A 144179-nucleotide genomic window follows, 5' to 3' on the forward strand; every position below is an offset into this window, starting at 1 on the left:
CATCTAGCCGCCGGAGCCAAGAGCTGGTCTGGCAGCCATCTTTTTTATGGTCAGTGTACCTGTCATCTCTTTTATTACATGAATGTCATTACAATAAAATTCAGTGTTTTTTTAAAACTACTACACTATGGGTGCAATTTTTATGGCTTCTATATGGAGCCTTTAAGCCTGCAGAGCCCGTACCAGTCTGAACAAGTTTCCAGAGGAAGGGAATCCCTGTAAGCAGGTGGCTGACCCTAAAGGAGACCTCTGGAGCCAAGCAGACATCTTCCACTGACCGCAGAGCTGCCCATTCCCAGACGGATGCCCTACAGACACCCATCATACATCATTACCATTAGTCCCTGAGGAGGAATTTCTATATATGCGTATCTGGTAAGCGCACAATCCTACCATTTTCTACAGCTACTATCTATAGTGGTGGATTTATGGAGTAGTCATACTTATAGACTGATTCCACTACCATAGTTTTATTCCAAGCGCTGCACTTTATTTTTCACAGTTTGGAAACTACTGGTCTAACCTCTTGGAATAAATCTTGCTGAGAGAAATATTATATGCGACACCAATAAATTTTAATAGAACTGTAGAAAGCACAAATGTAGACGCACCCATTTGCAAAGAGGCTGTAACAACAATATATAACAGTCTATGGCTGTAACCTGAAACATGCTCCCAGTCTCCAACACCTCCTACAGCATGTTTGTAGTCACCAGTCATCCCTTGTTGCATATCTGCTGTCTGACAACAGAAATACAATCAACAGATATTATGTGCATCCCTTTGGTGATGTCAAGGGCTGCACTTGAGACCCCCTCATACCAAGTAAGTTGTGCACCACTGGGTTTAATAATGCTACGACATCTGCTTTCTTCCAATCTCGAGTGTCTGCCATATGTTGACAGAAAGACTTATAGTGAATGCAGGGTCCTGGGTTTAGTAGCTCTTTATTTGGTCTCCCACAGTACACAAAACATGGAAATGCTATTTTAATAAATATAAACTTCTACAGTCTGGCTTCTGTCCCCTACACTCCACCGAAACTGTCTTACTCAAACTCACCAATGATCTGCTAACCACCAAAGCTAATGGCCACTATTCAGTGCTCCTACTCTTCGACCTCTACGCGGCTTTCGACACGGTTGACCACCCCCTCCTCCTCAAAAAAACTACACTCTTGGCCTCAGAGACTCCACTGTCTCCTGGTTCTCTTCCTATCTTTCACAGCACTCCTTCAGTGTTACCTATAACGCTGCAACCTCTCCCTCACTCCCCCTCTCTGTTGGGGTCCCTCCCAAGGTTCTGTCCTTGGGCCCCTTTCTCTTCTCCACCTACACCTCCTCCCTGATACACTCTCACGGCTTCAACTACCATCTCTATGCCGATGACACGCAAATCTCTCTCTACCCCTCGCCTCACCCCCTCAGTCTCCACCCGAATCACTAACCTACTGAACGACATATCGGATTGGATGTCACTCCACTTCCTCAAATTAAGCCTTTCCAAAACAGAGCTCCTAGTTTTCCCCCCAGCCCACACACTCCCCCCTCCGACTTCTCCATTACGACCAACAATGCCAGCATCAGTCCCAACCCGCAAGCCAGAGTACTAGGAGTCTTCCTGGACTCCAATCTGTCTTTCCAGCCCCAGGTCCAATCACTGAAACTCATGTAGACTCTACCCCCGCAACACCTCCAAAATACGTCCTTTCCTAACCCCGGAAACTACTAAGCAACTCATTCACTCCCTTATCATATCACGACTTGACTACTGTAACTACCTCCTCACCGGCTGACCTCACCACAGGCTATCCCCACTTCAGTCTATCCTGAATACTGCGGCCAGACTCATCTACCTTACTAACCACTCCGTATCTGCCACCCCCCTCTGCTAATCCCTCCACTGGCTTCCGATTGCCCAATGGATAAAATTCAAAATGCTAATATTGACGTACAAAGCTATTCATAACACTGCCCCAAACTACATCACCGACCTGATATCCAAATACCACCCAAAACGTACTCTCCGCTCCTCGCAAGACCTCCTACTCTCCAGTCTCCTGGTTTCCTCCTCCCATGCTCGGCTCCAGGACTTCCCTCATCCTCTGGAACTCCCTACCCCAATCCATCAGACTATCACCTACCCTCCTCTTCTTTAGGCACACCCTGAAAACCCATCTCTTCAGGGAAGCCTACCCCACCCTCAGCTAATTGCCAATCTCCTCCACTCTTCCTACCACTCCATCCCCCACAGCTATTTCCTCCTGTACCACTATTCCCTCCCTCCTAGATTGTAAGCTCCAAGGAGCAGGGCCCTCGAACCCCTCGTGTATCAAATTGTATTGTTACTGTACTGTCTCGTGTACGGTCTCCCACTGTAATGTACAGCACTGAGCAAACTGTTGGCGCTGTATAAATACTGTATAATAATCACCTTTTCTCATCAGCAGTTGGAGCAGTCTTGTGACTTTTATCAGTGTCCAGTAGACCACTGGGTAAAGCTTGTAGGAGGAGTACTCTCCCCTGATTGTCTTATGAGGCTGCATTACCCCTGACCCCCTGTCTGGACAGTGCCGATTGTCCATGTGCTGATCACATGCACCCTCCCAAGAAAAAAAAAAAACTCTCTAGAAGTGAGCATGTGCAGCTTGCCCCCAAGGCTCTCTTCTATCAGGAGATGAGTCAGGGACACTGGAAGAAGAGGAGGAACAGAGAAGTCAACATCCAACATCCTTTTTACACAATGCAGAGTATTAACCCCTTAAGTACCACAGTGAGTATAACAAGCATGCTTTACTGATTGATTTTACTGTTTTGAGTTCATGGTTTTTAAAGTTTTTTTGTTACAAAGCTTAATTCTTTATACACACACATAGGCAATTGGTGACATTTTCCTAGATTTCTCCTCTCCACCTAAACAAAGAATCCTGAGTGGGGCTCAAGGGCTGATTTCTACAGTTGTGTGAGTGGTCTCTTAAAAAGGGACACTAAACAGTATCCTTATTCTTCAAAAATACTCTATTACTCATCCACTACTTAAAGAGCCTGTAATTTTTTTCATGAAATTGTGTTTTTCTGATTCCTTATGACATCCTCTGTGAGCTCCTGAACCTCTCCTTTACCCTTCTCACTTCAATTTGTTTGAAGCGAGCAGTGCAGATTTAAAAAGTTAATATACACTTCTACACTGCCGCTGTATAATGTAACATGTCAGGAATTAATGAAGACCTCTAAAACGTTACTGAGATTACTTGCACTAATGACATACATTGGGTTTGGCAAGTGGTGTTTCACCAGAGAAAAATGTATATAATGTTATTTTGATCTAAATAAAAAACTTCCTATCGAGTAACAATGCTTTTTGTAGTCTGAATACATCTGTTCCTTATTCATGTATGCAAACAATTAAAAACGTGTTATATAAAACGAATACAATCCAAGAATGTACAGGCAATACCTACATTAGCATTTAGCTTTTACTTTTCATCTGATAATCAGAAGCAATCTGAAGAAAGTTCTAATAAATGTTATTTTTATAGGAATGCTGCTACATTCACATCTGTGGAGACTGGAAACTTCTCTGTGACGCACACAGGAGTCAGACATTCTTTACATTAGAGAACAGAGTGAGTCAATGAAGAGGCTGTGACGTATCCAGACAGATTTTCCCTCTTCAGTTTGGCAGATCAGTGGAACAGGGTTAGAGAGGTGTAAAAATCCTATTGTGTATATTTTATATAGCATAAACCAAATGCACATTAACAAGACCTTACAAAACAAAGAAGTACCTTTAAGAAGCAAAACACATATAAAAAAACAAAACAAAAAAAAAAAAACCACAAGTACACCATAAAGGTAGTTATAGAATTTACTGGGTCACATCTAAACCAATGCAAGTTTTATAATACATGATTAAACTTTATACAATCCCAGACAGCCACGACAATTATGACACTAAATAAGGCCTTTATATGTATCCACAGTGTTATCCATTCACAATTTGTACTACATATCATTAAACTGCAGTTGCATTCATTATTGAATCTTGAAGCCAACCTAAACTGAAGGACAAGCAACTTAAAGAAAAAAAATTGTTTATATAAAACAAAAATTAAAAAGTATTTTGTAAACTAAAGTGAAAAAATATTTCCAAAAATTTGCAGAATCATGCAGTTTGTCTGCAAAAAAAAAAAACAAAACAAAAAACAAAGTTTTGTTAAGGTCAACATAAGAGTCAGCGAGGTCTATAGACCGCTGTCTTGTACTGGAACAAGGTTTCAAATTAACATTTGAAATGCTCTGTACCAGTAACTGAGCTGACTGGCCAGTTAGTGGTATTATAGTGGTACTAGAACTTGAAGAGCATTAACCAAACCTACACATATTGTAGCAATGCTCTGTTAAATTGATATTCAGTGATAAAACTAAATTGGTAAAATAAACCACTTCTAGCTTTGCAAGAGACAGAAACCTTGGCAAGTTATATAATCTAAAAGGAAGAAAAAAAAAAAAAAAAAAAGGAAAAGAAAACAAGGGCCCACTTTGGAATATGTGGAATCCAGCCCAGTGTGTCCAAAGGGGCTGCCTGAAAACCCCCACTGACTTTAATGAAAGATTTTGGCCAAGGAAGCTTGTTCTGTCAGTTTAGAGTCCAGCATGTCGTTGCTCAGCAACAGAAAACAAAGATTTAATATTCCCTTTTTAGCGCATGTACAAAGAAGTAAAGAACAGCAGCAGCTACAGACCCAGTGGCGTTAGGCTGTACCTTTTTGCAAAACTGTCAATTTCCTTTTAAGAAAATATTGTTTGGATGACATTTCAAAATATGTACACCAGTAAAAAGTGCATTCATACTACTGTACATGGAAACTCCCCCATCAAAATCTGGCTGGATCAAGTCATTTGGGTGGACATAGTGGTTTATGGTTCAGTGTATGAAATCACAGCTTCTAGTTCAGAACCTTAAACATTTCAGTGCTTTGTGAAGCTGCAGTTTTGCTGTGCTTCTTAGGTTGCAATAATCCCAGAGAAGCTAAAAAGGAAATAGTTAAATGTGTTTGGCAACAATATTCTGCTCACTTGATGTGTTTTGTATTCCATAAGAATTAATTGATCACATAAGGTTTGATCATTTTTTTTTCTCAGAAAGCCCATATGCATCAGAAGCCGATATATGAGTGTCTGGGTCTCTGTGCACATGAGAAACAAGAACTATCCTTGTGAATAATAAAAGGGGACTTTCACAATCAGTTTGTTGCCATTTAATCACACTGCTCATCTTAGATACAGTACTTATGGATGCGCCATGCTGATATGATGAGCTTCTTTTTTTCAAGAGCTCTTTTAACAAAAGAAACACAAAAAAAAAAAAAAAAAAGAAAAAAATTTACACAGATGTAGGTAAAGGACAAAAGCCTGACAGCAGATTAATTTCCACATTTTAATACTGGTATAAAAACCTTCATTACCAATGTTAAAAGGGACAGTACATCCAGTGACATTTTCCTGTTATGTTGTACTCCTATTTGACTGCCACTACAGGTATATTTTTTATTTTATGCTTGGGACTGTCAGTAAAATTATCTAGGTGTACACCACATGCAAATTTCATATACAGAGCTTTCGTGATACCATGCAATAGTATTAAGACTTGTGACGGCAATGTACACCTGAATGAGTGGTGCTAAAGGTTCCCTATGTGATAGCTGAAAATCGGTAAAGGGACACTTGCCACTGTAAACCCATTTTGCTGGCTAAAGTACCATTTTAATCTGCTCTAATTCTATTGTAAATGTCTGACATAATGAAGAACGTGCAGGCTATAAACCAGCAGTGAAAAGAACCTGAGGTATCTGCTGGTTTTGTATATAGCGGAGCTTCCCTTTAAATTGCCTTCAAATTAGTACCAATGTCATCTAGGATGCTTGAATTCTGCGACATGTTTTATAACCTCTAAAATATTTGCATACACCTTTGCTTGATAAGTGACAGCACAGAAGAGATCTTGACTGTAATACTGTACAGGAGATTGAAACAAATTATATAGGAAAATGTTCTAGACATGCTATCCCCTTAAACAAATCATTACCTGTACATCTGTTAAGGCGACCAACATAATTTGCAAAACAGACCTTCAGGTTTGTATAGGACCTTTCTATGGCTCACAGTCCAGCAAAACAAAAGAGAAACATGATCAGTTAAACTCTCTGGTGGCCAGCGAGAGCTGCTATGCACTGCTGTGAAAGTCGGCGCAAACCTTCCTTGCCGCAGGGAGAGATTGTTTTGACCGAGTAGTACTTTACAAATTTACAAGCTCTTGTGTGACAAACTGTTTTAACCTTTCAAGGTATTGTCCATACAGTTCCACATCATTGTGTCCAGCTCCTTCCACCCAAAGGGGTTCCACCGGCCTTTGACAACGCTCGAACAGTGCCAGTCCATGGGAAAAGTCAATAACTTCATCTTCTGTGCCATGAATGATCAGCACAGGAGATGTTATCTTGGAGATTTTATCAATGCTGTAAGGAAACAAAAGGTGCATTACATTATCAGCTATGGCAAATAATACATTACTGAAAAATCACCAAACTAGCCTCTGGCAATTACTACACTAGATTATTTTGTTTCCTCCCCCCATTGTACGTGCCATTCTAAAATGGTGTACAGACTGCCAACATGCATGCTAAGCTCCATGACAAATAAATGCTGAGCATACCATTAGTCCCAAAGGGGAAGTATGTGGTTGTGCATGCAGAAACAAACACTGCACCCTGCAGTATATACATATACTTGTGGCAAATTTGCAATGCAAACTTAAAAAACCAAGGAGAAAGCAATTATAAACTGCACTTGAATACTCTACGTCAGTGTTTTTTGTAAACTTGCAACTTCTTAGAAAGCCGTTCCTTTGATACAACCGTCCGGGTTCACATACGGTACATCGCATGTGATTCGCACAGGAACCACACCGCATTCCTGTGCAAATCACATGCGATTTGTGTGCGGTGCGAATGGAGCCATACATTTTGTATGGCTCTAAGCGCACCACACCCAAAAAGGTGCAGGACCCTTTTTTTGGTCTGCACTAGAATCAGATCGCATGAGTATTCACACCCATGCGATCCGATTCTGCACATCGCACCGTGTTTTGTGGACCGATTTCGGGGTGTTAACATACACATCCACAGCAGTTCACATGAACGGGGTGCAATCTGACGCAGTGCGGAATTCGTACAGAAACCGCTGCGAATTCCACACTACATCAGTGTGAACCCAGGCTTAGTCAACCTGACATACAACCCCCAAGTGCAACCCACCTTCTCAACCCAACAATCTATCCTTTGGACCTGCCTGGCCAGCAAAAAAACATCCTTGTAGTGCACATGCCTGTTTCACCCGCAATCATTCCCATTGGGAAGTGGTACTGTACTCTGCTGCAGGTCCTCATGGGTATGATTTACCCATAGGAATGAATGGTACACATGCACTCCAAGAAAGACTAGATAGGGATGTTTTTTGCTGGCAAAGCTGAAGAGAAGCATAGAAAATATAGCTGAATAGAGGAAGGTGACAAGCATTCCACCAGGTAGGCAGCACTCAGAGGGGTGGGAAGGAATGAATTAAAGGAAACCAGACATAAGGTAATGTGTTCTTAAAATAAGCGTGAAAATTTAGCAACATTAAAGTGGAATTCCAGGTAATTATTTATTTTATTAATTTCAGAGGTGGTGAAGGGTTGTGATAAGGAGTCTAGTTGTTCTGTGGAGATCTTAGGAAGTTGGAGTGATTCCAGAAATGTATTGATTTGGTTATCAGTAGGAGGTGTAAATTCTTGAGAGTTTTTTTATGTTATATAGTGTTGCATAGTATCTACTAAAAGCATTGGCTATATCTAGTGGATTTATAAGTTTTCCCTTAGATGGGTCTTTTAGATATGCAATTTTTGATTTGGATTGATATCGCTTAAATTGTTTTGCTAAATGTGGTCCTGCTTTATTTGCTTGCGTGTATGATATAAATTTAAATTTTTTTATCATAAAGTCATATTGCTCCATGAGTTGAAGCCTTAGTTTCTCTCGTAGAGAGTGTAGCTGAGATAAAATCATTTGGTCTGGGTTTTGTTTGTGTTGCGATTCCAGGAGTTTAATTTGTGATAATATGTCTGTAATTGTTTTAGCTTTCCTTTTTTTTTTTCGTAAGCACCTAATTTGATGAGTACTCCTCTCATGTATGCCTTGTGTGCATTCCACAGAACAAAATCATCGACCTCTGTATTGTTATTGATATGGAAATAGGAGAGTAATTCCTTCTCCATTTGAGATTTATAATGTTGGTTTGTAATTAGGGTTGAGTTTAGTCTCCATACAGAGAGGTTGTTAGTGTATGGTGTTGTAAACATTTCTGATGTGAGCGGGGCATGGTCTGACCATGTGATGGAGCCAATTTCGGTTCTAGATATTTGCTGTAAAGATCTTTTATCTGTTAAAAATAAATCAATCCGTGAGTATGAATTTTGGGAGTGAGAGAAGTTTGTAGTCTTTTTCGTCACCATGGAGACATCTCCATGTATCATATAGATCTTCTGATTCTATAAATGATGTTAGAGTATGTGATTGTCTGCGTAGTTTGTTAGTGGAGTCTAGGTTTGTATCTATTACCTCATTAAAATCTCCGCAAATGATTAAAGCTCCTTGTCTTAGTAGTTTAATTTTGTATGAGAAGCTTTGGAAGAAGGTTTTATGTCCTTTGGTGCATATACATTTACCAGTGTCATTAAGAAATTGTCGATATGTGCAACTAAGATAATATATCTACCTTGTGGGTCTGAGAATATTGATTGAATTTGTATAGCTATTGTGTCTTTTATTGCAATCATTACTCCTTTGTTTTTTTTATTAGCATTTGCAAAATAGTATTGTGTGAATTTCCTATGTTTGCATGTAGGTGGGTTAATTTTTTTAAAATGTGTTTCTTGTACACACAGTATATCACATCTGGTTTTTAAAGATTCTCTCCATAGAGATGTGCATTTGTAAGGGCTATTAAGTCCCTTAAAACATTAAAGGACATTATGATGACCATTTTTGGGTTTTATATAATTTCTCTAAAGTAGCTAGTATTGTAGTTATAAGTTGTAGGTACCAAGCACAGCACTGATCATCCCTCCCCATGCTCTGAAGGGTATCTGGTTTTTGAGATGTATTCTTTAATAGAAATGTTATCTGAATATGAAGATAAGGAGAATGTAATAAGCATAGTAAGAATATAAAAAAGAGTAAGAAGCGTAAGAAAACATCAACAAACCAAAAACTTCTATGAGTGTGCATAGCAGACTCATTATCTGGTGGAGTGTGTAGTATACCTGAGAAGTATAGCGGCTAACTCTTCCCTGCTAATGCGGAAGTAGGCACTGAGACATCCCAATAGGAAAAAGATAAGAGACCAAAAGTCCCAGTGTTCAGGTTGCCGGGATTGTAACCCAGTCTGCGGATATTTTGGTGTGCGTTTCTTTACACATATATTGCGGCTCTGCTGGTATAGCGATATTCCATGATGCCAGAATTTTTATCCTATCATCAGGAGTCAGAATTGGGATTAATTTCCCTTGAAAGTTGGCTAAGATTTTTGTGGGATATCCCCACTGATATCTTATTTTATGGGTTATTAGAGCTGACGTGATGCGTTTGAATTCTTTGTGTTTTTGTGCGGTATAGGCTGATATGTCCAAAAATATAGCAAATTTTTCATATGGAGCTGGAAGTGTTTTAAGTTTTCTCATAGCTATCATGAGTGCTTCCTTAGCATGAAAAAAAATGTATTCTGGCAAGAATGTCTCTAGGGACGGTATCTGGCAGATGTTTAGGTTTCATCAGTCTATGGGCTCTATCAATAATGAGCTCCGATTGTGACATGTTTGGTAGAAGTGTTTTCAGTAGTCTCCCCAGGTAGATAGATAACTCTGGTGGAGTGACTGATTCAGGGATCCCTCCGATTTTAACGTTATTCCTCCTTGTGCGGTCTTCCAAGTCAGCCATTTTTTCTTTAATTTTTATGATTTCTTGTTATTGTGTCTCATAAGCATCTATCAAGGAATTGCGTGCTACAACACATTCCTGAATTTTCCTTGCAGCTGCATCTGTATGTTTTTCAATTTGGGCGACTTGTGTTTGAATAAAATGTACAGATTTTTGAAGATCAGATTGTATGTCTTTATGAAGGGACAATAGCATCTGTTTCATGTAATGTGAATGCAAGAACTTCCTGCGCTAGAAATGGGGCCCTATTCACCAAGCTGCTGACACAATACTCCTTACCAACATGAGTGAATACATATAAATATAAGGTGCAGCGCTATACCTAAGTGCACTAAATAAATAAATATAAAGTGCAAAGTAACTTTTCAAAGTGCTCTAAATATTACCACAAGGTACTATACTTTATGTGCAAAAATACTGTGCAACCCGTGTATTACAAAAGAATACAAATAACGTGCAATTAGTGACAAACCAAATCACTGCAACATTTGTTATACATATTAATGAATCCAAATAGTTTTTATAAAATAAATAAAAAAGTGTCCAAATGCAACAAAAACACTTTTCAATCTTCATGCATGTGTCACACGTGTCCACACTGTGTAAATCCAAACTTTAGCCGTGATGGCCCCTCACCTCCTTGTCACGACTCCCTGAGGAAGTCACGTGTTACCGTGACGCAACGCGTCGGTACGCGAGGATGATTCTGGGAGCGCGGTGACGTCATTTCCGGCGTGGTGGCCATATTTGAAATCCCTCTATTGAAATACCCATGCAGGAGATTCATAGCATGGGGGATTGAAGGCTTATGAGGAGATGAACATAAATGTGAGTGGGCAATTTTATTTTACATTTACTACACAAATTAAAACAGGATTACACTATGTGAGTCTCTTTTGTGTCTGTATATGAATCGTGGAGGAGACTGCTGAGAGAGTATAAGAGGCGGGTGAGGTCCTGGTGAGCTACTAAAAAGTGGTATCCTGTTTTAAGCGAGCTGACCCTGTGGGGTCGTGACAAGGAGGTGAGGGGCCATCACGGCTAAAGTTTGGATTTACACAGTGTGGACACGTGTGACACATGCACGAAGATTGAAAAGTGTTTATGTTGCATTTGGACACTTTTTTATTTATTTATTTTATAAAAACTATTTATTTGGATTCATTAATATGTATAACAAATGTTGCAGTGATTTGGTTTGTCACTAATTGCACTTTATTTGTATTCTTTTGTAATACACGGGTTGCACAGTATTTTTGCACATAAAGTATAGTACCTTGTGGTAATATTTAGAGCACTTTGAAAAGTTACTTTGCACTTTATATTTATTTATTTAGTGCACTTAGGTATAGCGCTGCACCTTATATTTATATGTTTCATGTAATGGCTGTGACAGGGGAGTCTGAAGCTGGCAGCTCTGCCATTAAATGTATTGCTTCAGTCAGATCTGTTGTTTCAGCAGAAGTGTGAATTGTTTTCTTTTTACTTACAGGAGCCTTTGTACACGGTGATAGGAGAGGAGATGAAGCTGGTCTCTTGCTCTTTTCTTTCACTGGTGACAGAGGATCAGCTATATCTGTATCAGAGGCTGATGAGGATAATGATGCATCTTCCTGTTGCAGCTCTGACAGTTCCTGTGTGTTAGAGCCGGCGCCATCTTGCCTGTCTGCTGTGTGAGGCTGTGAGAAGAACTTTGAGTTTCTTCGGTCCTTTAGTGATTTTCTTCCCCTTTGTCATCGCGGGTGGTAAGTGTTACTGGTCTGAGGTCTGTTGCTGTTTATGTCACGGCTATCTCTGATGCCTGATGTCGTTTCGGGTTGCTATTACAGCAGGGTTTGTGAGGAGCTCCTGTCTCAGGCAGCCATCTTCCTGTGCAGCTCATGGGGCCCGTGTCCTTGCCCAAACTAAAAAAAAAGCCTATGAAAAAAGGTACCAGGGGCATCTCATGGGGCCCCCTACTGACACAGTGCCCAAGTTTCCAAATGGTCAGTCCGCCCCTTGTTCAGACTGAAGTTCAGGGTATCAGACTTAACTTGTAAAAACATTGGTGTTCTATTGTGACAATCTGGAGTGTGCCCTGATGTCACAAAAGTGCCCCTGCTGATTTAATAAAATTGTGAATGCTGCAAAGTTTCATTATGTCCCAACTATTCTGCAAACTCCCACCAAGAAAAGCAGTCTTTGCTGAATGAAAGAAAGCAGAACATATAAATGTTACTGTTAACAGGGATGGGTAGGTCTCAGGAATAGTCAATGAGCTCTTTAAATAAGATTAGCGGTCACATTTGCCTGGAAAAAACATCCATCAGGAGCAAGGTTAAAAGAAATAAAAGTTACTTACTTGGGGAATGCATCAAAACAGTAAGTTTTCTTGGTATCAGGAAAAGCTACCCTCATCCCAGAGGTAAGGGGAGAATGTAGAATCACAGCAGCACTTTCATATCTAGCAGCCAGATCCACAGATGGGACAGTTCCTATACTCTGGCCATAGATGATCACATGCTCTGGGCGTATACCATACCTAAAAAGAACACATTGTATTTTATTTTGCTAGCAGCTTGGAAATAATGCTGTAAAGAGCACTGAAACATTTTTTTTAAAACACTCTGCAAAATTGCAAATAAAGCCATGAAATGCATACGAACAGCATGGCCTCATAACTCAGATCTTCAGACTTTAAAATACTGAAGCTGGTGGAGCTTGAGGCTCCTTTTCCAAAAGTTCCTCTGTCTCCTTATCACCTGATATAATATGCCTGAGAATTACACAGTTCAGGATACAAAATATACACAAATAAGTCAGAGTAGGCCATTCTTTATCAACTGTATGTATCCAAAAAAAAAAAAACTGCACCATAGCAGAATCTTCCATACTTTTATATACTTTGTAAGAACATCAGGGTAAAATCCATACAGAACAGCTAACGCATTTCAACCTTATTGGTCTTACCGACCGCTATAACTAAGGCTGATAAGAGTGAAATGCATTAGCAGGTCTGCATGTATGGATTTTAACCATTTTTTTTCTAATTTTTATTTAAAAGATCCTGAGGTGCTGCCGACATTTTTGTAAAAAACATTATTGGACAGCCTACAGGTACACGAGTCCGAGAACCAGTGTCTCTCATCCAGCTGATTAAAGTGTTACTAAACCCACAAAAGGTCAAATCAATCTATATATGCAGTAAAGCATGTTTGTTATACTCACTAGGGAACCTAAGGGGTTAATCCTCTACATTGTATAACAACTGTTTAATCCTGACTTCTCTGATCCTCCCCTTCTTCCAGTGTCCCCCTCTTATCTTCTGATAAGACATATCGTGTGGAGTCACTCTGCATGTGCTCAGTTTGGTGTGTATTGCTGGAGAGGTTTTTTTTCCCCTTGGGAGAGTACATGTGATCAGCACAGGGTTAATCAGCATTGTCCAGACAGAGGTCAGGGGTTCTGCATTCTCCTAGAGCAGAATGAAAACTCCTCCTACAAGCTTTAACCAGTGCTCTGCTGGACACTGATAGAAGTCACAAGACTGCTCTAACTGATGAGAAAAGGTATTAGCAGTTTAGCTTAGCTCTTTGGATAATCCATTTTGCTTTGGGAACACTTGGTCATTTATCAAATGTTTATTTGTATCTGTATAAAATACAGATATTAAATATCAGTATAGAAAAATATAAACCAAATTAAGACTGACCCCCAAACCATTCCCCAGATTAATGGATTGATTTTATTGTGGCACAGTTTGCTGGATAGCATGAAAGGATAAGTTCACCTTTGTAACATGTTCCCCTATAGCCAAAGCCACTCCCGCCGGCCCCCTCCCTCTGACAGATCGTACAGGGAGAAGTTTCCCTGTACTGTCAGATTTAAAAACAGCGTGGCCATGCAGGTCTCCGCCCACACGGCCTTGTCACTCATTTAGTGTTCTGTGAATGACTGCCTACAAGTCCTGACAGCCTTAGTGGCTGTGGGCTTGTAGTTTTCAATGAACTGCAATGGTGCTGTGGAGCGGTGTGGTAGTTCATTGAAACTTCCTGTCCGTATATATCTGCTTGCTTGTATATCCCATACTGCAAACAGATATTCTGACAGCAGAGACCTGCATGGTATCAGTGATCTACTGATCGCTGGTGCAATATTTTACAGGCTCCTTTGGACAAAAATAATAAATTCATATTTTTTTTACCTGCATAAAATCATGCATTTAGTATTTCTGTCCAAAAGGTGAGCTTTAATAGCTTGATGATTGTCCTCATCTGGTTGCTTGGAGTAATTGTTTTAATTCCGGATGTCACTAATTGATGCAGCTGCACAAAAACACTTTAAAACAGAGTAGCTGAAAATTCTTTACTTTTATCTCCATCCGGAGAAGAATAGTGGTGGAGTCATGTGTATCAAATAACACAAGCTATGCATGTGCTTAGCTCTACTAATAGAAAATGCTCTAATAGCTTAATTAGGAAAACAATATGACTTTAGGAAGCTGAATGAATAACTTCGGTCCTTTGGGGGCTTTGTTCCTGTTTTGGTTTAATAGAGAATGTTTAAACCGCTGTCCATTTTGCCACTGGATGAGGAAAGCCGAGAGTGCCATGGTCAAGGAGAAAATAGCACTTAACTAATAAATAATAATGGGGTGAGGGGCTGGGTTTGGTGGGGAGAGGGAGAATGTCTGCTTCTGATCGCCTAGGCAATCTGATAATGTTGAGATACCTGCTCCCCCACCCTCCCCAAAAGTGCCATTACTGAAAGAGGAGCGGGGGGGAGGCCTTAAAAGGAGAATCTTTCCCTTTGAGTGGAGCTCTGCTTAAAGCTGTACGGAAATTTGACCGGTTTTGCCATCTGTGTTCCCTGTCTTGTACATAAAATATCACCAAAATGAGGGAAACCCCCTCCTCATATGCTTTCTGTGATAGTGTCTGTGGTCACCAAGATAAGCAGAGAGAGTAAATCTCCCTGGTAGAGAGACAGACAGCATTACAAACCTGACAGAGGTCTTAACCACTTACCCCCCTTCCTGACCAGGTCATTTTTTGCATTACGTCGCTGTGTTACTTTAACTGACAATTGCGCGGTCATGCAACGCTGCACCCAAATAAAATTTATGTCCTTTTTCCCCCCAAGAATTGAGCTTTCTTTCGGTGGTATTTGATCGCCTGAACAGTTTTTATACAAAAAAAAAAAAGACCGACAATTGAGAAAAAAAACAAAACCAAAAACAATATTTTGGACCTTTTGCTATTAAACATGTCCAGCTAAAAAAAAAATTAAAAAAGTCAAATTTCGTCATAAATTTACGCCAAAATGTATTCTGTGACGTCTTTGCTAAAAAAAAAAAATTAGAATACGTGTAAATTAATGTAAGTTTACGTGAAAGTTGTAGCGTTTACAAATGGCAGTATAGATACTGGGATTTTTTTTTCTACTAGTAATGGCGGCGATCAGTGACTTTTAGCGATACTGCGGCAGACATTCTGACACTGGGGAAAACTGGCTGTGTCATTGATATCCCCAGTGACACCAAAACAGTAATCAGTGCTATATATTAAAAAAAAAAAAAAAAAAAAAAAAAAAAAAAAAAAGCACTGATACTGTACTAATGGCACTGCGCAGGAAGGGGTTAATATAAGGGGAGATCGAGGGGTTAATATGAGGGGCAAATGATTAACTGTGTAGGGAGTGTTTTACTAGGGGGCGGGGGGTGTGCTTCACTGTAAGCACACTGCTCTGGATGGCTGTCCACAGCCATGCAGTGCAGTGTGCCCGAGCCGACAGGGAGGAAGACTTTTAGTAAGCAAAACAGTCTTCCTCCTCGTTGGAGATGCTCGGTAATTACCGGCCGGGACCCGGTGATCGATAGCTGCGGCAGGCAGCGCGAGTAGGGGCGAGCGCCCCCTACCCAGACATACAAAAACACGTTTATATACGGTAGCAGTATATCTGCTATAGAGCAGCGGGGAGGCGGTTAAAGAGGTAGTAAAGTCAACTTAAAAAAAAAAGCTCCTTCCTCCTGCAAGTTAATGTCAATGTTCTAGTAGAACAGCCTACTAGCATATTATGAAAGGCTTACCTTAAAGCACTCCAGCAGCACACTGTCACCGCTGCCAGGGCTTCCACCTTCACCTGGTCATCTTCCTGGGTCTGCAAGCTCCGGACATTTGAATGGCTGAGCTGCGAAGACAGCATGTGTGCGGGAGCCATGATTGTAGCACAGCACTCTGAAGGGATGGTATAGTCAGTATAGCGTCCCTTCATTATACAGTGTGCATGCACCAGTGACGTCACCGGCTGCAGAAACAGTGAATATCTCCTAAACAGTGCATGTTTAGGAGATATTCCTTCTACCTATACAGCTAAGCTTCATTATAAGTTCACCTGTAGGTATCAGTGATCAAGCGGAGTTTACTACCACTTTAACCTTTTAGAACAATCCAAAACTAGAGAAAAAGTATTTGTTTAAAAACACAAAAGCATAGCTAAAAGGCAAAACATTTTTTATTTTTTTTTAAAGTCTTGGATAGAGTGGAGAGCGATTAGAACACCTGTCAGGTTTTTATTGTGGTCCGTTATCCTGTTAGGGAGCATTACCTTCTTTATATGTCCTATTTACCATCATCACTGAAGTTGAACGTAAAAGAGAATCGTACATGGTTTGTTCCTAGAACAGGGATAATGGGGATATCTTCCAATGGGGACACCATTTCTGGTAACAACCAGGTAATCCTCACTTTGGAGGATTTTCTTCCACTTCCTGTTTTGGCTATGAGACAGGAAGTGAAGAAAAATGTCGCCAATGGTACAAAGACAGTTAAAACAAACCTTGTAACCCATTTTACTCTATCCAAAATAAAAAAACAAAACAAAACAAACACAGACGTTTGTTTTTTTTTTTGTTTTTAGTTCTACATTAAAGATGCCCTTAGCCCACCATTGCTACAATAACCTGGCTGTCTCTCAGGCTCTTCAGGATGCATCCAACCTTTTAAAGGAATTCAAAAGCAATCTACAGACATCCATGCATGCACAAAAGTTACTAACCATGATTTTTACAAACATGCAAATTCACATTAGGTGAACGTGCATATTTGTGCCTATGGACAGGGAAAGCCGAGAGTGTCAAGAAGAAATTAGCAATGAGCTAATAAATAATAATGGTATGTGGGGGGTTGGGTTTGAAGTGGGAGAGGAAAACTTCTGCTTCTAATCGCCTAGGTCAGGGGTGTCAAACTGGTGGTCCTCCAGCTGTTGCAAAACTACAAGTCCTATCATGCCTCTGCCTTTGGGAGTCATGCTTGTAACTGCCAATCTTGCAATGCCTCATGGGACTTGTAGTTTGGCAACAACTGGAGGGCAGCCAGTTTGACACCTGTAGCCTAGGTGGTGGGAGAAGGTACCTGTCAAAATTGGTTACCCGCCCCCCCATTCTCAAAAGAGCCACACTGAAAGAGAAGCAGGGGAGGAGGCCTTAAAGCAGAACTTCCCCTTTTGGGTAGAGCTTCGATTTAAGCCCAGTACATGTACTGAAATCGGGTTTAGCAGTAATGGCCAATGGCTGCAAGAGCTGAATACAACAGAGCAGAGGAAGAGATCCCTGCATCAATATTGCTTGTGTTGATGCGTGCCACAGATGGAAGGCAAGTAAACTGTTTGATTTCCACTCAACATAGTCAGGGTTGATGGGGGAATTCCTCCTGCAGCACAATTGTGGGCAGGTAACAGAACACAATGATTACTGCTAGTGGCTATATCCACCGGCAGTAATCACATGTGAAAAATTTGGTTGTACCTAAGTGGATTGATGGATCGGCTTGGATACAACCAGTCTGCCCATAGATGATCGAATCTTGGATCGAATCTCAGCCAGTTTAGCAGGGACTGGCCATCTATGGCCAGCTTTAGAGTGGTAACTCACTGTCCAACTTCAGAAAGATGCAAAGGATCCCTTCTGCATTTCCAAAAGCTATGAGGGCTATTTCACACATTGTGTGGTGACAGTTGTTTTACTGAATTGTAAAATGTCTGTCACTGAAAGAGCACACAGGAAACAATGGTTTCCTATGTGTCCCATTCACACTTCAATGCAGCCTGGGGAACTTTATGGCAACACACTGTACAGAAATCACATGGCACCATATAGCAGTGCAGCAAGCTGGAGAAGTAAAGTGCTCCAAGCAGGTGTCTGTTCCTGTATGATCCAACCTGGAAAGTTTCATGGCAGATCAGGTCATGTAAGGTTCAACTATTTAGTGACAAAATAATGCTTTCTCCTGCTGTGTTCCCTTTTCTATGGTAGAGAGAAGACTGGTATTTCCCCTTCAATAATAAATCAAGAGCCTGGGTTCACACATATGTGGTGCGGTATATCGCTGTGATTCCCACAGGAACCGCACCGCATTACTGTGCAATTTTTACATACATTTTGTATGGCTCTAATCGCACCGCACCAAAAATGTGCAGGACCCTTTTTTTGGTCCTCTCTATAATCTGATCGCATGGGTATTCACACCTATGCAATTCGATTCTGCACATGGCACAGTGCTTTGCAGACCACTTTCAGGGTGTTAACATACACACCTGCAGCAGTTCGTATGAAAGGGATGTGATTCTGCTACTGTGCGGATTTCGCTCAGAAAACATTCCACATCAGTGTGAACAAAGGCTGAAGCAAATTTTAGCAGTAGATAGAAATATTCTACTTAATGCAGGAATTGATCAGCTTGATCTTACACTCTGCAGAGCATCTGACTTGTTTGTAAAGTTCATGAATGCAGGACCTGGCACTTTCAAATACAGAGAGAGGTCTTGATGGCCACTGCTCTGGGGCAGATATCTGCCCGACTTTGGCAACCTTGTGTTGATGCAAAAGTTCACACAGTAGACTTAAGTATGTAAACTCAATGAACTTTTCTTCTTTATTCCTTTTTTGGTCTGCTAAATAATATACCAAAATTTTTTCGTTGGATAAATGCAAAGAAGTATTTGTTGATTTTGCCAAGATATCTGATATCTTTCAGTGCTCTCTGCATAAATATGGGTTATAAATATATTTGGGGGGGGGGGGGGTATCATATACATGGGTTATTTGCATATGTAAGCTGTATCTTCAAACCACATGCAAAGGTTGGGAAAGGTTAAGACCTCGGTCTGATCCTGTAATGAGTCTGACATCCAGGTTAAATATTTAGCTTAAATTTGTTTAAGGAGCACAGTAATTACATCTCAGGAGGCTGACCACCCCGGCTCTTCAGAAAAGTTCACAGAGGCCAACACAAGTGAGCTTTATACTGCCAGGACTAATGCTAGATTTTACTACCTTCTAACACAGATCCTTCACTGGAACTCAGAAAACACCGTCACACTTCAGGATTTCCATGTAAGAGCTACTGTAGCTAAAGTTGCTGAAAAAGTTAATGCTGGTTCCAATAGAAAAGGTGTCAGAACACACAGTGCATTTCAGTTTGTTGCATATGGGGCTGGGCAGCTGCTGACAGGTCAGGGTGCCCATGCTGACCCGTGTCCACAGTCAAAAGCACCTAAAATGGGCAAGTGAGCATTAGAACTGGGACACAGAGAAAAATGGAAGGTGGTGGTCAGGTATGATCAATTCAAGAATAGTTAGGGGAACACAATAACAAGTTTGAGGTGTTGACTTGGCCTCCAAATTTTCCAGATCACAATCCAATCAAGCATCTGTGGGATGTGCTGGAAAAACAAGTCCAATCCATGGAAGTCCCACATCACAATTTACAGGACTTAAAGGATCTGCAACTGACAGCTTGGTGCCAGATATCAAAGCATACCTTCAGTATGCCATAGTTTGACAGGTTATGGTTGGTGGTCATAATATTATGGCTGATCAGCGAATATTTTATTTAAAAAGAATCTCTTTTATCAGAATCCAGACTGCTGTATGTTGACAACTACAGTGCCTTGAAAAAGTATTCATACCCCTTGAAATTTTCCACATTTTGTCATGATACAAACAAAAACGTAATTGTATTTTATTTGGATTTAATGCGATAGACCAATACAAAGTGACACATACTTGTGAAGTGGAAGGAAAATGATAAATGGTTTTCAAAATTAAAAAAAAAAAAACCCTATCTGAAAAAAAAGTGTGGTGTGCATTTGTATTCAGCCCCCTTTACTCTAATACCCCTAACTAAAATCTAGTGAAACCAATTGCCTTCAGAAGTCACCTAATTAGTAAATATTAGTCCACCTGTGTGTAATTTAATCTCAGTATAAATACCTATGTTCTGTGAAGCCCTCAGGGGTTTGTTAGAGAACTTTAGTGAACATACAGCATCATGACAGCCAAGGAACACACCAGACAGGTCAGGGATAAAGTTGTGGAAAAGTTTAATGCAAGGTTAGGTTATAAAAAAAATATCCCAAGCTTTGAACATCACAGGAGCACTGTTCAATCCATCATCCGAAAATGGAAAGAGCATGGCACAACTGCAAACCTACCAAGACATGGCCACTCACCTAAACTGACAAGCCGGGCAAGGAGAGCATTCATCAGAGAAGCAGCCAAGAGGCCCATGGTAACTCTGGAGGAGCTTCAGAAATCCACAGCTCAAGTGGGAGAATCTGTCCACAGGAAAACTATTAGTCTTGCACTCCAGAAATCGGGCCTTTATGGAAGAGTGACAAGAAGAAAGTCATTGTTGAAAGAAAGCCATAAGAAGTCCTGGATGCAGCTTGCGAGAAGCCATGTGGGGGACACAGCAAATATGTGGAAGAAGGTGCTCTGATCATATGATGCTGCACATCACCCTGAACACACCATCCCCACCGTGAAATGTGGTGGCAGCATCATGTTGTGGGGATGCTTTTCTTCGGCAGGGACAGGGAAGCTGGTCAGAGTTGATGGAAATATGGATGGGGCCAAATACAGACAATCGTAGAAGAAAACCTGTTAGAGTCTGCAAAAGACTTTAGACTGGGATGGAGGTTCACCTTCCAGCAGGACAACAACCCTAAACATCCAGCCAGAGCTACAATGGAATGGTTTAGATCAAAGCATATTCATGTGTTAGAATGGCCCAGTCAAAGTCCAGACCTAAATCCAATTGCGAGTCTGTGGCAAGACTTGAAAATTGCTGTTCACAGACACTCCCCATCCACTCTGACAGAGCTTGAGCTATTTTGCAAAGAAGAATGGGCAAAAGTTCACTCTCTAGATGTACAAAGCTGGTAGAGACATACCCAAAAAGACCTGTAGCTGTAATTGCAGCAAAACGTGGTTCTACAAAGTATACAAATGCACGCCACGCTTTTCAGATATTTATTTGTAAAAAATTTTGAAAACCATTTTCTTTCCACTTCAAAATTATGTGCCACTTTGTGTTAGTCTATCACATAAAATCCCAATACAATACATTGACATTTTTTGTTGTATTTTTGGAAAATTTCAGGGGGAAGAATACTTTTTCAAGGCACTCTAACATATTGAGAAAGGCACAGATGACCTCATCACTCTGCTGCTTCTTCACTGTCCAATAGCAAGCAGAGGGTTGAGAATTGACTAAGCTGTGTTGATTTAAAGTGTTACTAAACCCAGGACCCTGCATTCACTATATCTGGTCTCCCACAGCACATAGAAATGCAATTACCGTATTTTTCGCTCCATAAGACGCACCTGACCATAAGACGCACCTAGGTTTTAGAGGCAGAAAACAGGAAAAAAAAATTCTGAACTAATGGACTGCAGACACAGTGCAGGGGATGACCAGAGACTGCGGACACAGTGCAGGGGATGACCAGAGACTGCGGACACAGTGCAGGGGATGACCAGAGACTGCGGACACAGTGCAGGGGATGACCAGAGACTGCGGACACAGTGCAGGGGATGACCAGAGACTGCGGACACAGTGCAGGGGATGACCAGAGACTGCGGACACAGTGCAGGGGATGACCAGAGACTGCGGACACAGTGCAGGGGATGACCAGAGACTGCGGACACAGTGCAGGGGATGACCAGAGACTGCGGACACAGTGCAGGGGATGACCAGAGACTGCGGACACAGTGCAGGGGATGACCAGAGACTGCGGACACAGTGCAGGGGATGACCAGAGACTGCGGACACAGTGCAGGGGATGACCAGAGACTGCGGACACAGTGCAGGGGATGACCAGAGACTGCGGACACAGTGCAGGGGATGACCAGAGACTGCGGACACAGTGCAGGGGATGACCAGAGACTGCGGACACAGTGCAGGGGATGACCAGAGACTGCGGACACAGTGCAGGGGATGACCAGAGACTGCGGACACAGTGCAGGGGATGACCAGAGACTGCGGACACAGTGCAGGGGATGACCAGAGACTGCGGACACAGTGCAGGGGATGACCAGAGACTGCGGACACAGTGCAGGGGATGACCAGAGACTGCGGACACAGTGCAGGGGATGACCAGAGACTGCGGACACAGTGCAGGGGATGACCAGAGACTGCGGACACAGTGCAGGGGATGACCAGAGACTGCGGACACAGTGCAGGGGATGACCAGAGACTGCGGACACAGTGCAGGGGATGACCAGAGACTGCGGACACAGTGCAGGGGATGACCAGAGACTGCGGACACAGTGCAGGGGATGACCAGAGACTGCGGACACAGTGCAGGGGATGACCAGAGACTGCGGACACAGTGCAGGGGATGACCAGAGACTGCGGACACAGTGCAGGGGATGACCAGAGACTGCGGACACAGTGCAGGGGATGACCAGAGACTGCGGACACAGTGCAGGGGATGACCAGAGACTGCGGACACAGTGCAGGGGATGACCAGAGACTGCGGACACAGTGCAGGGGATGACCAGAGACTGCGGACACAGTGCAGGGGATGACCAGAGACTGCAGACACAGTACAGGGGATGACCAGAGACTGCAGACACAGTACAGGGGATGACCAGAGACTGCAGACACAGTACAGGGGATGACCAGAGACTGCAGACACAGTACAGGGGATGACCAGAGACTGCAGACACAGTACAGGGGATGACCAGAGACTGCAGACACAGTACAGGGGATGACTAGAGACTGCAGACACAGTACAGGGGATGACCAGAGACTGCAGACACAGTACAGGGGATGACCAGAGACTGCAGACACAGTACAGGGGATGACCAGAGACTGCAGACACAGTACAGGGGATGACCAGAGACTGCAGACACAGTACAGGGGATGACCAGAGACTGCAGACACAGTACAGGGGATGACCAGAGACTGCAGACACAGTACAGGGGATGACCAGAGACTGCAGACACAGTACAGGGGATGACCAGAGACTGCAGACACAGTACAGGGGATGACCAGAGACTGCAGACACAGTACAGGGGATGACCAGAGACGACTGCTGACCTTTGGGGAGCGGGTACCTGAATTTGACAGGTACCCGCTCCCACTTCCGCGGAGTTGTTCTTTCATCTTACCTGTTCCTCGATCCAGCCGCGCGCTGTCTTCCCGGCTTCTGTAATGGTGCTCGGCATGACAGCCGGGTGCCCAGTGCGCATGAGCGAGAAGCACTTGCGCTTTGTGATTGGTCCGGCGGCTTCTGGGATCTGTCATGTGTCCCAGGTGCCGCCTTACCAGTCACAAAAAGCACCGCTTCCTGCGCATGCGCACTTGGCACCTGGCTGTCATGCCCATACTACAGAAGCCGGGAAGACCGCGCCGCTGGATAGAGGAACGGGTAAGATGAAAGAACAACTCCACGGAAGTGGGAGCGGGTATCTGTCAAATTCAGGTACCCGCTCCCCCCCCTCCCCAAAGGTCAGCAGTCATCTCTATAAGGTCCCGCTGTAGAGCTGAGCGGCCGGCCCGGTGTTCTGACACGGCGGCAGTGGAAATACTGGACCGGCCGCTCCATATTCGCTCCATAAGACGCACTGACATTTTCCCCCCTTTTTTGGGGGGAAAAAAGTGCGTCTTATGGTGCGAAAAATACGGTAGTTTAGTAAATATAAACTGCTAAATACCTTTTCTCATCAGCAGTTAGAGCAGTCTTGTGGCATCTATCAGTGTCCAGCAGAACACTGGTTAAAACTCGGAGAAGTTTTCATTCTCCCCAATTAGGCTGCAGGACCCCTGACTATGTTTGGACAGTGCTGACTGGCTCTGTGCTGATCACATGCACTCTCCCAAGGCAAAAAAAAAAAAAAAACTGTCTAGCAATACATACCAAATTGAGCATGTGCAGCTTCCCCCAATGATCTTTTCTATCATAGATATACTGGGCACAGTAGAAGAAGGGCAGGATCAGAGAAGACAGGATCAACCATTCTTTTACACAATGTGAAGGATTAACCCCTTAGGTTCCACAGTGAGTATAACAAGCATGCTTTACTGAATATACAAATGGATTTTACGGTTGTGGGCTTAGTAACACTTTAAGCTTGGCACAATGCAAGTATGCATATCCAATGGGCTGTTGGGGAAGCTGGAAATCACCGCTCTAGACAGCACTACTAGGCATTTTCCGAATGGACGGGGTGGGGAAAAAGGGGCAGTTACAATATTATACAGGTGTTATATAGTGCCTAAAGTTTGTAATCTAAAGCACTGAGCAAAGGGAGACAATACAGTTCTACGCACGTCAATACAAGAAGTTTAGGCGGGCCCTGCTCTTGAGAGTTTATAATCTAATAGTGACATCATAATCTCCACCTTGTCCAATCAGACAAGGCCTTGTATCCATTTGAATGACGGCATTGCAGGGCGAGCAACCACCTGTGGTGCAGACGTTGCTTGGCACATGACTAAAGATTTGGCTACCACTGTAGTAGTTATGACCACTACAGTGATTTCCAGCATTCCTTGTGGTCTATTATGTAGAAGGGAAACACTGACTGTATTGCTATGTTGTGTTTTACTACTCTTCAAGTAATGACAAAGTTATCGCTGATTAAACAGGTCTATAGTGGAAAAGAAAACAATTGCTCTGGTCCAAAAAGGGTATAAAAGCTGAAGTGGTTAATCTAAGAAGCAAAACATACTGCTTGGATGTTTCACAAGTACTTAAAAAAAAAAATTACATAAATTACTGGTGGAGAAAATCTGCGATAATCATCACAAATCTATGCATCATACCAATCCTATTATGTACACCACAATGTATTCAAATACTGAGTCAGCACTTAATACTTCCTATACACTGAGTCACTTCCGTGAAAGCGTACATGTGCACAGAAATGGGAGGAACAATATGATCACACTCCAATGAAGACACCTGGTATTCATAGGCGCTTCAAGTCCAACAAGGCATTTCTACCTGTGATTACTGCAATGAATTATGACCCAGATTTTTCTTTTACATAGCATTTGCCATTTTAAGCATTTTGTGAATCAGTGCAGTACAGTGAAACTGCCTTCAGGGCTTGCTTACACCATAACATGCACAAGTTTCTGTTCATCCATAGGCAGACTATTCATTTTGAACTGGACCTCGCCATGCCCCAAAGCACAGAAAGTCAAACCTGAACTATTTTTGTTAAACACGGTACACCATAATGCAAGTCACATCTCTGTGTTTAGGGGTATGTGTTCGGATACATATAAAGAATGAAGGTATAAAGCACATAAGTTATCCCACTTTATAACATGCATTAAAACCTTGCTGTTAATTTGTGTTATGACTTAAGGTGCGTAGGAACCCTCATATTTTAAAGCTCCCCTTCAACTTTCCATCTTTACAAAAAAATAAAAAAACCTAGAGAAGGCTGGCAATAAAACACAGTTTAAGAAGGGGCCAAGATATTTTACACATCACTGGGAAATGTCTTGCAGAATGAAGATATCAGGCTTACCTAACATCATGTGAGTATGAACCTGCCATGCACTATCCAACATTTAGCATTTCCAAGAAATGGATACTATCTTGACTCATGCAGGAAATAAAAAAAAATATAGACTACTTGTCAGAATTCCTCGGCTATGGATGAACACTTTAAAAGCGCAACACTAGCTTCAGCTCCACATAACCTTTTTTGATTCAATCTGCCCCATAGAAGCTTTGAAAATATTACTCCTTGCTCTTTTTTTTTTTGTTAATGGGTCACCATTGCACAGGAAAAGAAACTAAGGCCCCATGTACACGGGACACTTCTGAACAATGGAAACTGACTGCTGGAAAATGTAGATTAAAAATATCTGTTTAGCCGCGTTTGGATAACGCGTTTATGCACGTTTGCGTTTAGAAGTGTTTTTTTTAAAGATAAGCACAGGAGAACCTCCCAAATGCCCAGAATGCACTGAAAAGTGGTAAATTATTAACTATTTCAGACTGTTTTAGAGAAAGCAGTAGAAGCAGAGATAGCAGTATGTGTTGTGATTAGCTTAGGTGTGAGTTGCTCATTAACATTTCTTTTGTTTCCAAGGGTGGGAAAGGTGTCTGGTGGAGGAGTGAGTCATTAAGGCCGCCTGGCAGGGGGTCTTCCTGAGGAATTTCAGGTGTGAATGGTCATTAACATATCTTGTTTCCAAGGGTGGGAAAGGTGTCTGGTGGAGGAGTGAGTCATTAAGGCCGCCTGGCAGGGGGTCTTCCTGAGGAATTTCAGGTGTGAATGGTCATTAACATATCTTGTTTCCAAGGGTGGGAGAGGTCTGAGGTGTGAATTGGTCATTACAATGTGTTACAAGCATGGTAGGAACATCCTGTGTTCAGTGTTTTGTCCATTTGAGTACCTTGAAAACACTTTGCATGCATTTTTCATGATGAAAAAATTCTCTGAACAGCATCGGGAACTGGCAGAGTTAAAAAAAAATTTCAAACGCAAATGCTTATGAATGCGATTTTCCACGTTTACAAGGGTTTGAAACGCTGATATAATCGACTGCTGAACGCAAGTTTTCTGCGTTCAAAAAAATGACTGTAAACTCAAATGCCTGTAAAGGACTGCAAACAAAGATGTGTACATGGATACATAGGAAAACATTAGGGCACATTCAGGGGTTGCTCAAAAAAAATGCTGAACAGCTCTTAAACGTGAGTTTATCAGCTGCAGTGTACATGAGCCCTAAAACCACATGCAGCATTTTCCCATTTGTTTTACTGTGCATTGTGGTGCTCTGGAATATGCACATCAAGGCTATATTGTTAACTCAATCAAAAAGAATGACAATATGCATAATGCATGTTATCGCAATACATACCATTGGAAAGGTGTGTTTCAGTCCCTAGGGCACATGGACATTTTTATACAAAATCTTGCTGGAAGGAAGATCCTGTTCAAATGCTGTATGCATGCAATGTTTGCGCCAATGTTTACATGCGTACAATGTACACAGACCCTATTGGCTGTTGCTAAGGGCCAATGTGTAGAAACACAATATACAGTGGGGCAAAAAAGTATTTAGTCAGCCACCAATTGTGCAAGATCTCCCACTTAAAAAGATGAGAGATGCCTGTAATTTGGCATCATAGGTAGACCTCAACTATGAGAGACAAAATGTGAAAAAAAATCCAGACAATCACATTGGCTGATTTGGAAAGAATTTATTTGCAAATTATGGTGGAAAATAAGTATTTGGTCACCTACAAACAAGCAAGATTTCTGCCTCTCACAGACCTGTACCTTCTTCTTTAAGAGGCTCCTCTGTCCTGCACTCATTACCTGTATCAATGGCACCTGTTTGAACTTGTTATCAGTATAAAAGACACCTGTCCACAACCTCAAACAAACAGTCACACTCCAAACTCCACTATGGTGAAGACCAAAGAGCTGTCGAAGGACACCAGAAACAAAATTGTAGACCTGCACCAGGCTGGGAAGACTGAATTTGCAATAGGCAAGCAGCTTGGTGTGAACAAATCAACTATGGGAGCAATAATTAGAAAATGGAAGACATACAAGACCACTGATAATCTCCCTCGATCTGGGGCTCCATGCAAGATCTCACCCCGTGGGGTCAAAATGATCACAAGACCAGTGAGCAAAAATCCTATGACCACACGGGGGGACCTAGTGAATGACCTGCAGAGAGCTGGGACCAACGTAACAAAGGCTACCATCAGTAACACACTACGCCGCCAGGGACTCAGATCCTGTTTCTCCACAAAGGGACCAGGACGACTGATCCATGTACAGGACAGAATAAATGGGGCCATGTATCGTGAGATTTTGAGTGAAAACCTCCTTCCATCAGCAAGGGCATTGAAGATGAAACATGGCTGGGTCTTCCAACATGACAATGATCCCAAACATACCGCCTGGGCAACGAAGGAGTGGCTTCGTAAGAAGCATTTCAAGGTCCTGGAGTGGCCTAGCCAGTCTCCAGATCTCAACCCCATAGAAAACCTTTGGAGAGAGTTGAAAGTCCGTGTTGCCCAGCGACAGCCCCAAAACATCACTGCTCTACAGGAGATCTGCATGGAGGAATGGGCCAACATACCAGCAACAGTGTGTGCCAACCTTGTGAAGACTTACAGGAAACGTTTGACCTCTGTCATTGCCAAAGGATATATAACAAAGTATTGAGATGAACTTTTGATATTGACCAAATACTTATTTTCCACCACAATTTGCAAATAAATTCTTTCCAAATCAGCCAATGTGATTGTCTGGATTTTTTTTCTCATTTTGTCTCTCATAGTTGAAGTCTACCTATGATGCCAATTACAGGCCTCTCTCATCTTTTTAAGTGGGAGAACTTACACAATTGGTGGCTGACTAAATACTTTTTTGCCCCACTGTATAACCATTGGTGCCACCTGTGCCAACTACACACTATTGAGGTTTATATATTGTATGATGGAAGGTGGAGGTCATTCTGCCCAAGCACTAGCACACCAATAACTCATTCAGGGTGAGATGTAGACATCAATAACGTGTAATCAACGTTAGCAGCACTGCTGGCTACACACCGTTGATATTTACATGCCAACCCTCAGCAGCAGTGTCCATGGCCACAAGCAAATGTTAGCACAAACTTTTTCATGCATACAACATAAAATATAGTCCAGATGCCGGACAGTTAAACACAGGCCAGAAATGTATTCTGGCCATTAAAATAACTGCATGCTCAAGTGCTAAACACGCCTAGCACTAATGCAAGTTTAGACGCATTTACAAACGTTCATGGCAAAATGTTCCTGCTCCTGGCGCGAAGGCAGTAGGTTTTTTTCTGCCTCTAAACTCCTCTAAAAGCCTATGTGTGCATGGACACATAGGCTAACATGCAGGGGCATTTAGAAGCAGGAAAAAATGTCTAATGTGAATGAAGCCTAACAGGTATAGCTATTCTATACAGTAGCTCCCTTCAACTGCTGAGTACTGCTGCAGCAGGACAACACATTGAAATGATACAAAAAAAAAAAAAAAAAAAAGAAAGTAGGACCTGTGTTTTGGAAAATCTTGATCACTATATACTGCGTCCTCTTGAAAAGCCAATGCCAACTTCCCCGCTTTAATGATACATACAGTAGGCTGTTTGCACTATAAAACTGCAAGATAACCAAGTGACTGCTCTAGTGGGGAAAACCTGGAGAGGTAGGCCATTTCCACCTTGTATTAATTGTAAGTGGGTTTTTTTTTTTTTTACATTTTGGATGGAGAACATACAGTCAGGTCCATAAATATTGGGACATCGACACAATTCTAACATTTTTGGCTCTATACACCACCACAATGGATTTGAAATGAAACAAACAAGATGGGCTTTAACTGCAGACTGTCAGCTTTAATCTGAGGGTATTTACATCCAAATCAGGTGAACGGTGTAGGAATTACAACAGTTTGCATATGTGCCTTCCACTTAGTAAGGGAGCAGAAGTAATGGGACAATTGGCTTCTCTCTTTATGGACCTGACTGTATTTTAAAGGGTCATTCCATGAAACCACACCTCCTTGTCAATAAGATGCTGTAGAGTTTAACCTCACAATTCAACTTTATTCGCACTTATGTATAGTGCCGGAGTAACCATAATATAAGAAAAGAACAAGATAAAGCCCTGTGTGTTGGTGGGCAGGTCAAATGTAGGACATATGGAAATAAACTAGGATGTAAAGTAGATCAAGAGGAAGAAATTATTGGTACACTTTTTACTTTTGGATGAAGTGGGGGATGGGGGGGGGAAGACCCATGAATGAGATTTCTGTCTACAAACACACACTGTGTCCTTGGAGAAATTTCTACTTCCCATCATGGTAACCATTACCATCAGTACAACTGGAAGCGAGTGAAAAACCAGAGCAAAAAAAAAAAAAAACTGTTATTAAAAGCAGGTTTATTATTTTTGATTAAAAAAATAAGAAATCTGTTATACTCACTTGCTCTGGTATTGCACAGAACAACCCCGATCCTCTTCTTCTTGGGTCGCCTCCCAGCTCCTCCTCCTTTTTGTGTATCCCCATAGCAAGCCACTTGCTATGGGGATACATGCTGTATGCATGCTCCCCGACCTCTGTCTACAGAGCCACGCTACATAGACCCGCCCCCCCCCCCCCCCCGCACTACCTCTTCAGCGCATTTGACCGACAGCAGCAAAAGCCACGGAAACTAAAAACGTTTTCTACCTTAGTGCAAGCAATGCATTAGGGTAAAAACATTTTCAGGTTTAGTATCAAATTTAAGATTTGTCTGTAATTATACTTAAAATTTACATATAGCTAAACCTGTTTTAGATAGAATAGGGAAGAGTTAAAACTTTTCAGGTATTTTTTTTTTTGTTGCCTGTCTTGAGATGAGACAATAGGAAGTTAGAGGAAATCTCCCAAAGTAAGGGACAGCTGCCCCAGAACAAGTGTCCCCATTGGAATATTTTCCCTTACCTCTGGTTCACAGGACAACTCTAAAATTTTTTAATTTCCTCTGCCTCTCTCTTTGTGATCACCAGCAAAAATGAAAAAAGGGAAAATCTGCTCAAAGGGGCACAGACAGTAATAAAAACTTAAAAAGGTATAACCCTTGACCAATCTTTTAAAAAAAAAAAAAACAAAAAAACCCCCAAGAAAACCCAAAACACACCTTTAAACAATTTCCTGAGAGGAAGCACCATGCAGCCTGGGGATGGCTCCTTTCCACTACAGACCAAAAAAACCTTTATATCCATAACACAGAATCACTGACCTTGTTCTTAGAGCAATCCAAGCAGCATCAATGTCAGCATATAAATTCTTCTCTGATGGCTTTCCAGAGCTTGACCCATATCCAGAATAATCGTAGGAGAATATGTTACAATTTATCCGAGAGCCAAGTCCTATATAAAAGCTGCTCATCTGACCCAAATCTACAGCATTTCCATGAGAGAATAGAAGTGTGTACTTAGCATTTGGAGAGCAGCGTACAAACATGCAGGCAATGCGGTTTCCACGGCTGGTTCTAGTCATGAAACACTCTATAGCGTCTTTTTCTCGGGCAGAATATTGCCAGTCCGCTCGTTCAGTCAAATGAAGAGTCCAGCGGCTTCCACTCTCATCACATATAAGAGTGTAAGTTGGATCAGGAGGTAAGAAGGCAAGTTTGGAGGCGATTTTCCCTGGACATGGTGGGCAGCAAAAGAGGCAACACAGCTCGCTGAATGAAAGATTATTCATGGTGGTTCCTGGGAAGAAAACACACATTAATTAGTACTTGGATAAAATCAGTGAATATTTGCTTTATTTCATTCAAAGCATGATTTCTAAGGGGAAAGGTGCCTAATCAAACAACTATTATACATTTACCAAGAGATATTTGCTGAACAAACAAGCAGATGGTTTATTTTGAGAGGAACTGACTATTCCCTAGTGGCCAGGAAATACTCTGACCTTCTTTGCACTGGTGGCAGCGAATGGAACCATGTAATGGAAAAATAACTTTATTCCAGCACAAAAGAAATTCACTGCTCTATTCAGACTCGTGTGCTGCATTAAATACCATAACTATTTCTTCTTTCTACTGAACAGGGCAATACAGATCATGGAAATATAACCTTGCAAAAAAAAAAAAAAAAAAAGAAAAAAATGTTGCAAAGAACTTTATTTAGTCCTGGTGTCCAACCTGCAGCCCACTGGCACTTATTCTGTGGCCTTCAGTATCGCTGCAGACAGTAGTCTGTTTTCCTGTTTCAAGTAACAAATATGGCAAAAGTATTTAAGGGGGGCTGGATGGAGCACTGACATGGATGAAGTGCTGGCACAAATACAAGCACTGGCGGCTTCTCCATTAATGCTGTTAGCTGAACCAAGGGAGTCAATATTCTCTCCAGCTGTGTATAGTGGTCTTAAGACATAACCAATGATTGTTTCTGTGTGTGTAATTTCTACAATTGAGCTTCAACGGATAAAAGGATCCCGACCATAAACAAACTCTATGGCCCACTGGGTCCTGAGATAAGCGCACAATCAAGGATGGAGATGTAGAAAATGGTAAATACGCTAATCTTTAAGCCCCACCCCCTAATGCCTGTACCAATTCCCTTTATTGCTCAGGGTGGCCCTGAATTTGGGTGGAATTTGACCATTAATTTCAGCACAGAGCCCAAGACCACAGCAGTGCTCACAGTGGAAGGACAGAGATTAAAGTGTTTGTAGAGCCCAAACATTTCCTGAAAAATGTTTTCGTTTATGCATCTATTACTCTCCCCCCTTTGCGAAGCCTGATCTAGTGCTGTGCCCATTTCAGCGGCTTGCTCTTCTCCCTACTTTCAAAGCCTTTGCTTAGAGCCAATGGCTCCACCTGCTGTAAAGTCAAATCCTGTGATGAGAGCGGGCCGAGTCTCACTGTGTGCCTACAGACACATGCAGCATGGTTCGGGAGCAAACGCACAGAGGTCTGCCACAATGGGAAGAGGCTTCCTATGGTGGCACACCAAGAAGAGGAGGAGCCAAGAGCACTGGCAGGGGATCAGAGAAGAGGAGATCCCATGGAACAGAGCAGGGAAGTATAAAAGGTTTGTTATTTTTAAAGAAATAAAAACAAAAAATGTATATTTTTATTATATATATATATATATATATATATATATATATATATATATATATATATATATAAACAAACACACACATACACACACACAATCAAATTGTAAGCTCCAAAGAGCAGGGCCCTCCTAACCCTCTTGTATTGAGCTGTATTGTCTCGCCTTATTTTGTACAGCGCTATATAAATCCTGTATAATAATATATTTATTAATAATAAAGACAAATGTTTTCAATCCTTCAAGTACAGTCATTAGTGCCATGGATGTAATCAAGGATTTCCTCTTTTTTTTAAATTTCTGTAAATTTTACAAATCTAGAGAAAGTGTGATGAAATTTCCAGTTCCAAGCTTAATTCCCAATTCCACGCTGATGCTTAGTGATTATTTTATTAAAATTAGTACCAGGAACAGAACTTGAATGGATAACCTGTGTCCCTTTTGCTAGTGGCTGCTCTGTTCCTTTAAAATCTTCAATCCTCTGCCCTCCTGGACTCCTCCACAGCTATGGTCTCCCAATGCTGTGGAAATTAATAAAAGAGGTTCCCACTGGTCACAAGCGCCAGCTATGTCCACCCTTTCTGTCCTTGTGCTCTATTCATAGAAGCTGTACTATTGGTTCCTACTATGATAAGCATTCTACGAATGGAGGATAGGCGGATGAATGAAGAGTCTGCCTCCTCCACTGAGGGAAGCTATAGTACAGCTTCTATGAATGGAGAAAGTGGGCATCGTCGGCACTTTTGAGGAGTGCCTGTTAAACAGCACCAAAATATTATCACAGTTGCATGTGGGGAGCGGTTAAGATTCCTAACAGGAGTATTTTTTGTGGTTAAGCTGGCCATAGATAGATTGAGATTTGGCTGGTTCAAAAGAAACTGGACGAATTTCGAGCTATGGACAAAATGGTTGTACTGAAGTCGATCTATTGATCGACTTCAGTACAACCAGCCTGTTTTTTCCCAATACGTTCACATGTGGTTATAACAGTCAGCAATGATCATTTTATTCCTTCTTATGGGGGAACGCTCCAGGTACTCCCTGCCGGCAGAACACAATAGCACTGTGGGAGGGATTCTCTAACCAACACTGACAGTTTTGATGGGGCATCAAGCTATTTTTTTCCTTCAATCACAGGCTGAAAATTGCATAAAGTATGGCTAGCCTTAGTCTTGAGTGTACAAACCATACAAAAACAGCAGCAGAAAAGGGAGTCCCATTGTTACGATTCTGACGGAAGAAGGATTCTTTCCATATTGCTACATATCCAACAGCGGGTTTCAATATTTTTTTGAAAACCCCTGCAAGTCGAAGAGCAAAAAAAAAATGTATATGACTCAGTTATTCAAAAGGGGGATAGATAAAATGTGATAAGTATAAGTCTGAGTCGCTGCACAATGTAATAGTGTAAACCCTTTAAAATAACGAATTTAACAAACTGTCCAAACTGCTGCAACGTGATGTAGTTGTGAATTTCATAAGGTGCAGCTCTATGAAGACAGCTTTGTTCTGAGCCCTAGTTAATGTGTGGGGTTGGCCTGGCTCAGCAGAGGCCTGGTTACCATGGCCACTGAGGATTCTGCCTTTATTTGTATTTTAAACATTGTGCAGACCAAATGCCTCAGATTATGGAAATAAAAATAGAATATCAAACACTTCTCTGTCGTTTGTACTAAGGTAGCCTGGTTGCATAATAAACAGGTCTTAAATGCCAAAATTCTTCAGCGCACACTAGGGAAACCTTGGTAAAAATGAGGATTTTTGGGAAAGCTAAGCAAGTTCACCGCACCACATTTAAACGAGGAGTACATCTCAGATACTGTGATAATATCCAGCATTAATACTGGCCAGCTGTCCTATACCTCAGAACAGTGATTGTTCCAAGGACCTCGGAAGGGGATATGTACCATACATGACATGCCTGCCTGGAGTTTGCATGTTCTCCCTGTGCCTGCGTAGGTTTCCTCCCACACTCCAAAGACATGTAGGTAGGTTAATTGGATCCTGTATAAATTGTCCATAGTATGTGTATGTATGAATGTGAGTTAGGTACCTTAGATTGTACACCCCTTGAGGGTTAGGGACTGATGTGAATACACACACTAAATATATATATATATATATATATATATATATATATATATATATATAACAATATATATATATATATATATATATATATATAACAATATATATATATATATATAACAATATATATATATATATATATATATATATATAACAATATATATATATATATATATATAACAATATATATATATATAACAATATATATATATATATATATATATATATATATATATATATATATATAACAATATATATATATATATATAACAATATATATATATATATATATATAACAATATATATATATATATAACAATATATATATATATATATATATATATATAACAATATATATATATATATATATATATAACAATATATATATATATATATATATATAACAATATATATATATATATATATATAACAATATATATATATATATATATATATATATATAACAATATATATATATATATATATATATATATATATATAACAATATATATATATATATATATAACAATATATATATATATATATATATATATATATAACAATATATATATATATATATAACAATATATATATATATATAACAATATATATATATATATAACAATATATATATATATATATAACAATATATATATATATATATAACAATATATATATATATATATATATATATAACAAAGCGGTGCGTAAATTGACTGCGCTATATAAGTACCTGAAATAAATGTACAAGTCTATACTGCTTGTATGGACAATTTTTATTTTATATTTTTGTTTTTCTAAGTAAGGCGTAACTTACAGTGATATTAAAGCTTTGCATTTTATTTTAATAAAATAAACATGTTATACTTACCTGCTCTGTGCAATGCTTTTGCATAGAGCAGCCCCGATCCTCCTCTTCTCTGGCTCCCTGCTGGCGCTGTCTGCTTCTCCCCCCTGCAGAGTGCCCCCATAGCAAGCCACTTGTTATAGGGGCACTCGTGCGTGCTCGCTTCTGAGCTGGCTGTGTAGAGTCCATTGACACACAAACTGCGGCTTGGCTCCCACCCCTGATCCCTCTATTGCTCTCGTGCAACTCGCTGGATCCAGATCAGCGGGATGGGGGGAAGAAACACACAATGTTTAATTATCTTAATGCAGAGAATGTAAAAATTAAAAAAAAAAAAAAAAAAAAAAAAAAAAAAAAAAGAAAAAACTTTGGCCTTTAGAACCATTCTAAATGTAATAGAAAAAGTCCACTAAAGCTATCCATAAACGTTACAAACTAGTCACACAATCCCCAATGCAAGTTCCTACTTATACAGTCCATTCAATTTGCAGTTAGTAGGTCCTCGCAACAAATTTTATATACATATACTGTATATGTACATAACAGTGTGTGGTCAGCCTAAGGCACTTGTCTCACATACACACACTATATATCTCCCCCATTATATGTACTGCAACAGTAAAATAACATGTACCCAATTGGATAACTAATCCCCCTCTGGGCCAACCTAAACAAAATGATTAAACACACACACACACACACACACACACACACACACACACACACACCCCAAAAAAAAAAAACCCCCACAAACAGTCTTGTTAAAACTCCAGCACTCAAAAACATCCCTGGTAACACAACACACAAAATTAATTTTTTTAAGGCACATAATAGGTATTGTAACACATAGCTTTCCCACTACGAATGTCTAAGTATGGATTCAACTACGCCTGTGCATTGTGCAGGGATGCATACATCAGGGTGCCTACAAATACAATACACGTTACGTATCGCCGTGCACGCCGGACAGAGCAATAATTCTAGCACCAGATATCAGTTAACATTAATCTGATGACCTCTAGGGGGCTTTTAAACCATCACCTATAGATAATATAGGGTAGTGAATTTTGTTGCCATTTCACCGATGCACGCAAATTTAAAGTTTGACATGTTAGGTATCTATTTACTTGGTGCAACCTCGTCTTTTATAGTTTACCAAAAAATTGTATTCAGTTTTTCTGCCCTTAAATTACAGGGCCTTGAAAAAGTATCCATACCCCTTAATTTCCCACATTTTGTCATGTTACAACCAAAAACGGAAGTTTATTTTCTGTGATAGACACAAAGTGGCACATAATTGTGAAGTGAAAGGAAAATGATAAATGGTTTTCAAAATTTTTTACAAATAAAATATCTGCAAAGTGTGGTAGGCATTTGTATTCAGCCCCATTTACTCTGATACCCCCAACTAAAATCTAGTGGAACCAATTGCCTTCAGAAGTCACCTAAATAGTAAATAGAGTCCACCTGTGTGTAATTTAATCTCAGTAAAAATACAGCTGTTCTGTGAAGCCCTCAGAGGTTTGTTAGAGAACATAAGTGAACAAACAGCATCATGAAGGCCAAGGAACACACCAGACAGGTCAGGAATAAAGTTGTGGAGAAGTTCAAAGCTTGGGATATTTTTTTTTATAACCTAACCCTGCTTTAAACATCTCATGGAGCACTGTTCAATCCATCATCTGAAAATGGAAAGCGTATGACAACTGCAAACCTACCAAAACATGGCCGTCCACCTAAACTGACAGGCCGGGCAAGGAGAGCATTAATCAGAGAAGCAGCCAGGAGGCCCATGGTAACTCTGGAGAAGCTGCAGAGATCCACAGCTCAGGTGGGAGAATCTGTCCACAGGACCACTATTAGTCGTGTACTCCACAAATCTGGCCTTTATGGAAGAGTGACAAGAAGAAAGCCATTGGTGAAAGAAAGCCATAAGAAGTCCTGTTTGCAGTTTGCAAGAAGACATGCAGGGGACACAGCAAAATGTGGAAGAAGGTGCTCTGATCATATGAGACCACAATTTTACTTTTTTGAATGTAATCTTCAGAGCTAAAACTATTCTTTAAACATGTATGCAAAAAAACAAAAACAAAAAAATATATACACGCAAAAAGGGCTCTGGCAGCAAAAGGGCTAAAGGATGAGTTCCTCTTCAGGAAGATGTTCCTGTTCCTGCAGCGGCTTGGTGATCTGAGCCCTCTGTGTGAAAGCAGTACGTAGAGTTACCCTGTAATAGTTCCTTTCACGGATGTTGGCTTGTAGTTCTCTAACTACCACTGTTGAGAGTTCTGGTAATTCATTGATTCTTCCTGTCAGTGTGAAATTTCCTGCCTGTACAATGTATGGACAGACAGCTTACACTGACAGACTGCAGGAGCTATGCATTACAACAGCGATCTGCTGATCGCTGGTGCAATGCTTTCCAGGCTGTAGAAAAACAAAAAATTTACTGGGGGGGAACAAAAAAAACACATGTGCATTATTATTATACAGTATTTATAAAGCGCCAATAGTTCGCTCAGCGTTGTACATTACAATGGGGGACAGAACAATAATACAAAACATGAGGGGATAGAGGGCCCTGCTCTTTCGAGCTTACAATCTAGGAGGGAGGGGGTGGTGGCACAGGAGGAGATAGCTGTGGGGGATGGAGTGGTAGGAAGAGTGGAGGAGGTAGGCAAGATAGCAGGGGGTGGGGTAGGCTTCCCTGAAGAGATGGGTTTTCAGGGTGCACCTAAAGAAGAGGAGAGTAGGTGATAATCTGATGGGTTGGGGCAGGGAGTTCCAGAGGATGGGTGACACCCTGGAGAAGTCCTGGAGGCGGGCATGGGAGGAGGAGACCAGGGAACTAGAGAGAAGGAGGTCTTGTGAGGAGCGGAGTGTGCGTGCTGGGCGGTACTTGGATATTAGGTCAGTGATGTAGTTCGGGGCAGTATGGTGGACAGCTTTGTACGTCAGTGTTAGGATTTTGAATTTGATCCATTATGCAATCGGAAGCCAGTGGAGGGATTGGCAGAGGGGGGTGGCGGAAACAGAGCGGTTGGAAAGGTGAATGAGTCTGGCAGCCGTATTCAGGATGGACTGAAGCGGGGATAGCCAGCGGCGAGGCAGGCCAGTGAGGAGGGAGTTGCAGTAATCGAGTCGTGATATGATGAGGGAGTGGATGAGCTGTTTAGTGGTTTCTGGGGTTAGGAACGTGCGGATGTTGCAGAGGTGGAGTCTGCATGAGTTTGTTAAAGATTGGACTTGGGGCTGGATTATTATTACTTCTCTTTTACCAGAGCGGACACAGGAGCTTGTTTTGGCTGCTCAGCATGCGCGTGTACTGAGCACCCAACTACTTCCATGTGCAAGGGTACCCTGAAGGAATACTTTTTTTTCCTCTCATTGGGTTTGGCGCCTCATTTACTCGCTCAGCAGATGCGCTTCTGCTGAGCGTTGAGAGCCTGACATTCCCCTTTCTAGACGAGCACCCAATCAGTGCTCATTGCACTGCAAGGTCTATCCCCTTCCTGCCAGTCCCTGGGTGCAGTGCTGAAGAGAGGCAGGAAGGTGAGGAGGAGATAAACAGCTCAATGTAAAAAGTTTAAGTCACCATGAAACCCTTTTTGTTTTTAAAAGCCCCAGACATTCCAAAAAGCACCTCAGATGTAATTGTAGTTTTGATTATAAAAATATATATATATTTTTTTCATCAAGACAAGTGCAATGTCATGAGGGACAAGTGCAATGTCATGAGGGACAAGTGCAATGTCATGAGGGACAAGTGCAATGTCATGAGGGACAAGTGCAATGTCATGAGGGACAAGTGCAATGTCATGAGGGACAAGTGCAATGTCATGAGGGACATTTGGATTTAGTCCCTTGGACAAGTAAAACATTTCCACACCCCCAAATTGTGGATCCCATATATCAACAATGAACTAGAAAAATCAGACTTTTCGTATAGGCTAACAGGCCAATCTCCAGGAAATTCACATCATATGCATCATTGTAGCGAGTTGCTTATGATCACATAAAACTTGCAACATCAAGGTATATCCTTTGTATCACAGTGACCAGATGTTATCTAGTATATTATCTCATACAGGTGATCTTTTGTGGGTGGTGGTTCCAGGATGGTCAAGAGCGCTGAAATTTTAATAAAAACAACAAAGTTGTCTGTTTTTAAACTTTTTTTTGTGTGGAATTGGCAGAGGTGGAATTATTTATCCCATTATAATTGTGTATAATTAATAAAAGAATTGTGCAATGAATATAGATATATATCTTTGTGGTACTTAAATGTTAAATGAGGCTAGAAGAGGACATCCACTCCTCTTTATTCATAAGTTCTTATGCACACTGGAGGTTTTTACAGCGGCTGTTTTTGGCTTTTGATGTTTTTTTTTCTACAGCTAGTAAACCCCCCAGCATGTTATCCTATGTGTCCATGCACACAGACTGTAATCAACGTTTTTTGGCAGGGACGTATTATTTTTGGAAACCCCCCCCCCCCCCCCCCCCAGAACTAGTGGGTTTCTAGAGGAGTTTGTTTAGCTGTAGAAAACACTCTAACGCTGCAAAACACGGTAAAACAAGGTAAATCGCAGCAAACCAGCGTTTTTGGACATTTTTTTGACCAAAAAAATTTATTTTTTGGTAAAAAAAAAAAACAAAAACAACCTATAAAAAAACACAAATGCAAAAAATGCAGCTAAATACTAATACAAAAACGCTAAAAAACTAAAATTTTGTAACGGGACTTAACACAGCTAACGTTACAAGCATTATTAAATCGCCCAGTGTGCATGGAGCCTTATGCCAGTGTGTTCTCTAGCAATCTAAATACTTATGTCTCTGAAACTAGAATGTTTTAGCATCTGATCTTCGTAGGTCTGTGCAATACACATTTTTTGGTTGATGTAAAGACTGTAGAGTTGGACTGTATTGCCTTTCACTAATCTGCACCTTTTTGAAGGCAATACACTGACTTTAGCAATAGATCACTTTATTATGAAGCAAAATAATTAGTGGGTGGTGTAAACTATTATTTCATCCAGAGCACATCTGCTCTGAGTACATATAACAAAAGCTGTACAAAAAAAAAAAAATAGTAAAACAAAATGCTTTCTTGGAACCCACTGTACTTCAAATTAACTAGGTGCAACCTAGGGCCAAACCCAAACATGCATTGTTAGTGTGTCCCTTTTGAAGACGCTTTGCTCAACAAGTCTCAATTTTCCAGGTAAGAAAAACTTGGGTGATAGCTACAAAGTTATGCTCCAATGTGTAGTAAATAAAATGTTAAACCATAACACAGGAGCAGAAATCCTAACCTCAAATATACAGCCTAAAGCCTCATTCACACTGGCATTTTCAGGCTTAATTCTATTGAGGCATGGCTAATGTGTTATGTTGCACTTTTACATGCACTGGGTTAAAGAAGAACTCCAGAATAGGTAAATAAGCCACCCATTTGTACACCCCCTACACAACACAAATTTGAAAAATCCTTACCATTTAGAGAAAATGGTAATTGAATTTCACAACCTCATTTCTGTAATTCAAAAGATAACAGCAACTGCTCTGCCAAGGAGGAGGTGTAACAAAAAGGGATTACATCATAACCTCTCCTCTCTCTCTGCAGAGAAAGAAAACTACAGTTCCCATCAACCACAGGGAATTGTAATGAATGTGGTTGGATACACTAGGCCTGTACATGCTGAATGTATCAGAGAGTCGTGGTTCTCCCACCAGTGCAAATGGGGCTGAATTACATCACTGCTCCCCGGAGAAAGAACTACAGAGGGGATGTGCCAAGACCAGTGGCTGGGTGAATAGCAGGCATAGCAGCCACTGGTCTTACAAAACAGGAAACCAAAGAGAATTAACGGTTTGATTTGAAAATGAATAGGCTATATCCGAGCAACTACTGAGTGAACCATAAGATGGATGACATTCAGTGAAGGTAGGAAATCAGCAATAAGGACATGTAAAGAGGTTTTTGCCTGGGAGTTCTGCTATAAGGCAGCACAATTAATAGGGAGGATTCCCAACGCACCATACTGGATATGCAACCTTCTTTGTAATACAGCACACTACAATGCACAGTAGTGCATTACTTAAATCTTGAAATTAACTTGCAGCCATATAGTAGCGGAATCTGCAACCACTCTGCATTTAAATTGGAGAAATCCATTTGATGCCCTTTTCCCATTTAGCCCTCTGTAATATTTGTATCCTGTGCATTTTGTTACTGCCTTAAAGCCTGGTACACACAGGTAGGTTTTTTTTCGTTATACCAAGTGGGCTGTAAAAACCAAGGAGGAGTGCGATGTTAGTAAAGAGATATCCCCGCTAAGCTATTGTGTTCTGATGGGGGACTGCCACCCCACTCTCTCTCCCACCAGAACACACTGGTCAGCATTCGCAGCCTTGGCAGTGAGCGCTGATCAGATGCTGGTTTTCCAGCATGCATTTTCAACATCTAGCTTCTGTTGAATGAGCAGACAGGCTACTGTACACACTGGCTGGTATTTGGCCCGTGCGTACCAGCTTTAAGCTTTTGTAAACCATGGGGTTCAGCTCCACTATCAGGAGGCAATCTCTACTAGCCCCACTAGGAATCTAATACTGAAAGATTACATTTATTTCCTGATCATTTTTCAAAGTATTTTAAATCCCAAAAATTCAGTTTATACTTGAACCCTGTGCTGTATAGTAACATGAAGCATTCACACATTGAATATTGTCCTACCAACTGTGGGAGTCTGGTATTATTTACAATGCTCACTGGATGAAGCACATCCATGGAATGGCTAGCATTGTTACCATGTTGCAAAATTAGGTGCCCCCCCCCCCCCACAAAAAAAAAGGAAGAAAAAAGAAAAAAAGAAAAAAAAAGAAAAAGTAAAAAAAACAAAAAAAGGAGCTACAAGGAAACTTGAACCATCAAGTCTTCAAAAAACCAAGCTGTTGCTACATAGAGTCAAAAGCACAGAACATAAAAATCTCCAACAGCCAAAAGCCCATTTGAAGGAAACAGGTTACCATTTGGCTTGTGCATGACTGTGAATATTTAATCTTTAGTGATTACTTTATGAATGATTTACAACTGCTGTTTTATTAAGCCTTAATTACTCTCTCCCAGGTTGATACTATAGCTTGAGTCAGGGGAAAGTGGTTAGTGAAATGTGCTAGTCTAAATGCACTAGGTCTGCACCATCTTTTCACAGAGATGCTACACTGGACAGAGCAGTATGAGAACAGTGAACCTATCCCTTAGGCCTCATTCACACCATACGTGCAGAAAAACTGACACGCAGAGTTCACTTGCAGAAACACCAGTTTATATCAGTTTTCATGCACGTTTCAGTGAGTTTTACACACATTGCAGATTCCTGCTCAGAAAAAAAAAAATCTGAGCATTATACTAGTGTTGTGGTGTGAACTGGGCACAGAGAACAAATTGTTTTCTTTGTGCCCTTGCAGAACATGTGCAGAAAAACTGACGTAGGTCTGAACAAGGCCTACAGACAATTTAAATAATGAAGACCTCCAGTTGCTTCAGTAAATAAACTAGGCATCAGGTGTAGCTCTTTAAGACTGTACAAGTTAGAACCTCTATCCTATTTCGTGTTTCCACATTAAGAAAAAAAAAAAAAAAAAAAAACCAAAACACAAAAAAACACAGTATCCTTGAAAGTCTGTATGAATAAATTCTTGAAAAAAGGATTTGTAAATTCTATTCAGTGAGATATTATATCCTAGTTCCTAAACATTTTTCTCCAAAACAGTTAAAGACCACCTCTCACTTAAAATCCTCCACCTGTTAAGTCCCCCAGGGGATCCAGTGAATATTATGTACTTGTCCTTGTTAAACTGGTGCTGTAGTTTGAAAATAAAAGGTTTTGTTGTGCAGTGGGTCCATTACTTTTGCTTAGTACTGCATAGCTTTCCTATGACTATCTAAACTCAAGAAATGAAATATATAGCAGCCTTATTTTAAGAATAAAATATTTATATATAAAAAACACTTAAACAAAAAGTGTTACTAAACCCACAACCATAAAATCAGTCTGTATATGCAGTAAAGCATGCTCTAACCCCCCCCTTCTTCCACAGTCCCAATCCATCTGCTGATAGTACAGAACCTTAGGGGACACTCTGCAGTTTGGTGTATATTGCTAGAGTTTTTTTTTTTTTTTTTTGGGAGGGTGCATTTGATCGGCACAGGGCCAATCAGCACTATCCAGAGGGTCAGGGGTCATGCAGCCCCATAAAACAGTAAAAGGAGAATGAAAACTCCTCCTACAAGACTAACCAGTGCTCAGCTGGACACCGGTAGAGTCACATGACTGCTATATACTGCTGATGAGAAAAGGCATTTAGCAGTGTATATTTATTAAAATTATTGCATTTCCATGTTTTGTGTACTGTGGGAGACCAGATATAGTGAATGCAGGGTCCTGGGTTTATTAACACTTTAAAGCACTGCACACATAAAAAAAAAAAAAGGGTGCTTTCACCATCCTTTCAACGAGCTCAAAAATGTTGCGCAGCACAAATCTGAGAATTTAGAGCAAAATCCCATAAAATTTGGGTTACTCATTCCCTGGGATCTCATTGGTAAGAAGTATGAAAGCCAGGGAAAAGGTAACTGCTCACCACCTCTCGCTATTGTTTCACGTATGTGTAGTACAGCATTTTAACAAGATAGAAAATGCCCTTATCAAATAAATGGACTTTGCTTGGAGCACAAGGTTCCTATTAAAGCCAGCCATACATGGATCGAAATTCCTGCTGAACCGGCAAAGATACAGTCAATGTATGGGCAAGCTGATTGGATTGTCTTGGGTACAACCAGCCTGTTAGATTTTTTTGACATTTGATTACAGCCAGCAGCTATGACTGTTAGCAGGAACCATTGTATTCTGCTCGCTGGGAAGGCGCCCTTCACCAACAAGACAATAGCACTACTGCAGGAGGCATTCCCCCCATCAACACTGACTCTGTTGATGGATAATGGAATGATTTAATTTCCTTCCACCAGTGGTGGAAGGAAAGAAAATAGAGTAGAGTAATCTATAGGCTGCTTAAGGCCAAGTTTACATTGCGACCATTGGGAAGCTAAGCAGCAACACATTTAACTAGGAAGAAACTTTTGACAGCCAACATACTTTGTTGTTAAGTGAGAATAAACTGCAGACACAGATATCCAACACACACTAAGGGCTCGTTCACACTTGACTGTTTTACCAACGCTTGCCAAACGGCCCTATAGCATTTGGCAAGCGTTGGTCTGGCGCTTGCAGACCATTTTTTTAACGCTCCGCAAACATCGCATGCGCGGTTTAGCGGAAGTTGCTAGGCGTTTGCCAAGCGTTAAAAACACCCCACAAACGCCTATAATGAAGTTTAAATGGTGTTACCGCTCCGCAAACGCCCTGCAACCGCATGCGACGGCCAGGCGTTTGCGGAGTGGCACCATAGACTAGAATAGGAGGCTTCAACACCTCCTGACTCGACCAGAGGCATTCGTTTTGCCACGACGCTAACGCTCCCGTTAGAACAGCACCATGTGCTGCAATGTGAAGGATTGTCAGAGGCGTTTGGGAAGCGGTAAAAACGCTTCCCAAATGCCTCTCTGCCGCCTGCACACAATGCTAGTGTGAAGGTAGCCTTAGAGTTGCTTGTATATGTGGGGTTTTTTTGTTTGTTTTTTTTTTCCACATCTTCATGAATACCCTGGAATCAAATTGTTTTATTCAACCAAATCTATTTTTTAAGCATAAACGCAGAGTTGTAGTCCTTTTTCAATTGATAAATGAGAGAAAAAAAGTCTATATAAATAACAAAGTAATGTGCTTGGAGAGGGGAAAATAGCTACTGAAGAAGGCAATACAAATTGCATCATGTCAGGTAAAAATACACTACCCATTAATGGTGTTCCTGGCCATGTATCGTGGAAAGTGTTGGATCAATGAATGCAATGTTCAGCTCAGACCCTGCAAATAATTGCTGCTTCACAAAGAAGGCTTAGTTATGGCTCTGAGCTGCAGGCAAATAACTATTTCTGCAGATTTTGTACCTATATTTGGAGCAGGATTTCATTGCTTCGGTGAAAAAAAATAATCAAAAGGGCAGTTTCAAGACAATTCAGAAAAAAATGAAACAATGCCATATATAATCATACACCACAATTTTAGGGGCTCATTTACACTATCAGCAGTGATCTGAGATTTGGATAAATACAGGTCATCACTCAAACACATACAAAACAATGCAGCAGGCAGTGACACTTCAAATAAAGTTAGGAAAAGAAAAGAAAAAAAAAGTACGCAGTGCAAAGCACTGAAACACATGCTCCCTGCTGGAGCTGGAATTACCGCTAGTCTGCACTGTATACTCTTCTTTTGCATCACATCAGTATATGCACATGCTTTTGGTACCCTTATAGATATTCTCTGTTGTAAAAGCATGTAAAGCGCACCCTCTCACATTTAATACAAGTATTTGTGCTCCTGTTCTGCATTACCCTGTACAGTGGTAGTGCAGAACAGGTACACATTTTGTTGCTTTGCAGCCTGAAATGAAAACAGTTTTTGTTTTATTCAGCTGTATTTACTCAGTGCAGCTTATATCATCCAAGTGAAAGATAACATCAACATGTTAGAAAAAGATATATACAAAAAAAAATTAAAAACCAGAATCCCCAGAAGGAAAAAAGGATCACCCCCTTGAGTTATTTTGTTGAACCACCTTTTGCTTTAATTACAGCCTTTAGTTTGTTGGGATATGTCTCTACTAGCTGCATATCTAGACTTTGCAATATTTGCCCAAGTTCAGTTAAATTTCAGGGGTGTAGATATTTTTGAAAAAACTACTTGTCCAAGAGACTAAAATCGGTGTCCCAATCTACTTGTCCAGATAAAAACTTTTTCTTTTAACCAAAACCATATTTAAAAACGGAGGTGATGTTAGGAATGTTAGAAAAAACAAAAAGGGGTTATGGCGACTTAAACGTGTAATATTTTTAACATTGCGCGGTTTATCTCCTCCTCCCCTCCCTGCCTGTCTCCAGCACAGCACCCGGGGACTAGCAGGGAGCAGAGAGACAACATGCAGTGTAATGAGCACTGATTGGGTGCTTCTCAGGAAAGGGGAGTGTCAGGCTTATCCTTTATCCCTTTCGCTGCCAGAACCGTTTTTGCGTTTTTTGTACAAGATAAACCGCAAAATTTCAGTAAAAAAACACAAGTTAGTTCATTTTAGGGCATAAAAATGGGGGGGGGGAAAAAAAACAATAAATTACCCTATTTTTTTGTAAAATATAAAAGACAAGGTTGCAGCGAGTAAATAGTATCCAGCTTGTCAAACCTTAAATTTGTGCGCACTTGTGAAATGGCGACGAACTTCAGTACCCTATATTTTCTATAGGTGACACTTTTAAAGCCCCTTCTAGGTCATCAGTATAGTGTTACAGAGGAGGTCTGCTGCTAGAATTCTCTCTCTCATTCTGGCGTGTGCAGCGATATGTAACCTGTATCGCAATCGACATTTTCATGCAACGTGATTTTTTTGGCGACAGGTTCTCTTTGTTTAGGCATATAAGGTCTAAAAGACCCTGGATGTCTCTCCTCTGCTCCCCGGAAAGTAATGCAGTGCACACCACATTGCATTACATTCTTTTGCGGCCCCAATCGTCAGGAATCTCTCAATGGGGACCTAGAAGTGACATCATAACGCCACTTCCAGGTCAGGACAAGAAGGGAGGGGAGCAAATGTGTCCACTCCCCTCTAGCCACCAGTGGTGAGCCGGTGCTGGGCCCGCAGATGGCTAAGCGGAGAGACTGGCACTGTGTGAAGCATTTGGGCTGCCGCCGGAATGTTTCCACCTGACAGGTAAGCCCTGCTGCTTGCCTGCAGTAGGGGTGAAGGTTAAAAAAACCAAAAAAAAAACCAAAACAAATACTGCCTACCCGACGCCCGGAACTACATGTCCTGGGCATCGGGCAATAGGTATTGAACATCCCTGAATTTGATGCCGACTGTTTGTGGACTGCAGCATTCACTTCATTCCACAGATTTTCAATGGGGTTTAAGTCTGGGCTCTGAATAGGCTGGCTCCTAGTTCTCCTAGGAGTGTTCAAAATCATCATAGTTTATGTGAGCGATCCTTCTCGGTTATAGAGAGCGCACCACTGTTAAAGTGACAGATCACCTGACAATTCAGGTAAGTATAGACATGTTATTTTACAGAAAAAAAAAAACCTTTAGCATCGCTTTAAATAACAGACAAAACACTGACAGGGGTGCTTACAACGATTACCTTTTATTCATTTATGTAAAACCTTTATCCTAAAAAGGGAAAAAAAACTGTTTGCTGTAACTGCTTAATGTGTTAGCTGGAGATCAGCTTCAATTTGTTAGTGTATCTAACACTCCACTACCCCTCCAGGACTGACAATGCTGCTACCCAAAGGTGCCCCTGTGCATCAGTGTGCCTCACTAATACAGGGGGTGTGCTACTAGCTGAAAACAGAGGAGAAGAAAAGCTTAACAGGGTGACTGGTCTTGTACCAACCCCCCCCCCAGTTTTTTCTGCAGGCAGCTTGTAGTGAGTGGTCCTGCTAGGTCCCTCCTATAGCTCTGCTCTCTGACCAGACTATGCACAGGACACAGGTGACGTCACTACTTTTAAAAGTTACAACTAGATCTGGACACAGTAAATGTGGCTTTTGTGGCTATTAAAAAAAAAAAATCTATTTTATGACATTTTTTGTCACCAGAATTCAGGTTTAAGCTGACTATAAGAGAAAAAAAGAACAAAAAAGAAAAAAAAACAAAACAATGATCAAATTAGATTTCAGCTGTGCTCTGGGATACTTCACAAGGTGATTATCCGAACTGTAAATTAATCCCTGCATAGAACATAAGCCTTAAGATCTCAGGGTCAAGGGTTTAATCACTGGTCAAGTTCTTAACTAAAACCGTCTTGATTTACACTGCAGCAACACGTTTATTCAGAAGTACTCAAAAATTATGAGGAGGAAGAAAAATAAAAATTCCAAACTCAAAATTATTCATTCATTTGACTTTGCAGGGGTAACTTTTCAATGACAAACTGGAAAAAAAAAATCTATTTACTTATGAAATAGATATAAAAAAATCTAATTACTAATGGCAAACAAAAAGAATGATATTACTTTATTTACTTTTGGCAAACAAAAAGAAAGCTATTACTCTAACAGACACCTCTGCAAAATGCCTCTATTTTTCTGTATTGCTTTTGTCAGGTTCCCCATGCCCCCATTCACACCGGAAGTGTTTTGTAGCTCCACTGACACCTGTTTACCTTTCAGTGCTCAGCTGCTTGTAGTGCAACAGCCTAGGTTTTAAAAAAAAAAAAAAAAAAAAAAACAATTAGGCATCTTTGGCCTCAAAGGCTACAACAGTAGCACCTGCAAATGAGCAACACGAGTCTTCACACTTCCCTTGCTTAGGACAGGAAACAAACGCTGTATACGCATGTAAAAATGTTTGCACAAAGCTAATAAAAGTGTGTAGTTGGGTACAGTAAGACAAAAAAAAGAAATTGCTTAAAAAAATTACCAGAAATATGCTCTGCTCAGGTATGAATGCAGACTAAAGCTGCTGATAGCTCAATCCCCAACATGGCAAAACTAATAGGCAACTGCAGTTACATATGTCAGTGTTGATGACTATATCACACGTTTATCATAAAGAAGATCTCACATAAATATCTTCATCTCCAATATGTTTTGCAGGACAAATCCCGCTTCCTCAGGGAGAACTGCGAAATAACTCTGCCATACAGGGTAAGATAATGACTCCGCCAATCAAAAACAAAAGGCTACATATGTCCGCTAGAGAGCAGCCACTTAAACAGTGGAAAAATGGGAATAAAAGGCCTTAACCATCACTCATAGTGGTTCCAATGACCCATAGTCTTGCCTCCCAAGTTTCCAGGTGTCCAAGGACAGGCTATCCCCCAACACAAATTGCAGGAAAAAAAAAAAAATTCTCCTTGTGAAATTTCCTGGTTGCACATTGCCCTTACTGATTTGGAGCACATAGATCACACTTAGCAGAGAGTCATTGCTGCCATAAAAGTTAGTGTTTTAACGAATCCATATTCATACCTACCCTGACAATGTAGACATGGGACAGGTTGAATAAAGAACTAATCATCCATTAAGATATATATTTATAGCTTTGGGAGTAAAGGTTGTAAGATCCAGTTTACTATCTGGGTTGGTTGCCTTTCTGCAGGATCCTGTGTATACATACAGGAAGGGACTATCAAGTCCACCCTCTCACATCAAAAAGATTAAATATAGAGGCTGTTTACCCAAGCAAACCAGACAACAAGATACAAGTATGGAACTTATTTCTTTTTTTAAAGCTGAACTCCAGCCAAAACAATTTATGGCTATTTACACTGTAAAAAAATAAATGAACACTAATGAATTGTATGCAATGTGCAGCTGCTGCATTATGTAACTCTCTTACTTTCATCCACCCTCCTTACCTCGTAGAGTACAGTCAGCACCAAACATCCAGCTTACAGTGTTCCAGATGGAGGAAAAAGATTGCGTTGCTTAGCACCTGCTCCATTCCAAAAATCATCCTACATTCTTCTGAATGAAAGGGAGATTGTGACATTATCCACACCTCCTCCAATCACAGAACACATCCTGTTCTTTGAAATGAATGCGAGATGTTTTCAGCATGGATGAGCTGCAGGGTGACCTACTGTGGTCTATGTACTCCATTAGGAACTGTTAAGTTTCAGCTCTGACTGTGCAAAAGTAAGGTTAGCCAAAGATAGTTTCAAATTTGGTTAGTTTGGCAGGGACTGGCTGAATTTTGATCCATTCAAGGCCATTCTTGTTTGAGAACAGTTGATCTAAGGACCAACTGCACTCAAACAGGCTTGTTGGTAAGCGCCAGTAGCTGCAGTGCTGATTAGTATATACTGATGGCGGAGGAATCTCTGTCAGAATACAATAGTAAAGTGGCACGGATTCTCTCATCCACCTCGAATGAGTGGAAGGGGGAATCCGTTCATTTTTTTCCTGATCAGCCACCTTAACGGTGAATCTCCAACCAGCCATGTCTACCTCCATATGTGTGTTTTTTTTTTTTTTAACCCCTGCTTACTGGGAGGTAATATCTGCCCATTTCACATACTCACCCATCCAGCATTATCCTGCTGAGATCCTCTCATGCCCTGTGCCATAATGTTCTGATGTCATCGGAAGGCTGGCTCTTTCTGGTTCAGTGCTACACATTTACAGGATGGGAGGAGGGGAATTGTTTAAGAGGGTGAACATCCACTTTAGCAGTACTACATAAAGAAGCTGTGGACACTCCATGCATATGCTTTGTTGTTTTTCACATATTTTTACAGTGCAAATGGCCAAAAATTGATTTAGCGGGAATTGTTTAACTCAGACATGAAATAGGAGCAAAGCATATCCCTCTATAGAGTGTGCCTGTCTCAATAAGGAACACTAAGTGTCATTTCTGTCTGCTTCCTCATTCCTCTGCTATCAGCATGAGTCACTTCTGACAAGTTTTCCTCACACCAAGAGAAAAATGGTGATGGGGAGGGAGCTCCAGCAGATTGACAGCCTCAGTTCTGTTCTTGTAAGCTATGTGGAGGGGGTGTGTGTATCTTCCCTCCAATCGGCTCTCAGAGCCTTCCTCACTGAGGTCGGACATGTGCAATATCAGCTCTCCGCCCCTTTTTTCTGCACTCTCAGACAAGCTTTATAAATTCTGAACTTTAAGCGATTGTAGAGAAGAGAAGATAAACAGGTATAATTTATATAGGAGATATTGTTTCATATATGTGCATCGCCTGATGCCATTGACTTTACTGGGTATACGTAAGGGTTAGCAACCACTTTAAATAAAAGATTGTTCATAGGAACAATCTGCTCTAAAAACTTACTACTTTAGTTTTAGTTCAAATGCACACAGAGGGAAAAATAGGCCCTTCAAGTGAAACTCTCACTCAGATGGTGCCTATAAAAACGAAACTAGAAAATAAAAGGTCACGGGCTCAACACAGAATAATTGTTTATTCATCGTACTTTATCCTGTTCTGCAAGTCTGTATGACTACTACACGACTCATGTAAAGGAAACGCTATCTGGGATACGTGTTAAAAAACTTCACCTGTTATCCTGAGGGAAGATGCCATCAAAAGAAATGGTTTCTGATAATTCAATTCAATCTTATATCGATGAAATGACACACACTGGGGAAAAAAAAATATGAAAAAAAAACCCCACACACCATAGCTAATGGCTTTAGGTCAACTCTATTTAAATTTCTTTTTTTTTTTTTACAAAAGATATAGGGAATATAATGTACAGACCTTATCTTTTCTTCCCCAGAAAGCATGGATGTTTGTTTTGAGACTTGCTTTGACAAACTGTAGACAGATGAAAGTGGTAACAACAGTATTTGGGGAGCAGACTGCCACTTTTTACTTAATGGCAGCAGCAAGGGAGATTAGTGGGTGTATAGTACTTGTATGATATAGGACAGCAACTTGACCTGGTTCTACAGTCATTCAATAGCACTAAAGTCATAGCTCAGATCCACAAATCTGCAAACACTTGGACTAAGGTAATGAGTGCCCAATGTTGCATTTCGTTATCAGTATTTTGGTAGAAAACAAGGTTTCTGTGCATCTGCAGCTCAGCCCCAATTTACACATTTAACAGCCAATTGATCTGGAAGCTTTTTTTTTTTTTGCATTTTTATGTGTGACTTGTAATCTAGAATTAAATTTTTGCCACTTTAACCTCCGAATTATACTTAAAGTCATACGAAACCTAAAAACTTTTTTTTTTTACCTTAAAGTGAGTTCCACCTGAAAAAAAAATAAATAAAAGTCAGCAGGTACAAAAACTGTAGCTGCCGACTTTTAAAATACAGCCACTTACCTGTCCTTCGGTCCCGCGGTGTCCTCACCACGGTTGGTTTCACCGGCATCTTCAGTGTGGGCACCCGACTATGACAGCTTGTGGCTTCACAGACGAGTGCCCACTGTGCATGTGCGAGAAGTGCTGTGCTTTGTAAATGGCCCCGTAGTCTTCCAGTACCTGTCACGTGTCCCAGAAGACTACGGGGAGGGAGGAGAAGGGGGGACGCCTAGGTGATCGCAGTGGAAGTGGGAGCGGGTAACTGTAAGATTCAGGTACCTGCTCCCCCACCACTCCCCAAAGGTGCCAATCCTTAATGGGGAGCGGGGGACAAAGGCTTAAAGCAGAACTTCACCTTTTAGGTGGAGCTACGCTTTAAGTTTCTTTTGTTTTGTAAAATAACAAACATATCTACAGTCATGGCCGAAATTGTTGGCACCCTTGATATTTCTCCAGGAAATCATGTATTTCTCACGAAACGTATTGCATTAACACATGTTTTGCTATACACATGTTTATTCCCTTTGTGTGTATTGGGACAAAACAAAAAAAGGGAGGAAAGAAAGCAAATTCGACATAATGTCACACAAACCTCCAAAAATGGGCTGGACAAAAGTATTGGCACCCTTTCACAACTGCGGATAAATAAGAATGTTACAAGCATGTGATGCTCCTGTAAACTCACCTGGGGCAAGTAACAGGTGTGGGCAATATAGAAATCACACCTGAAAGCAGATAAAAAGGAGAGACGTTCACTTAACCTTTGCATTGTGTGTCTGTCTGTGCCACACTAAGCATGGACAACAGAAAGAGGAGACGAGAACTGTCTGAGGACCTGAGAACCAAAATTGTGGCAAAATATCAACAATCTCAAGGTTACAAGTCCATCTCCAGAGAACTAGATTTGCCTTTGTCCACAGTGCGCAACATTATCAAGAAGTTTGCAACCCATGGCACTGTAGCTAATCTCCCTGGTCGTGGACGGATGAGGAAAATTGATGAAAGATTGCAACGCAGAATAGTCCGGATGGTGGATAAGCAGCCCCAAACATGTTCCAAAGACATTCAAGCTGTCCTGCAGGCTCAGGGAGCATCAGTGTCAGCGCGAACTATCCGTCGACATTTAAATGAAATGAAACGCTATGGCAGGAGACCCAGGAGGACCCCACTGCTGACACAGAGACATAAAAAAGCAAGACTACAGTTTGCCAAAATGTACTTGAGTAAGCCAAAAGCCTTCTGGGAAAACGTCTTGTGGACAGATGAGACCAAGATAGAGCTTTTCGGTAAAGCACATCATTCTACTGTTTACCGAAAACGGAATGAGGCCTACAAAGAACAAAACACAGTACCTACGGTAAAATATGGTGGAGGTTCAATGATGTTTTGGGGTTGTTTTGCTGCCTCTGGCACTGGGTGCCTTGACTGTGTGCAAGGCATCATGAAATCTGAGGATTACCAAAGGATTTTGGGTCGCACTGTAGGGCCCAGTGTCAGAAAGCTGGGTTTGCGTCCAAGATCCTGGGTCTTCCAGCAGGACAATGACCCCAAACATACGTCAAAAAGCACTCAGAAATGGATGGCAAAGAAGCGCTGGAGAGTTCTGAAGTGGCCAGCAATGAGCCCAGATCTAAATCCCATTGAACACCTGTGGAGAGATCTTAAAATTGCTGTTGGGAAAAGGTGTCCTTCCAATAAGAGAGACCTGGAGCTGTTTGCAAAGGAAGAGTGGTCCAAAATTCCGGGTGAGAGGTGTCAGAAGCTTATTGATGGTTATAGGAAGCGACTGATTTCAGTTATGTTTTCCAAAGGGTGTGCAACCAAATATTAAGTTAAGGGTGCCAATACTTTTGTCCAGCCCATTTTTGGGGTTTTGTGTGACATTATGTCATATTTGCTTTTCTGCCTCTGTTTTATATTTGTTCCAATACATACAAAGGGAATAAACATGTGTATAGCAAAACATGTGTTAATGCAATACCTTTTTTGTGTGAAATACTTGATTTTCAGGAAAAATATCAAGGGTGCCAACAATTTCGGCCATGACTGTATACTTACCTGCTGTGTGCAGTGGTTTTGCACAAAGCAGCCTGGATCCTCCTCTTCTCGGGTCCCTCGTAGGCTTTCCTGGCTCCTCCTTTCTGTCAGTGCCCCCACAGCAAGCATCTTGCTATGGGAGCACCCGTTGCTCCACGTGTCCATTCACACATGGAGCCGTGGCTTGGGCCCCCCCACTCTCTCCTCATTGGTTGACTGGCTGTGATTGACAGCAGTGGGAGCCAATGGCGGAGGCAGAGATCCAGGACAGCTGAGGCTGTCATGCACATCGCTAGATCTCGATGGGGCTTAGGTAAGTATTGAGGGGTCTGGGGGCACTGCTGCACACAGGTTTTTCACCTTCATGCCTAAAATGCATGGAGGTAAAAAAAACTTTGAGCCTTACAACTGCTTTAAATGCATTGCTTACATGAAGGTAAAAAAACATTTTCTGTTTGTCTGTGCTCCCTCTACCCTGTATGAAGGGGAAGAGGGGAGAAGAGATCAGCGCTGTACACAGTTGCATCTCTTCTCCTCACTCCTCCTTTTCAAACAGGGAGCTGAACAGTAGCAGGAGTCATTGGCCCTTGCTGCTGTCAAAAAAATGTAATGAAGAGGAAGTGGGGGGCAGGACTAGGTCCTGTTGCGTATGTCTATGGAGCGCGGATCTGTAGGCACACAGGTCAGGAGCCTGTACGCAGTGTGTCCCCCCATAGCAAACAGCTTGCTATGGGGGACACACAAAGAAGAGGAGGAGCCGTGATCGCCGGAGAGTGACCTGAGAATAGGCAGGTCAGGGCCAGTCTGTGCAATGCCTCTGCATTGCTCAGAGCAGGCTAGTTTTTGTATTGGTTATTTTCATTGAAAAAAAAATTCAGACTTTAGTAACATTTCAAAGAGAAGTTTGGCTGTAAAAAACATGCCATACCTAGGTGGATGCAGCATCGGTCCAATGGTGCACCTGTCCCCTGATGTCTTCAAGACTAAGAACTTAGCGATCAAACACTGCTGATTTCTCAGTTCACAGTGAGCAGAGAGAGGTGACTGTTAGCCAACAGTTCTCTACCCCTTCCAGAATGCACTGGAGCTCCGGGCTGCGGAGGGGGTGGGAGTGGCTGGCTAATACATGGCTCGAATGCCGAACAATTTTTTGCCCAAAAAACGAAAACGTCGTTCATTGGGTGATCCGATGGTGCCATCAATGATTTTGAAAGTCGGCTGACCAAGTCACAAAGTTCACATCATAACAGGCAAAACGTCTGCTCCTTCCAGGTCACGGCTCATGCGCAGATTCTTTTTGGAAAAACGATCGTACAATTTGACCATCGAGTCAAAAATCGGTAGTTTTTCACGAATTTTCCAACATGCGCGATCACCGAAAAGGGGAGGAACCATGAAAATTGGCAGGTGCCACTGACCCACTAACAGAGCGAAAATTGGCCGATTATTCTTAGGTCTGATTTCCGCACTAAAAATCGGTCAAATTTCGACCCATGTATGGCCAGCATTAGCATCCCACTGAGAGGCTGAGCCACCTGCTGGTAAGGAATCTGGAAGGATCCGGACTTTAAGTTGAGCTCTCTTCAGAGCCTGGACTGGCACTGTGACATCAACAGACAGCAGACTTCAGCTCACTGACAGCTGAAAACAGGTCACAGGCATGCAGAACGAAGCACACTACTGTGACCCACAGCTTTAGATCTACTTTAGCATGAAGGTGATTGAGGATTTTTTTGTGTATTTGTACGCATAACTTGTAGTACAGCAGTAGAATCACATTTTTTGCCCCACAGAATGTCTATCAAAAGAGCCTAAAAAAATGCACTTTTTAAGCATTTTATCAGGCACGTCTATTAGTGTTTGGGTACAAAAACTTTAAATTCTGCCCTGAAAATGGTTGTATAGTTTTTCAAACTTCACATGAACACTGAGGTGTTATCAGGCCATTGAGACAATTGGATTCAGCTTCAGAGTTGTCACATTTTGGAAATCTTGAGACAAAACCCTTAGGGTGAATGAGGGTTGGAGGTCTGACCGACTTGGTTGCAAGCTACTAATAGCAGAATTTATTCACACTATGCATGCAAGATCAAAATATTTAGTTCTCCATATTTGTGGACTTTTTTCTGTATAAATGGTTGTCTGATGGTCTCCAATCACTAATTTGCATTTTTAGACACCATTTTGTTTTAAAACTATCTCAGGCATTACTTTGAAAACTGAGAAAGTAGAGTTTTGGAAGAAAATAGAAAAACAAGAAAAAAAAAAAGGTCACCAGATTCGTAGGCTAGTATGGAAAAGAAAACGGTCACACGGATACTTGTTAGGCAAGATGCTTCTTCTGTGAACTGTCAATGAGTTTCTTCTGTGAGCTGTCAATGAGTTTGTTATTACTCTGCCTGTTTAGCGTTCTAGAGCCATTACTGTAGACAGCTTTTGTAAAAATCTGTCAATTCAATCTAAAACAAGCCACTTCCCCATTCTTCTAGTTTGCATCTAGGAAAAGGGTCATTGGAAAAGGGTCATTCAAATTGGTCACAAAAACTAGCAAATAGGGAAGCTGTATAACCGATTTAAAAAAAAATAAAATAAAAAAAAAATAAAAATAATGGAGGTTTGGCTCCCATACAGCAAATTGATCTTGTAATTTACCCTTTCCTTCATTCATCTATTGACAAAATGCCATGTATTTGCTTCATAAGAAAAGAGGAGGATCTCTCCTTGTCCATTCACAGCATGTCTTGTGATCGCCATTAACCAAACACATTGATCACAAGTGGAAATGCGAGGTAAAAGCCCTACCCTTCTCCCTCTGCCACCAATCTCATCAAACCCTGCTGCAGGCAGCAATGATGGCAGTGCAACAAAGTCCACCTACAGACAAGAGGAGAAAACCAGGGAGAGACTTTATGAGCTAGAAAGCCTGGCAACAATGGGCTTTTGACAGGCAGGTGGCCATTGTGAGGAGGATGCCAACTGGCTTTTTTGGAGATTTGTCACAAAGATTGATGGTTTTCGGAGCATTAACATTCTTATGCAAGTATGCTTATGATCATTTATGCAGTAGCTTTTGGTTGATTGCTTATTTTGTATACCAGTTAATTGTTGTGGGTTAGCTGAATAAATCATAGAAATTTTTTCTAATATACTTACATTTTCCCAAAGTCTTCTAGCTGGTTTCAACACTATCTTTAGGTCGCATGCTGCTGAAAAGGTTCCTAAAGACAGAGGATGTCCACCCAATCAGACTGGTGGGTATTCATGCGTTTTTAGGCCAATCAATGAATCCCAGCTGAGTTTGCTCAGGAGGAAGTAGATTGAGCAGGATTGATTTTACAGGCTAAAAGATATAGATTCAGTTAAGGCAGACAATGCCTAGAGCGCTTCTACATCTCCTCTCTTTAGGCACAAATGATTTTGCTTGATGCAAACTCGCATGTTTGTAGAACAAACTTTCATTAGAAAAATGTAAAAAAGGACAGTTAATCATCATCAAATATCTCCATGTAGCTAAACTGTGCCTGTGCTTTGCCGTGCAGGGCAAAGCAACAAATTCACTTCAATCCCCACTACATAGCAGCAAATACCCTGTAAAGCCTTCAAGGGCCAAGGACTCTTAATCTAACAGCATGGATGCTTGACCAACGCGCTCCTCCACATCTAGGTGTTCCAGATTTTTCCTTTGCTTGCTCTTGCAGCAGCAAAACAGTAGTGGAAGAGCAAAGGTGCAATTCATGCAAACTGGGCATTGTGCCCTGCCAAACAAAGCACAGGTTTGCTATAAAACTGAACTCTAGGCAGATATAAAAAGGCACAATCAATTGCAGCTCTGTAATCATTAACACATCATTGCATTGATTTTAATGTAAGCATTGTAGTTATCCACATTTGACTTGGTATGGAGGAGATGAGAACAAGGAGCTGCAGCACAACAAAGCATTCTGATAGAAGAAGAAAACAGTGATGGAGAGGATCACTTAACAGTTATATCACTGAAGGTTCGATATGCATTTATGAATACTCATTTGTCACTATTATCATCTTTAAATGTTAAGGGCTCTGTGGGGTGTTTACTATTTACATTTTTTGTTGTTTTAAAAAGGTAAAATTTTTTGAGTAGCGCAGCATCAACCTATTCCTAATTTTTCACTGTGCTGCTTCTCATCTCACTGTCTAGGTCCAGGCTGGATGCAAAAAGACAAGGGGAATACCGCTCAGGAAGCAATCAGCATCAAACCAGACCAGGTGCAGACCCTGGCTTGCCACCACGTAACATGCATCAGGAAGAAAGGTTGGCCGCACATAGGAGAAATGATGAAATAGGTGCATATAGTTTATTACTCCATAGGACATGTCCATGGATGTTAATGCGTTTCACACGAACATGTGCTTAATTATAACCAGTCAGGGTGGATAAAAATCAATGATTTTTACAAAAAAAATAAAATATCTGATTTTTTTTTATTTAAATCGGATTATTTTGAATAAAATGCTTTTTGAGGAAAATATATTACCATCCAAAGGTTATTCCATCATGAAATAAAGATTAGTTTTTTAATTATGTTTAATTTTTTTGGTAAATAAATTCCATGAATCCATTCACAATGTCATGCTCTTCCAGAGGTTTTTGTAAGATTATTGGACAGTTTCTCTGCCTACAAGATATTATCACAGATGCTTGGTTTACTTTTGCAGTTCTCAAAACTGAATTGGACTCAGCGGAGATCACATGCCTCTTCTTCACAGCAAAAATGTTATAACATGAACAGAGTTAAGAAAAAGACCTTAATCCTAACTTCTACAAACCTATGAATACAGAATCAACCCCTTCACTGCTAAGCTTCAAGAAGTTCAGTGAATAGAAACAATATTTTTCTGATTGTTTGGAGTGGAATAGATCTGCACAAGAAGAAAGTGAAACCAAGTGTGAGGAGGAAGGGGCTGACAGTCTAAGTTTCTGAAAATATATATATTTTGTTTAGCCAAATTAGTTAAACATGGATGTTTAAGCAAATAACACATGCTGTAATGTTATTGTTTCAGATGAATAAATCTATTTAAATTGATATTATTAAGGTAATGATTATTTTTCTCCTTCCTAAGTACAACAGAAAAGTTGTCCAAATATGAATGATTAACCTATTAAACTGGGGATAAAAAAAAAAACTAATATGAAAAGTTATTCTAAAAATCTTCATCTACTTGCATATTAAAAAGTTATACCAGCAAGAATTAGTCTATGTAGAAAACTAGGATTTAAATCAAGCCTTACTGACTAGTGATTTAAATCGTGATTTAAATCAAATCCACCCTGTAACCAGTAATAATAATTATTAAGATTATTGAACCATGATTAAGCACGTGATTGTGTGAAATGCGTTAACATCCATGTACATGTCCAGGTGCTTTTGGAGTCCTATGGATTAATAAACTATATGCACGTATTTTATCATTCCTCTGGTATGTGGCCAACCTTTCTTCCTGATGTAGGTCCAGGCTGGGGTGGAGACCTGTAAGTTAAAGTGTTACCAGAGGCCTGTAAGTGTTACTAAATTCACAACAGTAAAATCAGTCTGTATATGCAGTAAAGCATGCTTGTTATACTCACTGTGAAACCTAGGAGCTTAATCCTCTACACTGTGTAAAAATGATCAATTTAATCCTGTCTTCTCTGATCCTCCCCTCTTCCACTGTCCTCGACTCAACTCCTGATAGAACAGAGCTTTGGGGGCAATCTGCACATGCTCAGTTTGGTGTTTATTGCTAGAGGTTTTTTTTTTTCCTTGGGAGAGTGCATGTGATCAGCACAGGGCCGATCTGCCCAGTCCAGACAGAGGTCAGGGATCCTGCAGTCTTTTAGGGCAGTGAGAAGAGAATAAAAACTCCTCCTACAAGCTTTAACCAGTGCTCTGCTGGAGATTGATAGAAGTCAAAAGACTGTTCTAACCGCTAAGAAGAAAAAGTATATACTGCTGATGAGAAAAGGTATTTAGTAGTTTATATTTACTAAAATAATTGTATTTCTGTGTTCTGTGTACTGTGCAAGACCAGATCTAGTGAATGCAGGGTCCTGGAATTATTAACCTTTTAAAAAGTGAAACTACAGCAGATAAACGTCAGGACCCCTTCCCTGCAGAGCTGAATGCATATCAGAACTGAATGGGCAAATATAAATCTTTTGAAAGGTAAAACAGCTTTCATATGTATTTAATTTGTGAACTTAGCTGTTTGTTCAACTTTAAAAGATAAGTTCACCTTTTGTAACATGTTACACCCATATTAAGGGTGTAACATGTTATGATTGGACTGGCCCCCCCATCCCCCATTGTGACAGCTAGCGGGGGATCTTCGCCTCATCCCTAGCTGTCAAAATTTTTTAAAAACCCCACCTGGTAGCGTCACTCATTCACAGTATTCTGTGAATGGGAGAACTACAAGTTCCAACAGCCTTTGCGGCTGTCGGCTTATAGTTTTCAATGAACTACCACAGTGCTCCACAACGCCGTCATAGTTCATGGAGTCTTCCTGTCAGTAAGTATCTGCTTGCCTGTACGGGATGTACAAGCAGATACACTCAAAAGGTCAGGGGGAGACCTGCATGGCACCACTGATCTGCTGATCGCTCGTGCAATGCTTTAGAAACAAAAAAATAAATGCACATTTTTTCACCTGCAAAAAATGTGCATTTACTATTTTTTGTTAAAAGGTGAACTTATCCTTTAAAGCTGAACTGCAGGAAACCTAAAAAGTCTTACAGTGGGGCTGCCCTAACACCACATTTGTTAACTGCTGGTTTCTACTGACAGAATTTGGAAAAGCAGGTTTTACTTACTTGATTCCTCCACTACTGCAGCCTCCTCTGCGCTAGTAGACAGCATAGCCTCTTCTGTCCCATGCTCCAGCAGTCTAAGATCCTCTGAAGTCATTGAGACTGATGTAGAGTCCAAAGCGCTGCATTTATGTGAGAATGCCGAGGGATAGTCCACCTGAGCATAGGGAGCACTGTCTGCCAGGAGAGTGGAGGATTGGGTAAGCAAAAGTGCTTTTACTGTCCCCTACACGAAGCGTGCTGATAACCCTTGCAGTGTGGGAACCGTGCCGCTGCAAAGGAGAATTTTTACTTTTCATTTTGGTTTGAGTGGGAGGGAAGGCATTTGCACCATGTCACACTGTAAATATGGTTAGCCCTATTAGCCTTTAAAAGAGAAGCATGGGGTTTGGTTTTTTTCCCCAAATTATACTTCTCTAGGTGGATGCAGCATCAGCCCGATGCGGCATCTGTCCACCGGCAGCTCTAAGTGTGAGAACTTAGAAATCACATGACCACCGATCGTAAGCTGCTCTGAGCAGAGAGAGTGGTGACTATCAGTCACCGCTGCCTGCTCTGGGCCCCCCTGCATTCACTGGAGCACTGGGCTGTGGAGATGGTGGGAGCAGCTGGCTCTGGCTCTCAGAGGATCGCTGAGAAGCTGAGCCAGACGCCGCTACAGTCTCTGGGTTGGTTCCGGACTTTAAAGCTGGGATCTTTCCCCAGCATGAACTGGCTGAGTGACGCACTGCTGTCAGCTGAAAACAGTTCCCAGGAGTGCAATACGAACCGCACTCCTGTGATCCACAGGAGAAGTACAGCCAAAATTGAATTTCCTGTACTTCTTTAAAGGGCTACTAAAGCCACAACATTCAAAATCAGTCTGTACATGAAGTAAAGCATGCTGGTTATACTCACTGTCGAACTTAAGGGGTTAATCCTCCACATTATGGAAAAAGGCTGTTTGATCATGTCTTTTCTGATCCTCCCCTTCTACTGTCCCCAATCCATCTGCCATTGTTAGAACAGCAGTAGCAAGTCTACACATGCTCCGTTTGGTGCGTATTGCTAGAGAGTTTGTTGATCGGCACAGAGCCAATCAGCACTATCCAGACAGAGGTTATGGGGTCATGCAGCCCAATAGGACGGTCAAAGGAGAATGAAAACTCCTCCTACAAGAGTAACCAGTGCTCAGCCGGACACTGATAAAAGTCACAAGACTGCTACATACTTTTGATGAGGGTATTTAGCAGTTTATATTTACTAAAATAATAGCATTTCCATGTTGTGTGTACTGTGGAAAACCCGATACAGTGAATGCAGGGTCCTGGGTTTAGTAACACTTGAAGGCATATGCTCTCTGCAAACACACTACATCATACGAGGAATAGCACAAGTATTTTGTGACAGAGAGCTGCGGATTGTCCCTGCCTCTAAAAGTAAGCAAGGATGATGGAAGAGCATAGCCACCAATACAAGGAATAAAATTACATTTGCTGGAGTGGGTATGGAATTAGCATACAATAATAATTTCAAATGTTAAAAGCGGTTGTAAAGGCTGCAGGTCTCTGTATTAAGCCCTCTTGCACACTTGACATTTGACAATGCTGGTAACGTTAGCTGTGTAAAGTTTTTCAGCATTTTTGCATTCGCGTTTAGCAGCTTTTTATTTTTTACAAAAAAATAAATAAAAAAATGGGGGGGGGGGGTCAAAATAAGTCCAAAAACGCCGGTGTTCAGCATTTTACCGCGTTTTTCAGCGTTCAAGCATTTTTACAGCTAAAAAACTCCTCTACAAACCCATTAGTTCTGGGGGTTCATGGACACACAGGATAACATGCTGGGGGGTTTACTAGCCGGAAAAAAAAACTGTCAAAAACAGCAGCTATACAAACATCAAGTGTGCATTAGGGCTAAGGCAAAAAAAAACCTTCCATGCTCAGTTCCCCCCTCCAGCCCCTCTTATATTTATCTGATCTTGATCCAGTGATGTGCATGATAACAGAGGCTCTCCGACCTTCATTGGCTCACAGACAGCAGCGGGAGCCATTGGATCCTACTGCTGTCAATCACAGCCAGTGAGGAAGGAGCGGGAGTCTGTGTGTCAATGAAAACACAAAGCCAGCTCAGAATAGAGCCCGCATGAGTGCCTCCATAGCAAGCCGGCAGGGGACCTGAGATGAGAAGGATCGAGGCTGCTCTGTGCAAAGCCATTGCACTGAGCAGGTAAGTATGACAGGTTTATTTTTCAAATTAATTAAATCAATTTAATAATGGTTTATGTCAAGCAGGGCCGGACGGTCCATTTAGAAACTTGGGCACTGCCCGAGAGCCCGGGGCCAGTAGGGGGCCTCATGAGATGCCCCTGGTACCTTTTCATAGGCTTTGAGTTTGGGCAAGGACACAGGGGCCCCATGATCCCCTATTGCCAGGGGCCCTATGAGTTGTCAGTCCGCCCCTGATGTCAAGTCATTTTTTTTCTTTTATTTTCCAAGACCTAATGTTAGGAACCCTCAAGCAATCACCAAGATCTTCCAAGCGTTTGTCATTTTAGAGCCTGTTTGCAACAATATAGTTACATAGTTGGTATGGTTGAATAAAGACACAAGTCCATCCAGTTCAACCTCTGCTCTTTTGAAGGAAACTAAGTAAAGATGTTTTTGAAGGTTACTTTGTGATTTATTTGATGTTGAGAAAATGCACTTGAATTTGTGTTTCTGCTAGCATGGTGTACAGAGACAAGCAAAGTCGGTGAACTAAACAACCATTAAACTATTATGTACAAAGGAAAAAGCCCCAAATGATCAGTTTAGAACACTTTTGATGTCACAGGTACTCGTGGTTGTGCAGAGAAAGCTGTAATTTACTTGTTACTACCTTTCTGTCAGGATGGATTCACGCCATCTGTCTGCATGCTATGAATTACTGAATGGCTTATGTCTTACCAAATCTAAAGCCCATTCAATAGGACTACAATACACCAATGTTTGCTGCACATTCAAAGAGCTTTTGTGTCCATGTTCTTATTGTCATGTCTAGTTCAGCTCACAACTGTGTAACAGTTAACAAGGCAATATTCTAAGAAAGTAGAATGAAGTAAATCTGTTTACTATATAAAATCACACAGCTATTTGTGTATGGGGTCAATGTGTTAAAACATTCTTAAGTGATTACTTCTATCCTTTAGTGTAACAACAAACATTGATATGTACATTGTTTATAGAGGGCAGCTTGAGCTCCTAATATTTGCATGCCTGTACTGCATATGATCCAGACATAAGAGGAGAGGGTGGATCAGTCTGTGCCTACCACCTACACCACATCCGCCCCCTCATCCCAATCCTTGGATACTAATACCAGACGCAGCAGCACCATGGGGGGAGGGGAACAAGGATACTTTGTCAGAGATGTTGATGAACGCAAAAAACAGCTTGTTCTGCTTTGTGAAGACAACATACAGTCCAAACATCAATCAGGTTCTACATTTCACTGCAGTGTGATCACAAGGCTTTTCTTATATATAAATCAGTTAATCACTCAGATGGCCAAGAAGTTAAACAATACTTATTGTTAGATGCCAGTCATTTGTAATCACTGTGTGGAGTACAAGTTGGCGTGACCTGAAGCAACCTCAAAAGATAAATGCAGAGCTTTATTGGACATGTGCCATTGGTCACATGGAGGTAACCCAATTTCAGCATTCTACACCATGTGACATTTGTAGATCCTAGAGTACACAGAGTTGGAGTTATACTAGGGTACTGTTTAGTTTGTTGAGGGGAAAAGAATACTTTTTTTTTTTTACATGACAAAGACCAGTCCTGAGATCCTGCAATAGCCATCATTCCCAGGATTACCACTGATGGGTAAGGCGGGGGATGGGTGCAAAACAAAGAAGAAAAACAGGGATATCAAGATACAGACTGACACAGAATAGAACATCCATTTCATGCTTCCTAGCCTAAAGGCGCAGTCTTCTCTTTCTACTGCCTGAAGTTATAATGGATGCTATTGTATTTTAAGTAAATGTATAGTCAAATGGATGACATTCAGTTTTCTACAGCACCATGTATCAGACAACTGTCTTTTTTTAATTTTGCTTGTTTACACTGTATTTCACGTATCCATGCTGCTGATCCCCTCCAGCCACTTTCTGTATGCATGCGCTCATCCTAGCGTCAGTTGTGCATCACGGTTTAGAACCAACTTCCCAATAGTCACAATACTGTGCCCCAGCAATGTATATCAGCTTAGAAGTTGATAGTCTCCATCAGGGGATCACATGACAGCACTGGAACACAAATGGGAGGCAATTGTTATTCTGTTGAAGGAAGTGTCTGAGCAAAGAACCGTTGTGGCAGGATCAACAGCTTTTTACTAGAAGCTGAGCCATGCACACTTGATAAAAAAAAAAAAAAAATGCCAGTGCTCTTGGCATTAAAAAAATGCCAATTTTGAGCATTTTTGTAGTAGGGTTTAGCATTTTTTTCTGCCCAAAAAAACGCTCTCAAAAACACAAAACAGAAGGTTTTTTCTTCTGCCTCTAAAAACAGTTTTAAAAAAATGCCCCTAGACTACCTAATTTGAATGGTCACATAGCATACCATTAGCTGCTTCTACAGGCAAAATGCTAAACTCCTCCAGGGGCAGTGTTTTTTTAAGCCAGTGTGCATACAGCCTTATGCCCCGTACACACAATTAGAAAATAGTACAAAAAAATTTTGCCGAACCACTGATCGAAGGATTTTCTCTTTGTTGATGAGCAGGATGTTTTAACCGATAATATTGTAAACAAAAAAATCCGGTTGAACAACAGTGAAAAATGTTGTTTCACATACGAACGACCGATTTTCTATGTGGTGGTATGACAGTCGTATGAAAAAAATCTATCAAGCGCTATCACTCATGAGGGGAAACAGAAGATGACTCGGATGTTTATGTTCAAGGAATCTTGATAAACACGAACGAAAAATCCAAATGTTAAAAATAGATTGGCCTAATGAGATAATGAAACCAGACTGATGCAGATTATATTTTTATGTATCACTATGTATATAGGTAATGTAATAAACTATATTATACTTATTGCTGTGACTTGTGTATATCGCTCGTTCTGCCCGGAAGGGCGTGGCTAGACGGTCACACGCACGCTACATCACTTACGCTTGTACGGAAGACGTCAACACTACATATTGCCCGAACAATTTTTTTTGATTGGTTACTGTGGGCCACGATTTCGACCAACGAATGAACGCCTCTAGGTCCTCAGATGACAGATCGGTCGATTTTCTAATCATGTGTTCCCACCTTTAGGGTCCATTCACACAGGCGATTGGCACACCCTGCTAAATCCAGAAGCAAGAATCTGCAGATTCCTGCATCTAGAAAAACAGGCGCTTCTGAAGAGATGTGACCATTCAGGCCAAACATTGACAGGCTGAGAGCGGCCACAGCTATCCATGACTGTTCGTACAGACAGTGATTATCTGCATTGATCGTGGCTGGATACAGACCTAAATCCAGGTAGTCACTGGCTGTGTGCACAATCATGGATAGCTGCGGCCGCCGTCGGCCTGTCATTGCCTTGTATGGGCTCAGCTGCCACAACACACACACACACACACACACACACACACACTTTTAGACCACTTGTGCCCAAATCAAGGGCACTTTGGTATATTATGTGTGGCCCTCGAAACTCAGCAGTTTATTGTGGATAATAGCACTGATCTCTACTAGCCTCATGTAACATGCTCCCAGTTTTGTATCAGCTTTTGCAGCATATCCCCAGCCAAAAATGTATCCTATCCACACTCTCTGACCCTCGTTTCCTCTATTAGGTCTGCAGTCCCTGACAGCCCTCTCATGCATTACATATACTGAAGATTATGTGTGGCCCTTTGGCGATGTCAGGGGCTGCATCGGAGGCCCCCTTTAGCTCATAGGTTGACAACTACTGCTCTAGACACAAGAAATCACTAGGAGTGCCAATTGCCCTCATACATGGACCCTTAGAGACTGACAACATATTCTGAAGCTTATGAGGTTGTGATTCAGCCTAGATCTGCTTTAAATTTACTAGCTAGAAGGGTACTCCAAGTTTTGCTGATGGAGGAAATACAGAAGACATAAGACAACTAGTAACATTTGTAAAAAGTCTGTTCTCATTTCCCAGAGTTGTGTAATGAAACCCTTGTGACTCGGCCGATAGAGAAGTCTCACATGACTGCAATCTGGGTTCTACAGACAATCCTAGGCTCTGTATACTGCACTGACAAGGTCTCCTAGGGTTCACCAGAAGAAATAGGTCACGGGAATCCCACACTGATCCATTCTATTCCATACACCGTGCCCAATGCTGAGAATGCAAACTGCCCTAAACTAGATCACACTACATGTACACTAACATGTTTTAGCATTGACTGCTGGTGCCTCTCTAGCTTATTGCACGGTTATGTCTTTTTTAACTTTAGCATGTACAAATGTACATTTCCTTCAAGTCTCTACACAGTAGCATTGTATGATGTGCTGCAGTGACCTGCAACACCATGCGATTTGCTGAGAAAAAATGCTCAACCCAGCAGTGTTGTAGTATGAAAAGGGAATCATTGCTTTTTATGTGCCTAGTGTTGTGGTTTGGGCTTTTTTGTGCAGAAAAATGGAGATCACCATATAAAGTGGGAACATTTCTGTGTAAATTAAAATCAACACAACTAGTAGTTAAAGTTAAGTCTACTTTCTGCAAAAATAAGATATAACGCAACCACATTTGCAGAAAAAGATATGTGCATTTTTTCAAAAATGTTTGCAAACGAGCCTGGGAAGCATTGTAACCACCATCAGTGGATGACAGGTGCAATGCATGGGCTCCTGTGGACTTTTCCTCCAGCTCTGTCAGTCATGAGGTATGAGGAAAGTATCAGTGTGGTGATCACCAGACCTGTGTTTCACTGAGAACTATGGTGTCCGTTTATGACACAGAGAATAGCTGCAATTCAGAGGATCGCAGCTACTCTCTGGTCATTCACAGTTTAGGACACTCAGGAGATCAGCAAGGAGCAATGTCAGCCCATCACTGGAGATCTGTGTTCTCCTTCCAGATTCTCCAGTCCAGAGCTGGAGAATCGGAGGAACCGCAAACTAAGCAGCGATAATTTACCTCTGTTCAGTAAACTGATCTTTTACTCTAATCTCACGAGATTATAGTAAAATCAGCCATTTTCCAGTGTTTGTAGACCGTTCTCCCTTCGTTCGGAAAACTGATCTACACCGCTTCATAAAAGGCATTCACAGGAGAACTGTGTTCGAGAATTTCGGAGAACTGAGCAGCAATCATTTACCGCTGGTTCATAAACGGACACCTACAAGTCCATTTGCCGTGGAGGCAGATGTGACTTGTAGTTCATTCATTCATTCTCAGATCTCTGTGAATGAATGATGTGGCTGTACAGGCAGAGCACCGCATACCCACAAAAATGTAAAAACTGACAACTGCTGCATGGGAGAGGTGTTCGGCTTGTTACTATGTTAAACCCTAAATATGGGTGTAACATGTTCTAAAAGGCGAAGTTAGGCTTTTAAGCAGACATTTACCCTATATATAATTTTTCATGATTACCACCCCCTTACGGAGTTGGAGAGCACTTTTTTTTTGGTACTTTTTCAGCAGGTTCAAAACCTGTATTTACAGGTTTCTCACCTAGCTGAGACTGAGTCTTTAACCCCTGCCACCATCCAAAGCTCCCTGGGACATGAATGTTAAACACCCCAGGAGACCAGCTCAAAAAAAAAATGGGAAAAACAGCAAGCTTCCTGATGACATCAGAAGAGAATATGGTGGCATGAGACCCAGAATGCTGAGACCAAGTGATGGCTTACACTAGACAATGCTGGATTGGCTGGCCTGTATTTCTTTGGACAACCAAGGGGGGGGGGTGAAGTTCCTCTTTAGTCCCTGTTCACATCAATGCGTCCCCAAAGTCATGCAACTTTGAGGTCTGATTATGATGTGCAACTTCATTGTCACTTGCTGCCACTCAATGCAGCTTGAATAACAGAGGCCAATGCAAATCACAATGAAGTCACACAAAATTGTGCAGGTGTGATTAGAACAGTTCCATTGAAAGAGATATAGGATGCGACTTGTCATGCAACTTTGAACTTACATATTGAAATGATGTGAACCAGGGCTTAAAAGAATAAGTTCACCTTACGAAACATTTTTAGTGTGGAACATGTAACATGTTCCCATAGCCACAGCTGCCGTCCACCCTTCCTCTGACAGTATGGGGAGAGGTCTCCCCGTACTGTTAACTCTGAAAGCAGCGCGGCTGTGCGGGGCTCCGCCCACACGACCGCATCATTCATTCACCAACCGTGGGCTTGTAGTTTTCGATGAACTACCATGGCGCTGTGGAGCGGTAATTCATGAAGCTGTCAGTATATCTGCTTGCTTGTACACCCCGAAAGACAAGCAGATATTCTGACAGCTCTGCAGGAGACCTGCATGACATCAGCAATCTACTGATCACTGGTGCAATGCTTTCCAGGCTCCTGTAGACAAAAATAATAAATGCACATTTTTTTTACCTGCAATAAAGTGTATTTATCACTTTTGTCTAAAAAGAGAATGTATCCTTTAAAGCAGAACTAAACCCTCTTATTGTTTTCAGCCAAGGAAGCTGCCATCTTGGCCTCTGTTTGATCTGTAACTGCCATGGGCTGCACATGTGATCAGTTATGACACCAGCCAATTGATGGTTTGACAATTTGATTGAGAGCACAAGCAGATGTGACAGTTGGCATTCCTGGCATGTGCAGGGAACATAACTTTTTTTAAACCGGTAAATTGATGTGTTTAGTTGCACTTTAACACAGCATTTTTATGCCATTATTGTACCCCTAGCTGTAATAATTTCTCTTCCGCCCAGTCAGAGAGCATGTGCGGAGCTTATCAGAGATCTAACAGTGGCCATACATGTGTCAATAAATGATTGCTTTCTTTTCCAATCAATCTCTCCCAATAGGAATAATCACCCTAGCTGACAACCCACTCAATCACTATGCTACAGGGAGGTACACTTTGATAGCTGGAAGATACCATGTCTCGCTGTGTATTCTCATATTCTGATTGATCAAATTAATGAACAAAGCATCTCAATACTGTCATTGCAAAACCACTAATCATTTTCTAACCTAGCTGATGGACTCCATTTGATCGAATCCGATATAAACCAAGTGTAAAGCTGGTCATAAACTAGATTTTCAAACAAACAACCCTACAAAATTTCTCTGTACATTTGATGGCTTTGCCAAGGTTTACACTGAATGCGATTTCAAAGTGGTGCGATTTGGTTCCATTTAAAGTGCAACTTCAAACAAATGCTGATAGACACAGGTGTGATTTCAATGCCATTTACCTTATAGCCTATGAAGGTTAAAATCGCGGTGGGCAGCACAGTGGCTAATGGTTAGCACTTCCTCCTGGCAGTACTAAGGTTGTTGGTTCGAATCCCAACCACAGCAGCACCTGTCTGGAGTTTGCGTGTTCTCCCTGTGCGGGTTTCCTCCAGGTACTCCAGTTTCCTCCCACACTCCAAAGACATGCTGGTAGGTTAATTGGATCCTGTCTAAATTGGCCCTAGTATGTGTATATATGAATGTAAGTTAGGGACCTTAGATTGTACACCCCTTGAGGGTTAGGGACTGATGTGAATGTACAATATATATGTAAAGTGCTGAGTAAATTGACGGCACTATACAAGTACCTGTAATAAATAAGTGGTGAAAAAGTAATGCAGGAACTATTTTTCAAATTACACTACTTGGATTCACGCCCATTAAGCCAGTGCCTTAGAAATCTATTAGATGTGACCTCAGATGCGATTTGTAAATCGCATGTCACACCTAAAGTCGCAGTAATGTGAACCAGGGTTTTAGGAATGATGATCAAGAGAATGTGAGAATTTTGTTAGCTTTCAATTTTGAAATATGGACCTACTTGAACAAAAAAAAAAAACAAAAAAAAAAACCAAAACTACACGTTATTAGAAATGTGTTCAAGAAAAGTTTTCCATCTTATTCCTTTGAACCACAGTCAGAACAATCAACTGGCCGCTAACAAAACCAAAATTCCATGTGTGTGTGGCCACTGCAGGCAGATCAGAACAGACATTTTGCTAATGAAATGGGGGAAAGTATGGGGACTATTATCGGCACTGCATGTCCAATGACACCCCCCATAAAGCACATGGGCCCCCAAGGTGTTGGGTATACATTAGGGGGGTGATGGGACATGTAGTCCTGAAGATTAGTAGTCATACACGCTGTGACTTTACTATTCAATTTAGCCCGAGGTGGGAGGATGACCATGTCAGGGGGGGGCTCCTGGGAGACCCTGCAAGGCAGAGGAGCCCCCATAGATGGAAACTCCACACAACAAACTTTAAAAGGCTGCGAATGCCGCAGAGCCTACACACCATGGGGCCAGGAAACAATGTATTCCAATACACAGTCCAATCAGCTCCCATAGACTAGACTGCAGGGAGCCCGCACAGTGCTCAGCCAGGAATAGCCCAATGACAAGGCGGGGGAGCTGCTGTGTATACACTGACCTGTAAAGTGCGGTGTCAGATCTGGACGCCGCGGCCTCGGGTATCCAGCAGGGGGGCTTCACCGACCGTCACTCTGTCCACACTCGATGACGTCACTCCCGTGTCTTTTCTAGCCCTCCTCTTGACGTCATACCCCGGACGGCCGCAGCTCCGACATGAACAAAACACAATTATTCAGCCGGCTCCGCGACCTGGAACACCAGTCTACAAGGCACTGGCTGTGTATTGACCTCGCAGCTTATGAGGCGCTCCGGCTGCCTTGAATTGGAAGGAGGTCAGCTTAATCCAACCAAGACGCTGCGACACTACACACCGGAGCACCACAAACAGCACCGAGACTCACCGCCGAGTAACCCGGGGGGAGTGCTGGGAGGAGTCCCCAGGCTCTGCTATTAGTAGTGGGCGGGGCACTAGCGTCTAGCCTGCCCAATCAAAGCGTGAGAAGATATGTGACATCAAAGGGTCTCTGTAGCGAATGGAGAGGCGGGGCTTTGAAGAACACACCAATCGTATCACGGTATTGTTTCACGAGCTCCAATCAAATTACACGCTGGCTGTAAGGTCTTGTGGGGATCGGTGTGTGTAGAGAAGGAACGGAGTCCCGCCTTCTGTTTGATAGACAAACACTTTGTCCAATGACAGATGGCTAGGGAGGAAGTCGCTTTCTGATAGGTGAAGGGGCTTCGGTAAGGGTGCCTCAGAGAGTCAAAGTGAGCAGCATGAGTTCTCAGAAGGGGAACGTCCAGCGGTGCAGGCCACAGAAATACAAAAACGTGACTGTATATAAGAATGATAAATATGACAGCAGCTCCCGGACTAAGGTGAGACGGAGACCCTACCTGCAGTATGTTTATTGCCGGGGACACATGACTGCCTTTTGTAGCATGGCTGAAGTAACTGAGGCAGTCCACAGAAAGCTGTACTGAGAGAACTAGGGGGTAGTGAGAAGAAGGCAGATATGGGGGTGCATTATTGTTTGGAACAGGGGTCTCCAAACTTTTCAAAGGGCCAGTATACTGTCCATCAGATAAAGATAGCAAAGGGCCACAATCTAGCCCTCAGGGTGCAGTTTGGAGACCCCTGGTTTAGAGGGAGACAATGCCTCTGGAGTCTCTCCTGAGGATAAAAGCTGCAGAGGTGTCTGTTTGGGAGAGTAGTTGACTGTCAGTTCACACTTAGTCACCAGTCACACTGGTGCGACTTGTCATGCGATTTTATAGTTTCAAATCTCTTGAGAAGTCGCACCCTATTGTTCGCAATGGAAGCAGTCATATCACTGCGATTCCGACTCTGTCAAAGTCACACCGATTTTGAAAGTACGTCATGCACTACTTTTTGCAAGTTCAGGTGTGAGTTGCATGGACATCTTTGCATGAAGTCGCACAGACTGTCTTCCAAGTCGCGCCTGAAGTTCGATTGACATCCAGCTTTGAAATTGTGTGAATTCAAGTGAAGTCGCGCAATTTCCAAGTCGGATTTGGAGTGACCGAAGACTTAATCTGACTCTGAAAGCGTGTGATTTCACATGAAGTTACACGATTTCAAAGCTGCGTGTCACTTGTCTGACATCTATGTGACTTCACAGATGCCCATGCAAGTGGCACCTGAAATCCCAAAAAATAGCTCAGGAGCCTTTTTTTTTTTTAAATCCGTGTGGCACCGCAAAGTTGGAGTTGCACCAATTTGAATGGTTACATTGCTGACAATAGGGTGCAACTTGTCATGTAGTTTGAAACTGTCAATTGACATTACCCGCCTCCCGATCAACAGAAAGAGCCTAAGTTGCTGGCTCGGTCATGTGATCAGCTGTATCCAATCACAGCTGATCGCATGGAAATACGGAAATGCCGGTTATCGGCATTTCTCTCCTCACGAGCTGTCACTCTGACAGCTCGTGAAGAGAGGAGAGTCGGTAATGGGCTTTCCTTGGAGGGGACATGTACACTGATCATCAGGGCACTGATGATCAGTGTGCCCTGATGATGAGTGTAGCCCCAGCAGTGCCACCTGTCGGTGTCCATCAGTGCTCATCAATGCCACCTGCCAGTGCAGGTGCCTCATCAATGCCACATATCAGTGCCTACCAGTGCACATCAATGCCACATATCAGTGCCCATCTGAGCTGCCTTTCAGTTCCAGTCAATGCCACCTATCAGTGCTGCCAATCAGTGCCATATGAGTGCTGCCTTTCAGTGCCCATCAGTGATGCCTGTCAATGCCCATCAGTGCCACCTACCAGTGCCCATCAGTGCCTATCACTGCAGCCTCATTAGCGCACATCAGTGAAGGAGAAAAATCACTTATTTACAAAATTTTATAACAAAAACTAAGAAAAGTTTTTTTTTTTTTTTTTAAATTTTCAGTTTTTGGTTTGTTTAACAAAAAATAAAAAACCCAGAGGTGATTAAATACTACCAAAAGAAAGCTCTTTCTATCTAAAAAAAAAAGATAAACATTTCATATGGGTACAGTGTTGCATGACCGCACAATTGCCATTCAAAGTGCGACAGTGCTGAAAGCTGAAAATTGGCCTGGGCAGGAAGGGGGTATAAGTGCCCTGTAGGCAAGTGGTTAAAGTGTAATAAAACCCAGTTTAAATACTAAACAGTTACATTCCCAGCACACTGGGAATGCTAACTGTCACATTTACTTGTGCTCCAACCCGACTGTCAATCCATCAAATTGTTGGTGGTATAACTGATCACGGAGCCAAGATGGCAGCTTCCTTGGCTGTAAAGGATAACAGGGTTTAGTTCTGCTTCAATCTTGCTCTGTAATGGTTAATACATCATTAACAACTTTGCATTTGACCAATACATATGTGCAGCGGCAAAAGGGCGGGCTTTAACACCCACACACTACACATATGCGTCACTGGGGTTTATGTGCTGAGAGCCCACTCTCAGCACCAAGACAGCTCTCATTCTGGGGTAAAGATCGGTACTGTGACAGTGGTCATATAATTGCAGATGCTTACCAGGCATTCCGATCTAATGGGACATCGGGGTGGACAGGAAGGAGTTAACCACTTGCCCTCCGAAAAGTTTTACCCCCTCCATGACCAGCCTATTTTTTGCTATTTGGCAGTGCACTACTTTATCTGACAATTGCGCAGTCATGCAAAACTGTATGCCAATGAAATTTATATATATTTTTTTCACACAAATAGAGCTTTCTTTTGGCGGTATTTGATCACCACTAGGTTTTTTTTATTTTTTTTTGTTATATAAACAAAAAAATACTTTTTTTACTTTCTGCTATAAAACATAACTAATAAAAATTAAAAAAATTCTAATTTCTTCACAAATTTAGGCCAAATGTATTCTGCTACATATCTTAGATAAAAAAAAAAATCCCAATGAGTGTATATTAATTGGTTTGTTTGAAAGTTATAGTGTCTACAAACAATGGTATATATTAGGGATGCACCAAAATTTCAGTGACCGAAACGTTTTGGCTGAAAACACCCCTTTTGGGCGTACGCCAAAATGAAAAAAGCACCAATACAGATGCCGAAAAAACCCCGCCCCTCGCCACCGCCTGCCCGCCGTTGCTGCCGCCACTGCCCGCTACTTGGTAATTCTCAGCCTTACCTGAGAAACCATTGAACAATCCCAGCGGTGGGGATAGAGATGAGTGAAGGAAAGATGACCTCCACTCATCTCTATGCCCTTGGAGGATCGGAGCAATGTCACTACCGGTTACAACCATATATTTTTTTTTTTTTTACAGCCCTAGATCAATGCTTTTTTTTTTTTTTTTTTGATCCAATGCTTTACATTTCAGAGGAGAGATGTGGGGTCTTATTGACCCCATATCTCTCCATAAAGAGGACCGGTCACTAATTATTTCTATCACAAGGGATGCATGCATTTCTTGTGATAAGAATAAAAGTGATTAAAATTTTTTATAAAGGGACAGTGAAAAAAAAAAAAACATTAAATACATTTTAAAAAAAAAAAGTTTAAAGTGCCCTGTCCCCCCCGTGCTTCCACGTAGTGGTGAATGCAGACGTAGGCCATGCCTACATATGTAAATGGTGTTCAAACCACACTAGTGAGGTATCACTACAAACATCAGAGCAAGAGCAATACTTCTCGCACTAGACCTCCTTGTAATTTTACATTGCTAACCTGTAGAAATTTTTAAAGCATCACCCATGGAGACTTTTAAGTACCGCAGTTTCACGCCATTCCACGAGCGTGCGCAATTTTCAAGTGTGACATGTTGGGTATCTATTTACTCACTGTAACATTCTCTTTCATATTTTACCAAAAAATTGGGGTATATATTGGGGTTTTTTTTGTTTTGTTTTTTAATCAATGTATATTTTTTTCCCAAAAATATATATTCATTTTTTAAAAAAAATGCGCATTTCGGTTTCGTTTTTTTCAGCCAAGTGCATTTTGTATTTTCGTTTTTGGCACCAGAATTTTCATTTCGGTGCACCACTAGTATATATACTGGCATTTTTATTTATTTTTTTATACTAGTACTGGCGGTGATCAGCAGCTTATAGTGGGATTGAAAAGCTTGCTGACACTGACATCGATAGTGCAACTAATAGAGTGACCAGTGATAATACTATACACTGTCACTGTGCTAATGACACTGGATGGGTAGGGGTTAATATCTAAGGGGGAATCAAGGGGTTAACTGTGTGCCTAACAATGTGTAATATGTGTCTCTTTTAATAAGCAATCTTGTTTTTATTTTTTCCTTGTTTCGCTGGGTATAAAAAAAAAAAGACCGCAAGATCACATGTTAGTGTACAGAGCTTTGTACAGAGCGGCTGTCTGCACTAAGATAAAAGTCAAATTTTAGGCATCCTCTGCAATAGAAAAGTCAGTTTTACTGAGATACTCCCCAAGGTGTGTGTGTGGCCTCACCCACCAGTCATGTAAAAGTGATTGGCCAACTACCTTTACATTAAAGTGCTGAGCCAGCTTCATTCCTGGTGCCTAAACAAAGAAACAGGGAGAGAACAAAAAGATTAGAATTTGCTGCTGGGGAGAGGGTGCATTAAACTGAACCTCTTGCTTCGCCCTGCAAGGGAAAAACACATATTTGCTTTAATCTGCAGTTATATTTATTTTTGGCTGAATGAGTAAGTATTTGAAGTAGAGATGTCAATAAAACATTAGGTATATCTGAGATATAGTTGTTAGTTTCTTAGTTCTGAATTCTGTGTTATTGGAAATCATAAACGTCAGTATACGTGGAGATCTGAATTAAAAGGAACCTGGAAATCCATATTTATAGACACATATTTAGAAATTTAAATGTTTAATTTATTAATTTGTCAGTTAGTAACTGTTTCTTTTATAGTAAAGTGGAATACAGCATCTACAACAGCAAAATAAAGTGACAGTTAATGTTCAACTGTACGTTTTGTAGAGTTCTGCTTTGTTATGTTTCCCACATCCCTGAGTGCTATTTACTAGGTGAAATACAGTACTTACCTTCAGCCCTGATCTTAGCTCAGTGCTGCATAGCCTTTCTCTTGCGAAAAATGGCAGTTTCCAAAATCATCTTCTAGGACAGCTACTTGAGAGATGATCAACAGGAAAAACAAACCAGAAAGAGATTACTAAGCCCACCAATTCTCTGTTGTTTTGTGTTTTTGACAATCGAGAAATACACTTCGTCATGTTTGTCTTGTTTACCCTGGCTTTGATAATTGTGGTTTTCAGGCACCCCTCAGGTGACTAGGTTCTGGTGTGCCTGTGTTCCTGGTTATGTTGCTAATCTGAGGGCTTTTTCCCTGAACACATGTGCTGGACCATGCTACTTGAGTGATGCAGGCAACTCCAGCATCCTGTTGTTTTTTTCAGCCTGTTCCTTCTGATGCAGTAGTGGCAGTGGCGGTCATTTGTCCCCGTGGGGGGTTCCTTCCCACATTTTTCCAGCACTATAGCAATTCTGGGGAGGTCCATTGGATGGTAGGCCGAGGAGGACAAAGATGGCTCTCGGCTCCATTCCAGCACCAGATGATAGCACACTTCCTGGTGAACGAGATGAGCACTACTGCTTGGCCACTTAAAAGCATGGACGCCCACACTCCAGCACCATTCTTTTCCGGGTTCTGATTGCTGAAGTGGGCTGACATCGAGGAGGCATTGGGCTAGTGAAGACTGCAGGAGTGAAGGACATACTGCTGTGGGTCCTAGGCTGTGTGCAGGGCCCAGACATCAAGCCTCCTAATGAATCTCCCCTCAATGGAGCAAGGTGGGGTGCCATCAGGGAGCAATGATTCTTCCTGGGTAGGCTAGATTGGGTCCATCTCTGCTTTAAAAACTGCACTTCATAAGATAAGCCCATACGCAGTACCTTGTGATTATTGCTTTATGTTACTATGCTCTTAGGCTTTTTTACTCATATTTTTAAGGTAGTGAAGCCTATTAAGAATGTGGAGGTTATAAATGTAAACTTTCTGATTCATATAGCAAGCTCGTATGAGAAATGTATCCTACTTATAACAAGATTAGAATCTTCTATTTGCATAAGGGTTTTTATGATGTCTATGTGTGTCATGATTGATTGACTTCCCTATGTCCATCCATGGATCTACCTTCCTTGTCTCTATTTCTCCAGAGGAACTAGCAACTTTTTCTTCTGGATCATGCATGCCTAGCCATTTCTCTGTGTGCATCACAAATGTATTATGAAACAAACACATCTCTTCCAGCATGGTAAGCTCTGTTAATTGCTTTCACTTGAACCTAATTTAATCTCATCTAATTTTTGTTTGGCTTTCAGCTGCATCAGCACTGAAGTGTTAGTCCCAGGAATTGTGGGATTTGTAGTTTCTTCACAGGAAGTGTCAGTCATTAACCTACAGACAGAGGTCATGCAGTAACCTGTGCAGTGCCATGCAGCATGCCTTAGACATCTGACACTGGATCGTGAAGATTTATTCTTCTATAGACAGTCTGTATAGACCAACAAATGATACTATGGAGCTAAGTGGTCATTGTACATTTTCGACAGGTGAAAGGCAGGTGAGGGAGGTGTCAGGTTGGGGTATGCCTTCTCCTGATATCTTTGCTACCCCCAGTGATCAGAAAGATCAAGCAGAAGTCACTTTGATAGCCACTGTGGGTCCAGAAAAGGAGCTGGGTCTCTGGCAGGCAGTGCTCCCAGGTTCTCCTTCTGAATTCTTAGCTCCTCCAACTGATTGCATTGAATGCCCTGGGGGGCTGGCAGGGTTCTCGAGGAAAGAGGATGTTGAGAATGGGGGGTTACTGCCCTTCTCCTTAACAGTAAAGTGATTACTAGGAAACTACATACTAAAGCTTGGAAGACTTTTTTTTTTTCAGGCAAAAAAGAATTGGCTTACATTCATATTCAATTCCTACAGTTTTGGATTTACTCCTGGAAGAAGTTAAAAAAGGGTTTGTTGCCCAGTACCCTTAAGGTGAAGGTGGCCTTTTGGGTTTTCTGGAAATTAGATTAACAAAGAGCTATTCGACGTCTAGTCTTATATAGCGGCCCCATCTAGGACTCGGTGCCTCTTGAGTACCATGGCCTGATGAATAAAAGATACTATTATTTCATCATTCATCTGTCCTGGTCACTTACTATCTGCTAGAATTAGAGCTCACGCCTCAAGGACAATGGCAGCATCCGGATCAAAGAGTGCAGATACTTCATGGAAAGAAATCTCTAAGACTGCGGTGTGGTCCTGTAGCCAATGTTTTGAAAAGGGCTACCATTTAGAAATGTTGACTTGCCAGGACTTGTCCTTCGGAAGGAAGATATTGCAGGCATTAGTGCCCACCCCAAGATATGTTTAATTGTTTATCCTCTTAAATAGCTGTCCTGAAAGACAATTTGGGAAAACCATGGTTACACTTGCTGGTAACATTATTTCCGAGAATCTTCCAGAACAGTGTCCATATTCCCACCCAGATGTTTTTGGTTTAAAGTGATGGTGTTTGAAATAGTTACATTTTTACCTAAAATTCCCCTTATGTACATTGGTGGAGGTTCTTTACTTACAACTAATGATGAAGGGGAGGGAGGGGCTTTTTAATTGCTTTCTGGTTTGTATTTCTTGTTGAAAGCGGAGCCAAACATCTCCTAATCAGTTGTCCTGGAAGATTCTCAAAGTAAAGTTACAGGTAAGTGTAACTATGGTTTTTGTACTGCGCATGCACAACACAGCACCCCATTCATTCCTATTAGAAAGGTGGTACTCTGGGTGGCTGAGTTTAGCTCAAATATAGCTTTCCCAAAGAAATGAATGGGGCCACTGCACTGTAAGAACTTTCATTTTTGGGAGAAAGGCTGTGAGATCACTGGATTGTAGCTGAAGGTATTTCACCTTTTAGGCAGGACTCAAGTGAGTTGAGGAACTTAATATAGAAAAACGGTATAAAACCATAAAAATTGTAATAATATATACATTTTACAAAAAACTAAAATAATTTATAATTCTAAGCTCCATGGCTAGCCCAGTGCTTGTCATACAGTTGGTGTGGTCTGTAGAGCAGAAGTTCACATATTGTATAGCTAATACCATTGACTCTGATAGTCTTAAAGAAGAACTGAGGCCTGGAAGCTGTGCCCAGAAAAAAAAAGCAGAGAGAGGAAAAAAGACTAGCTACCAGTATTGGCCGTGATCTCCCTGCAGCTTGTCTTTTCCCCATGTCTTGTTATGCATTGTGTCTCTGTGTGCAGATGGCCATGTTGGTAAATGTAGGACTTTGCTTCCCCATGTTAGAGCCTCTAGCAAGTAAAATGAGAAGAACTGTGTTGACCTCACCAAATTTCACTCCAAATCTCCTGATACTAGTAATTAATGGCAGTATTGCCTCAGATTTCACACTGCAGATATACAGTCACTGGCTACTTTTATGAGGTACACCTTGCTACACTGTGTGCACAATTATTAGGCAAGTGTATTTTGACCAAATCATCATTTTAATGCATGTTGTCCAACTCCAAGCTGTGTAAACTTGAATGCTTATTGGATTTAGGCATATCAGGTTATGTGTATTTGTGTAAAGAGGGAGGGTGTGGCCTAAGGAGATCAACACTCTATATCAAGGTGTGCATAATTATTAGGCTGCTTCTTTTCCTCAGGCAAAATGGGCCGAAAAGAGATTTAACAGGCTCTGAAAAGTCAAAAATTATAAAAGGTCTTTCAGTGGGATGCAGCACTCTTGAAATTGCTAAGAAATTAGGGCATGACCACAGAACCATCGAACGTTTTGTTGCAAATAGTCAACAGGGTTGCAAGAAACATGTTGAGAAAAAGACACAAATTAACTGTCAAAGGTTTGAGAAGAATCAAACGTGAAGCTACCTCGACCCCATTATCCTCCAGTGCTGTCATATTCCAGAACTGCAAACTACCTGGAGTGCCCAGAAGTACAAAGTGTTCAGTGCTCAGAGACATGGCCAAGGTGAGGGAGGCTGAAACCCGATCACCACTGAACAAGACACATAAGTTGAAACCGCAAGACTGGGCCAAGAAATATCTGAAGACAGATTTTTCAAAGGTTTTATGTACTGATGAGATGAGAGTTACTCTTGACGGACCAGATGGATGGGCCCGTGGCTGGATCAGTGACAGGCACAGAGCTCCACTTTGACTGGGGGGGGGGGGGGGGTGCTGGTATTATTAAAGATGAGCTAGTTGGACCTTTTCAAGTTGAAGATGGGACTCAACATCAACTCCCAAACCTACTGCCAGTCTGCATCTTTCAAGAAGGCCATGATATTTATGCAGGACAAAGCTCCATCGCATGCATTGAAGTACTCCACTGCGTGGCTAGCCAGTAAAGGCCTTAAAGATGAAAGAGTAATGACATGGCCCCCTTCCTCACCTGACCTAAACCCTATTGAGAACGTGTGGGCCCTTCTTAAAATGGAGATTTACAGTAAAGGAAAACAGTACACCTCTCTGAACAGTGTCTGGAAGGCTGTGGTTGATACTGCACATAAAGTTGATCATCAACAGATCAATAAACTGGCAGACTTCATGAATGGAAGGCTGTTATTGAAAAGAAGGAATGACTGTTATTGAAAAGAAGGGTGGTCCCTGATTATTTTTTTTTTTTTTTGTCAGAAATGTTTATTTGTAAATTTTGAGTTGTTTGTTTATTATTTTTACTTTAACAGATGAAAATAAACAAGTGACATGGGAGAATTTTAATTTAGTTGCAAATAATTCTGTACACTAATAGTTGCCCAGTAACTATGCACACATAGATATTCTCTTACGAAAGCCAAAACCTCACTTTTACTTTCTTAAATATTCAGATTTGAGGTTTATTAACATTTTGGATTGACCCAGAGCACTGTAGTTGTTCAATAATAAAATGAATCCTCAAAAAATACAACTTTTTTTAAAATTTTATTTCACTTATATAGCGCCGTCAATTTACACAGCGCTTTACATATATATTGTACATTCACATCAGTCCCTAACCCTCAAGGGGCGTACAATCTAAGGTCCATAACTCACATTCATATACAAGGGCCAATTTAGACAGGATCCAATTAACCTACCAGCATGTCTTTGGAGTGTGGGAGGAAACTCGCGTAGGCACAGGGAGAACATGCAAACTCCAGGCAGGAGGTTCCGTGACTGGGATTCGAACCAACGACCCTAGTACTGCTGGGCGGAAGTGCTAACCATTTAGCCACTGTGCTGCCCAACTTGTCTAATAATTGTACACACAGTGTAGTGCCAAGAAAATATCTCCCACACCATTACACTACCACCACTAGCCTGCACCATTGATACAAGGCAGGATGGATCCACGCTTTCATGTTGTTTGTGACAAATTACCATTTGAGTGTTGCAGCAACCCCAATCTCCTCTGACATCAACAAGGCATTTTCGTCCACACAACTGCCACTCACCTGATATTTTCTTTTTTTTGGACCATTCTTTGTAAACCCTAGCGATGGTTGTGTGTGAAAATCCCAGTAGATCAGCAGTTTTTGAAATACTCACACCAGCCCGTCTGGCACCAACAACCGTGCCATGTTCAAAGTTACTTAAATTCCCTTGCTTCCCCATTCAGATGCTCGGTTTGAACTTCAGCAAGTCGTCTTCACCATTTCTAGATGCCTAAATGCATTGAGTTGCTGCCATGTAATTGGCTTATTTGCAATTTGTGTTACCAAACAATTGAACAGGTGTACCTAGAAAAGTGGCTGGTGAGTGTACAGCTATAGGGCTGTATGCACAAGAACGTCTAGGCACCCAAAGATACCAGGGAGTGCACTGTTATTTTTCCAGAGGATTCAAGGCAAAATGTGCTGCATAGGCATCTATCAATTGTTCACTTTTTTGAGTTCAGAATTACTTTAAAGAGTACAAATACAGTATGCCTTTCAAAGATGAGGACAATTTTCATATAAACATATAAAAACTATATGTATAAAACAACTAACACATCATTGCTTTATAGTAGCACTAAAAGACAGGCTTGCAAATGACCTTGATAGGTTGGAAATAATTAGATGTAATTGTTAAAGCCCAGCTGAACTTTCAGTTTAAGTCAACTAAATATATACCAGGTGTTTTAACACAAATGTGTGCAAGCTCCTAGGTCCTTTTCACACAAGCAGAATCCATTTTTATCTGGTTTGCTAAGTGGGGGATATGTCCACTGACAGCCTTCTCTGCTCTATGGGCAGTTGGATTTAAACGGACCAGCTTTCCATTTACACCTGACTGCCCTCTGATCCGGCCAGATGGAGGGAACAAACCTCCTCTTGTTTTGTTTTTTGCTGGATCGGAAGTAGCCGGGTTTAAACTGTGTCTGTTTATATCCGACTGCCAATAGAAGAGAATGGGAGGGTCTAATCAGGTCCTACTGAAAAATGGATAGGTTGACCCAATCGGACAGCCTGTGTGAAAGGGGCCTAACAGTTAGTTTTATTTAGAAAGCAGGCACATCCTGAGTAGATACTCCTGTCCCCTGCCAAGTGTGCTGCAGAGAAGGATCCTTGACCACTGTATGGAAGCAGTAGCCTCTCTGAAGAGGCCTGGTATATTCCCTGTTATGTCAGAGCTAGAGCTCTCTAAACAGTAGGGAGCTTATCCTTTTTACTCTTCTTGTACAGCTTTTCAATTACCAACTGTCCTTTGGACTGTGTGGCTGTATTGTGATAGTGTGTGGTGGTTGTTCTTTAGTGCAATTTGCTAAAACTTTAGTGTTGATAAATAATCCTCTGATGAATTGAAATTCATTCCGCCTACCATGTCTTATTATACTGTGATTCTCCTCTAACATAATTTTGCTCTTAATGAGCACAACAGTGGGATGTCACTTGCGTAATAGCTTTTGATAATAGAGTAAATTGATCTCTCTTCTTTTTTTTTTTTTCCCTGTAATTTCCTCAGCAGCAGGATCATTAGTCACAACTTCTCTTCTTCCACTTACTGTTTTGCTCTCAACTTCACAACACCAGGCACTTGAATGTAACTTATTTGAAGATTAGTTTTAGTGCTTAATAATACTAGTCTTACGTTATAAACATTTGAGTAATGTGCAAATGTAAATATTGCAGGGCTTTTTACTGCGATAAAGATGTAAACCCTAACTGAATTATAGTTAGTTTGCTAAAGCACTGTGTATCATAAACCATTGGCAATTTTAGCAGGGTAAGTATTTTCCCAGACACTGTAGTGTTTATGACCATTAATACCATATGTAGGGAGTTTAAATCAGGGTGAAATATGTTCTGAAAATGCAATACTTTGCTATGCTTGTGTTTTTGTATCTGATAAGTTTTACCAGCTACCACTCAATGCTCTTGGTATTGTCAATTATGAGGGTACAAAATTATTCCTTATCGGAAGCTCTGGGGCTCATGCCTAAATTTTGAAGACAGAAAAATTGAAAGAACCTAATTCCTTTGAATAGTAGTATCAGATATAAGGGTGGCTTACTCCAATACCTTCTTCCCCAATCTCATCAGTTGATTAGACTGGGGACCTTCTTTTTAAACAAATATCCATTATCACACAAACCCTGTGCTGCTATGTGCATGACCAGAGTGGCTTTGTCCTGGTTGTAAAAGAATTTCCCTTTCCAAAAAATACTTTCAAGTGAAGACTGGAGAATGACCTATGCATCTAGATGCCTTGGGGCAAAACAGGAACAGATCTTCATCATGAAGTTTGATAAATGAAAGGCCATTGTGGTTTCTTGTTTTTTATGGTGAAAATATTGGTGCAGTGATTATTTAGCTTGGTTAGCTATTAGTTTACATGCACAGTGGAGAGACCTAGCTCTCTCACGCAAAATATCAGATTTTGGCTGGAGGGAATTGTATGGTTTTTTTCTTTTATGTATCCTAGGTGCTCTAGTATTGTACAAACACTCATAAATTTCTGCTACTGACCAACAAATCCTAAGCCTATTGCTAGTATAGCAGATGTTTTACAGTGCCCTGTGCATAATAACTTGGGTTTGAGGGTGAGAAGAGCTTATCTGTCAGTTTTAGTAGGGCTCACTGAACCCTATACTGATTGTGACTGCAGCATAACCAGACACTTAAGCTAGCTGTAGATGATTTCTGCCTGCTGGAACATTGTATGGACTGGAATTCTCCACTGTCAGAATACACTGATCAGCAGCTGCAGTTGCCTGATTGAGAAAAAATTTCCAGCAAGCCCTTTCAACAAAAGTCAATGTAATAATCGACTTCTGTCAAACAGGCACAGCCACAAATGGGTTGAAGTTCGGCCTGTCCCTGCTAAACAAGAGAAATATTGAACCATTTATGGCCAGCTATTGCATCACTGCAAGGCAACAGGATCCCTACATTCTGACAATAAAAGTAAGCCCCTTCCTACCCCTTCCTTTAATCCCCCTCTGATTTCTAAATTAAAAAAAAAAAAAAAAAACTAAATCCCCCTTTTAACTCTGCCTTAAACCATGGTCATGTGATCATCCAGCACCTAGTTCTTATTTCTCTGAAATGGATAAATCCTGTTTGCTGGCTAGCGGAGGGCTTTTCTCCGGATTCAGAAGAGCACCAACATCAGACCGAGGAGAGTGACTGGGACCGTGTGTTTTTGGACTAGTGCCCCCTGTATGCAGAAACTGTGTCAGCAAGGGACCTTGATGGGGGGGGGGGGAACTCGGATGAGTATAACTGGCTTCACTGGGTAAGCAAAAAGAAACACCTGAAAGGATGGGTTAGAGGGGGTGAGAGGATAGAGATTGGAAGAAAATAGTTTGCCCATAGTTGGACTAATCATGTTAGGAAATCTCATTACCCTATAGAAAAATAAACATGCTATGCCGTTTTGTCATTTACCTGCTCTTTTAGAGTAGGTGTGGCCATAGTTGTCTGTATTTTTACAGCATTTCCGTGTTATCACAGTAGCTATAATATGTCTGTTCTTACCATGAATGATTAAACCAGCATTATTTTGCTTTTCAGAAGCTTTGAAGGCTTAGCCCACTATATACATTTTTGATGTATTTTTATTGAGCCTCAGATGTGTGATTAAGTAGCTTCAAAGTCACTTAGGTGTGTTAAAGTTGGGATGCCATCCCTGTTAATCCATGTATTGTTTAGTTTTATTGAAGTTATGCCTAAATATATAAGATTGTCTGTATTATTTTAAAGTGATAGTTGAAATCTTGCACAAAAAAAAGATACTTTTTTCAACAGTATATACTTACCTGAATAGAGACTGTGTTGTTTTTTTTGTTTTTTTGTGTGGTGCACCAAAATAAAATTGTGGACCAAAAACAAAAACCGAAAATTCAGGATGCACTTGGCTGTAAACCGAAACGGCCAATTTTTTTTTTCTCCTATATTATAATTTTTATGTATACCTTATTTTTTCGCTTCATAAGACGCACCGGACCATAAGACGCACCTAGTTTTTACAGGAGGAAATAAAGAAAAAAATATTCTGAACCAATGGACTGCAGACATATTACAGGAGATGACCAGAGACTGCGAACTTACTACAGGAGATGACCAGAGACTGCGAACTTACTACAGGAGATGACCAGAGACTGCAAACTTACTACAGGAGATGACCAGAGACTGCGGACGTACTACAGGAGATGATGACCAGAGACTGTGGACGTACAACAGGAGAGGATGACCAGAGACTGCGGACGTACAACAGGAGAGGATGACCACAGACTGCGGACGTACTACAGGAGAGGATGATCAGAGACTGCGGACGTACAACAGGAGAGGATGACCAGAGACTGCGGACGTACAACAGGAGAGGATGACCAGAGACTGCGGACGTACTACAGGAGAGGATGACCAGAGACTGCGGACGTACAACAGGAGAGGATGACCAGAGACTGCGGACGTACAACAGGAGAGGATGACCAGAGACTGCGGACGTACAACAGGAGAGGATGACCAGAGACTGCGGACGTACAACAGGAGAGGATGACCAGAGACTGCGGACATACAACAGGAGAGGATGACCAGAGACTGCGGACGTACAACAGGAGAGGATGACCAGAGACTGCGGACGTACAACAGGAGAGGATGACCAGAGACTGCGGACGTACTACAGGAGAGGATGACCAGAGACTGCGGACGTACAACAGGAGAGGATGACCAGAGACTGCGGACGTACAACAGGAGAGGATGACCAGAGACTGCGGACGTACAACAGGAGAGGATGACCAGAGACTGCGGACGTACAACAGGAGAGGATGACCAGAGACTGCGGACGTACAACAGGAGAGGATGACCAGAGACTGCGGACGTACAACAGGAGAGGATGACCAGAGACTGCAGACATACAACAGGAGAGGATGACCAGAGACTGCGGACGTACTACAGGAGAGGATGACCAGAGACTGCGGACGTACTGCAGGAGAGGATGACCAGAGACTGCGAACAGAGTACAGGAGATGATGACCAGAGACTGGGGAGCGGGTACCCGAATTTGACAGGTACCTGCTCCCACTTCGCTGCAATTGCCTAGGCGATCGGAAGCGGAAGATGTCCTCGCTCCCTCCCCGTCGTCTTCTGGGACACGTGACAGGTCCCAAAAGACTACGGGGGCCATTCACAAAGCACAGCGCTTCTCACAAATGCGCAGTGGGCACCTGGTTGTGAAGCCACAAGCTGTCACAGCCGGGTGCCTACACTAAAGATGCCGGCACCAGGGAGAGAAGACGGCCAGTGAAACCAACGGAGATGAGGACACTGCTGGACTGAGGAACAGGTAGGACCCAGGAGCAGTTTCTGCTGCACAGAAGAGCCGAGCGGCTGGCCCGGTATTCTAACATGGTGGCGGCGACAGGAAGAATACCAGGCCATCCGCTCCATATTCGATCCATAAGACACACAGACATTTTCCCCATTTTGGGTTTGGAGTGCGTCAAATAGCAAAAAATAGATATATCCAGTAATCTAAAATAACTTTTTTTTTTCATTGAAAGTATGTGTGTATACACACACTGCCTTGAAAAAGTATTCATACTCCTTGAAATATTCTACATTTTGTTATGTTGCATACAAAAACGTAAATGTATTTTTTTGGGATTTTCTATGATAGACCAACACAAAGTGGCACATAATTGTGAAGTGGAAGGAAAATGATTAATGGTTTTCAAAATGTTTTACAAATATCTGAAAAGTATGGCATGCATTTGTATTCAGCCCTCTTGAGTCAATACTTTGTAGAGCCACCTTTTGCTGCAATTACAGCTGCAAGTCTTTTTGGGTATGTCTCTACCCACTGCCAGTACCATGTGATCGCTGTGGCCAATCATAGTACTGTAGATTACATGACAGTTGTATACAATGAAAGGCTTTGTTTCATTTATTAAATTGTTTTTTTTTTTTGTTTTTTGTTACCAGTCCGTGTCCCTGATCACCGCCACACTGGTTATATGATGACGCTGTACAACACTGGTGACAATATGTACAAAATGTTTTAAAATTGTGAAAAAACTTTTTTTTTTTAATCATTTTCCAAAAAGTTGTGAAAAAAAATTACAACTTTAAAAAACTCGCCATGCCTATTACTGAATACCTTGACTGTTTACTTTTTAAAAAGGGGTCATTTGGGGATTTTCAGATATATACCATAGTTTGTGGACTTTCCTACAATCTAAATAGTAAATGCTGATTTGGGTTATTTTCACCAAAGAAATGTAGCAGAATACATTCTGGATTAAATTTATGAAGAATACTTATTTATTTGCCAAGTGTTATAACAGAAACAAAGAAAAATTAGTTTTTTCAAAATGAAAGGACTGTCATGCATGAAATAGGTCTTCCTGAATTCTTTGCAGCACACCACACTGCAAATTGTGTGTTGTAATATAATCCATTTCAGCATGCCTGTGTTTGATGACATTCAAAATGAGTGGCACCAGAATGCACCAATGCCATGTAAAGTGCATTGTCCTCTGTGTTGCTGTTCCCCTCAAGTCTTGTCTGGTAAAATGTTGTCAGCAGAAATTAGGTTAAGTGTCTAACTAACCCCTAAATGGCAGTTAGAACATGAGAGGGGTTGTAACCTTTCCGCACTCTATCCAACACTAAGGGCTCGTTCACACTTGACTGTTTTACCAACTCTTGCCAAACGCCCCTAAAGCGTTTGGCAAGCGTTGGTCCGGCGTTTGCGGGGCGGTTTTTAACGCTCGGCAAACACGCCGCATGCGCGGTTCAGCGGCAGTTGCTAGGTGTTTGCCGAGCGTTAATAATGCCCCACAAATGCCTATAATGAGGTTTGGATGGTGTTACCGCTCCGCAAACTCCCCGCAACCGCATCGCAAACGCCGGCCGGGCGTTTGCGGAACGGCACCATAGACTAAAATAGGAGGCTTCAACGCTTCCTGACTTTACCAGAGGTGTCTGTTTTGCCGCAACGCTACCGCTCCCGTTAGAACAGCACCATGTGCTGCAATGTGCAGAATTGTCCGAGGCATTTGGGAAGCGATAAAAACTCTTCCCAAATGCCTTTCTGCCGCTTGAAAACAAGGCTAGTGTAAACGTAGCCTTAGAGAAAACATTGTGGCTGTACTTCACCTGGCATTCACAATGTACTGTAATGCAGTCTACTCAGAAAGCATTCATCATTGTGTTTCTTATTATTATAATCTGTGTATCATATCTGCAGATGTTAATGAAAGAAAATTAGTGGCATAAAACATCATGCCTCGACCTTGGATCAGTAATTTTTAGCACTAGTAGAGGAACACTTCAATATGGTACTAATAGCTTTGAGTGCCATAGTTTCTGGTAATGGATAAAGTGTGTAGCTTCAGGGATTAGTTAAGTGTCATGGATTAGATTAGGTACAAGATTACTTTCTACTGAAGGTGAAGCGTTAAAGCGTCAATACAAGGGGTTAAGCATTAGGATTTGCTTGACAGCTAGGGATAAGTCATAGGCTAGGAACAGTTGCGGATAGTTTGTTCTCGTTTTTTTGCTCCAAATACGAACAATACATCACCCGGTTGTTCTAACACAGATTTAAGATAGTATATTTAATCTCTGTTTATTACCAGACAATAGATGGAATACGAGAAATATTAAATAAAAATAGATTAGCAGTCTGCATAATTAGACATGACCTTTACAGACTAAGCACATGCTTCTGAATTATTGCCACACGATGATGGTGCTTATGAAGTAACAGGCCTTAGCACAAGAAAGAAGTGACTCATTTTTTTAAGTTATAATGAACGAAGTGCTTTGTCGCTTTTTACCAAATCCCTGGCATAAATATAGATTCAGAAAAGCTCCTAAAAGAGGAATTCTTGGCAGAGATATGAAAGTCTTCTATTTGTCATCGATATGCTAATACTCAACATTTGCATCTCTGAATTAATAAGCAGTTTGTCAGCACACTGACATTTCGGAGCTATACTTGGCTTATATTGAAGAATGTTATTCTTTGAATGTAGTATCCCACCTCCAAAATGACCTCATTTAAAAGGAAGTCTTTTTTTGAGCAAAATAAGGTGCCTGCCATTGCTGATTTTCTTCCTAAAATGCTAAATGCCTGAATGTTATATTGACTGTGTTGTTTCTATTTGACTTCAATTTTTTCTGAATCACAGACTTAGTATAAGCATGAAGGACAGGGAAAACTCCTTATCTGCATACGTATCAGGGACTTAAAGTCTTGATGGAGGAGGGCCAACATGACTGTCAGGGCTTGTTCACACCTGGCTAAATTTCTTAACTCTTCAAAAAAGCCCCTATAGCATTAGTATGGGCATTAGACAGGCATTTGTGAGCTTTAGTATGGGCGTTTTACAAGTGTTAAAAACGCTCCCCAAATGCCTTATGTGTGGTTTTGAGGCATTTTATAGGAATTTTTAAGCGTTAAAACTGCACCACAAATGCCTGTAATAAACTCTAATGGTATTAACGTCCCGCAAACACCTGGCAGGGCGTTTGAGGAGCATCATCATAGACTTGAATGGGAGGCATTGAAAGGCTTCAACTCCTCCTGACTCCACATGAGGCTTCAAATTTGAAGCGACTCTAACGCTTTGTTTTCATAATGTGAATAGCACTGTGTGCTGCCAATAGTATACTTTCCATAGGCGTTTGAAACGCCCCTCAAACGCCTGCTTTCAAAGCTAGTGTGAACTAATCCTAAAGCAGATAGCATTTTTTAGAAGGAGCAATGACAACTTCCATCTTTCTCATATAACAGGTTTCTTATAGGACACATTCAAACATACAGTCTGCGTTACACTAACGCACAAATAAAATTAAAATACATGTTGAGAGAGCGCATACAAATTTAGTTTTCCATTGATTTCAATGGGGAGGTGCATATTATTTTTTTTTTTTTTTTTTTAACAGCAGCAAACCTGCACCAAAAATGCAGCAAGCAGAAAAACACACCTGATCTGTAACAGATCAGTGTGAAGTTGCAAAGGAATACATGATTAAACATTTTTCTTATGTTTTTTTTAAATGCAAAAGCAGAAGAAAAGCAGCCTTACTAATCTTCTAAACCTAATCTGTCTTGCACCTGGAGTATGAAGTTAATGACAAGGTTCATAAGGTATTATATGGTGCAGGGGTGTGGAAATTTTTTTAAAAACTACTTTGGGGTCCAAATCTTCTTGTCCTGATTTAATTTTTTTTTTTTTTTAACCAAACCATATTTAAATCTGACATGTTTTTAGGAATGTTTGGGGCTTTTAAAAACAAAAGGGGTTTTGTGGCAAATCCAGCACTGCACCCAGGGACTAGCAGGAAGGGAAGAGACCTTGCAGTGTGACGAGCACAATCGAGAAAAGGGAGTGTTGGGCTCTTTTAACACGCAGCAGAAGTGTATCTGCTGAGCAAGTAAATAAGGTTCCAGTGCCAGTAAAAAAAAGAAAAAAACTTTCTTCCTTCAGGTTACCCTTGCACATGAAAGCACTTGGGTGTTCAGTATTTTTGCCTGCTGAGCAGCCAAATCAAGCTTCAGTGTTCGCTTTGTTAAGCCCTGTTCAAACCTGGAGCAGAATGGCTGAGATTCTGCACTACAATCGCAAAATGCAGGTTCAGGTGTCATGATTTTCAATGGCATCTAAATCACATTGTCATTAGATTTACTGCGTGGCAAATGTGCCAAATCACAATGTGTGAAGCTTGTAACCCAAGAAGGGGCAAGAGATTCTTTTGGGTGACAAGCAGTGGTGTATTTTGATTTTGTGCTGCCCTAGGTAAGACTAAAATCGGGTGCCATCCGAATTTGTCCCACCCCAGCCGCAGTATACTGTTCTTGTCTCTCTCTCTCTCGCGCTAGTATGGCTGCTCTACGCTTCTCCCATTCCATCCCAGGTTGATGTGTCCCAGTTCCCTCACCACTGCTACCCTGAGGGGGGGGGAGAGGGAGTGCTCAGCAAGGTGTTCCCGGATGGTAGAAGGGGATTTGGACTTTGTGGCAGCCACTCTTTTAGGGAGATAGGAAGTTTCAGCACTTACCCCAGTCTTCTTTTGTTTCTCCTGCTGTGGGAGAGCACATGGCTGCCACCATCTTTGGAGCCGCCGGAGGAGGGCCAGGGTGAACGATCCCCAGTTGGCTTGAACACTTCCTGCCGGATCTTGACCATGTCAGCGGATGCACCATGGAATCGGCACCCAGGGAAGGCACAGAGAGGGTAAGATAGCTTGCTTGCTGTGAACTCAGGATGGCATAAGCAGGAGCGGTGCTATGGAGCTCTCACTGTGTGCTGTTCACATCCCTGCCTGACCAGAGACACTGAGCCTCCTCTTCCATTACCCTGCCCAGTGCGTGTGTGACTTCTTCCATGCTGCGTTTGCCCTGCTGCTTGGGGGCGGCACTGCCCCCCTGAAAAATATCACCCAAGGCAAATGCCTGGTTTGCCTCGCAGTAGATACGCCCCTGGCAACAGGCTTTGTGCAGTGTGATTTGCTGCATGACAATCACAGCAAAACTGAACCATGTTTTAGGTGCCATCGAAAATAATGGCACCTGAACCTACATTTTATGATTACTAGCAGAATCGTAGCAATTCTGCCACAATCCCAAAATGCCCAGGTATGAATGGACCCGCCCTGGTTCACACATACGATTGTGGATGTGTTTTCAAACTCATGGATTTGCATGACAGGCTAGATATTATGCATTTCTATTGAGTTGGTTCAAACAGATGCAATCCGCACGCAATGCATTTTGAGGGCCATTACGAAAAGGGTCCTGTGCGAGTTTGCGTTCCACACTCGCAAGTGATAGAGTAGAGTGGCATGCGGAAACAAGTGTTCACATAGCATTCCTGTTGACAGGAGTTTTTTCATTGAAGTCAATGGGAAGGATTTTTGCATTGCAATCAGTTGGGGGGGAGGGAGAGAGAGAGAGAGAGAGAGAGAGAGAAAGAGAGAGGAAAAAAAACACCTGTACTTAAATCTCACAGAAACTGGAATGACATTGCAGTTTCAGAACTCAGATGTGTGAACCCAGGCTAAAGAGGCTGTTTGCCTGCAGCAGGGCTAAATGTAAAAAAAACCCACCTGCCCGGAGCCTGGAACTGTGTGTCCTGGACGATATAAATTGTGCATCCCTGTAGTGGGAAGCTGACCAAGTGTCTGTAATACCACTGTGATGGTTAAGAAATGAAGTCTAGCTAATCTCTAAGAATTGTGTGTATATTTTTGCTGATTCTTCAGTGTAGTGTAGGAATAATTAGCAGAGTATAAGGAATAGTTCTACAATTAATGCCTGTTTTAATCACAAAAAAGAGAATGTATTATGTATATTAACCCTATTATGTGGCATATGTGTTAACCGCTTCCCACCCGGCCACTGCACTTAAACGGCCGGCTGGCAGCTTCCTCGTTCAGAGTAGACGTATCTGTACGTCCGGTTAGAACGCCTCACGCAGCAGTGCAATCCTGTGATGGCTGTGTCCCTTGGGCACAGCACATCACAGATTGGGACAAGGTGCACTGTGATAGGTCCTCCCGATCACGTGATGGCCGTGTCCAATCAAAGCCATCACTCAGTGTAAATAGAGACACATCTAATGATTTTAGTGTTCAGCTATACAGAGATCATAGAGTACACCAAGCACCATCTGTCTCTCTTCAGGTGTCCCTTCAACATCTGTACCAGTGCATATAACATCTGTCCGTGTACTAGTGTCCCATCAACATCTGTCACAGTGTACCAGTGCACAAAAACATCTGCAATAGTGTTCCATTGCATCATCATTTGTTGGTGTCCCTAGTGGATCGTCATCATCTCTTAGTGTACCAGTGCCTCAACAATAAATCAATAAAAAATGAAAGCATCCCATCACCCCGTGGTTGCATGCAAAGGCGATCACACATGTTGGTCCCGTACATATACGTAAACGGCGATCACACCACATGTGAGGTATTGCCATGAACGTCAGAGTGAGCAATAATTCTAGCACCAGACCTCCTCTGTCCCAGCCTTCACTGGTGTCTGTCAGGAAAGTCAATGAAGTTCACGTTCAGTGATGAAAAAAACAGGCCATGCAACACAGGATCCTGCAGCTTTGAAGAGTAGATCTGGGAAGATCAGGAGAACTCCAAAAGATAAAAAAACAATCAAGCAGGATCCTCATTACCATATAAATTCCATTTATTTGAGTAAAAACATTGCACATTTACATATAAGGACTCTTGACATCAGCATAGGAATAAGCCCCTGGACACCATCAGCCAGTGTATCTGCAGTGGTAGTTGGTATATCTCATACTGGTACGTGGGAGATCTTGAACTGACAGCTGTCAGCAGACCGCCGGAGCTCCAGCGTCCTGCAGTGCTATGCACTTCCTCGTGAAGATCCCTATGTGATACTGGGATGCGTGAGCAGTGAGTGGGGGCGGTAATGTTATACAACGTAATGTTGCATCATTTAGGAGATATTCACACAGCATGTAGCCGGTGATGTCACCAGCGCACGTGCTCTGAAGGGATGGCACAGCATGCCGGACCTTCAGAGCTCTTTGACGCAGTTGAGGGCTTTCCCACACGTGTGGGAGTAACGTCGACACGCCTCCGGCCATTCATACTGCCGTAGCCCACGAACCTGGTGGTCTAAGCCTTTGCTGTATTCAGATTATGGCTGCATTTTGTGTTCTCTGGCTTCTCAAAAATGGTCTAGCCACAGACAGAACACTGGCTGTCAAACATAAACTCTGTAGTCTAATTGTAAAGCCCCTAGACACTATACAGACATGACTGAAGTGTCATACAAAATTCATACATGTCTATAGCTGCAGGGCTGTCCTGAGTAATACCAAGACCTGACATGTTTGCATATGAGGAGCCAGTGTGAGGCAAAGGGGGCATGTGGAATAAGCTTGATTTGACAGGATCATTGAGGGATAATGTGGGATAAGTGGAGTGTGTTGACTGATGTGTTGGCATGTTTGTGACAAGATAAAATCAGAATCCCAGAAGTTAACACCAGTCTACAGGTATCTGTGTTGCTGTGCAATCTTAGTCAAGAAGTCATCTTTGTTCAACTAATTGCAGATTGTGAAACAAATAATGATAATGCAGATCTGTTTCTTTTGGCTGTTGGGAAGTAATAAATAGATTTAGTATCTAGGGAGTTCCATGAAAGTGTTTGAATTCCCTCCCCCCTTCTTGACAGACCAACCGTATTTACTAACCACTATGTAGAGTGAGAGCTCCCAGTACACACTGTTGATGGGGAAAGTATGTTAATCTAATCTCAGATCGAACATCTAAAAGTTGAGAATTTTGTTGGGCAGGCTTGTGAAAATATTTCATGTTCCATATTGACTATAGAACACATCTGAAAGTGTGTGGGGTGTGTATGCATACGTATATGTGTATGTACTGTGTGTATATTTATATTTGTTTTTCTTTTATATTTCAGAAGATAAATTCTAAGTTACATGATGGAGTTTGCCAGCACTGCAAGGATGTGCTAGAGTGGAGGGTGAAGTTCAGCAAGTATAAGACACTGTCTCAGCCTAAAAAATGGTAAGTGACAGCAGTGTTGTAATTAGCCACCAGCCCTACAGAGTTGGATCATTTGTTGAAGGTTTCGCCAAGCTTCCAGTTAATGCCTTTGGGGAAAACATGAATGAGTTGGAAAACAATAAAGCTTTTATCTGAAATCTGAAACCTGTTCCATAAAGCGCGTGGCTGGATCAGTAACTGTGTATTTAAAGTCTTTCTTGAAAGAGATCCATTATTAAAACAGATTATGTGGTAACGTTAAACATAACCTAAAATGGAAATACACCTGAAAGACACATTTGGGTAACCTTTGAGCAGCAATACAGATCAGATATTGTAGTTCTACAGTATATACTATCCAGAATATTTGGTTTATGAAGGTTTCCATTCTTTTACTATTAGAAAAGATGTAAATTAGACTAAAGTACACGAATACATTACCTATATTGTTCATTGCACTAGAAAGGGCAGTCACAACTTGTTACATTGTTTAGCCTTTCCTCTGTCATTTTTCTTAGCGGAAGTCCATCAAAATTTACTGGGTACGTTTCAAAAGAGATGATCATTTGTGTTGAAAACCGTTTATATCTAGATGAGAAGTAGCTGTTCTGTAAGAAGCAAAGTACTCCCATGGACAAGGACTTCCCAGCTCCCATACAGGTGAAACTCGAAAAATTAGAATATCGTGCAAAAGTTCATTTATTTCAGTAATGCAACATAAAAGGTGAAACTAATATATGAGATAGACTCATCACATGCAAAGCAAGATAGTTCAATGATTATGGCTTACAGCTCATGAAAACCCCAAATCCACAATCTCAGAAAATTAGAATATTGTGAAAAGGTGCAATATTCTAGGCTCAAAGTGTTCCACTCTAATCCGCTAATTAAGCCATAACACCTGCAAAGGGTTCCTGAGCCTTTAAATGGTCTCTCAGTCTGGTTCAGTAGGAATCACAATCATGGGAAAGACTGCTGACCTGACAGTTGTGCAGAAAACCATCACTGACACCCTCCATAAGAAGGGAAAGCCTCAAAAGGTAATTGCAAAAGAAGTTGGATGTTCCCAAAGTGCTGTATCAAAGCACATTCATAGAACGTTATGTGGAAGGGAAAAGTGTGGAAAAAAAAGGTGCACAAGCAGCAGGGATGACCGCAGGCTGGAGAGGATTGTCAGGAAAAGGCCATTCAAAAGTGTTGGGGACTTTCACAAGCAGTGGACTGAGGCTGGAGTCAGTGCATCAAGAGCCACCACACACAGATGGATCCTGGACATGGGCTTCAAATTTTGTATTCCTCTTGTCAAGCCGCTCCTGAACAACAAACAACATCAGAAGCGTCTTACCTGGGCTAAAGAAAAACAGACCTGGTCTGTTGCTCAGTGGTCCAAAGTCCTCTTTCCTGATGAGAGAAACTTTTGCATCTCATTTGGAAACCAAGGACCCAGAATATGGAGGAAGAATGGAGAGGCACACACTGCAAGATACTTGAAGTCCAGTGTGAAGTTTCCACAGTCTGTGTTGATTTGGGGAGCCATGTCATCTGCTGGTGTTGGTTCACTGTGCTCAGGGGCGGACTGACCATTTGGAAACTCGGGCACTGCCTGAGGGCCCGGGGTCAGTAGGGGGCCCCATGAGATGCCCCTGGTACCTTTTTTCATAGGCTTTTTTGAGTTTGGGCAAGGACACGGGCCCCATGATCCCCTATTGCTCGGGGGCCCCATGAGTTGTCCGTTCGCCCCTGCTAGTATTCCAGTGATAGTGCTTCATTAAGTCCAGGGTCAACACAGCCGTCTACCAGGAGATTTTGGAGCATTTCATGCTTCCTTCCGCAGACGAGCTTTATGGGGATGCTGACTTCATTTTCCAGCAGCACTTGGCACCTGCCCACACTGCCAAAAGCACCAAAACTTGGTTCAATATCCGTGGGATTACTGTGCGTGATTGGCCAGCAAACTCGCCTGACCTGAACCCCATAGAGAATCTATGGGGCATTGCCAAGAGAAAGATGAGAGACATGAGACCGAACAATGCAGAAGAGCTGAAGGCCGCTATTGAAGCATCCTGGTCTTCCATAACACCTCAGCAGTGCCACAGGCTGATAGCTTCCATGCCATGCCGCATTGAGGCAGTAATTGCTGCAAAAGGGGCCCAAACCAAGTACTGAGTACATAAGCATGCTTCTAGTTTTCAGAGGTCCGATATTGTTCTATGTACAATCCTTGTTTTATTGATTGCATGTAATATTCAAATTTTCTGAGATTGTGGATTTGGGGTTTTCATGAGCTGTAAGCCATAATCATCACAATTATGACAAATCACGGCTTGAACTATCTTGCTTTGCATGTAATGAGTCTATCTCATATATTAGTTTCACCTTTTAAGTTGCATTACTGAAATAAATGAACTTTTGCACGATATTCTAATTTTTCGAGTTTCACCTGTATATGGAGATTAGAAGGAATAATCACCCATCATTGTACTACTGAATGACAAATTTAATAACGTCCAGTGCATAGTTCCCAGTTTAAAGTAGAACTGAAAGAAAATGTCAGTTCTACTTTACCTGGGAGATACATAAATCTGGAGTAAGGGAGGGTTATAATCTCTGTCATTTTTTTCTTCTTTGTTTTTGCCATCTGTGTCCCATTATAGATTTTTTTTTCACTTCTGTCCCATAGCCACAACAGGAACTAAGAATAAATCCCTCCAAAGTGAGTGAAATCCCTGGTGGTTGTCACAAGAACTAATGTCCCCACTACTCCTGGATTTCCCTTCTGTTCTTGTTTTTGTGACCACTAAAAACATTGGGGTGGTTCTTTAATTTTCAGTGATAATGCTAACCAGGACAAATAGAGAAGGTGAATCTAAGAGGAACACACGGCAAAAGAAACAAAAAACAAAACCGGTGTTTTAATCCCTCACTGCTCCATTCTAAACTACACTGCTAAAAAAAAATTAAAGGAACACTTTGAAAACACATTAAATCTCAATGGGGAAATATATGCTGGATATATATACTGATATGGACTGGATAACGTGTTAGGAATGTAAGGATGCCCCTTCGTTTGATGGAAATGAAAATTAAAAGCCTACAGAGGACTGAATTCAAGGTGAGAAAATGACGCAGCAGGCTAGTCCATTTGGTTAAATTTCATTGCAGCAACTCAAAATGATACTCAGTAGTTTGTATGGCCCCCACATGCTTGTATGCATGCCTGACAACGTCGGGGCATGCTCTTAATGAGATGATGGATGGTGTCCTGGGGTATTTCCTCCCAGATCTGGACCAGAGCATCACTGAGTTCCTGGACAGTCTAAAGTGCAACCTAGCAGCATCGGATGGAGCGAGACATGATATTCCAGAGGAGTTCTATTGGATTTAGGTCAGCGTGGGGGCCATTCAAAGGTATCAATTCCTTCATCATCCAGGAAGTGCCTGCATACTCTCGCCACATGAGGCCGGGCATTGTCGTGCACCAGGAGGAACCCAGGACCCACTGCACCAGCGTAGGGTCTGACAATGGGTCCAAGGGTTTCATCCCGATACCTAATGGTAGTCAGGTTCCATTGTCCAGCCTGTAGAGGTCTTTGCGTCCCTCCATGGATATGCCTCCTCAGACCATCATTGACCCACCACCAAAATGGTCATGCTGAACGATGTTACAGACAGCATAACATTCTGCACGGCTTATCCAGACCCTTTCACATCTGTCACATGTGCTCAGGTTGAACCTGCTCTCATCTGTGAAAAGCACAGGATGCCACTGGCGGATCTGCCAATTCTGGTGTTCAATGGCAAATGGCAGTCGAGCTCTATGGTGCCGGGCAGTGAGCATAGGGCCCATTAGAGGATGTTGGGCCCTCAGGCCACCCTCATGAAGTCTATTTCTGATTGGTCAGAGACATTCACACCAGTGACCTGCTGGAGGTCATCTTGTAGGGCTCTGGCAGTACTTATCCTGTTCCTCCTTGCACAAAGGAGCAGATACCGGTCCTGCTGATGGGTTAAGAACCTTCTACAGCCATGTTCAGGTCTCCTAGAGTAATTGCCTATCTACTGGAATCTCCTCCATGCTCTTGAGACTGTGCTGGGAGACAGAGCAAACCTTCTGGCAATGGCACGTATTGATGTGCCATCCTGGAGTAGCTGAACTGCCTCTGCAACCGCTGTAGTGACACTCATGCTACCAGTAGTGACACTGACTGTAGCCAAATGCAAAACTAGTCAGAAAAGATGAGTAGGGAAAAAATGTCAGTGGCCTCCACCTGTAAAACCATTCCTGTTTTGGGGGTCGTCTCATTGTTGCCCATCTAGTGCACCTGTTGTTAATTTCATTAACACCAAAACCGTTGAAACTGATTAATAACCCCCTCTGCTACTTAACTGACCAGATCAATATCCCAGGAGTGTAATTGACTTGATGCTATACTCTGAATAAAAAGTGTTCCTTTTTTTTGAGCAGTGTATATTAAAAAAGTTTTGCCTTCAGTTATCCTTTAAATTTGAATTCCGTGCAGATAAAAAGGTTAGCATGTTTTTAAACGTCAGTGAGTATAAGCACCTGAATCTGCTTTCATATTACATTGCTGTAATCCTAAGACAGTGTGAGCTAGTTGGGCTCCACTGAATCACACATTGCTGTCAGCACCAGCACTATAAATAGACTAGGCAGGCAAAATTCTTTGCAGTCATCTCTAGGGGGGAAGGGGTTGGGGGCATATAGGCAATCTCTTTAACTTGTTTACAACCCACATATCTGCCATTGATGGAGGCTGTGTCTTTTTTCAGCGTTTTAAAATGATTATTATTACTCTGTGATCCTGCGCGTAACACACCAACAGAAATATAAAAAATGCAGCGCTCTCAATGAATATCAACCTCATAAAACAGTAAAGAATAGTGAATAAAATAGAATATAAATATTCATGTGGCTCAATATAAATGCGTCTACGTAAATGTACATAAATCAATATCAAATGCTTGCGTATTAATTAAGCAGCAAAAACGTGCCTAGTCCTAACAAAGTCAAAATAGGTAAATAAATGCGCTGCGGAGCGCCACAGTGAATGTGTTGATTAAGTCTGAGTATGACATAAATGTTGCGTGGGTGACAGCAAATGTCCAATATACAGATGGGTGAAAATCTGTGCTTCAAGTGAATGTGGAAATGAGAATATATTGCCCTAACCAGATAGAGCAATAAAAAGTGCCTTTGAGTAACATAGACCACTCCTGGTCATCATCATCCTAGGGTAACCACGGGGATCATCTGGCATACATCTGCACATCAGCTGATCATCCACTGCTTCTCTCCGGATTCCAGGAATACTCTGCTCCAAGTGTGTATGTACCCAATAAAAAGCACTTAAGATATCCACCTTAATAGCTCAAAATAAATGAGCCAGAAAGAGAAGTGCAATATAGTGCAGTAAGTTTAATAATTCAATGGTAAACAAGTATTCTGACAGCACTCACATCTGGTATACAGGAATGTAGAAACCGTATCAAAGATGTCCACCGGCCTCCCTCGCGGCTCATGCAGCGTGACGTCGCTGGCTTGGCTCCTCCCTAATACATTTCGTGCACTTGCATGTTTTCAAATGGGAGCATTTTCACCCTAGGACAGGAAGTGTGTTAGGACTACAGGGACCTCCCCCAAAATTGTATACTAAAGCTTTGGAGAAGGGGAAACTACTTCCCTCTCTTTTTGAAGCATTTATTTTTGTCCTCCCTAAGCCGGGTAAGAAACTTAGATATTGTATATTTTGATAAGCCAATTTTGTGCTGACAAACGTGAAAATATTTGTCAAACTGCTAGCTGCAAGACTTAATCAAGTTATAGATTCTCTCTGGACCCTGTTGCACTTGCAGATTTGCATACACAATGGTTTTATGCCCAGTGTAAGTACCTCTATTAACAAACAGGTAAATCTTTAAAATACAGATTGTGCAAACCACAGTGTTGACAACAGAATGTTTGTCTTCATAGACACCTAAAAAGCATTCAATTCTATAGGAGACAAATTTTCTGCTTGGATTAAATTACTTTTACACATTCCAATGGCTAGAATCTGTACCGATGGCTGGCTTTGTTCTATCTACAAGGTGGTACTTATCATGAATGCCCTGTTCCCTTTTATGTGCCCTGTCTGCTGGAACTGGTCACTTAGATAGGCCCATATCTCTGAGTTGAGGGCCTAAATATCTGTTCATAGACAGAAATAATAGCTGTTTATGCAAATCACATAATATTTTTCTTAACTGAACCCCTCCCTCTATTGCTCAAGACATTGTAAAAGAATCTGAATATTATTCTGGTCTCATCCTAAATTATAGACCCTACATTTCCACTACTTCCAGTGCTTACCCACTCTTCTGGGCTTTCCAATTTGATAGTTAGGCATTATAATTATTTAGTGATTCTAAAGGTTGTATTTAAAAAAGAAAATTAACAAACATGTTATAATCTCCTGCTCTGTGCAATGGTTTTCCACAGAGCAGCCCTGAACCTCTTCTTTTTTGGTCCCCCGCCGAGTGCCCCAATAGCAAGCCTCTTGCTATGGGGGTACTCAAGCATGCTCGTTCCCAAGCCGTGCTCCTGTGCATGTGCATGAACATTGTCCTTTCACACAGGAAGCATGGCTCGACCCCATCCCCTGCTCTCTCCTCATTGGCTCACTGGCTCTGATTGACAACAGCAGGAACCAATGGCTCCTCTGCTGTGTGAGCAAATGAGAGAGAGACCCAGAAGAGCTGCGGCTCTCATGCTCGTTGCTGGATCAAGATGGGGCCAAGGTACGTATGGGGGGGGGCTGAAGGGTGAGCTGCACCCAGAAGGTTTTTTTACCTTCATGCATAGAATGCGTAAAGGTAAAAAACATTCTGCCTTTTAGAACCACTGTAAGGAATTTGCTGGGATAGGGTGCTGGCATTATTGGTCCCAGAGTTTTTTAAATGGTGCATCGATCGCCCATAGGCTTTTGATCCAGCTATAGAACATAGTCCCTTATCAGCACAGTGCAAAGGGGAAGTGCTATGATATATAATTCTTGATGTTGTTAGCTTTTCTTGTAAGTCCAGCAGCCATCTATAAATAGATTGTTTGGAAGTTTTACAAACATACTAAAATGTTGCATTTGAGCAAATTCTATCCCCTGCCAATGCATCTTGATCTTGTCTTAATGTTACACATTTTATGCAATGTATTCTTTTTCCCTGTGTGTATGTCATGATGTACTATTTGAAAAGGGGAAAAGAATTTGTAAAATAAAGAAATTCAGCTAGGATTTTGAGCATTACTATTAAAACGCGTTGGTGATATTAAAGCTGCTTTAGGAAAATTTTCAAGAAAGTACATTATATTATAATTGTTCCACTGTTCCCTATATGTTCTCATTGTCACCTTTTCACAGAAAATGAAATTGTGATCCAAATATCCTAGCTACCCCCCCCCCCCCCCCGAACCCTGTTGCACTTCACTTCCGTGGCTTTTAGATATACTCTGTGTTAGTGTGCAAGAATTGGCTATACTACTTTAAAATGTCACATTCTTGTCATAGTTCATCATTTGAGGAAAAAATATCAATGTTTCATGTGTAAAAGACACTTTTTCATGAATTTACAGACCCCTACAATAGTCAGCATTAGGAGAAAAGAGATTTTGCAGAACACAAGTAACCAAACACATTTATTTATATATCTAAAGCCAAAACCTAAACAAAATTTAGGGAAAGGTTAAAACTTGTATAGTTTAGTGTTTTGGTTTTTTTTGCCAACTGTGCCCGATTGAGATTTCCCTTCATGTTCTGTCCTGAAGGCAAAACAGGAGTTGAGATGAAATCTCTATAACGTAAAGGGAATGCCCATTTAAACAGTTGTTTTTGGAACAAATGTCTTCATTGGAAAAAAGTTTGGATTTCGTTAAACTTTCTGTCCCAGTTGGTAATTCACACTAATGGGGACACAGACAGCAATAAAACATTTAGTTTTATCACCATTTCTATAAAAAGAAAAAGAAAGACACCTCTGTTTTGTTTTTTTTTTTCTGACACTTTTTTTTTTTTATGACTTACATGTCCTTGTCAGCAACGGCAGCCTCCATATTTCAACAGATTGTAGGGCTTTTGAGGTACAGAGGGCAAATGCAATTAATAAGATAAAAGAAAACATAATTTAAATGAATGTTCTTTGCACAAAAAATACTGGTCCTTTCAGACCCAAAAATGGCTTTTGTAAATGAGGTGGATTATCTTCTAGGAACAATGTATCCATAGAGGCATCTGCTAGTCAGGCAGTCCCGCAACTGTGCAGATTGTACTTCTCATGGGTGTGGGAACCAGTACAATTCAAATATTTTTTGATCACTTACTGTCACAGTGACTCACTCAGCTAACTGTATCTAAAAATCCAGTCTATTCACTTCAGATGAGGAACACGAGTTGAAATGTGGATTTAAATTTGCATTTGGAAACAAGATTTTTCTGATTTTTAATTTTATTGTGGTGTAGAGCAGTTTCATCGTTTCAGTACACAGATGCACAAGCTGATATTAAGCCAAGCATAGACTGTCTGTCTGCTTTTCCGTAGTCGGTGAAGGTTGTAGTCCGTAAGGGTTCTACAATGTTTCATTGAAATCCAGCAGTTAGAAATGACCTATGCTAGCAAATATATTAAGAAAACTAACAATACATTTTACATTATGGGTTGTATGTTTACAGGAATGACTGCTGTGGGCTGGGAATTGCTTCAGCTGGGACGGCGTTCTTTGAAACATTTACACCATTCAAATGTCTTACTTCGGCTGAGCGTGTCATCATTGTACTGTGCTTGAAGTCTTCTGTAGATATCCATGGGTTACACCTTTGTTCACAAGAAACGTCATCACCCCATGCTGTTCCATGCCTGAAATGCTTTCCCTCTGGGGGAAGCTGTAGAAAACAATAGGTGGTCCCCATTCAACAGCACCTTGTGTGTAACTACAGATTGTGAACTTGTGGTTCAGGACACACTTTTTTAGAAAGTTGTTTGAAGGGCACTGCCAAGATCCCATATACTGCCGCAGTGTGAAAGAGCCCTCTGTGAACTATAGTCCAGATTTTAGCCATAGTTTTCTTGCTCCAGAGTAAGCATTTTTAGACTATCAGCCAGTATACTAACTGCAAAATTTTAAAAAATTATATGTAACATAAGTACTGTACATTTATGCCATAAGTAAATACACTATAAAACTAAAAAATCCACCTTTTTGTAACAGATGCATGGTGGTGTTTGAACCAAGCAAACCAACAACTAAATGACGCATTGAATGAGCTCTCTCAAAGTTTTACTTTTGGCAAATATATAATCAAACTAGCAGCAACCAGCAGTACCTATGAGAAACAGATTGTATGAAGGCAAGGCTGTCAACAACTGCATGATACTGGAATTTGAATAAAGAACCACAAAGGATAGAATGCAAATATGGTTCATGTTTATGTTACTAAAAAGGAGAAAACAAAATCTCAATTTATAACTAGCACACAGTGGGATTATAATCAGTAGCAAGACCACAAGAAATATGTTTTGCCAGGCAGACCATCACATGCATCAAAACATATAATACTACCTTCACTAACTGGGATGTGGAGTGGAACTTTTTCCTTTAGAACACTTTCGACATTTATATTTTTTAGTCTTTGCCATTTTGTATTTAAGTGGTAATTTTTCCTTTGCAGTAGGCTGTTGGACAAAAAAGAATTGTAGAAATACAGAAAGGAGTGCCAGACCAAAGTAGAATAAAAGAGTCCAAGATCATTTTAATTGTTAATAAAAAGCTGTAGAAAAAAAAGGCATCTCAGGGGCAACAGTACTCCCAATTCATTAAGGCACAACACAGGGTAAAACTTGGAAACGATAACTACACAGATCTGTAATTGAATCAGTATTGGACTCTCATCATGGAGTAACAAACCAGATAGCAGTTGCTAAGCAACTCCATTTCTGTTCACCTGTTCTGGTGACAACCCACAATTTGGCATTTTCTTTCACTTTCGCTCTCAGTAATAATGGTAAACAGCACAAATATAGAGGGAAGTTTTCCTAATGGGGGTATAAACAGCAATAAAAACCTGTTGGGTGTTTTAATCCCTATCCACTAAATACAAATCTTAAAGTGTTACTAAACCCAGGACCTTGCATTCACTATATCTGGTCTCCCACAGTACACAGAACATGGAAATGTAATTATGTTAGTAAATATAAACTACTAAATACCTTTTCTCATCAGCAGTTAGAGCAGTATTTTGACTTCTACCAGTGTCCAGTAGAGCACTAGTTACAGCTTGTAGGAGGGGTGCAGGATCACTGATCTTCTGTCTGGACAGTTCTGATTGTCTCTGTGCTGATCACGTGCAATCCCCCCCCCCCCCCCCCCAAAAAAAAACAAAGAAACTCTCTAGCAATACTCACCCAACTGAGCATGTGCAGCTTGATGAGTCGGGGACAGTGGAAGAAGGGGAGGATCAGAGAAAACAGGATTAAACATCCTTTTTACACAATGCAGAGGGTTAACCCCTTAATTTCCACAGTGAGTATAACAAGCATGCTTTACTGCATATACAGATTGATTTTACTTTTGTGGGTTTAGTAACACTAAAGGATTTGAATGTAGTTATACTTTAATCAAAGATATGCACTTTTTCAGAATGGAAGTGGAATTTTTAGCACAAAGCAGTAATCCATAGCAACCATCATTTATTTTTTTCTGACTACAATACAACCCCAATTCCAATAAATTGGGATGCTGTGTAAAACTACATAAAAACAGAATCCAATGATTTGAAAATCTCATAAACCCATATTTTATTCACAGAAAATAGAAAATATATCAAATGTTTAGCTAGATTGGCACTAGAGCATTTTTTTCATTTTTTGCTCACATGTAAATATCTTCATTTTTGGCAATAAAATTACTTAATTCCCCCCCCTGAACAATTTATATTTTCTGAAATCAGAGGCCCTGTAGATTAAAAAGATAATAGTTGCAAACTTTTATGTCACATGATTTTTGTGAAACTGTTTTTAAGGGAAAAAAATACAATTCAATGAATTTTAGTGCAAATACACACATTATACCAATTTTTTGGTAAAATGTAAAAGATAAGGTTGCATCAAGTAAAAAGATACCAAACATGGCAAGTCTTAAAATTTTGTGTGCCCGTGATGTCGCAAAAAACGACATGGGTGATGTTTTAACTGCTTCTCGACCGCCCTATAGCAGCTGATCATGTGATGTGGTAAAAGGCCAATCACAGCGGCCTTTTATCACGTGATCAGCCATGTCCAATGACACGCTGATCACCGGGAAATGCAATTGCCGGTTCTCGGCTGCACTTTCCTCATGCTGTAAGAGCATGAGTGAAGTACTGCCGTGAACCGGCAATTGTCAGAGCAGGGTATCGGCACCGATCATCGGGGCACTGATGATCAGTGCCCCGATGATCGGTGCCCAGCAGTGCACCCACCTGTGCCACCCAGCAGTGCCACACACCTGCACCTGTGCCCAGAAGTGCCACCTACCTGTGCCCAGCAGTGCCACCCACCTGTGTCCATCAGTACCACCCACCAGTGCAGCCCAGCGGTTGTGTCAGTCAGTGCCCAGCAGTTGCGCCAGTCAGTGCCCAGCAGTGATGCTAGTCTGTGCCACCTATCAGTGCCGCCTATCCGTGCCACCTCATTAGTGCTGCCTATCAGTGCCCATCAGTGGCACCTATTAGTTCCCATCAGTGCTGCATCATCAACACACATCAGTGAAGGAGACAAATTACTTGTTTGAAAAATTTTATAATAGAAACAAAAACTTTTTTTTTTCAAATTTTTTGCACTTTTTTTGTTCATAGCGCAAAAAGTAAAGTGCCCAGCGGCGATTAAATACCACCAAAAGAAAGCTCTATTTGTGAGAAAAAAATGATAAAAAGTTCATATGGGTACAATCGTGCATCACCGCGCAATTGTCAATCAAAGTGCGACAGTGCTGAAAGCTGAAAATTGGCCTAGTAAAGAAGGGGGTATAAGTGCCCAGTTGGCAAGTGGTTAAAAGCCATTGTCATTTTAGGTATTCAAGCAGTTAAAATAGGATACAGGTTTACACTCACCAGCCACTTTATTAGGTACACCATGTTGGTGCCAAGAAAATATCCTGCACACCATTACACCACCAGCCTGAACCGTTAATACAAGGCAGAATGCATCAATGCTTTCATGTTGTTTATGCCAAATTCTGACCCTACCATCTGAATGTAGCAGCAACCAGTCTGCCCATTCTCCTCTGACCTCTGACATCAACAAGGCACTTTCATCCACGTAACTGCCGCTCACTGAATATTTTCTTTTTTTCGGACCATTCTCTGTAAACCCTAGAGATGGTTGTGTGTGAAAATCCCAGTAGATCAGCAGTTTTTGAAATACTCAGACCAGCCCGTCTGGCAACAACAACCGTGCCATGTTCAAAGTCACTTAAATCCCCTTCTCTATCCTGATACTCGGTTTGACCTTCAGCAAGTTGTCTTCCCCATGTCTACATGCCTAAATGCATTGAGTTGCCGCCATGTGATTGGATGATTAGCAATTTGTGTTTCCTGGAACAAGTCCATTTCTTCAGGACTGCAAGTTAGTTGGTTATTAATGAAGGTTTACATGGAAAATACCTCACATTCTGATAGCTACTGGTGTGTCATTATATATCTGTAGGATATAATTGTTTAAACATAAAACACCTCAAATGTCATGTTATTAAATATTAATAATTTTATTCATATTTATATATTTATAATATTTATAACATATACCATATAATAGACATTGTTCAAACCATTCCCTGTGAACATGAAACAGTCTGAGAGTCTAGACATGTATATCATCATGCAAAAATTAATGCACATCATAGAGCTCCATAAAAGTCTGCAGAAGGATCAAAAACAAAGGAACTATACTATAATGTATTATACACACATTCTCTCTCATGTATTTCCCCAACTAGACCAAGTTAACAGGATATGGCTTGGTACTCTAGAACAGTCCTGCCCGCAAGTCAGTTTGTGTACAAGCTTGAGCCAGCCTGTGGTGATGTCTTCAAAATATTGAAAAGTTTATCTTGATTTTTACATAACATTTTCACAAAAAGCGCTGCATTTGTTATGTGGGACAATAAGGGAACACATCAATATCTAAATACTTACTTGTAGAGTTGATCTTTAAAATCCTCATTCACTTTCCCGCAACCATCAATGTGAAGTTTATAACTTCCTCATTTATTTATTCAATTCTTGGCCCCATGAATGTGCCTAGATTAAACTGTTTTTAAATAAGTTCTATATTCTAGTCTATGTGGACTGAAACAATTCAGTCCACAGAGCAGAGACCTCCTGGCCCAGAGTCACCCTATTTCTAATCTATTCTTTAGCATAGCCGCTGACCGTAAAGAAAAGATTAGATCTTCAATGAGCTGAACTTTTTTACTGCTTCATTTGTGTAATGTGATTGGAAATTTTAATTTCCATCTAATTTTAATGCTGTTTTTTGTGATATTTAACTGCATATGTAGCTTTGTTAATCTGTCTTCTGGTACTATGAGATTATGCATCAAAGCATTATTCAATACATTTTCTCTTTGTCATATTTTTGCAAAACTTCTCCCAGTTCCTGATTTAGTCATACTATTGTATTATTCCAATTGTAAAGATAAATGCAATTGTCATTACAAGTTCGTATATTTAATAAGCTTTGCATTACATATCTTAGAATTGGGTGGTTGGGGGTTGATATGTGTATGTATATGTATGCATATGTGTGTGTGTATGTATGTACGTGTGTGTGTATGTATATATGTATGTGTGTATATATATATGTGTGTGTGTGTGTGTGTGTATATATACACACCGTATATTAGATGTCCTTTTGTCTAAATTTAGAAAACAAATATTAATTGTCCACATGCTTTTCTGTCTTCAGTGCTGTATTCTCGCTTTGGTTCTGCATGTCTTTAACTACCTTTGTCAAACATGCTATATATTTCAAATATGTAAGTGTGCCAGTAAAGATTTTCCTTATGTTTATTATCAAGATAAAGAGGTGCAAATGCATTTAGCTTTTGCCAAAGATAATTATGTCAACCAACATTGTCTTTTTCTTATTTACATACAGTACACACATGATGTTGCACTGAAATTTTTAAAGTAATTCTAAACCCAATCACAAAACATTCATATAAGCATGACCATGTTAATGTAATTTTTAAAGTTGTTTTCCAGGGAAGCACTGAGAGAAGTCTCCTTCTGCTTAGAAACCGGAAATGCATCATCCACCATTATAAAAAAAAGAGCAACATACCCCTGTGCCTCAGTTATTTGTGTTTCCTCTATGCTTTAGGCCAGCCTTTTTCAACCAGGGTGTCTTGAGGTTTTTTAGGGGTGCCTTGACAAAATGCCTAAAAAATGCCCAAAAATTGTACACAAGCCAGCAGGTAGATCAAGCCTGCCTTTTCGTTACACAAAGCCACAGGTTTTCATTATGCACCATTATGACCAAAGATTCCAGCAACCAATGACACCATCAGTTGATAAGGAGGACGTTGGTCGTCTGCACAGCAGCTGTTTGCTCCTCCCCTGCCCCTCTCCATCAGCGCTGGGGTTGCATTAGCTGAGTAATGGGGATAACTGAGGGAGAAGAGAAACAATGGAATTTTAGTGCTAGTGTGCAAAAGTGTATTTGATTTGGAAGAATACATCCCCTCTAACATTGAGTGTCCTGCGTGTGTGGATGTTGATGCATTATGTAAAACTACTAGAATAGTTTTTTACATTCTAGAATGGGGTGCCTTGAGGCTGTCCATAATTTTAAAGGGTGCCTTGAGATTGTCCATAATTTTAAAGCGTGCCTTGACTGAAAGAAGGTTGAGAAACACTGCTTTAGGCTGTCATGCTAGTTGCAGAGGCCTCCCAGTATTTATTCGCCTGTGATTCCAGGGACTTGGAGGGGTTGATTACTGGGTTTTTTCTAGGCTACGTTTGTTAGTATCCTAGTTGTGGGTTATTCCCTCTCCATCACCTATTTGGTGTTCCCCAAGATTTGCTCTCTTCTGGAGGAGAAGCAACTTATCCCTGTGGTGGCAGAGGCTCTAGTGAAAGCTTCCCTTACTCACATTTTGGTTAGGCTCTGATTCCTCCCACATGTTGCTTCTGGTGGAATGCATCCTGCTACGCTGCAGGTTCCCCTGAACTGACAGCAGTATGGTGGGTGTGTGGTAGGGTTGCACCGATACGTTTTTTTATCGGCGTGTACGAGTACCAATACTTGTGCTCAAGTACTTGCCCATACTGATGAATGTCTCAAATTGCACCACACCCACAAGGAAACCGTATGTGATTCGCACAGGAATCGCATGACATTCCTGTTCAAAACGTATGCAATTCTCTGCAGTGCGATTTGAGCCCATTCATTTTGTATGGGCTCAAATCGCACCGCAAAGGCATACGTTCTCAGAGCATTTGCATGAGTACGAATACTCCTGCAAATGCTTACTATTGGCACTGATACCGGTATCGTTATTGGTGCAACCCTATTGGTGGGTATACCCTGGTGTCGGCATCCTCCGTCCTACACCACAGTGGTGAGCACAACCGGATGAGGGGTGGAGCAGTTGGTGGACCTGGATCTTCACAGGAGTGTTACAGCAAATTGTATTCTATCAGCAATGCTACACCATGCAGTCTGATTCTGCCATGACACCTTCTACTAATCCAGGGCTGGTTGGTTAAAGGTTTTTTTTGTTTTTTTGGTTTTTTTTGCTTAAAACTCTCCTTCCTACTATACCAATACTGTGGAGAAGCACAGTATGGGGTACCTTTTTGGTAGAAGGTCATCACTTTGGGTGTTGGTTGCTATGGGTGTTTGCGTGCCTCTTACAAGTGCAGGGTGAATGTGCTTTTTTGTTCTGTTTGGTGTGGCAAGCTGAAGTCAGAAGCTGCAGAACAGAGTGCGAGCAACTGAGAGTTGAGCAGAACCTATAACCTGTTAACTCTTTCCTACATTTATGCTACACTTGTGCAGTCACAAGGTTACTGGGGTTGCCTTACTCATGTTTACTATTGATTACACTTTTTTTTTTTTTTCTTTTTTTTCAGCAAGGCGAGGTTTTCAGCAAGGCGAGGTTTTCAGCAAGGCGAGGTTTTAATCCAATTTCTGTGCCTGATTTGGGGCAAAAACCCACCCCTTGGCTGAACTAGAAACCTAGACTGTAAATCCTGAAACATTTGACAGGCTCCTGGGCTAAATGCCTATGCAAGGACTGCATACACAAATCTGTGTTTAACCTCTTCCCACCGGCCACATGCACATATGTGGCCTCGGCAGCTTTTCTATCATGTGACCGTTATGACAGCCATTCACAGCGGTCACATAATCACAAACCCCACCTGCCTCCTGGCATCTAAAACCCTTCAAAGGGTCAGGAGGTGCCAAGAGGTTAATGATTTCTTGTTATAGCATTTAGGTGTTGGATTTCCTATTTGCTTTCCAGTCTCAGATGTCAGCAGTTTTATGAATGTTTACCTGTTGTTGCTTCAGTATTGTTATATTGCTGAGGCTCAGGGTTATGTTATTCTTTTTTATAATGGTGGATGATGTGTTTCCTGTTGCTAAGTGGGAGAAACTTTCTCTCAATACTGCTCTGGAAGATTCCTAGAAAATGAGTTGCCAGGTACTTGACTCTGTTTTTAGTGTTTTAAAGTGTAACATTTATCAACTTATATTGTACCTTTCTCCCTACCACAGCCAAGTTGTATAATCGCCTGTCCCTGATCCAGGGAGATCTCCAAAGAGGTTGCAATGTCATGTGTCAAAGTTTTCTGATCTGAACTTGCACATGTTTTGTGCTCTATCACTTCAAACCTATGGAGCGTTCATGCTGCACTCTAGCACTTGAGAGCAAGCTGTTCATAGGATTGAATTGAAAGTGCACAGCACATATGTGAGCCTGTCAGAAGATGTTGATAACTGCTTGTTCATCCTCATCAGCTACTGTATATCTGTCTGGATCAGTGTTAGGGGACTATAAGACTGGCAGGGAATGTTACATAACAACTTTAAGTATGCATCTTTATAGAGAACCTGATGATTATACCACGAAGGTCCTTGTTCAGACACTTTTTTGTTATGAAGTTTTAACTCTGTCACAGTTGCTCCTGCATTGTCAACCTATAATATATCTAAGCTGCTCCAGAGCGATGATGTGCATCTGACAACGGAGTGAGAGTATGCGTATTGGAAGTGGCTGGAGAAGCAGTAATGATGCTAGTAAGGATAGCAAAAGCAGTATTTTTTAGAAATAAAACAATGACAAACCCATTGGTGTTTCAGGCTAACTTCAAACCTTTGACTGCTAAGGATATGTCCTGATTGGCTGAGGTGGAGTTTGTGACATCATCTGTCTGCCTCTCCACCTCAGCCATTCAGAGGAAGCCTTGTATTTCTTGATAAAAATACAAGGTTTCGCGTGTATGGCTGAGAAGCACTCAAATTGACTTGATTTTGTTTTGGCAGCAGATGAGAAGGCCTTCTGCCATTGCCAGAACACAGTGTTGTAGCTGGTGCTACATACAGTTTTTATATAATGCTGACAGCAGCCACAACAATTTAGTTTGTTTGCCCATTCAGCAATTGCCTGCGTATTTCCTTCTTCCAGGCAGTCCAGGTGCAGCCTTACAGCCTGTCATTGACATAAATGCTATCATAAACATGAGTACAGAGTATGGGCATATTTTTTGCATGTGCTGGTACACTGTGCTTGTCTTTACAATAGCACTGGTTTATAATAAACACTAGTACAGCAGTGCACAGCCATTCACGTTATTGACAGCCTTTACCCTGACGTGGGCTGAGGAAATATTCTGGCCATTACTCTGAACTGATTCAGCCAGCCTGTATGCAAGGGTCCTTAATGGCTGCTAAATGCATCTGTGTGTTCAGCATAACCATTGCTCTGTGAATTCAATCTCTGCTGTTCTGCTTTTAATTTAATTCAGAAATGATAAATTATCGTATAGTACTACAGTTGTGTTTTGTGGTTGACATGCTAATTTGTGCAGCAAACTTCTTTCTTTTTTTTTAGTGTTAAATGCTTGCAAAAAACAGTGAAGGATGCTTATCACATCATATGCAAACCATGTGCTACTCAGCTTGAACTTTGTGCCAAATGTGGGAAAAAAGAAGACATTGTTGTGCCGTAAGTAGTGGATTGTGATTCAATGAAGTACAGTTCATCATTCTGTCCTCCTTGTAGTTGTAGTGCATCTTGGAATGAAGACGTTGCTGTGAAAAATACTGCATGCTCAGGTTAGAGAGTTCACAGACGATTGTCCATCCACTGCTCTCAGAATGCCCCGAAAACCCAAATTACCACACACTTTATACTGAGCTTCAGGCAAACTTTTTTTGCTTTAGATAAAGGACGGGGAGAAAGAGAGCCTTTGACTGCTTTTTATTGCTGTCTATTACTTTCAGGAGTCACAAACCACTTTTAAAACATAATATAATTCAACCCCTTCCCTGACTCTAACCTTAGCATTTGAAAAAATTAATTCAAAACTAGAGTTTCTTTTGAGATACTAACAAGTTGCTTAGCCCACCAAATTTATTTTATTTTACTAGGTCTGCCCAAATATCACAGCCCATTGCAAAGGTCTCATGACCAGTTAGCATTTGTAATTTATTTATATTAATGCTCCAAGGAGCAGGGCCCTCCTAACTCTCTTGTATAGAACTGTTTTGTTGCTGTATTGTCTCCTGTTATATTGTAAAGTGCTGAGCAAACTGTTGGCGCTATAGAAATCCTGTATAATAATATTAATGCAAAAAGCATTGAGACTCCTGCTACGGCAATAATATCCCATGGCATGGTAAAGCAAAGAAGGCCCAGCAAATAAAGGTTGGTAATTTAGGCCAATGCATTCACCAGTGCCTATTTATAGCTGCAATGTCAGTTTTGGGCTTACTGATCTTATAAGTAAATCTGTTAAAAAACTGGGCAATTCAAAGTGAGCATAGCATGTAAGAAGTATGCATGCAGAAGTTCTTTTCAGTGGAAGTCAAAACAGTAGATCCAGTGGTTGCAGCAGCTGATATTTTCTGCAGGTTCAGCTTTTCCAGTTATTGTCCATCTTAGCTCAGCTCCTCGTTGTTGGTCAGTGAGGCTGCACATTGTATTAGAGATCTAAAATGGAGAATTGGGAAGCGATTTAGGCCAAGCCTGACATTTAAATCTTTATTCTGGTCAATCCATCTGCCTTGGGATGCTCTGGGCAGCATTGTCCAGCGCAGTCACAAGACAGTCTCAATGTAAAGACATAGCAATGTTCCATGTTTCCTATGGTGTAGTACACAGCTTTTGTGTTGTGGTGGTGTGCATTTAATAATTAAAAAAAAAAAAAAAAAGTACTGCATCCCAGCATTTCTGTGTGACTAGAACGTAATGAAATGGCACATGGCATTTCATTAAAGTCCTATCCAAAAAAAAAGTAAACCATGAGATGCACCGTTAATCCCATTAATATTTTAGGGTAGATTTAGTAATAGTAGCCGCTTCGGATTAAAAAATGTTACTTTTATGATTGTATCATCCATTCTGTCATTGGAACCTACTTAAAGGAGAAGTACAGCCAAAGAAAGCTCTTTTGGCTGTACTTCTGTGGATCACAGTGACATTCAGTGCTCTCTGCTCAGAGTGGCTGTGAGAACTCCGTGATTAGCAGTCATGCGATCACTGAGTTCTCCCCCTTAGAGCTGGTGGGGGGCAGATGTAGTATCAGATTGATGCTACATCCACCTAGGTAAGTATGATTTCTTTTTTAAATACCATACTTCTCTTTTAAGCCATTTGGTTGACAGATAATACACAGATTCACCCACCCACACATATGGCAAATGGGTCCTCTCTTAATTGTATAGATAGCACATGCACAAAAGCATTCATATCATGATGTTGGTTAAATTTCTTGCGGTTTGTAAGAGTTATGCCTAAGATTTACATTGCTTGAAGTCTCCCGCTTTTACTTAGCACTTCAATGAAATCTGTTCACTTTGTGGGCAAAACTGCTAATGAGACTCAGGAGGCTCAAACAGTGCTGTCATCAGTTGATTGTTCAGAGCCTATTAAGAGAGCCTTTATGGTTTAAAGCCCAGAAGGTAAGGAATTCATTGAAAAGCCTGGCTTGTAACTGCAGCATTTACCCTAAAGTGATTATTCTGTCTGGAAAGACCTCTGTGTCTTTATTCTGTAAAGAGTGTCAAACATTTAAGAATTATTTCTCAGTACGCAGGGAAAAAAGGACACACATGTTTTTAGTAATCTTTTATAGAAAGTATATAATACAACTAGAAAAGCTACAATTTCTGGGGAAATTGTGTGAAGTGTTCTTGCCTCCACCAGTAGTTTGCAACTGGAGTGGGCGGAGTAACTGGGTGGAGTGGCTTGTCACTCTGCTGCCTGCTCACACACCTGGGTTCCTATGGCAACTCACTCTACAGCAAGAGCAGAGAAGAGTGGTTAAAAACAAACTGCTCCAACTTGCTTACTTCACTGGCGGTTGCCATCTGCAAACGGTTGTAATTTCAAAATTATAATTCCTACACCGAAGAGGTTTATATTGTGAGAATCACAAGACCCAGACCTATATTTTGATGCATAGTATGTCTCTGAAATATTAAAAATGAAGGCACAGTCGCAGTTTAGAAATTGCCCTTCAAATTTGAGGTGGCTAGAGTGCAGTTTCAATGAATGTCAATGGGCGGCGTGAGTTGCAAACAAATGGTCATATTGTGAAAACTATCAGGACTATGGCTTAGCTGTGGACATTTTTAGTGGCAGCAGGGATAGCTGAACGTTTTGATATAAGATTTGTGTAGGTGGGCTTGAAAATGAGGGAGTGATGGCAGTTTAGAAATCATGTCCTGATTTTTCAGCTCACACTCTAGCTTTTGTCAGCTCCCACTCTAGTTTTGAACATTCCGCCATTCATTCCTATGGGACGAATTTCACCACAAAAACGGTGATATTTCGTGAACCATTTGGCGAAACGTTCCACAAAGTAATAGCACACCAATCGGGAACAATCCGCACGTTTCGGTATATTACTGTCTATGTAGTGTAAAAACTGTGGGAGGAGTTAGGGTGGTAAATTTGGCTATAATAATAAGAATATATATGCCATGCAAGAACACTTAATTAAACAAAAATACTAATCTGATCAATGCTAATGTTGAAAAAAAGTAATGCATTTTGCATTTACTCACTATTCTATTTCTTCAGTGTGAGCAGAATACTATAGCTTGTTCTTTTGTCTTTGACTGTTTGTGAATTTATTATGATGATCTTGCTGGCAATCAAGCATAGTTGACTGTGCAGATCTGACAATGAAGAAGACAATGGCAGCTTCAAACAGCACTTATTTTGTTTTTCAGGTTCTATTCTATTGTGTCCTGTGAATAATCAGCATCTTGTATATTCTACTTCTGTCTCCGTTTGGCACATTTGTTAAAATACCCTGTAGGTTTGATCAAAACACTATCTCATAAAGCAACCTGTGGTTAATTGGGAGGTACAGGAGAAGGCAGGCCAACTTTATACATCCCTTCCAAAGGTTGTGAAGTGCAGAATATAGTACTGTGGGTTTACAGTGTCACTAAAGGCGAATCTTTTTTTTTTGGATAGAGTAAGAGAGGCTTATAACCCCTGTCGAGTTTTTTTTTTTTTTTTTTTTTGCCATCAATTTACCTCTGGGGAGATTTCCCTCCCCTACCTGTCCCATAGTCAAATCAGGAAGTGAGAGGAAATCCCAGTGTGTCAACAGGGTTACCTGAACTATTTGTGCCCATTGGAAAATGTCCCCTCTATTGTTCCGATGTCAACCCAAAATTTGTGTTTTTCTTTCACTTTCAATGGTAACAGTAAAAAGGAAAAATAGAGAGGATCTCCCTAACGGGGATACAGACTGCAATAAAAACTGACAGGTATTCTAATCCCTCTCCGCTCTATCCAAAACTAAAAAAGAAATTGCCTTTAGTGACACTTTAAGCTTCCAAAGTCTGCACTAGGGGAAAGATAATCTGTTTATGTCTGATATTTTGTTATGATGATTAATTGCATCTTAAATTGAACATATATGATAATTTTATTTGATTGTAGAATCGTCAGCGAATCACAAACTGGTGAAAAAGTGGACAGAGACAGCAATACAGACAGTGACCTGGACTTTAATATAGACTTGGAGGATTCAGATGATGATTTGCCTGAGAGAGAGGACAGAGAAAAATGTGAATCTGTGTGTAAAGATACAACTGCTGTTAAAAGTTAATGGAAGTCCTCTGTTTCACAATGTTTCTAATGACCTTCACATTCTCTTTCATCGTTTCAGTGATATAGCACATTAACTGTTGGGCTGTATTTAGTGGAATGTTGTACTGTATCACATTTCGTACATTTCAGTGTATGCCAAGACCAAAGTCTTCATGTAGGAAAAAAAAAGACTATTCTCATTTATGGATCATAAATTTAAAACATGCTCTGTTTAAGTGCAGTTATGATACCAGCATGCAGCCTTACATCTATTGCTATGTATTTTTAATTTGTGTATTCAGAATGTTTAGATCATACTTTGATATTGCTAATATTACAGTAAAAATTTACCTTGGGCCCACCTTTTTGTGTCTTAATCTGCCAATTCTGTACAGTTCTTGATATTCTCTATTGTCATGCAGTTGGCAGTTTGACTTGCTGCCTTATATCTTGAGCAATATGAGTTACTAAGTATGTGTGTCCTTCCTTTTCAAATGAACGATAAATGAAACCATGGTTTATGATTCATTTGGGTAATCATAGTTTTCATAATACTAATCACAGTGCATTGCTTGAAACATGGACTGAAAGCCTACAAGCCCTGTTGCATTGTTTTAAATCATAAAATATTAGCAGTGTGCTTGTATCACCTACCAAGGTGATACACAGCTTCACTGCAATTGTGTTTGCACTGTGGAAATATATCCAAATGTGTTGTAAAATAAGGAAAAAAAGCCTATTATAACAGCACAGCGTCCTGTCACAGTGTGAGAAGGGTTAGGTGGCACTTAAGTAAATGTGCCATGGGATGCCCTGAACGGAGAAAAGTGGCTTTTTACGTTTTCTTCAGAGTTGGCAAATTTTGGTATGGGTCCTGGAGTCCAGAACTTTGTTAGTCTTGGGTGGGATGAAGCCTCCAATCCTGGGTCCACATTTTACCAGTAACCATCACACTGATTGTGCAAATGTGTGTAGGCTCTTTGTTAGGAAGCAGACTGTATCTCAGGGCTCCTCCCTTTGCTTCCGGGGGCAGATATGAGTGCTGCTGGCGACTTCAGCTCTGCACAGGCACAAGGAATGCATGTCTAGGTTTTGACACGAGACAGGCTTTCAGATCAGGAGGACACCTGAAAGAGGAAAGGTTGTCAATGTGGAAACAGATATAGAGCCTGAGTGGACCAAGACAGCCAGGAAGCTGCAGGATTTTTTTCCCGGTTGCTGAAAAAACTCTGTGTGGGAAACCCTTTTGAGTTTTTTTGAACTCTTTAAATAAAAGTGGGCAAGACAGCCCTAAAAAGACAATTGTGGTCAGTGGATTGTGTCCTTAAAGTGCTAATTTGAGCTAATCTTCCAACAGTTATATAGGTCGTCTTCGTGTTTTTCAATTACAGTGGCCCCTCAGCTTACGAATTCCTCGGTTAGCGTAATTTTTGGTTTACAAAAATCCATTGAAAATAATGCCTCGGTTTACGAATTTCTTAACTTTTCGCAGTACGAAGTGTATGTCAGTGCTGATTTTTAAATGCAATTGCCGGCTTTTTTTTTCTTTCTTCACTATAGCTCACAAGATTAGCTGTTACTTTCCTGGAGTTACAGGAAACTTTGTTTCTTTTAAGAAACTAAAAGGAAACAGTGTTTCTTTTAACTTTGGGAAATAAACTAAAAGAAAACATTCTCTGATTTAGCTGGGGGGAAAGTGACTGCTGACTTTCTGAGCTATAGTGAAGAAAAAAAAGCAGTATTACATTTAGAAACCAGCACCATAATAAATTTTAAAAAAAATGGCGTGGGGTCCCCCCTCCCATCCATAACAAGCCCCTTGTTAAAGGGGGCTTCCAGATTCTGATAAGCCCCCTGCCTGCAGACCCCCACAACCACCGGCTAGGGTTGTGGGGAAGAGGCCCTTGTCCCCACATGGGGACAAGGTGCTTTGGGGGGGGGGAGCCCCCCCTTCTCCAAAGCACCCCCTATGTTGAGGGCATGTGGCCTGGTATGGTTCAGGAGGGGGGGGGCGCTTGCTGGCCTCCCCCCTTTCCCGACCTGCCTGGTATGGATTTTGGGGGGGACCCCCACACCATTTTTTTTTTTTTTTTTTTAAATTTTACAATGGGAGTTCCCCTCAAAATCCATAACAGACCCGAAGGGCTTGGTATGGATGGGGGGGGGGAAACCCACACCGTTTTTTAAATAATTGTTTTTATTACCGGCAATTTTTTTACATTCAGCTGTCAGTGGGGAACCCCGCTAACAACTGAAACATTAACACATGGTTGTCACTACTATGATATCTCATGACTTAATAAAATAACTCATGCGGTATGTTAGTAACGTTTACTTTTTTCTGACCTCCGGAATGGATTAATTGGTTTTCAATGCATTCCTATGGGAAACGGTGTTTCGGTTTGCGAATTTTTCGCTATACGAAAAGTCCTGCAGAACGAATTAAATTCGTAAACCGAGGTATTACGGTAGATGTATATCTACAGCACCTTAGTAGAGCAGAACTTATTTTTATTTGTACTTTATTCACATTAACTGTAATTACAAAATACATCTAACCCATTGCTCCTGATAAAAAGCACAGAGAAACCACTGCATATGAGATTGTTTTAGTACCATCAGCAAACCCGTGCCCAAATTAGGGTAGAGTGACTGGGAGCTTTGGGAACAAGGGTGGCTAACTTTAATGTAGCAATTACACAAACCTCTGCAAGTCTGCACATTAATTCCCAATAATTTATCATAAATGAACAAAAAAAATGCACATAAGTAATATACAATGACATAAAGTCCTCCTAAAGTAAAGTTCTTTTCCCACAACACCCAGTGTCCAGTGTGCACACAAAAGAGGGGGATTTAATCTTCACTCTTCACCTCTGTGAATACCTATGCACCAGATATCCAGCTCACTCACTAGATAAATTTGCCTCTCATGAAAACGTTTGTCAAATACACATGCTCCCCAGGATCATTTCTCCTCTAATGTATCCAGATCTCTCCCGCAGGTAGGGAAAAGGAAAGAAAAGCCCCCAATAGTGCAGTAACATTAAAATGCAGAGTTTATTCCTCCCAGTTCATCAGTGACCTTATCCCAGCCGCTCGGCGTCTCACCCGGTTCAGTAGCTGATGATCTCTGGTCCGTTCACCTGGGATAGGTCAGACATTACTCCCAGCTCACCATGCAACCCAGCCTTTAATGTGCATTTTCAACCAGTGCAGATGGCTTTGCTTGGCTGTATTTTGCCTTGGTAAGAAAACAGTACCATCCTCCCTGTAATCCTAAAGCTATTGCTAAGGAATTAGTGAATTAAGATTTGAAATTTGCAGACATATTTAATAGCCATAATTTATGAAACCATCAGTCTCTCAGGGATGTATTTTACCAAGATTATTAAATTGACTTAACTTCATTTAGCTTTCTAAAAGTATTTTGCATATGTCATGTCTGTTTTTGTAGATTTATTCTTTGCTTTGAAACATTGTTCCAATTTGTGTATGTTTTATGCATTTTAATAAGCCTGTAGTGTGGTGATTCTCACTAAATGAAAACTGCATTTAGAAAAATGACTGCATAAAGTGCCACAGTGTACAGCTTGCCATTGCTGCTGCCTGGAAAATTTAGGGTTAATAGATATCTCTTTCCAAATCTCTAGGTTCAGTTCACACCATAGAAATGCATTCCGGATGCGTATCTCTATACATGTGTTTGACGCATTCCGGTGTGTTTTTCATGCGTTCCGATTCATTTTTTCTCCTTTCTTTTTCTTCAACTTAATAAGGGCATGTGCATTCCAGTGTGTTTTTGGTACGTTCTGGTGTATTTTTTATGCGTTTTAATGTGTTCAAGTACATTTTAGTGCAGAAAAAATGCAGCATGTTCTACTTTATTTTTTCTGGAACTAGAACACACTAGAACTGACCGCACTGATGTGAAGTTTGCCATTGGAAACTATGTAACCTACTATCAATGTATTTTTGATGCAGAAAAAAAAATGCATTGGACTACATGTGGTGTGAACTGGCCCTTACAGCAGTGCTGAGTACCTGACTAGATCGCCAGGCCCAAACATTGTAACCATCTGGGGTAAAGTAGTTCCAAGGGTTATGCAATTAACTTACAAAGAGTCTGTATTTTCTTATAATGCTTAGCTCCAGTGACTATCTGCAGAGCTATATTGTGGCAATATAAAAATAGTCAGTTTAATTTTAGCATTTTTAACTCTGCTACATGTTTACTTTAAATACTTGTTTTCTTTGTAACATTTGATTTAAAGAACACTTCCACCCAAACAGCTATCTTAACTCTTTGCATACATAGTAACCCTCTAACCTTTCCAAAGATAAAGTAGTGCAATCCACATGCTATTCATCTTAGGTATTCTTATTGCAGGCTTGATTTCCACCTTTAGCCTGTCGTGAAGGTGTATATCAGATGATTACCATAGCTTTACTGAAAAATAACTTTGCTCAAATCCACTGATGAGCTGAGTACTTAAAAGTATAAGAATTAGATGTGGAAAAAAAAATACTGTCTTACTTTACCCTGTTAACTTAAATAGCACATTTCCACTATTTTAACCACATTTTAACCACATGCCCGCACACAGTAGATATAGAGTAAGTGGGCTGCAGCTGCAAGCGCAGCAACGTAAAGTAACATTGCTGGCTTGCATCTGGGAAAGGGGCATGCGCCTGCTGACCTGTTGCCATTTGCTACAGCACAAGTTTGTCAGCAGATTCCGACCAATGATTTTGACCATGAACCAGCAGATCGGTTGTAGCCAATCACAGCACAGCCCTGTGTCTTGTTTGTAAACACAGACACAGGTTCTGTTTGGTTCTCTCCCTGAGCCCTTTCAGTTCAGAGAGGGAAGAAAGCAGATCCTGTGTGAGTAGAAGCAACATATTTACACATGCATACACCTTGTCACATTCAACCGTTTGCGCGCTATCCAGTTAAACCTTTGCTTGTCACTAGTGACGTTACTAGAGTGTACAGTATTTATTCAGGGTCAGCTAGTGTCAGATTTCCCATCACACTATAAGTCGCTGATCACCGCCATTATTAGTATAGTGTCTGAAGGTATCAGTATCTTGGTTACAATCAGAACCATACTAGTGTCCCCAATAGTATAATGTCCCCAAAAATGCTCCAAGCACTTGCGTTTAGCCCCCCCAACAAATGCAGTATCAGTATAATTTTTCTGATCACTGCCACCTCTGATACATTGTAGACAAAATCCTAGTGTTAGCAAGATCATGCTTGATCTCTGCTAACATTAGTAGTTAAATTTAATTTCTAGCATGCAAGCACTCCCTGATTGCTAGCCAGGAGCTCTTTTTTTCCCCACAGTTGCCACTAGATACCTGTAACTTTAGTGCTGTAAATGTCCCAAGATAGGTACACTAGTGGAGAGGCCTACAGGATTCTGAACATAACAGATGAGAGTGAAGTGGATGCCTCATTGTCAGAATCAGGCTCAGAATATGAACCTGTAGAAAGCAAGGGCACCCTGACAGGTAGCTCGGACGATGGTGAGGAGGTCCCTGCTAAGTTCAGGCATACCCAGTTACATGTTGCTGAAGTGCTAGAAACTGATATTTATGCTCATATGCAGTAGAGCACAAGTACTAGTGCTGCAAGACTTTTTGGTGATCTGGAAAGCACAAAGTGCGTAGTACATCCTGGCCTTTTAGACACCAGTACTGCAGTATTTCATGGTGAAGTTGTGAGTGCCAGCAGTTCAATGCAAGTTGGTGAGGTGGCTAGCACTCGTAGCATAATACAACCACAGCCACCAAGAATTTGAGAACAGGCCCATAGTAGCCTTGCAAACTGCAATTGACTGTCCCCAAATTCAGTAGCACCTGTTATCCCCCCATTCGCAACCCAGCCCAGGGTTCAAGTTGAAACAGCAAACTTAACAAACACTCCTTGATTTTTTTTTAGTTTTTCACTGAAGACCTCTACAATTTGATTGTGGACCAAAGTAATGTTTATGCCCAACAGTACATTGCCACCAACCCAAATTCCTACCTTGTGAGACCAAGTGAAAACCTATCACAGTTTCCGAATTTAAAACTTTTTGTGCCTAACCCTTAACATGTGCATTACAAAAAAAGAATAAATTGTGGTCATATTAGTCCACAGACCCAAATCATTATATGCCAGTGTTCTGTGCTACAATGGCCAGGAAAAACTATGAGACAATAATGCATTTCATGCATTTCGGTGATGATACCCTCTGTCATCCTCGAGTTGACCCCAACTATGATCGCCTGTACAAAATTCAGCCCCTTGTAAATGACCTTTCCAAAAAATTTGCAGATGTGTATATGCCCCAACAAAAAATTTGCACAGACGAGAACATTTTACTGGCAGGCTTGCAATTAAGCAATATCTCCCCAGAAAACTTGCTAGTTGTGGGGTGAGTTGCTCTGTGAGAGGGTAATGGGGCTATATATATTGTTTAAGGATGTACAAGGGCAAAAACAGCTAAGTGGAGTCCCCTCAATGTATAGACTACATGGGGAACAGTGGTAACATATTGTGGGATTTGTTGTTACCCTTGTTCCATAAGGGGTACCATTTGTATGTTGACAACTTTTTATGCACGTGTACCACTTTTTAGACATTTGTTATTAAAGAAATTGGCTGCTGTGGCACTATGCGAACTTATTGCAGGAGCTTCCCCAGTGGACTGTTAACACCCCACTTAGAGAGGGGGGAGAAAGCCTTCTACTTGCAGTGAAGTGGAAAGACAAATGGGATGTATTTCTCGTCCTCCATTCTCCCAGACACGATGGTCCAAATGAACACACACCTGGTGTTGAAAAGCCTCTCTGCATCCACGATTATAATATAAATATGGTAGGTATAGACTTTAACCACTTGCTATCCGCCTGCTGTTTATAAACGGCAGGACGGTGGCACTCCAGGGGCGGGTTGCCGTTCATAAACGGCACCCACCATTTCTAGCTCTGCGCGCTCCCAGGGAGTGCAGAGCACCGCGATCTGGTGCCCGCTTTGTCCTCTGGACACAGTGAAACACCGATCGTCGGACGGTTCCTCTGTACGAGGTCCCGATCATGTGATCACTGATTGGCCAATCAGTGATCACATGCAAAGTAGTAAGCAAGATGTCACTTGTGACATCATTGCTTACTACGTGTGAAATCTGTGAATGATCACAGAGGTCACATGGTACAAGGCTATTTACAACAGCTTTGTACCATGTGACAAGCTGTGACCAATCAGAGCTCACTCAGTAGTTCTCAATGGCTGCAAGAATGCAGACAGAAAGAAAGAGAAATGATTGCTTTTACATCCTATATGTGTGTAAAAGCAATCACTGTAAAAAAAAAAAAAATAAATCTTCACCCCCACAAGTAGTACAGTGTCACCACGGTGACACTGTACTGCTAGGGTGACAGTGTGTAAAAAAAAAAAAAACCCCACAAATAATAATATAAAAATGTAAAAAAATGTTTAAAAATTATAATTTTTGGTTAAAAACTAATTTGGTTTATTTTTTTTTTTTACTAAAAAGATAACGGAATACATTTCGGCCAAGATTTATTATGAAAGATTATTTATTTGCAAAATTTTATAAGAAAAACACTTTTTTTAAAATTTTTTGGATTTTTCATTTACATAACAAACAAAATAAAAACCCCAGCTGTGAATAAATACCACCAAAATAAAGCTTTATCTGTCTCAAAAAAATGGTAAATAATTCATATAGGTAAAGTGTTACATGACCGCACAATTGTCATTCAAAGTGTGATAGCGCTGAAAGCTGAAAATTGCCCTGGACAGGAAGGGGGCAAAAGTGTCCGGACTGGAAGTGGTTAATGACTAAATGCTGAAGCCATGTATAGCTGCCACAGTGCTAGACACTGGTAGAAAACAAAGGTGTCTATATGTTTATTTCAATTGACACTATACAATGCTTTTGTTATTTACAAAGCTAAAGGAAGGATCCTTCCTAAAATTTCAGGGAGCGATCATCACAACCCTTTGTATCCAGAAGTCACTATGGCCAACATCCAATTCCAGATGCATGTTAGCTGATGTTAGCTGTCTACAAGGATAAATATATATATTAAACTGCTAATAAGAACCACAATAGATCAATAATTAAAAATGAGGTGTAAAACATATAGCAGCTGAACACAAAAACCCTGATACTAGGCAATCAACAATAAATACATAGAAGTGCAGCGCTTGAAAAGTTACAAATAATCATAAGAAAACAGTGAAAAATGTGTCAAAAAATAGTCCATCCAAAAATAAAAGAAAAGTCCCAGCGGCTGTGATGAAAAAAAATTGTCATGTCACCAACCACTACTACAGAAGGCTTACCAGAAAGGCATGACCCCCTGTTAAGAGTGGTCAACCATGCTCCGTTAAACAATCCAGAAAGCGGGACACTCGAATCCTCCTCCAGATCACCAAAACAGCAGATAAGGATCTTCCAAACAATAGACTTTAACCACTTGCCTACCGGGCACTTATACCCCCTTCTTTACCAGGCCAATTTTCAGCTCTGTCACATTTTGATTGACAATTGCGCGGTTATGCAAGATTGTATCCATATGAAATTTTTATCATTTTTTTCTCACAAATAGAGCTTTCTTTTGGTGGTATTTACTTGTCGCTGGGCGCTTTACTTTTTGCGCTATAAACAAAAAAAGGCAAAAAATTAAAAAAAAAAAAAGTTTCTTTGTTTCTATTATTAAATTTTGCAAACAGGTAATTTTTCTCCTTCACTGATGTGCGTTGATGAGGCAGCACTGATAGGCAGCACTAATGAGGTGGCACTGATAGGCGGCACTGATGATGGGTACTGATAGACAGCACTGATAGGTGGCACTGACTGGCGTCACTGCTGGGCACTGACTGGCAGCACTGCTAGGTATTGACTGGTGGCACTGTTAGGCATTGACTGGCGCAACAGCTGGGCACTGACTGGTGGCACTAACTGGCAGCACTGCTGGGCTGCACTGATGGGCACTGGTGGGTGGGCACAGGTGGGTGGCACTGCTGGGCACAGATAGGTGGCACTTCTGGATGGCACTGCTGGGCACAGGTGTGGGGCACTGCTGGGCACAGGTGGTTGCACTGCTGGGCACAGGTGGGTGCACTGCTGGGCACAAGTAGGCGGAACTGGTGGGTGGCACTGCTGGGCACCGATCATCAGGGCACTGATCATCAGTGCCCTGATGATCGGTGCCAATCCCTACTCTAACAACTGCCGGTTCTCGGCAGTACGTTCCTCACGATCTGACAGCGTGAGGAAAGTGCAGCCGAGAACCGGCAATTGCATTTCCCTGTGATCAGCGTGTCATTGGACACGACTGATCACGTGGTAAAAGGCCGCTGTGATTGGCCTTTTACCACATCACGTGATCAGCTGTGTCCGTAGGACACAACGATCACGGAGATCGCCAGGGGCGCGCAGGAGAGCGCGTTCTGGCAGGACGTCATGTGACGCCCTCCCAGAACTGGCTGGCCGCAGTGTAGCCGTCATTCGGCTATCTGCGGTCGGCAACTGGTTAATTAGGGTAGCTAAATCATTCAGGATAAGGCTTGGACTCGTAGTGGAAAACATGCAAAGAAAGAATTCTCCACATAGTGTAAAACCATAATCACAACATTTATTTAAAGTATGGTGGCACTCACATGTAAGCTAACATCATAAAGCATTGATTGGCAAAAAATCCAACTTTTCCAATTTCCAAAATGGCCGTTGGCACATGGGCAGTAGTGTGTGTGCGTGGCTCTACCCTACGCATTTCGTCACAGGTAACGTCATCAGCGCTGAACTTCTATGTATTTGATGTTAGCTGTCTGCATGAGAGGCATTTTCCAGGTATTCCAACACAAAAGTCACCCCAAAAAAAGATGTCCTGTCTGTGGGAAACACAAAGTGAGTTGTGACACCCAATTGTTTGTCCCTCCTGTCCTGGCCTCTGCCTCACGGACTGCTTCTATTGCTGCCACACCGTAGTGCACTTTAAGTCTAGGGTAGAGCTCAAAATTTCAAGTCCCGGGTTACTAGCCAGGCCTTAAGAGTTACTCGCCACCTGTTGCCCCACCCAATCCCTATCCTGCCCTGCCCCTAATTCTGCCCCTAAACAAGCCCTTGTAAATTATCTCATGAAATGACACTGTTAAGTTTGTTATGCAGAATAAAGTTACAAAAATAAATATTAACTTCTTTAACAATATTAAGCCCACTGGCCATCCCACTGAGTCCTTCAGTGCACTCGGCTTAATTTTAACACTCTTACAACTTACTATATCCTCCATCACATGTCCTTCTCCTCTACTCCCATAATCCTCTATTCCACTTCCTCTTCCATCCCATGTTCTCCTTCTCTGCTAGTTCCATCCTTCTCCCCCCTCAATGTCCTCCTTTTGCATTTTGCTCTCACCCATCCCATGTCCTCTTCCTCCTCCAGTCCCATCTATTCCATCCCACAACCTCTTCCTCCTCCAGTCCCATGTCCTCCTCCTCCCCCAGTCCAGAGAGAGTGAGAACGTGGGAGAAAATGAGAGAGAGAACAAGGGAGAGAATGAGGCTCTGTTCACATATGGGCATTTTGAATACCAGGCTGAATTGCCGCAATTCTGTCCGCAATGTAAAAATGCTCTGCTAAAATGACAAATTGCACAATGCAATTTTCAGCTGCCATTCAATTTAATGCCACCTAAAAATGCGGTGCAGTTCTGCTGCAATTGTCGCGTGATAAATTGTGCTATAATCGCAGCAAATCACATTATGTAAAGCTTGTTACCCAAAAAGGAGCAAGAGCTTCTTTTGGGCGAGAAGCTTAGTGTTATGCGATTTGCCGCAATTGCAGTGTGATTTATCTTGTGAATGCCACCTGAAATTTGCGTTGTGTGATTTGTCATTTTGTCAGAGCATTTTGAAATTGTGGCAACTCTTTCTGTGATTCAAAATGCCCATATATGAACGAAGCCTAAGAGGGAGAACAAGAGAGAGGGAGGAGGGTGAGAAGAGGAAGAGAGGGGGAAAGGGTTAGGGGGGGGAAAAAAAGCAGAGCAAAAAGGGGTGGGGGGAGAGGAGGGCTGTTCTGAGTGTGGAAGGCTCACTCGCCAGTTATGCTTCCCCTTCAGGCTGATCCCCCCAGGGCTGTGGCAACTAGCAGCTATTGATTAAAAACTGCTGCCCAGCTGCCCATAGAACTCCTATATCCGTGCATTGCATGCAGGTAACTGGAGTGTGGGTGGGGTTGGGCAGACACAAATGAGAGGTAGAGTCTTAGAATGGACAAGCAGCAGAATGAGGGAGGGGCTAGGAAGATAATGGAGACAGGATGACAGGACAGTAGATGGAGCTGATACAGCCCAACTTCCGTGTAAGCTGCTTTCCTCACTCTCACTTTATCACTATGCCAGACTGCCAGTGGCTGTGGAGGGCAGAAGCTAGAGGAGAATAGCCGCTCTCCACATTGTCTGTGTTGATCATGGTGTCTGAGGGCAGAAGATGCTCCTCCGGCAACTGTATTATTATTATACAGGATTTATATAGCGCCAACTGTTTGCTCAGCGCTTTACAATATAACAGGAGACAATACAGCAACAATACAGTTCAATACAAGAGGGGTAGGAGGGCCCTTGGAGCTTACAATCCAGGAGACACACAGACCTCAAATCTTTCTCCTTCGGCTCACCCTGATGACAGCCCTGCCTGGAAAACACTTGCCCCCACGTTATTTCCTCCAGTCAAATGTTAGCAGGCAAGTGGAAATTTCAAGGCCTGGTCTAGGGTTCAAAACGGCACAGTATAGGGCACACAATTCAGTATAAAAAGGATCTCTAAAGATGTTAGGCAGTCAGGAAACATGTCTATTTTGAAAGACCCTAAAATCAAAGGCTGGAAAGGTTATTGTTCTGAAAAGTTAAGTTACAAAAATTAAAGTAAAAAAAAAAGTTTTTGCAGAGACTCAAGCTGAGTCCATGGAAGATTTTATCTTTTGCCATAAGTTTTTGGAAAATTACAATTATTTTTGCACACAAAAGTGTTACTTTAATGAGATATTTCTGACACATGCTATGGGTATATGTGGAATTATACCTTAAAACACATTCTGCTACTTTTCCTGAGGGATACCACGTCTGAAAGACTTTTTGGCAGCCTAGTCCCAAAATCAAATGACCACCTTCAGGCTTTCAATAGGCATAATTTCTTAATTTGACTTACTATCACAGTTTTGAAGGCCCTAAAAAATGCCAGGATATTATAAACACCCCCAAATTACCCCTTATCAGGACCTGGCTCACCTGCTGGTATCACTGTGCTACGCTGCTAAAAAGCTGCAGTTCTGGTGTCCACCAGCGGGTGTCTCTCAGCAGGTTCCTGCTCCACCTCGCCCTAGCTTTTAGGAGGGTACTTAAAGGATAAGTTCACCTTTCCACAAAAAATAATAAATGCGTTTTTTGCAGGTAAAAAAATGTGTATTATTTTTTGTGTTAGGAGCCTGTAAAGCATTGCAATAGATCGCTGATGCCATGCAGATCTACTGCACACTGTCTGTGTATCTTCTTGCTCGTACATCCCGTATGGGCAAGCCGATACTTGCTGACAGGAAGACTTAATGAACTACCACAGCGTTGTGATAGTTCATCGAGGTCTACAAGCTGAAAGTCGGAACTTATAGTCCATTCTCTTACAGAACACTGAATGAATGATGCGGCCATGTGGGTGGAGCCCCGCATGGCAACGCTGTTTTTGAAAACTGACAGCTGATATGTGGAACTTCTCTCCAAAGGTGAAGTTATTCTTTAAACCTGTCTTTACTAACACACCTTGCATCAGTGTTTTGATTGCCTTGCTTGCTGCTAGAGCCGTCCTGCTCTTGAAATATGTTTGCATCATGTTCCCTTTCTGCTGCTCACCTTGTTCCTGTACCCTGTCCTGATTCCTCCTTTTTCTTGCATTGCCCGTTACCCTTGCTTCCCATATTGTATATATTTGTACATAATGTATATAGTTGTTTGCTAGGTTTCTGTAACAGGCATTTTTGGTTGTGGGTCACGTGTTGTTTATGTTAGCTATTTGCTGGTGTGTGCATGTCTTTTTTGCTTACTGATAATAAGTTTACTTCATTATACATTGTTTGGTCCCAGTTTCTGCGTAGCTACGTTTTTCTGGTCATTTCCTGTGCTGACTCCTGACATGACACTGACGCCCACTAACAACTAGATAAGCTGCACTTGGGAACTGGGAGCCATTTGCTTTGCATATTTACTTTCCTTTTGTCAAGATGTTTCTAGTGGAGGTTATTAGTCATGTGAAATTGGCAATGTGAGAGTAAAAATCTTTGCTGGCAGATTTTGAAAGATTACACCAGTGAAATGCTGTTGGAATGCATTCAGGTAGCACATACTTCAGTTGATCAGGGCAGATTTTCATTTAGTGAAAACAGACGTTAGTTCAGATTTGTTCTGAATTATCTTTGCCTGTTACATCTCATGGCCATGATGTTTTTTCTCATAATATGCCTCAATTTAAGTGTTTAGTATGGCTGCTGGAAAAATACACAGCTTACTTTGTTGCATACTATTCAACTTGTTCACAACAGATGCTGTTGGATTTTGTTGCTGCAGTACACTGGTTGAGCAAGAGAAATGTAAACTGACCTTAGTTTAGCCTCTGCTTCAAGCCTGGTCAGAGATCCTATCCCCAGTGTTAAATGATTCACACAAAGCCAGATCTGCAACTAAACATCAAGAATCTTTTCTTTTGTGTTCTTTACCTCCTGCTTACCAGTATTCTGCCATTATTAACCAAACTGCACTGTTTAATTGGGCAACTATGTGGCAAATGAGGTTTAATGTTGATAAATGTAAGGTTCTGCACTTGGGGGCTAAGAATATGCATGCATCATACATACTAGGGTGGGGTACAACTGGGGGAATCAATGGTGGAGAAGGATCTTGGTGTTGTGGTAGATCACAAGCTTAATAATGGAATGCAATGCCAAGCTGCGGTTTCTAAAGCGAGCAAAATCATCTCTTGTATTAAAATAGGTATAGACTCCAGAGAGATAGATATCATTTTACCCCGGCACCAATCCATAAAAAGAACATTGGGGAACTGGAGAAAGTACAGAGAAGGGCAATTAAACTGATACGAGGCATGGAGGAGATCAGCTATGAGGAAAGATTAGAGGAACTGAAAATTATTCTCTTGAGAAGAGGAGATTAAGGGGGATATGATCAACATGTATAAATACATCAGTGGTTCATATAGTGAACTCGGTGTAGAGTTATTCACTCTGAGGTCATCACAGAGGACAAGGGGGCACTCTTTATGTCTGGAGGAAAAGAAATTTAATATCAAACGCAAAAAGGTTTCTTCACAGTAAGAGCTAAGAAAATGTGGAATAGACTCCCTCAAGAGTTGGTTCTGGCCAACTAAGTGGATTGCTTTAAAAAAGGCCTGGATTCTTTCTTGGATATACAGAATATAACTGGATACTAACATTTATAGGTAAGGTTGATCCAGGAAATATCTGATTGCCTCTTGGGGGATCAGGAAGGAATGATTTCCCCTGCAGGAGCAAATTGGATCATGATCTTCTGGGGGGTTTTGCCCTCCTCTGAATCAACTGTGGGTGTAGTATTATAACCTTTTTTTTTTTTTTTTTTTTTTTAATGGTTGAACTGGATGGACTTTTGTCTTTTTTCAGCCAGACTAACTATGTAACTTCCCCTGAATGTAACACATTGAAGGCCCCACCTGCAGTACTGTTACCCATGGCAACCTCTCAGACCGCTTTCTCTGCTTCTTTTACCCTTTACTCTGTGCTCCCCATGCTGCCTGCTGATGGGGTCCATTCCACCTCCATGCTGCCTGCTGATGGGGTCTATTCCTCCTCCATGCTGCTTGCTGATGAGATCAATTCCCCTCCATGCTGTCTGCTGATGAGATCCATTCCTTCTCCATGCCGCCTGCTGATGGGGTCCTTTCCTCCTCCATGCTGCCTGCTAATGAGGTTTAGCCTGCCTCTATGCTTGTTGATGGGCTTTAGCCTGCCTTTATGTCTGCTGATGGGGCCAAGCCTGCCACCGGTGAACCACTGTCCTCTGCCAATCCTGCTGCTGGTGTCCTGCTGTCCGCTGGTGGCCCACTGTCCACTGCCAAGCCTGCCACTGGTGACCCATTGTCCACTGCCAAGCCTGCCACTGGTCACCCGCTGTCCACTACCAAGCCTGCCATTGGTGACCCACTGTCTTGTTCCCCAGCTGGACTATGATGATTCTGTACCTGCTTCCTGGCAAAACTATGCTGATTCCTGGGTCGCTGCCCGGCTGAACTATTCTGATTCTCAGGTTGCCATGCAGCTAGATGATACTGATTCACTGCTTGCTGCTCAGCTGGACGCTGTTGACTGGATTAAGCTCCCACTTGTTGATGTGTCTGAGGCTTCTGGGTTTCCTTTGTCATGTGTCTTGCATAGGTTATCTGTCTGGTATGAGATCCCTACCTGTTCTGAGTTTCTTTTGCAGCCGCTTGCTCCTGTTGTGCCAAAGTTGGGAGGTCCAGATACCCACTTGAAATGTGAGAACTGCCCCCGCTATTACAGCCCCAGTAGTAGAGGTCTTCTACGGATGGACAAAGTTTCATTTAAACATTTTCCTGACCTATGTGATATCTCTGCAATCCCAGGTGCATTCAGGGACCTGGGACAGGTAACCTATGCTCTGGGTAGACCTGAGAGGCACTTGAAATGCGTGGCAGTCCCTAGCTACCTGAATGGGGAAGGTCCAGTAGTGATGGGACACCCTGGTGTCAGGGTACCTGTTTGGACCAGGGACTCCAGTGTTAAGCTTTCGGATTGCCTTCAGAATCCCAGCATTGGGATATATGCTGCATTAAGGAATTGTAAGCTTTCGATGTTGAGCCTCCTCAGGGATCTGACCAGCAGGGAACACAGACAGTTTTTGGACCTGGCAGCGGGGTATTCAGTCAGTCTTCAGACCCCAGTGGCAGGATTCTCAGTCAGTCTCCAGGTCTCAGCAATGGAACATGGTGGAACGTTCAGAGGCCGCTTCTTAATCTGGGGGAACTGTCAGGACCTGGCTTACCTGCTAGTGGCACTGTGTTTCCCTGGGTGAAAAGCTGCAGTTCTGGTGCCCACCAGTGGGTGTATCCCAGAAGGTTCCTGCAATCAGCTCCATCTGGCTCCAGCTGCTAAAAAGATACTTAAGCCTGCCTTTACTAACACACCTTGCATCAGTGTTTTGATTGCCTTGCTTGCTGCCAGATCCATCCTGCTCTTGAACTATACTTGCATCCTATTCTCTTTCTGTTGCTCACCTTGTTCCTGTACCCAACCCTGATTCCTCCTTTTTCTTGCATTGCCCCTGTTACCCTTGCTTCCCATATTGTATATACAGTATCTGTACATAGTGTATATAGTTAGTTTGTTAGGTTTCTGTTACTTAGGCATTTTTGATGTGGGTCACTTGTTCGCTATTTGCTGGTGTGTGCATGTCTTTTTGCTTACTGATAATAAATTTATTTCATTATACATTGTTTGGTCTCAGTTTCTTTATGTAGCTACATTTATCTGGTCATCTCCTGTGCTGACTCCTGGCACCTCTTTTTGGAAAGCAGACACTCCAAGGTATTTGATAAAAAGCATGGTGAGTATTTTGCAGATATCATTTATGTCACGTGGTTTTGAAAATGAAAAAAGAAAATAAAAAATATTTAATTGTCCTGTTCTTCATTTTTCTAAAACTTGCAGCCACAAATGATATCTGAAAAATTACTCGCCATGCCTCTTAGCAAATACCTTGGAGTGTTTACTTTCCAAAAAGGGATCATTTGGTGGGTGTTTGTACTATCCTGGCATTTTAGGGCCTCCAAAACCGTGATAGGTAGTCAGGAAGTAAAATGAGGAAGTTATGCCCATTGAAAGCCTGAAGGTGGTCATTGGATTTTGGGCCACTGTGTGTGGCTAGGTTGCCAAAAAAACTCCCGTTTACTTTCCAAAAAGGGGTCATTTGGGGGATGTTTTTATTGTCCTGGCATTTTAGCATCTCAAGAAATGTGGTAGGCAGTCATAGAGTAAAAGATGTGTAAACTATTATTATACAGGATTTATATAGCTCCAACAGTTTACACAGCACTTTACAACATAAGGTCAGACAGTACAATTACATTACAATTTAATACAATAGGAATCGGAGAGCTCTGCCCATTAAAGCTTACAATCTAAATTTCAGTATACATACCATAGTTTGTAGACATTATACCTTTCATGCAAACCAATTAATATACACTTAATGAGGTTTTTTGTTTTGTTTTTTTTTTTTACCAAAGACATGTAGCAGAATACAATTTGTCCTAAATTTTATGAAGAAATATATTTTTATTGGATATGTTGGTATGTAACAAAGTTTATAATAAAAAATAAAAACCCAGTGGTGATCAAATACCACCAAAAGAAAGCTCTTTTTGTGTGAAAATAATTACATCAATTTCATATGGGTACAGTACATGACCAAGCAATTGCCATTTAAAGTAATAGAGTGCTCAATAGAATGAATAAAGTAGTATAGTGCTGAAAAAAATGCTCTGGTCATGAAGGGTGTAAAACAGAGTTGGAGATCTACCAGAACAGCATGGGAGGAGGCAAAGGTCAGTGGGAAGAGTGTTGCACAGTGTCGCATCCTCACACCTGATTTACACCTCTAACTGCTGAACTTATCGCAACATATCACCTCCTCACCACCTGTCAACCACACTTGCATTCAGGAGTTTTGGTGCACTTTCAGAAAGTGCACCAAATGAGCAGGATATAATAGAAGTCTATGGCTAAGCACAGCAAACCTACAGGAATCAGTGTGAAAACAGCCCTATGTATTGCTGCATGACCTGAAGTGTATTGCTTCACGACCTGTCTAAAGATCTCTTCTTTCCTGCTGCTGGCACCACTCTAGAGACCGCTAGCTATGATAAGAGATGGAATGCAGTTGGTATGACTCCACATGGGATTTTACAAGTAGCCCTTCTGCATTGCACTCTGTTTGATGCTCTGGGATGGTGGGTCAGCAAGCCCAGACCACAATTTACCAGTCACCTGGCCATGATCTACTGGTAGACCGTGATCTACTAGTTGCTGACCCCCGCTGTAAAACTTTCCAGAGGCCTAGTGGTTAAATTAAACTAAAACTCCATCAGAGGTGCCTGCTGTTAGGGACTCATTTGCACCAGCAGTTATGCTGAATGCAGATCCATTGGTGTGTGCTGGGAGGAAGAGTGCTGACGTGCCAATCACAGTGCATCAGACTGTTTTTTTCTTTTATTAGAAGTTTGTTGAAATGTAACCAATGACATTTTAATCAGTTCTATTCACCACAGCAATGTTACAGTGCAGTGCTTTGCATCATAACATGCTGCTCTAAAAATAAATACCGAATGCAACACAGTGATGTGAACTGAGTTCATAGGAAACAAGGCAAATTGTTTTGTCTTTGCATTAGGACTGCATTGGGCAAGGCTGACCAGTGCAGCCCAATGCAAATGGTAAGAACATGCTCTTACATTTACAGAATCTTACAGAAGTGAGTACACCCCTCACATATTGAGCATCTGTGGGGCATCCTCAAACGGAAGGTGGAGGAGCACAAGGTCTCTAACATCCACCAGCTCCATGATATCATCATGGAGGAGTGGAAGAGGACTTCATTGGCAACCTGTGAAGCTCTGGTGATCTCCATGCCCAAGAGAGTTAAGGCAGTGCAGGAAAATAATGGTGGCTACACAAAATATTGACACTTTGGGCCCAATTTGGACATTTTCACTTAGCGTTTTGGACATTAATGGCTGTGTTGAGTTATTTTGAGGGGACAGCAAATTTACACTGTTATACAAGCTGTATACTCACTGCTTTACATTGTAGCAAAGTGTCATTTCTTCAGTGTTGTCACATGAAAAGTTATAATAAAATATTTACAAAAATGTGAGGGGTGTACTCACTTCTGTGAGATACTGTAGTAGTTGAAGAGCTATCTCTGCCTCTATGATCGTGGCCACTCAGCCCCGAGAGTATCCACAAATGTGCTTTCACCCGTTCTGATCCTCTTAGGAACACCATCCAGGTTGCCAATTCTGCAGAATTAATCTCTTTCACAACTGTCTGCAAATGTCCAAATGTTGATCCAGATTCTTCAGGCTTTTGGTTGGGCAATCAAGTTCCAAATGTCTGTCCTCCAGCCTTCCCTCAATCTGGAATATCTAGGCTTCAATCTAGACAGGATTCACGTGAGGGTTTTCCTTTAGACACAAAAAGCTTTTTTAGGTCTTATGATCAGACCTTAATATCAAAAAGGCACCCTCTGTGATATTTGCAAGGGAATTCTAGGCCTCATTGTAACATCATTCAAAGGCCCCTTCGACACAACACATTTGTGGCCTTGAACAAACACTCTCCATCTCTTCACCGTGCTTCTCTCCAGCCAAACAAGGAACTCACTCAAGTCCATTCTCCAACCTTCATAAAAGGTGATAACAGATGCCTGCTTCACAAGTTTGGGTGGTGTGTTTCAGTTGCCCACAGTTAAGAGAACCTGCTCACCTAGGGAGGCAAAGCTCCCAATCAACATCTTGGAGGTCAGACACCCAATCAGGGTGCAATCAGACAGTGCCACAGTAGTGGCCTATATCAATCTTCATGGGAACCAGAAGTCAGGCAGCTTTAAAGGAAGTAAGTCTGATAATTTCTGGGACAGAAAAACACTGCCTGGCAACCTCTCCTGTTCACAGCTCAGGCGTAGACAGTTGGAACGCTTTCATCACCTAAACCAAAGGGAATGCTCCCTCCATTCCAACTTTTTCAGTCTCCTGACTTGTTGCTCCTGTTCGAGGACCAAAAATCCTTTGGCACTGGCATCCAATCCTCTGGTAATCCCATGGACTCAGTTTAGGTTAATTTATGCATTCCCCCCAGTGCAGACTGCCCTTCAAGATAAAGGAGAAAATATAACTGTGATGCACCAAACTGGCCCAGAAGAACCTGGCACACAGACATACTGTAGGTGTACACAGCCCAAAGCTTAAATGCACATGTGTATATTACCAAAAAGCATTGGACATGCACATGAATGTTGATGGCATCCCAGTGCTAGTCCGTAGGGTTCAGTATTGAGTTGGCCCACCCTTTGCACAGTTGTGTATTTAGGTCTTGTGCTGCCCTAGACAACACAAAAATTGGACACCCCCCGTGGAGAGAGCCTGACATTGACCAACAACCCAACTGCACCTCCCCCCCCGAGAGAATCTTCCAGTAACACACATCACCAAACCCCCCAGGCGAGAGACAGAGAAAGAGACTCACCTTCACAGCTTTGGACATCCATGGGAATGAGATTTGGGCTCTGCATACACCATCCAGCAGCCCGCAGCCTCTCTTGGTACCCACCTGGTCCCCATGTCACAAGTCTCCCTTCTTTCAGGGGGCGGTGCTGCCCCCCTGAAAAATGCTGCCTTAGGCAAATGCTTTGTCTGCCTTGTGGTAAATACGCCCCTGAATTTGCAGCTATAACAGCTTCAACTCCTCTGGGAAGGCTGTCCACAAGGTTTAAGTGTGTGTCTATGGGAATGTTTGACCATTCTTCCAGAAGAGGATTTGTGAGCTCAGGCACTGATGTTGGACGAGAAGGCCTGGCTCGTAGTCTCTGTTTTTATTCATCCCAAAGGTGTTCTATCGGGCTGAGGTCAGGACTTGCTTTTCCATGTCTTTATAGACCTTGCTTTGTGCACTGGTGCGCACTCATATTGGAAGAGGAAGGGGCCATCCCCAAACTGTTCCCACAAAGCTGGGAGCATGAAATTATACAAAATGTCTTTGTATGCTGATGACTTAAAAGTTCCCTTCACTGGAACTAAGGGGCAAAGCCCAACCCCTGAAAAACAACCCCACACCATAGTCCCCCTCCTCCACCAAACTTTACACTTGGCATAATGCAGTCAAGCAAGTACTATTCTCCTGGCAACAGTCAAACCCAGACACATCCATCGGATTGCCAGACAGAAAGTTGTTATTCGTCACTCCAGAGAACATGTCTGCACTGCTCTAGAGCCCAATGGCGGCGTGCTTTTCACCACTACATCTGAAGCTTTGTATTGCACTTGGTGATGTAAGGTTTGGATGTAGCTACTCTGCCATGGAAACCCATTCCATGAAGCTCTCTGTGCACTGTTGTGCTAGTCTGAGGGCCACATGAAGTTTGGAGGTCTTTAGCTATTGACTCTGCAGACAGTTGGTGACTTCTGCACACTGTATGCTTCAGCATGCGCTGACCCTGCTCTGTCATCTTACGTGGCCTACCACGTCATGGCTGAGTTGCTGTTGTTTCTACTTGCTTCCACTTTGTTATAATACCGATAACAGTTGACCGTGGAATATTTAGTAGCAAGGAAATTTCATGGATGGAATTATTGCACAGATGTTAACCTATATTGGAACTACGCTTGAATCCACTGAGCTCCTGAGAGTGATCCATTCTTTCACAAATGTTTGTATAAGCAGTCGGCATGCCTAGGTGCTTGATTTTATACACATGTGGCCATGGAGGTGATTGGAACACCTGAATCCAATGTGGAGGGGTATCCCAATTCTTTTGGCAATATAGTATATATATATATATATATATATACACACACACTCTCTTAAATAACAGTAAGCAAACTTTTTAAATGTATTAAAACATGTTTAATGAAACACGTATCAATGTAACAATGTAAACAAACACTTTAATTTGATTAACTTATTAAACATTTAAAACATTAAAACCCTTAGTGATGGAGGTAAAACAAATCTTAATGCCTGAACACAATTTTGCAACTTTGACGTGTGTTCGTAAAACTGTACATGTCATCAGAACTGCTTTGTTTATCCAGGTGGATTTAAAATAGTTTTTCAAGACAAATTGGGCTTTCATTTGGTGGTAACGGATATCTCCTGATTTTATTTTTATTGTCAAAGGAAAACTGCCCCAAAACAGTTTTTTTAGAATAGCTGTATATTTCTTGCTATTTCCATAACTTTCCATCAAAAAACAACTCAAAATAAATTCTGCTCCTGATGATTGCAATACCAAACGTGTATGTTAGTTGTTTTTTGTACCTGTAGTACAGCCCAGAAACAATGGTGCACATTTTTTAACCTACCTATAACACACTGACACAAACTTACACTGATAGTAATTTAAAAAAAAAGTTTTTGTTTTTTTTTTTAAATCCTAGGTCTCAAGGCCTGTTGTGCCAAGGCCCCCTGTACCATCCAGCTTCTCATCCTACTCCTTTTGTTCAGTCACTGGCTTTAACAGCATGGCTCTTGAAGCTCAGGTCTTAAAAGACAGCCCCGTTTAAGAAAGTTCTATTACCACACCTGGGGATCCAGGGGATTTTTACCTGATGTAAACAGGTTTTACAGGTAGCAGCCTTATAACCCAGGGAAGTGTCCTATACTGTACTCCAAGATACAGATTTAAAGGAAAATCAAATATTTAAGGAAGCTAGTGAAGACAGGGTGATATTTAGAAGAAGTAAGTGATCTTAAATTACATATTTTAATTGTACGGTACAGGATACGGGCAAAGTATTCATAACCCATGAGCTATAGGCTTGTACCTTGTGTTCTAAGGTGATGGATGCCTTCTAGTTTGTACAGCACTTACAGAGTTCTCTCCTAGGTGAGAATTTCTCCTTGTCATCTACATGTGTGTTCACTTGTAAAACCAAAAATAGAAGCAGTGCATCCTGATCAGCACAACCAGGGTAAAGCCTTAGGAAAGGTACCCAGACCCAGCGCTGTGGGGACAGCCTGTAATGTTGCTTGGAACACTGGCTCCTACATGGGCACTCACCGTGGTACTTGGCAACTCATCGTAGTCAGCTACAGGGTGCTATACAGGTCCAGGGACATGGTCATTCACTTTGGAACCCAGACCCTGAAGACCCCTTTGGAGATATGCACAAAGTGATGGGTGAAGCCTGAACTTTATACAGTCTAGTGTCATGGACAGGTCACTCTGTATCTCCGACATTTACTTTAAAAACTGGACTGTATTCATTTTAGAGTGTGAACCTTTCATACTTGGCACTAAAATTCATTCTCTCAGAGCTTGGTCTTAGGTTGATCACTAGGTATTACATCCCACCACTGGATGCATACTTTACCTTCTAAGTTCTCTATGCAGGCACTTCTGTCCACCCTTTCGCCATGAGGTCTTCACTGCAGTATAGTCTAAAACCTAGCTTGCTGTGTGCTCCTTCTGGACATACTTACCGTATATTGTGTAACCTACTCCATATGTGCATACCACAGGGGAATACCCTCACCTGTAGCTATGGTGAAAGCTAGGCAAAAGGGAGCCACAACTAAACCTCAGGTGAACATTCGCTCTGCTGAAGGCCAGTACAACACTCAAAGTGATGATGCTGGCCTTACACCAGAGTAGGAACCAATTTTAACACTGGCCTCTGCATTCAATTCTAGCTGTATCTCAGGCATGCAACAAGTGACCTACCTGACAAATGCTCAGTTTTCTGCACCTATGTCATAATTCTTCAGAAAATTATCAGCTTTACTACAGTCATCTCTGTCCAGGGCTATAAAACGCCATACCCCTTCTCCAGCCCCTCCATCTCTACCTGAGTTGCAACCTGATGCCTGCCTTAGATGAGGCAGACACAAAAGGGAATGATGAGGATATAGAATCAAATGTTCGAGGAGGCTGAGGAAGACTTTCTGATCCACATTCGTTTACATCCGAAGCAGAAGCTTCATGCAACATGCTCATTTCTGCTGTGCACAAATGCCTCAGCATTGTAGAACTTGATTCTTCTATCTGGCAATGCCCCTTTGTGTAAAAACACCTGCATAATCTACATAGACAAATCTTTACTGAACTCAGTCCAGCAGCAAAGAGCTCAATATAAACTGGTCTGTTTCTGTAATTGATCCTGCAGTCTCAGTCTTAAACAAACATTACACTGTACCAAATGAAGTTGTTGTTTCAGTCAAAGATTCCACAGACAGAACATTTAATAGGCTTCTAAAAGCTCTTTTCACTCTTACAAGCCCATCCTTGCAACCAGCTCTCTCTGCAGTTTCAGTATGACAAGTATGTAGCTAACTTGGCTAGGGTAGTGAATAGCAAAGAGGATCCTGTATTCCAAGACCGTACTTCAGGGGCATATCTGCCTTGATGAAAACAAGGCATCTGCCTTGGGCAGCATTTTACAGGGGGGTGGCGCGGCCCCCCAGGCAGAAGGGACACTGTGTGTGTCAGCGGCAGGGCCGCCATGGGTGGGGTTATAGCCAAGCCGACACACAAGTAGGGTCACCTGGGCCAAGAGACCGGCTGCAGAGGAGGGCGGAGTGGTGGGCAGATCCCCAGTGTGCTCTGGGAGTGCATGAGGGCTGGGGCCCGCTGTCAGTGTGCGCTGGGATGTGCAGGATGGCCAGGAGGTGCCAGCGGAGGGCCTGTGGAGGAGAAAGAAGAAGAGGACGAGATCAGGGTGGTGGAGCCCTGGTGGAGCCCCCCGGCTCTTTTGCAGCTGCCGCTGGAGATCCTGGGGAAGATGGGACATAGGCACCCCTCCTGGAGTGATCCTGACACCATATGGAGGATCCGCTGTTGGACAGGTAAGAGCTCGGAGGACTGGTGCTTCCCCACTCCTGTCTCACTGTCCCCTGACACACTGCCCCCCAAATGTCGCACTTCCCTCCCCCCATCCCAATGCCCCCCATCCTTCATTCTGCCCCTTGTCACTCTGCCCCTTGTCACACTGCCCCCACCTGTCACCCTGCCCCACACCTGTTCCACTGCCCTCTCCTTTCCTGCTTCCTCACACCTGTTACGCATCCCCTGTCCTGTCCCACTGTCCCCCACCTGTCCCGCTGCACACCTCCTGTCCCACTGCTCTCCCTCCTATCCCGCTGCCCGCCTCCTGTCCCATTGCTCCCTCTTGTCTCATGCCCCCCCATCCCACTACCCTCTACTTGTCCCCCTCCATCATGTTGTCCCCCGCCATGCTGCTCTCCATCACACTGCCCCCCATCATGCTGCCGTCCCCC

The 144179-nt window shown here is 41.6% G+C and overlaps 2 protein-coding genes across 2 annotated transcripts; one reads left to right on the top strand and one right to left on the bottom strand.

Annotated features, from left to right (window-relative positions):
• Nucleotides 1-3853: 3853 nt before the first annotated feature.
• On the bottom strand, nt 3854-72640 carry ABHD17B (abhydrolase domain containing 17B, depalmitoylase). The gene is made up of 4 exons (XM_089691065.1): nt 72272-72640; nt 31102-31576; nt 12375-12554; nt 3854-6517 (listed from the first exon to the last, which is right to left on the bottom strand). Exons 2-4 carry the CDS (start codon nt 31566-31568, stop codon nt 6298-6300), a joined length of 867 nt encoding a protein of 288 aa, XP_089547191.1. The 5' UTR covers nt 31569-31576; nt 72272-72640; the 3' UTR covers nt 3854-6297.
• Nucleotides 72641-72940: 300 nt separating this feature from the next.
• CUNH9orf85 (chromosome unknown C9orf85 homolog) lies at nt 72941-119410 on the top strand. The gene is made up of 4 exons (XM_089691067.1): nt 72941-73092; nt 96597-96703; nt 114828-114941; nt 118899-119410. The coding sequence occupies exons 1-4, from the start codon at nt 72991-72993 to the stop codon at nt 119065-119067; spliced, it is 492 nt and encodes a 163-aa protein (XP_089547193.1). The 5' UTR covers nt 72941-72990; the 3' UTR covers nt 119068-119410.
• The last annotated feature ends 24769 nt before the right edge of the window (nt 119411-144179 follow it).

This window comes from Staurois parvus, unplaced genomic scaffold (assembly GCF_062004578.1).
Source record: "Staurois parvus isolate SC_StPar_1 unplaced genomic scaffold, SC_StPar_1.0 ptg000549l, whole genome shotgun sequence".
NCBI lineage: Eukaryota > Metazoa > Chordata > Amphibia > Anura > Ranidae > Staurois > Staurois parvus.

Bases quoted from the DNA above. Each gene is read 5' to 3' on its own strand.
- CUNH9orf85 (XM_089691067.1), top strand. From the start codon at position 72,991: ATGAGTTCTCAGAAGGGGAACGTCCAGCGGTGCAGGCCACAGAAATAC. The intron at 73,093-96,596 runs GTGAGACGGAGA...TTTATATTTCAG, and splicing joins ACAGCAGCTCCCGGACTAAG to AAGATAAATTCTAAGTTACA. The intron at 96,704-114,827 runs GTAAGTGACAGC...CTTTTTTTTTAG, and splicing joins CTGTCTCAGCCTAAAAAATG to TGTTAAATGCTTGCAAAAAA.
- ABHD17B (XM_089691065.1), bottom strand. From the start codon at position 31,568: ATGAATAATCTTTCATTCAGCGAGCTGTGTTGCCTCTTTTGCTGCCCA. The intron at 12,555-31,101 runs GTCAGTGATTCT...TGTTCTTTTTAG, and splicing joins TGGATTGCTCTAAGAACAAG to GTATGGTATACGCCCAGAGC. The intron at 6,518-12,374 runs GTAAGTAACTTT...GTTTCCTTACAG, and splicing joins TGTTTTGATGCATTCCCCAA to CATTGATAAAATCTCCAAGA.